The 135634-nt window shown below is 48.7% G+C and overlaps 2 protein-coding genes and 1 long non-coding RNA gene across 4 annotated transcripts; 1 reads left to right on the top strand and 2 right to left on the bottom strand.

Annotated features, from left to right (window-relative positions):
• Positions 1-29366: 29366 nt before the first annotated feature.
• On the top strand, positions 29367-33915 carry IL10 (interleukin 10). The gene is made up of 5 exons (XM_047705814.1): positions 29367-29634; positions 30572-30631; positions 30899-31051; positions 32064-32129; positions 33154-33915. The coding sequence occupies exons 1-5, from the start codon at positions 29470-29472 to the stop codon at positions 33244-33246; spliced, it is 537 nt and encodes a 178-aa protein (XP_047561770.1). The 5' UTR covers positions 29367-29469; the 3' UTR covers positions 33247-33915.
• A 17073-nt stretch (positions 33916-50988) lies between these two features.
• LOC125086420 (uncharacterized) lies at positions 50989-55483 on the bottom strand. Its single transcript, XR_007123189.1, has 2 exons — positions 52473-55483; positions 50989-51677 (listed from the first exon to the last, which is right to left on the bottom strand). It is a non-coding gene; the product is annotated as an uncharacterized LOC125086420 (long non-coding RNA).
• Positions 55484-63200: 7717 nt separating this feature from the next.
• Positions 63201-108450, bottom strand: MAPKAPK2 (MAPK activated protein kinase 2). Of its 2 annotated transcripts, none has more exons than XM_047704241.1 (10): positions 107849-108450; positions 68389-68528; positions 68128-68201; positions 67784-67863; positions 67198-67324; positions 66506-66581; positions 65942-66066; positions 65598-65683; positions 65388-65468; positions 63201-64922 (listed from the first exon to the last, which is right to left on the bottom strand). In XM_047704241.1, the coding sequence occupies exons 1-10, from the start codon at positions 108134-108136 to the stop codon at positions 64779-64781; spliced, it is 1221 nt and encodes a 406-aa protein (XP_047560197.1). In that variant the 5' UTR covers positions 108137-108450; the 3' UTR covers positions 63201-64778. The 2 variants fall into 2 exon arrangements, with proteins under 2 accessions (XP_047560197.1, XP_047560199.1); XM_047704243.1 differs by having other exon boundaries at positions 68137-68201; positions 107849-108447.
• Positions 108451-135634: the final 27184 nt, after the last annotated feature.

Raw genomic sequence — 135634 nt, forward strand, 5'->3', positions numbered from 1 at the left:
CCTTAGCGGAGTGGCTTCCAAATGCAACATCAAGCGGCTGTTCCGAATCCCCAAGGAGCTTTATACAGGTTCCCATGTCCAACCACAGTCAGCCTGGATTTAGCAGGATTGGAGGGTGGGGGTAAGGTCTGGGCATCTCTATTTTTTTAAAACTTCAAGATTATTCTGAAGTACACCCAGGGTTGAAATTCACTTCCTTAGAGAGTCCAGATCACCCCATTCCTGGTGACAAAAACAAAAACAAAAAATGCCATAATCCCTAAAACTTATGCAAGCAGATAGCTCTTATGTCCTTGGGTAGTGTTTTCTCATGCTTTTTGTTTTGTTTTTTTTGTTTGTTTTTTTTTATTTTACTACTGAAGGCAGTTTGAGTAATGCTTTCCTTGCTCTCTCCAACCCAGGCATGCCCCCAAAGCATCACCTGAGGCCCGTGACTGGGCTTCTCCATCTCAGCTTGCCCATCTTTGTTGTGGGCCAACCAATGCTGTGACAGGAACAAAACTGACTTGTTTTTGAGAATAAAGATACAAGCGATGACTGAGATGACGCACGCACGTTCATGGAGGGAGACTCTCACATCCGACCAACCTTCTTCCGTCCACAGAGAGTCACGTTGCTACTCTAACCACATCACTAATTCCGAAAGACGGGGACTCCTACACACGGCCTCCAGGTCAATGTTCCAGGTTGGGGCAGGCATCTGGATGGCATCTAGTCCCAAGTTCCTGGCACCTCAACTTCTCTTGGCACGAATGACTAAAGCCCATGGAGGAAACTGCAAAAAGGCAGTATTTTTGGCTTTTAGAATCTCTGGGGGTGCTTGTTGAAAAAAGTAGACTCTCTGGCCTCAGAAAAAACCTCCTGAATATCTGGGGTAGAGCCAGGAAATCCGCCTTCTGAACAAGTAAACACAGGTAATTCTGATCAAGGCTGATTTTGAACTTCAACCCATTCAAGATGCATGAAGGAAAAAGGAAAAGAAAAGTATATGGAAAAAAGGAACATCTTCTTCCCTGCCCTCCTAAGGCCATTGCTCCATCTTGTCTTGAGATCTTGGCTGAACATTCCCTCATCTTCCTAACCAATTCTCTTCTTGTAAGAAAAGTTATTATCTGTCAGAAGATTCTTTTTTTTTTTTTTAAACCTAGCAGTTAACTAAGGCATAGGGTCCAGTTCTACCCATTTGGGCAGAAGGGACAGAACCAGGAGACAGAACAGTGGGCAGAAATGTACAGGGAGAGAAGGACAGTGTTGGAAGAAAGGCCAGGCTTGGGACTTGCCTATTTAAAAAAAAAAAAAAAGAGGAGGAAGAGAAGAAGAGGGAGAAGGAAGAGGAGGAGAAACAAAAGAAAGAAAGGAAAAAAAGAAAAGAAAATGAAGGAAGAAGAAAGAAAGAAAGAAAGAAAGAAAGAAAGAAAGAGAAAGAAAAGTCCATATCCCTGTTATGTCATTTAGAATCAAATTATTAAGTGACGATTCATCCTTTAAGTTCTTTCCCAATGAGCCTGGGTTGTGGAAAATCAAAAGTCAAAAAATTCATGGCTCTGTCATTTATTGGCTAGGTGACCTTGGGCAAATTATCAAACCTCTCTGAGATTTATTTCCATTATCTATAAAATGGGGGTAATCACCTGACAAGATTGCTATTCTTTTTTTTTTTTTAAGATTTTTATTTATTTATTTGACAGACAGAGATCACATGTAGGCAGAGAGGCAGGCAGAGAGAGAGGAAGGGAAGCAGGCTCCCTGCTGAGCAGAGAGCCTGATGCGGGGCTCGATCCCAGGACCCTGAGATCATGACCCGAGCTGAAGGCAGAGGCTTTAACCCACTTAGCCACCCAGGTGCCCCAAGATTGCCATTCTTTTTAATGAAGTAACATATTTAAAGCACCCAACACAGGTTTTGGTCCATGATAGGCAGTCAAAAAGCCCTAAATATTATCAATAATGTAACTCTGTAATATACATCTTTCTGCACTTTCTTTCCCTTATTTCTTCCACTTTATTCTAGGTTCCAATTTTAATTATGCACTATTTTCTAAAGCCCTAATAAAGCCATGGGCTTTAGAGTCTAACTGAATTGGTCTAATCTTGTCTCCATCACCAGCTCAAGCTCTCTGAACTTTGTGGGAATAGTAACCACCTTGCCATGTTTCTTTTCTTTCTTTCTTTCTTTCTTTTTTTTTTTTGTTAAAGAGAGAACACTTCTTTTTTTTTTTTTAGATTTTATTTATTCATTTGACAGACAGAGATCACAAGTAGGCGGAGAGGCAGGCAGAGAGAGAGGAGGAAGCAGGCTCCCTGCTGAGCAGAGAGCCTGATGTGGGGCTCAATCCCAGGACCCTGGGATCATGACCTGAGTCGAAGTCAGAGGCTTTAACCCACTGAGCCATCTAGGCGTCCCTCACCATGTTTCTATAAAGGCCAGTGCAACAGTGCATATAAGGATCCCAGGTCTATGCTTGGCACTTAGTGTGCTCCATCCTTCCTTTCTTCTCTTCTTCCCTCCAGGTTCACATACTGGTCCATGCTCTCCTCCTTGGTGTCTTTACTCATACTATTTCTTCCACCTAGAATACCCTTTCCCTATTATCTGCCCATTGGATTTCTTCCCAAAGCCTTCTTCATACTACCCAATTCCAACAGTCCAGATGCCCAGATAAACTGCTCTATTTTAACAAATAGAGCAGCCACTGAGAAGCTATTATAGGTCAGGCACTGTTGGAAGTTCCTAGGGGTTTAGAGATGATTGAGGTCTAGTCCCTCAACTCAGCAAATTCAGTTGACTTAACATAAGAACAAGTAACTGTAATATTAGGGGGTGAGAGTAGTGACAGAAGTTAAATCTATGGTTCTGGGAGAATACAGAGGAGTGTGCCCTTCAGTCAAATGGATTGGGGATGCCTTTACCGAGACAGGACCTTGGGTTTGACCTGGCGAATGAGCGATGTTTGACAGGCGCAGAAGAGGGAAATGGTTGTCTGAGACTATCCAGCATGCCTAAACATCTGGGAGAGGACAGACGGCCAGCATGGTGGGAGTCTCATCTAGAGTAAGGAGAGGGTGGGCACAGAACTGGAGAAGTAGGATGGAACCACAGTGTGAACAGTGTTGAGCCTGGCCTGGGAAAGCTCTCAAGAAGTTGGCTCCCTTCTACCTGTGCTTGGCATGTCAGGACAGCAGAGAACAGACCAGCAGTCCCATGAGGAACTGGCAAGTCTCTGGAAATCATTTATAGGCCGCGGGCAATAAGACTGTAACCCAGAAGATGTGTGGATATACAGGCCTGTTTCTGCTGGCTTTTTTTTTTAATTATTATTTTTAGCTACAAATGGATTTTTCTTTGATTTCTCAAATTCAGTTGCAAATTTAGAAATCCCACTATACTCACGAGGGAGTGAAAGTTGGAAGATTCGGTGCTTTCTGAAGACGATTGCAATTTGGGAGTGAAAATTCCTCTCACCACCCAGCCATGTCTCTTCATGAGCCAGAGGTCAATGACCCAATGACCACGGCCCTGGTGCAATGCTTTATCCTAGAGCCTTCTAGAATATGTTCTCGGCCAGGTATTTTGTTGGTCTCCAGGCTCTGCCTGGCCCTATGCCTGAAGCAGCAATCATTGCCCTCCAGATGTTGGTTGTTGATACTTAACTCATCAATCATCTCCTGGGCTTAGCACACAAGGCCAGGCAAGGTCCCTGGCCAACTTTGCCATTTTTCCCCCGCATCCCTTATGCTCCAGACACACTGAATCCCTTACCATGCTTCAGACATAGCAGCCCTTTCACAGTGCTAGACATCTGCTTTGCCTGTGCCTATCTGAAAGGCTCTCATCACCATCACTCCCAGCAACTTTGCCCTGCCCCGCACGTCCCCAAACATACTCACCACATACCTAACTCACATTCTCTCTAACAAACTCATACTCACCCTTCAAATTCAGTCATGTGTCACTGATCTCAGTGAAACCTTCCTCGGCCAACCGTTTGTCCCCTTATTGTAAATCACTCTCTCTTGGATCTCTTACAATCCTTCTCCAACCTTAAAGAGCATTGCCCTGTCGTGCAGTAACGTATCTCATAATTTCTCTCTGATTCCCAGGGAAACTGGGCTCCCTCGGGGCAGTGCTGGGGACTTACACATCTGTAGCTTAGCACCCAGAATAAAGTCTAGTTTGTAAACTGTTTGTTGATGGTCTTCGCCACTAACCTCAGTGAGTTAAGGAGTCCCTTTGTCTTGTCTACTGTAGCTTCTACATAGCAAAGGCAGTGCTTGGTGTGTAGAATGCACTCAATTCAGTTGGTTCAGTTAATTAATTGGTTGAATTTTGTATTTAATCAACTCAAGACAGTGAGACAAAACAAAAAACCTGACCAAGTTAATTTTCTTGAAAATTGGTTTATTTGGAGATTATCATGATTTCAAATGTCTATTGAGCACATATAAATGAATAAGAAGTTTATGGATATGTGGGATGGTGGATAAGATTTTTATAACAGCAATATTAACACATAGTAAGAAGCAATAAGTACCATGGAAGAGGGGCAGATAAATGCAATGGGAACTCAGGGGAGAGGGCACTGCTCCCACAGGATTAGTTGGGGATCTTCATGGGGGACAAGCCATTTGACTTGGGGCACCATTTATGATATGTTTCCAGCGTGACCCTGGTGCACTGGATGTGGCTGATGGGACATCTGGGCTGAGTCCTTAGTTCCTCTCCCAGGAACTGGGATTAGAGACTTTAGAGCACTAATCAATTTTTGCTGGTCCTTTGGATTAAAGACAAGTAGCCTCTGGAGCTGTGTAATTGCAGCCTTTTCCAAACCACTCAGAGATGCAGAAAAATCAGGTCTGGGGCGAAAACAGAATGCAGGGGCACCAAGGAAAGCAGAAAGGAGTGGCCACGTGGCCTCATTGAGTGTGAAACTGAGATGTGGCTTCTGATGACTCCCATTCCTAGTTCCAGCCCTGCAGCCCTGCAGCCCTGCAGCAACCTGCAGCATCTCAGGCCATAGATAGTCTAAACACTCCAAGATCCTTGCAGCATATACCCCCTTCTGCTTTGGCTAGCTGGACTATATATCACCACAACCAGCAAAACTTGGTGAAGCCTGGATAGCTGTGAAGAAGTGGCCACACCCAGGACGGGGGCTAATGGGAGACGTATGAAGGTCTAGTTAATCGGTCTTCCATTTCACATTGTCTCCCTTTGGCATCTCAGTCCAGAGGCCCTTCCATCTCCTCTAAACCTGCCCTGAAACCTAGTAGTGAAGAACCTACATGGCTCGGGCTAAATCAGTCCTGGATATTTATGGGTGTCTTATAGATCCCTGGAATAAACTGGGTACCCCTGGTTCCAGGGAATGGACTCTACACCCAAGGTCCCTGTAGCAGAAGTGACTCACTCAGTAGAAACAAATCTAGGAAGTGTTTACACATTTGCATACTTATGTACATCCACACATGTGGACAGTGAGCGACACGTGGATTCCTATGCAAATGATCCCTCCGTATATCTTTGTGGAATCCTATCAGTGCCTACTTGTTTCTATCTATGGAGAAAAATCATAGAGAGTCATCATTACAAAGAAAGTAGACTAAGCTCCGACCTTCTGGTGGCTTTGAGGTCTACTAAAGTGCACACACGGCAACCTCTTTACAAAAACCTAACCCAGCTACTGAGCTGAATCACACCCTCAATCAAGGCTCATACTGTGTGGGAGGGCTCCAGGAGGAGAGGGGCATCGCTGGTGTTTCTCAAAGGGTTGTGGGATTCTGACATTTAGCTGATCGGATGGGGGAGGGACCCAGTGAGGTTTAATGGAGCCCTGAGTCATATACAATTAGAAGGAGTGCTCTCTAAGAAAAAAAAAAATGTCTGTATGTGTAATTACTAATGTAATACTAGGTCTGGGACTTTGGAAAAGGCTGAGGCAAGTGAGAGACCCCAAAGCTTTAGTTTTATTAGCTTCATAGGAAATTGGCTGAGGAGCAGGGCAATGGGAGTTTGAACTTAAACTTCACTTTCCTTTCTTCTGTCCTTGTCATTTCCATGCAAATTGAAGTCCTTAGAGGACTGTATCTCCGTAAGAGTACCACCTTGCTCACAGAGGTGATACCAGGGCTTTCATGAAGGCCTGTACAAGCCTCCTGCAGGCTAGAGAGAGCACACCTGGTTGAAACAGCTGGCTAGGTGCTGGGCAGCTCAAGAGGGAGAGAAATGAACAGTTGCCACCCCTCTTGTCCAGAGGCTCCTAAACTCTTTCATCTTGATCCCTTTACTGCTATCTTACACGGATCTTCCCTTTTTCTCAACCTCTAGGACACACAGTCCCTTCCTTTGGGGAATGGGGAAGACTCACCATTCATTATGCGATGTCGCTTCAAGCCTGGCTCTAGGGAAGCAACATAACTAAGAATGTGAGTTTGCAGTGATGCTGCCTGGGCTTGAAGCCCAGTTCTGTCACTTCTTAGCTGAGTGACCTTGGGCAACTTATTTCAGCTTTCTCTCTGACTTCCAGTTTCCTCTCAGTAAAATGGAGATAAAATTAGACCCCACCTCTTAGGGTTATTGTGTAAATAATTCAAGAGGATTATCTAACACAGTAAATGCTCGTAAGGTTGACTCCCTTGCATTCTAACTGACCAGCACTGCAGTCCAACTGTTGTATTTGGTCTCCCCCCACCCTTCATAAGAATCATGTCCACAGGGCGCCTGGGTGGCTCAGTGGGTTAAAGCCTCTGCCTTTGCTCAGGTCATGATCCCAGGTCCTGGGATCAAGCCCTGCATCGGGTTCTCTGCTCAGCAGGGATCCTGCTTCCTCCTTTCTCTCTCTGCCTGCCTCTCTGCCTACTTGTGATCTCTGTCTGTCAAGTAAATAAATAAAATCTTAAAAAAAAAAAAAAGAATCATGTTCATCCTTGGAGCAGTCTCTTCCCTCACCCCTCCTCTCTCTCTGAGGAACTCAAAGCATTTTTCAGATGTACTACCTTGGAGCAGTAGACAAGGAACTTGGAATGATTCTCCTCATTTTATACTAGACCAAAGTAAGGCCCAGAGCTGGTAAGGTCAGGACCAAAGCTTCAGAAAAAGCAAAGGCATATCTACAAGTGAAATCAAAGCTCCATGGTGCCTTAATACAAGACTCCAGACTGGGAAACAGAGTAGGACTGTGCCTAGGGAAGTTTTGACTCTGCCTGGGACCCTGTTGGGGCGAAAGGAATAATCAGCAAGTAGCCCAGGGGAAGTCACCTGTCCCCACAACCTACAGGAGGTATGTTTTTCTTCCTTCTTCAATTCTACCTCAACACAACCAAACATAGAAAGTTCTGGGTTCCCTGAGCAGTCAAGAGGTCTGTGGTATTGATCAGTCCTTAGCTCTGCTACCAGCTAGCTCTGTGATTATTTTGTTTCTAAAATCAGAGATTGGGCATAATGACACCCAAGCTCATAATGACATCCAAGGTTATTACATTGGTGCATATTTTAAACCTCTTCAGAAACTGCTTTATCTTAGTCACTTAGAGAAAGAGCCAGAGCCAATATCCCAGAATGTTGCACTTCCTGCAGACCACTACACCTTCCCTGGGTTTCCATCATGTCCCAGAAAGCCCTGGACCCTGAAGGGCCATGCCCCAGAATGGCCAGCTGCTTTCATCCTTTGGCCATGGAACCACTAGGGCTTGTGAGTGATAGGAATAGATGGGTCTGGAGGTGGCAGCAGGAAGCTTGCCTTGGCCTTGAGCAAGGAAAAAAAAAAAATCAAGAAACCATGGTGTTTCAGTTTGGAGAGTGATTTTTTCAAGTAATATTTTTTTTAGACAAATGAGCATAGATACCTGCCCATTCCCATATGGGCAGGGATAATAGGGTAAGGGGCTCAGAATCAAATGACAGGGGCAGAAATTTAGACATTTGTAAGAATAGCTGAACCGTCTGAAGTATGGAATGCTGAAATGGGTCACCACAGGTAAATGCACAAACCCTTTGGTGTCTCTGATTTCCATGTGTTCTGCTTAGGAGAATGTATCGCATGACCCCCATCCCACCTACTTGTTGCCCTGAATTCCCTCCCTGCCTGAGAATTCTAAAATCCTGCATGGGTTGAGCAAGATAGCACACAGGAGGACTGACTTGGCAAAAGGAACAGGTTTGGCAATGAATGTGTCACAGTGTAACCCCAGACAAGTTACTTAATTTGACCATACAAAAACCAAGGATGTTCACATCCTGTCCAGCAACAAAGCCTCTGCACTACAGTGGGTAAGCCTTGACCCTTAGAAACTGATCCCAATATAGGAGTCACGGAAGGTTCTTCTTCCTCGAAGTCTTTTCCCAGCCACACCCTCGGTGCAAGAAGACTTTGTAACTTAGGTCATCAGGCGGTGCTACCCACCTCCTGCACTAAGCATCCTTGAGTTTTTAGCCCTGCTGGACAAAGACTGATGATCCAGAAGAAAAAGACGATGGACTTCAAGAAATCCTAGAATGAACTTGACTCCCAGGACCTGCCAGAAAAATGGGGATGACAATGAACATACTGAAGTAATCCTATAGGAACTCATGGAGAAAAAAAATACTAAGTGAAAATTAACACGGCCCAAGCCACCCACTGGTAAAGGATGAACAGCATGCTGAATTAATCAAGAGAAGGCTGCATGGAGAAGGTGATTTTTAAAACTGGTAGTAGAAGGAATAAGAAGAAGGGAGTCACCGATTCAGACACAATGAACCTAAGAGTGGGTTATGGGGAATAATCGGAGGGTAGACTCTGATCCCAGGGTAGGCAGGTACAGAGCTGTTCATGTGCAGAGGCTATACGAGCATACGACAAGTTGCTCCCAAGCCCGGGGTCTAACTCCTCCTCCATAGAGAGAAAAACAAGGTAAACTAGGTAGTCCCTCCAGCTCCTTCCAGCTCTAGCACTCTAAACTTTAGAATCTTGCAGTATAGGGAAGAGTCCAAGAGTGAGCTGGTAGAGTGGAAAACAGGTGGGAAGTAGGAAGGGATAGGCCAGGCTGTTGGGCATTCTAATCTGAGCTCCATGCAGGGATATCAGTTTGGGCTGAGAAAACTCAAAGCCTACCCCTGACCAAGCATCATCCAGGGCTGGTCCTTGTAAAGCAGCCCCAGAGCAGAAGGCAAGCTGCGTAAGTGACAGGATAAACCCAGATGGATGAAAAGAGAGTAAAATGTGTCAAGAAAATGGGGCTGCATCCAGAAAGGTTCTAAAACTTCAGGATGACTCACCCATCCCCTCTAACAATAGACCACTGCTCGTGGACTGTTGCTGACTAAACAGTCCCAGCCCTGGCTTCCAGGTGTTCTCAGATTCTTCAGATAGCCCATGTGTCTGGATCTAGACTGGCCCCCATGCCTGAACTGTTTGCAGAGAGAAAAGAGACTTCTTCTCCACATCCTTGCCCCCTGCAAGAGAGAGGCCTTGTCTAGAGTAGGAGCTCCAGGAGATAGGTGTGGGGGTTGGGAGGCCTTGAGTGATCCGTAGAGCACAAGGCTTTAGGACCCCTCATCCTGCCCTGAAGGATATACTCGCTGGCCTTGGCCTTGAAATCCCCAACATTCTGCATCCCACAGCACCTTTGCCAGTTCAAATGGGTGCCAAGAGAAGAAATAGGTATAGAGAACAAAGAGTGTGGCAGGATTACAAAGCAAGGGGCTTGGTACAGGTCATGGTCCAGGGAAATCCCCAAACAGAAGTGCCCCAGCTGGTTTCCCCATCACTTTGGGTAACTTTCCATTGCCACACACCCACCCGCACCCCTTCTAAAAAAACCTGTTGCTCACTTAGTGACCTGTTGGGTATGGGAAACAAACGAAGCAATGAGCCCAGTTCCTGAACTTGAGAAACTACAGTCTATATGGGAGGAGGAAACTTATACCCATGTCCCAAGTAGGGAGGATCCAAGAGGGTATACAGTGATTAAAGGGCAAACCCAAATACAGCAGCTTAGAAAAGGGTGTATCAGTGAGAACTGAAGTAGTGGGAGGAGGCTTCCCCGCGTGCGTTGTGGGAGGACATAGAGGGTGCCATCACATGGCAATCAGTGAATGTATGGGAGACAGGAAGGCAGGAGGAGTGGTTTAGGGAGCAGGGAACAGGACATTGGCACATTTGAGGGGACAGAGGATAGAAAGAAACTGGAATGAAATAAACCACCATCTTTTGAGTCCCTACTGTATACCACCTGCTGTGCCAGGCACTTTCCATCTGTTATCTCATTTTGTCTTCCCAACAAAAGTGGTAGTGTCTTTACTTCCATTTTGCAGATGCGGAAACTGAGGCATTTCTATGAATTTAGACTTGACCTGGTGGTCCATGAGAAGTCTCTGCCAGTGGCCAAACTGGGAAGTAGCTTGATGGTAATGATGACAGATGCCCTGGCCGTGGTCCCCAGGGCATTGGAAAACATGTCTGACTATCTATCACTTGAAAGGTCAAGAAGAGACATGACCCTGAAGCCCTCTAGATGGCTTTGGGACACTGAGTGATGATCTCAAACCTGGGGCTTCACCCTCATGACTCAGGTACACTAAAATCAGCGTCTGCCCCAAGGGCCTTTACCCACACCTGGTGTCAGCTATATCCCACTCTCCTTCCTCTGGTGCTCAGCTTCTCCACCTTGTCAACAAGCATCCTCCTCCCTGGCCCAGCCACTGGATGAGGTAATTAATCATCACTAACTGTTAATGAGGCCAACGAGGTGTTACCATCACAGCCACCAAACTGCGGCTATGACTAACTGACTAATGTCAAAGATTCAGAAAGCATCGATAATTATTATAATTATTTTTTCCAGTCTTCATGTTTTTCTGATTTTTGAGGTTCCAGGTGCGAGCTGGAGAGTGTGAAAGGAAGACCCAACCTTTCCCAGAACTGAAAAGACGCACCATTTTGTTCAGCCTCCCACCCGGGCTGAGGTGAGTGAGGGGAATGCCTGCTGGGGTCCTATCTGACTCTCCAGGCAGCTCCTTGTCGAAGGTCAGCGTCACTGAGCAATCTGGGGGCTGGGGTGAGTCAGGCCACATGGGGGAATCAGAAGCGTCGTACTCAAGTGTGGCCGCCCAGGCGTACAGTCGGGGAATCCCTCAAGGGAACCATGGACCCATGCTGACCAAATCCAGCCTGAAGGAAAACCCTGTCTTGCTACATGACTCCTGATTCATGGCTTTCCCCTCCTAGAACTTGGCTCACGTGCTGCCCCTGAAGCAGCCACCACCAGCTGCCTCACGTTATTTTAAAAATAGCCACCCCCGACTCCCCCGCCCCCAAATTCCTCAGACAGCAAACTCCACCTGACATGGAGACTCTGAACAATTTGCTGAATTATCAGCAAATATGAAAGTCATGCGCAGGACTCAACACCAAGATCTCCCCAGTTGATTTTCCGAGGCCTGCCTGGGTCTCCTACAAACACTACCCCAAGATGCTTCCAATCTCCTGGCAATTGGTCCTGAACGCTGTTCATTCCACTGTTGATAGAATGCAAACCATTCCCTACAGAGGGATAGGAAAGGGGACAAGAGAACGGACATTTCCCGGGTACCACCTGGTGAACTTAAATACTCCATCTCAGCTCATCTTCACACAACCCTGTAAACGGATAATTATGCCTCCAACTGGAAGAGGCTCTGTGGCTTGTTTGCCCAAGGCCACTCTGCAGAAGTTGGCAGAACTGGAATTCGGACTGAAACCCCTTTGATTCCAAAGCCCATGGTTTTCCTGATGCGCTGCTGGCTGCTCCGTAACTCTATTAAGGGACAACAGAGTGTGTGGCCTCCACAGTCGCACTGCTCAGGTTCAAACCCTGCTTCTGTTACTTAACGGGCTCTGTGAGGTTGGATTGGGCACATCACCTCTCCAGCACTCAGTTCCCCCCACCCGTAAGATGGGCCGATGGAGGTACCGCCATCAATGACACAGATCTATAGCAGGATTTCTGTAAATATTAAAGAAATTAATACTTGGCACACCATTTAGAACAGTGCTTAATACATCCCAACCGTTAACCCTTATTCTGTTTCTATTGTTTATAGAATATATGATGTTTATAGAATACATGTCCTGAAAACAGCTCTTAAAAAGGGAAGGAACATGAATGGGCTAAACCCCAAAGGGGCAACCGGGGCAATCATGTCTTGTCATTACTCATTTTTTCCTAGGGTGACCCTGCCTGAGAGCATAAACCACTACTAACTCAATGTAGTCCTTCATATGATGGGGAGGGGGTTGGGATTGGGGAAGGAGAAGATGGCATGGGGAATTCAGACCTGCCCCCAGCCTCAGGAATACCCAGCTACATTTATCCAGGAAGCGGGTAGGCTGTTGGCACGCTTATATAGAATTTCCAGGGTGGACTTTTTCTGCTCCTCCCCAGGCTCCTCAATAGCTTAGGACAAAAAGAAGACATCTCAAACTCAGCACTTAGATGTCACAGATACTGCCAGGATGGGGTAATTTCAGAGAAGAGGACATCTGCCTGTCACTGGAACTAGTCATCCTTCAGCTTGGGAAGGCCAAGTTGAGGTGATCAACCCAACCAGCCTGGGAAGACCCAGGACCTGCCCCCTTGGGCTCACCCGCCCACCCTCAAATGTACGCATGTGCACGGCAACAGGAGGGAGGCAGCAACGCTCTGGTTTACCTAGATACCCGATCTGCAACACTACAGTGAAAACTAGAGAAGTTTTCTTGAGAAGATGTGAAATTGCAGTTATGACCTACTTTTTAGTACTCCGTCGGCCAGTTACCTTTAAGAAAACAGTTGGCTATTTTCCAGGGGGTAGGGAAGAGAGCACCTGGCTGTTGGTGAAGGAAACCACACTGAGGCTTTAGAAGCCCAACAGCTGATGACAGGGTCCTGGAGGGCTGACCCTGGGGGACAGGAAGAGATAGGGCTGGGCACAGTATGCAGAGAGCCAAACTCAAATCCTGGGGACCGTCTGGGCTCAGCCAGGAGCAAGGCCTCTGGGAATTTTCCCGGCCTTGCCCTCATAATGAACAAATTGTGTTCACTGACTAGTTCTATCTAGTCCTATAGCCATCCCAGAAACAACGTCCTTCCCAAAGAGGAAGTGGAAGAGGTTACTCTGGCCCTCTGATTGGAATCTGATTATTAGTGGCGGTGACAGGCATCGTTCATCCTTCATGGGGTGCTCAGCAGATGAGACTGTAAATCTGACTAGCCCTGGGAAAGCCCTACTCTCCACAAATGTATCATACATGAGCCCCACAGGAGAGAACAATGCCACAAGAAGGACTGGGGGAGATATCAAATGTCATCCTAAACTTTCTGGAATTCATTCTAAGAAAAACCCCTACAAAATCCAAGATCTTGCCTTGTGTCCTACCTGCTTTCCCTTCAGACTACAGGCACCTGTGCAGGGAATTCTGGGGATGGCAAAACCCTTAGTCCCTATCTGCCCCTGCTTCTGCCCCCAGCTGGTCTGGTCATGGCGGGAAGAGAAGGGAGGGGGAGTGAGGAGATGAGGTGTCAGAGGCCAGGGATGAGCTTGTAAACCCCCAGACACCTGCCAGAGGCCTAAACCTGCGTCAGAGTCTGCAGAATCAAAAGGAAAGAAAGCAAGTGTGCCACAAGCAAATCATAGTAGCCAGAGTGGAAAATGTCGCTCTGACACACGCCGTTGGCTCTGGGGAAAATTCTGCCAATGAACCATATTGAGACTCAATGTTGTTTATCTTCTATGGTTGCCAACCTTAGGGGGTGGGGGTTTCTCCTCTTTTTCTATATGGGAAGTGGTGGGTATTTTTCTCTCACTGTGATGCCCGTAGGAAGGCTACAGAGAGGAAAAGGGGTTCAGGATCAGCAATGATGGGATCTCAGGGGTCTCAGGGTTTTCTTCTGGGATACTGAAAGGATAGGGAGGAGGACCACACCCTTGCAGTGTCATTTTTTCATTGAGATATAATTTGACATATAACATTACATTTGTTTTGGCCAATTTTTAACATTTTAAAAATTATCAAAGCCACATTGTTCATCTCAGTATGTCAATGAGGGAAAAGAAATGAATGGATTAGCAGGAGACCAAAGTTCTAACTCCAACTCCGTCACTCAGGCAAATTCTTTAAAGGCTCTGGACTTCAATATCCTCATGGGTAAAAAGAGAGAGTGAATATGGAAGTTACCTGAAAAATGCAGAATTAACTTCTTAAAAAACTCCCGAATCCCTCCCAACTCCAAGACCTGTAAGCACTTGGAGTCCCCCTTAACCCCCACATCTTTTGGTTACCAGACTTTGGCAAGTCAGCTAACCTCTCTCCGTTCCGTTTCTTCATCTGCAAAACCACAGCAAGGTGGGCCCTGCCCACCTCCCTGGGGTGGCTGGGAGAACCAAATGACACAGTGCATGTAAGTAAGTCGCTCAAGACCCACAAAAACTATTCCTATAATTTCCCTCTATCAGAGCAAATGGGAATGGAAGGAGGTTTTGACTCTCTGGAATTGTGGGTGCTCCCTGAAGCTAGTAGCAGGCTTAGAGGAAAGCAGGACAGGGTTTTTATTGAAGAAAATGTTCTGACTGCCAAGATCATCAGACGTGAGGACCCTTTACTGAAAGGCTTCAGGACAAAGCTTGGCGCCAGACCGTGTGCTCATGTCTGGAAAGCAAGGACTCAAATCAGATGACTCCAACTTCTCTTTTAGGTCTCCATGGAAGAGCTAGACCGGGAAGACAGCTTGCACGGATGACAGTCCTTTGGACTTAAACTGGACCATTTCTGATCTCTAAAGGCTTCCTCGAATCTGGGGGTGGCTTCTTGGAAGATGCTTCTGTAGCGTTAGTGCATGGCAGTGAGCTCCAAAGCAGTGGATTGGGAGGATGGGCAGAATTCTGAGTGAACGCAGTGTAGAAGGAATATACGGGAGTCATTCAGTAGTTTCCAAGAAGGAGAGTTGAGTGAACAGGGATGGCTACTTTGAGAAAAGCCTTGCTTTTATAGGAAGTTCCATGCCCTAGTTTCTCGAAAGGTCTAAGTTTGGGGGGGGTCCAATGTGGCACATAATAAGAAATCAAAGGGGTGGCTGGGTGGCTCAGTCGGTTGTGGGTCTGCCTTCAGCTCAGCTTGTGATCTCGGGTCCTGGGATCAAGCCCCACATCGGGGTCCCTGCTGAGAGGGCAGTCTGTCTCTCCCTCTGCCCCTTCCCACTGTTCATGCGCGCTCTCTCTCAAATAAATAAATAAAATCTTAAAAAAAAAAAAGAAGAAGAAGAAGAAAGAAATCAAAGAGGGTCAAGGTAAACCACTAAGCCAGGTAGCAGTTGAATGTGGGCACCAGCAGAGGTCTGGGGGGCTCAGCCCTGGGTCAGACCATGTCAAGCCCATGGCACACAGCAGACACACATCACCTAGAAGCAGACAGATAGCAGGAACTATTCCTAGAAGAGCTGGCGAGTGACAGGCCCGCGCGCACACACAAGCGCACGCTCCCACTCACACCAGATCTGATTGCTTAAGCTTGCCATCTCTGGATTGAAAGGATGAATAATAGATCTGCAGACCAGTGTGTTTCCCCAGACATGTCACAGGAAGGAAGGTCTGCAGGCTCCCTGTGAACCCTGGGCAGAGGGGGATTTCAGAAGGAAGCTTTCTGAAAAGCTCAGATCTCCATGGCTGTGATGTTGTTGGTAGGAAGGAAAGTAAGGCCTGACAGACCACACTGCAGAGAGCAGTGGGAAGGATGAGCCTAGGGAAAGCCTGCGTGCCTTGGGGGTTTGTGGCATGGTGAGGCACAAGAAATTCCTAGAGCTTCCTCCTGCTGCTGGTTCTGGGAAAAGCCACCAAGGCCTTCCTCCTTGAGTCAAGGATAAGACCACAACGGAACTCCTTCATGTCTTGAACTACTTTGTGGCCTTCATGTGTTTCAACCTCTCTGTAAGCCTCTTTGATCCTCTGCGAAGGAGGAAAAATAGGGAGGAGTCTTCCCTATTTCACAGCGACAGAAACCCAGGCTCGCTGAAGTCGGAGGGCATCTCCACAGCCACACGGAGGAAAGACAAAACTACCGCGGTCTCCTTCTCAGGGCCGCAGGTCTTCACAGTCAGAGAATCTTCAACTCCCGTTAGCCAAAAAGAGCAAAATATTCCCGCTGGGATACGTTGTGTCTCCTCCATCCCCAGCACACGTGGAACATGGGCCCAGGTTCCGAGAATAAAATACAACGTACACACATAGACATGTGCGTGTATACACACACGTGAACAAACACAGGCAAGACGCTTCACAGCTCCAGGCGGTGCACACCAAGGATGGCCACACACACTCATAAGCCCTGGAGGGTTTTTTTAAAAAGCAAGAGAGCTCAGTGGGATGAGATTGGTAAAGAAAGGCTCACAGAGGGGGTGGCACGGCAGGACTCTGCTGGATGGAAGAGGATCATTGTTGGGGGCGGGCGGGGACGGGGATTGGTCCGGCCACTGTGGGTCCCTAAAGCCATGAGCTAAGGAGGCAAAGGAGTTGTGAGAGAACAGGGTATCAGGTGTCTTCTGACCACAGGTTGAGAACCCTCTTGCTTGGGCCAGAGACCTTGGGCAGAAAATCTTTGGGCCAGAAGGCTGCAAAGACATTTGGGACTATGAATGCGGAGCTCGGAGGGCTGGATTCCGTTCTGAGCGTTCCAAACGACTTAAGGAATGCATTCTGTTCTCTGGCAGGCCGGGATTGAAGGGAATGATGTGTGTAAAGAGTTAACTCGGTTGTTTTTAGAACGGTAATGTCAGTAAACCTTCTGGTGGCCTTTAGCTTGGCTAGAGGGGAAGTACAGGGGACCAAGGGTAGGGTCGATGTGAAGCACCCCTCACACCATTTCCGCAACCCCAGACCTTGGCTGCATTGCCCCAGTGCCTCAACCCCAACTTTCCTGCCACGGTGGCCTCTACAGAACAACCTCTGGCTCTGTGTGGTCTCCTGCAAGCACCCCAGGCCCTCCTCCTCATCCCCACTTTACTCAGAAGCCCTCTGACTTTACTTGAAATGAAACAGAAGTCCCAGCTGCGGTTATAGTGACCAGAAGCTCCCGTGTCCTACTCCCCGCCATCATCTGCCCCCACCACCACCGAGGGGCCCTGTCCCTTTCATCCCTGGCACTCCCCCCAACCCCAACCCCACCCCCACCCCTGCAGGAAAGGCTTGTCAAGGAGACTAGCTCTTCCTCCCCTTGCATCACCCTTTGGATGTTCAAAGTCATTTCAGGAGGCCCCGAAGGGAAAGGGAAATTGTGGTGGCATCAACAGTCATAGCTGTGCTGACACTAGTGGCCGTGGTGGTTGTTGGAACAGTGGCATCGTGACGGAGCCCGTGTCCTGGAGGCAGTGCATGGCCAGGTGAGCGTCATCAAGTAGCGCTATGTGCCAGGCACCATGACAAGCATTTGTTCCATTTTCCTCGCACATCCAGGAGATGGCTGTTATTTTGACAGATATGATAGGGCTTCCTTGGTGGGAGCACCTGTGGGGTTCTGGATGCTGATGAGAGAGCTATAATGACACCAGTCAGCCAGTGACACCCCACTGAGGGCGTCCTGTTACCCCTCTCCTTCCCCATCCCCAGGCCCAAGCCCCAGCAGCACCATGCCCCCACCCCCACAGAGGATCCTCACCGCTCCCTGGTCAGGTTCATGTTTGTTCACTGTCCTGCGGGTAGCTTTCAGCTTCTATACAGATGTTTCAGTCACTTTTGTGGAACCTGGAACAATGTCTTTGGAGACACTCACTGTGTAAGCGTGTCTTTGATGTAGCCTACAACACAACTGGGTTATTCCATATAAATAAGACCCACTTCGGTTCAGGTTTTTGGGAACTGGAGTCCTACACGATTTACAAAAGATAGTTTCTTCTTTTTTTACTTGAAGTATAATTGACATACAAGAATCTATTATTTTCATGTTCACCACACAGGGCATCAACATTTGTATACGCTGAGAAATGGTCACCACAATAAATCTCATTCCCATGTTTAACCATAAAGGTTAATACAATATTATTGACCGTATGCCCCATGCTGTGCGTTATGTATACATATGACTTATTTATTTTATAACTGGAAGTTCGTACATTTTCACCCCCTTCACCCACCCCCCATCATTGGCAACCACCAGTCTGTTCTCTGTATCTACAAGCTTGGGTTTGGGGGGGTTTGTTTTTGTTTGTATTCCACATATAAGTGAGATGGTAAGGGTCTATCTCTGACTTCTTTCACTTGGCATAATGTCCTCAAGATCCATCCATGTTGTCCCAAATGGTGAGATTTCATTTTTTTAAAGCCCAAATGTGTATTTTCTTCATCCGTTCATCCGTTCATCAATGGACACTGGACACTTGAGTTGTTTCCTTATCTTGGCTCTTTAATGCCTCAGTGAACGTCAGGGTGTAGATATCTTTTCAAGTTAGTTCCATTTTCTTCAGATAAATACCCAGAAACAGAATTGCTGGATCATATGCTAGTCCTATTTTTAGTTTTTTGAGGAACCTCCATACTGTTCTCCAGAGTAGCTGCGCCAGTTTGCATTCCCACCAACAGGGCAGGGCGGTTTCTTTTCCTCCACATCCTTGCTAACACTTGTTATATCTTGTCTTTTTGATACTAGCTATTCTGACAGGTGTGAGGTACGAGCTCATGGTGGTCCTGATTTGCATTTCCTTGATGATGAGTGATATGGAGTATCTTTTCATGTGCTCCCTTTCCATGAAGGGAGGATTCCATTCTCTTGCACTTGACCAGCTTTAGGCAACATTCAAAATAGACAAAACGATCTCAGGTCACCTTCTATCACACTGTACTCCCTCTCGCTAGGACCTCTCTCTGGGAGGTATCTGTCCACTTTCCCCTCTGAGGGGACCCTCATTTGGCATCCCAAATGTAAGTCCTCTATTGAAGCCCCTGACTTCTGCCTTGCTTGACCAAGAGCTCCCAGCTGACCTGTTCACTTTCCTCCCTGTTCCCAGATCACCACCCCCTCCAGCCCTACAAAGAACTCAGCCTCTGGGGTCAGCACACCTAAGAGGTTCTTGCCTTCTTCTTCTTCTTTTTTTTTTAATAGCTTCTTCCCTGCTTCTCTAAATCTGATCCACCCCCTTGCCTTTTCTCCTTTTCCCTGTGGGATACCACCAAGGGGCTGAAGGACTCCACTCATTGCTTCAAAGCCTGTGGCAGATGGCACCCCCTCCCCCACCCCCAGGGCTGAAGCAGCACTCTGACAGGCTTCACTGTGTTATGCCAGGGGCATCCAGCACTGCATGGTCACCTCCATCAAGAAGGTCTGTTACCTAAGACTCATGGCAAGAGCCAATGAACACTTTCCCCCACCCCCAGCCATGGCCCGCCTCACAGCAGATACCAGAATGACACAGACATTTTACTGCAAGGTGCAAATAATTTCTTGAGAACATGAAAGCCTCTTGAAAGAGATGTGAAGAGATCTCTAGGGCTTTCCAGTAATATTCTTTCCTCCCAGAGACAGTCAATGTGAAAATCCACTTCCTGAAGGTGATCACCTCCCTCCCACGCCCCCGCCGCCCCCTACCGCCCCAGGCCTCGCTCTTGAGGAAAAGGCAGCATCACGTCCTCCCCGCCAAGCGGAGGCCCCTCTGCTTTCCACTGCTCTCAGCAGCCCTGACTCACAATGAAACTGCAACCTCAAGAACACCGGGGGCCAGGATTGCGAGAAGGAAGTACAGGTGAACACACGCAAAACCTGCCCGAGGAGAAGATTTTGTTTCTCTTACAGAGCGGTGCTTCCTTGCCTGGGTAGAAGCTATGAACTGGAATAAGGGGCCTGGCATCCAGCGGACCTAGTGGATGTGGCAGCGAGGCATCAGAAGCCCATGTTGCCAACTAGCTCCTGTCAGGAAGGACACGGAGGGGTGGGAAAAGTACCCCCAAATTCTCGGATGTTAGGTTTGGAAAGCACCTTAGAGAAACAACTCTGTCAGGGTCCCACTTATCGATGCAAGGGATGAAAAAGGATGGGTCTAGGATGTCACAGTGGAGGGCCAGGGTGGAGGCAGTTCTCCTGGACACTGGAGCCAGAGCTCTCTTCACTGGGCTTGACATTTCTGTACTGTCCTCAGAACACAAAGGTGGAGAATCTGTCCTGTTCGGAGGCATCTGGTCCACAAAGAGATAACCATGCTCTAGCCGCCGAGCATCCCCATAGCAAAGCACCAACCACCACAACCCGGAAGCACCCGCGGCCAGTTAGACGCTGGGAACTCTCGAAGCACTTGCGCACATACACCATTCCCTTCAGTCCTACCAGCCCCTACAGTGCCGGCTTCCTGCGCCCCTATAGACACTGCCGCAACAGGGAAGCGCAGCCATCTGCCTGAGGGCACGCCGGTATGGGACAGGGATGGGCGGCAAATTTTGTCTGACTCTAGGACCCACACATTGAACCAACCGCACTGTACTGCAAAAGACCAACCCGCAGGCAGGGAGCGTCATGTGGTTTCCGGTAACTGACCGGTTGGACCCACGGATGGGAGGCGTGGCAAGGGGGGGTGTGTTCTGCTTCCAAAGATACAGCCTTTGCTGTCAGAAGAGATACATGACAGCATATACCTTGTAGGAGAGGCGTGGGTGCGCAATCCCCAGCCAGCCCCTGAATCTTGAAAACTATCAATTACTTGATCCCAATTTATATCCAATTCCCTGCTTGAGACTCCTGACCTTACTCCTCCAAACAGTCTGAGATCACCCCATAGCCAAGGCACGAACAAATTCTCCTTAATTTTTTGAAAGAACAATATTTTTTCAAAGTACTGATATAATTGCAAAAGCATTGATACATCGAAAGTATCAGAACCTTGTGGGACTTCCTTAAATACATTTTACTGTTTAGTGATATGTTATTTAGGACTATTTTTGAAGGTTGAGGCATCTTAGGGCCTTGTGAGTTCTTAGTCTAGCTCCATAAAAAAAAAAAAAAAAAAAAGAAATTCTGCTTCTGCTCATTCTATTAAGAGTCTCCCACAGTCAGGGCAGCTAGGGATCAAGTTTTAATTTGAACCCACCACGTCTGACCCAGTTCCTAAAAGGGTGCCCATCTTGCCAAAGTGATTGCTAAACTAGGAAGATCAATAAGAGCCCACTGACTGTGTGTGCCACTAACTTTGCAGGGAGTGAGGAGAGAGTGGAAAACAAATTGTATTGTTTTGATTGGATAAATCCTGGCCATCAGACTGGAAAACATCTGATGTTATTTTCAGGTTGTTCTGAAAACTGAGAAAGCACAAACTAACCAAAGAGAAAGCAGAGAGAGCAAGAAAGAGAGAAAAGAACTAAAAGTGGAAATGGAAAGTGGAACCCCACATAAGGCTGCAGTGAATTCCCTCTACTAGCCTTGTGCCCCCTGACCGCACCCAGCCCCTATGACCTGGTCCGAAGCCCAGGGCCCCCTTGGAGAAGGGGATTTACGGTAATCGGTAGAGCACTGCAAATCAGCCCCAAAACTCCTATGGGTTCTGACTTGAAACCACAAACACTGCGTGTGAAGCCTTTCAGCTTCCATGACATACGGTGATGCTCACAGGAGCAGAGCTGCTGTGCTGAAGGACCACGCTGGCTATTTGGAAACTCTGAATGAGGAAGAAAGCCGTGAAGCAGTGGGCTTCTCCCTTCTCCATCCAGGCCCCTGTCCTGCTGGTATCTTCCCCACGCCTTCCTCTGAGACCAATCTTTGACCACCCTCTTCCCATTCATCCTCACTCAGAGATATTTGTTAAACACTCAAGCTAGTGGTTCTGAAAGGGTGCTCCAAGGACTCCTGAGGGGTCCTACTCTTTCCAACTATACATCTATGGGAGGCTGGATTTTCTTCATATACTTCAAACTAAACAACAGATTGTAACAGATTCAATGTAGAAACAGATATAAGAATACAAGCTCTTCTATTAAACCGGATATTTGAAAAGATTTGGCATAAATGTCGAACAAGGCCACTCTGCTCACCAAATGTGTTCTGATTTGGAAAAGAGAGTTATTTCTCACAAAAAGATGTTAACATGTGATTTTTGTTGTTACTTTAAAAGTCATACAGAGATCTTTTTAATATCTCAGTTTTCATTACTAATACAATAAAGATTAATGGATGGAATTCACCTAAGTAAAAGCTGTTTGGGATCTTCAACCATTTTGAAGAATGTAAAGGGGTGCTGAATGCAAACAGCTTGAGAACAGCTGACTTAGGGGATCTAGAGCACTCTCTTACTCCCTTCTGGAAAGAGTTTATGACCTAAGACTTTGTGTAAATGACCCAGTCACAGCAGAAGTGGCATGAAACCGGGATGGAGGAAGCATTTGGCTCTCCACACATGTAATACAGATGTGCATCTAAAGCACACATGGAAATATGTAGAGTGTGGTTGAGGATTTAGAATCGGAGAATGTTCTGGAGATAAAAATCAGAATAGGTGGGGCGCCTGGGTGGCTCAGTGGTTAAAGCCTCTGCCTTCGGCTCAGGTCATGATCCCAGGGTCCTGGGATCGAGCCTCACATTGGGCTCTCTGCTCAGCAGGGAGCCTGCCTCCTCCTCCTCTCTCTCTCTGCCTGCCTCTCTGCCTACTTGTGATCTGCCTGTCAAATAAATAAAAATCTTTAAAAAAAAAAAATCAGAATAGGCAAGATGAAGGCAATACTCAGTTCTCTGCTCCCTTGAATCAGGATTCTGCAGAGAGATGGTGCTTGAGGGTTCCTTGGTGGGAGGACATGCCAAACTATGCCTTTTAATACTACTGCAGTCATGTCTCTGAGATAAAATAACAGTAGAAACCCCCTTCTATCTGCAAATATTCTAAAGCTTTAAGTATTTCCCTAGGACAAAAATATCTAACCAACCCTTACCCCTATCGCCACTTCCCAAACACAGAGCCACATACCTCACAAGTACACAATAGATTCACAACTGTTTTATAAATGGAAACTTCCACAACTTTCAACTTCTCACCATTGCAATTCCACACACTGCTCACATCTTAGCGCCCTCTAGTTGTTGGTGCCAGTCATAAGAATTCAGAGTGCTTTAATACTCCTCTGAGACAAGGAATTAGGTGTTGATTTGAGAAGAATGACACAAAGAGAATAGACTTCAGATGACACCTTTGCCATTAACTATTTCTTGTGCCTGGGAAAATCAGTTTCTCCTCTGGGCCTCAGTTTGCCCAACTGTAAAATGAGAGGTAAGGATTACATAACAGTTAAGTTCTCTCTTCCCCTGATACCCTATGACAGAGGATATTTTAAACACTCCAAGAACCATGAGAGACTTGGTTCACACTTGCCTTGAAGAGTGTTGATTGATAGTGAGATTGATTAAAAAAAAAAAGTCAAATGGGAACAGGCATATAGTTTGTGAGGGGAGCTCTTTCCCCAGGTGAATTCATTCTCTACTTTCCATGAGATGGAAGACAAATGCAGCCAGTTATAGCCACAAAAAGTTTAGGAAGCACATACTCAGTCACTCGGTCAACAAATATTTAGCCAGGACCTTGGATGTGCCCAGAATCGTGCTAAGTATTAGGCAAACAATGATGATCAAAACCAGAGAGGGCCCTGCCCTGTGGAGGACAGTCTAATGGCAAGGCTGGAGCTCAATCAAATGGCCACAAAGCCACATGTATAATTATAATTGGGCATAAGTACTATAAAAGAAAGGAGCAAGGTGTTGTGAGAAGATATACCCGGAAGATCCAACTGGGAATAAGAAAAAACTCATTTGAGAAAGTAACATCTGAGCTGAGAACTGAAGGACAAGGAGAAGGGGAAGAACAATCCAGAAAGGGGAAACTACATGTGCAAAGGCCCTGTAGTAAGAGAGAAAGCATGGATTATTTGAAAACAAAAAACGAAAAGAGGAAAGCCAATGAGGCTGGAGGGCAGAGGGAAGTGGGGAGTGTGGAAAGTGGAGACAGAAGAGGCGTCAGATGAGAAAGGAGTTGTAGACAGTGTGAAGGATAGGGGTCTTTATTTACCAAGAAAGAAAGTGGGAAACCATAGACGGGCTCAAACAGGAGAGCCATGATCAGATCGTTGTTTGCAAATAATCACGCTGCCTGCAAAGTGCAGAACAGTTTGGAAAATGGATATTAGAATATTAATTAGGCCTTTATTTTAAAGCCCAGGAGAGATGAGATGGTAGTTTGAATCAGACAGTTGTTGCTGATGATGATGGAATTAGAGAAAAGTAAGTAGATTAGGAAGATGTTTGTAAAGAAAAATCAGGAGCACCTGGTAATAGATTGGTCATGGTTGGCAAGGGAGAGGGAGGAACCGGAAAGTTATTTTTAGGTTTCTGTCTTATATGTTGGTTAGATGGTCACATCATTTACTGCATTAGGGAACACTAGGTGAAGGTGAGACCAGAGAATGCAGATGACTTCAGCCTCCTCTACAAAACCAACTGCATAAACCGGAGGCCCAGTACAAAATGAAAATGTGGGGCCACTTGTTTAACAATTACTAAGCATCTCAAGGCCAGAACAGCTGAGCAAGAGCCCTTCAAAGTTTGGGACCCTGTGCAACTACACAGCTATTCCACACTAGGACTGATAATAACGACGCTAGTACTCTATTAACCACAGTAGTTATTCTAGAGAGTCATGCAGACAGCAGAAACAGCTGTGTCCTCTGGGTAGCAAAGGCTCCAACACCTGGTGTGTCCTGGCCCCTGTATGCCCAATTTCTCATGTGAGAAGTCACAGATCACAGTGTCTGTCCACTAAGGAAAATCCAAATTGCTTGATTTGGTGCCCCAGTTGCACAAAGGGGAATTCCACATTGGCTGTCCAAAGATCAGCCCTTCCGCTGTGGTTTGCAGCGTCTGCCGGCCACGATCCTAGGACGGGCGCCCAATCCAGTTTGCATAACCCTTGCTTGATTTGCCCCAGGGGTGGCCCCTCCTTGGGCTCTTTGAAACTTCTGATCCACCTGGCCCATATTCTGAAGCAGTCCAGCCACACGCCAAAGTCAGAGAAGCCCAGAGGCAGACAGGGCCATAGAGCCCTGTGCCCGCCCAGCCACACTTGGGATTGTGTCCATGCGGCTGACCGGGCCTGTTGCGGCATAGAAGCTGAGGAAGCTTCTGTCCAGGATGCTAAGGAAGGTTATTCAAGGGAATACTAGAAATTTCAAGCTGGGGAAAACATTATACATACTTGATGTCCCAAGTAAGAAGAAATGAAACTCCTGTTATCAGCTCTAAAATAACAACTTGCTAATGAGTGAGCAGAAGCCCAATCCCAAGGGAATTCTCCAACGGGACTGTCATTCCCCTGGCTCAGTTGGGTGCCATTCCACCTTTTCTACCTGTATCACTGACCTACCTGCTCCCTCCTGAGAGGCCCTTGTTGCCAGGCAAGGTAGCTGAACCCTGAGTGCAGCAAGCCCCCATTCCTTAGCCTTCCATTTGCAGTTCCAGTGGAGCCCCACAGGACTGTTCCTCCCTCTTGGGTCTGAACTGTGGATTTTGGCAAGGTGCAGAGCAATGACACCAGGAAGACTGCCATTTTGCTGAGCATGAGGGTAGTTGGAAGATTCCTTATGAGTTCTTATGCCCTTAGATGGGACCCTCAAAATGTATTTACACAGCACACACACACTGTCTCTCTCTCTCTCTCTCTCTCTCTCACACACACACACACACACACAACTGGCAGTGTTTATCTGCCTGGACCCCTCTGCAGCTAAAGTAGCAAAACTCACTGAGGGGAGCTTTCTGGAAAGATTGTTAGGATCTCCTGGATTGACATGTCTTTGGACTTTGCCTGAGTCCCTTCTCTCTGGCATCTTGCAACAATGGAGAAGAAAACAGGGAGGCAAGAAAAAGCAGGTTCTAGATGACATGAGTGCTGTGCTTGACAGGAGCCTCGGGCTGCCTGTCTCTGACTTCATGTTAAGTGAAAGCAAAAAATATAATCCTTTTCTTTTTTAAGGTATGATTAATCATATTTTTTTTATTTGCAGCTGAATATAGAAATTTGGGAATATTCTGCAGCAGGGGTGGAAAGGAGGAGGTATTTCCTCTCCCACAACATTTCTCTGATTCCCCAGAGAGTCCTTACTGGAATAAGTCATTTAGGTTGAATTTAATGATAATTTCTTAGGCCCTGCTATGCATCTGAACTTGAGGGAAAATTGGACTCAGGCCATTTGCCTTCATGGAGCTCACAGTGATCAGTGGCATTTGAGTCCTCTTGAAATCCGCCGCAGAACAAAATGGCACCCAGACTGACACTCGATCATCCATGGATACCCACTCTCTCACCTCCTCCCCTACAAGGGCTCTTCCCTTGTACAAAAACCCAAACTCAAACTTCCTATAACATGCAGACTATTGACATTTATGTCTCAGCTGTGACTATGAGTTTGAGACTTTTCCCAATGGATCGTAATGACTTTTCAAATGAACTTGAGAAATAGAACGATGCCTATTTTTCTTATTCTTGTTTTGTCAATATAATAGCAGATGCTCTTAACTTTTCCCAAAATGGTCATCCCTGTTTTCTTCTATCAGCTTGATGTCAATCCTATATGTTGATAGGAAAGATACTGGTGTCTCGATTTGTTACTTAAGGAGTTACATCAGAAATTTTGCTATGATTATCTTTGATCTTTTAGATTCTGAAATTTTGAAATGAGAGAGGACAGTGATTTTAAATCAGTGGGGGAAAGATCAGTTATTTAACAAATGGCTTGAGGTAATTGCCTACATGTTCCAAAATACAGACGTCAGAGTCCATACCTAACCCTACCTAATGGCTTATGGATTAAAGAAAGAAATGGCTTTTGCCCACCTCCCTTCACCCTGCCATCTTGCACACGTGTATATGTGTACGAGTATTTGTGCGTTTATGCATAGATCTCAAATTATAAGAAGAAAGTGTGAAAGACGCTGGTCTGCCTTCCTAGGTTGTTTCCTTATCCTTCTGAGTGCCTGTGCCCAGACCAGACCAGCCTCCTTCAGGTTACGTCCTCCAGCCCTGGTACACGCTCATCACGTACTCTGCTATGCCCATCCCAGCATGAAAAGAGAAAGCTGGATAGCTGGCACCTTCTTCCATAGACCAAACCCTGTGCTTGGCACCAGGTACACAAAGGATAATAAAATAACATCCTACTTCAGGGGGCTCACAGCTGACAGGGGGAGGCAAGGTGTGTACATAAATGACAACAATGTCAGATTGTGGGTTTGGTAGTGGAGGCAAGTACGGGGCATGATGGCAGAGAAAGACAGGAGGGGTCTGTGCTGCCTGATCAGGGAGAAGGACCTCAGAACCTTGCCTGGGGTTTGATGCCTCTGGCCTGACTCTTTCATGTAGAGTCTGCACCCAGAACATCCAACTCAGATAGGCGATCAGCTTTATGAGCTAAAGCAAGCACAGCCCAGGAAACCCAGGAGACAAGGGGGAAAGAGAAGGGTAGAAGGGATGGAAACTTCAGCTCTGTTCTCTGCTTCCTGGCAGCAAAATCCAGTCCTTCTAAGCCCAGGGTAAATCAGCAAGAGCAAATATTTCTGCCTTAGCTCCACTCTTGTTTCTAAAATGTTCTTTTCTTCCTTCATGATCCTTAGGTTTTTGCATGACACTCCCCAAAGTATTGGAAGGGGAGGCCACAGCCCCCCGATCCTGACCCACAAGGTACACCCACAGGTTGGGGCTGTGCCCTGTCATTTCTTGCCCCCCCCCCAGACTCATTCCAGACTGGCCTGGCCCCAGTATGTCTGCCCCATTTGCACTGGCACAATGACCTTCTCCAATGGGGCAGGCTTAGGACATAGGGCCATCTAAGGTGTCCCAGTGCTGATACAGGAGGACAACGAAATAACAGAAACACTAGAGATAATCCTATATCTGGGTCCACTTGTTACTTCCTCAAGCCCCTCCCAGGTGAAGCCCAAAGGCCCCTGGCAGGGAGGAGGGCAGGACTGTTGCCCTCTTGGGACAGATAAACTATAGACACAGGGAGGTCAAGTGACTTTCCCTGGGTTTAAAGACTGACAGAGCCAGGACAGAGACCAGGTACTGCTTTTCCTAGTTACTGTCTTCACTGGGGAGGTAGGAAAAGACCCTATGGAAGGAGAAGATCAAGGCACATCAAGGGACCCCCAGGGACTTTCCAGATATCTGAAGAGGTGATTTCACTCCCCCTGTCCTTTCCTTATTGGAAGTAGAGCAACCTTCCTCACTCTCTGGCTCCCGGACCCGCCCACATTCAAACACACAGACACACACACACACACACACACACACACACGTCCACGTGTTCAAGTCCAAGACTATTGGCTAAGACTTCTTCGGAAGGAAGGAAGGGACAGGTAAGAGAAAAGAAAGGAGCCTTCTGTCCAGCCTTCATGGAATCCTGCCTTAATTTCCTTGTTATTTCTATTTCCTTCATACCCCATCTTTCAAGCACAAGTGTCCAACCACAGAAGTTCACAACTAAAAGAAATCATAAAGACTCTTCAATCCAACCTTATCGTTCCAAACACTTGGGACAGCGGGAGAAGATGGAGTAAGGAGCATGACTGTGATGTCAGGTAGGCCTGGGTGCAAAGTCTGAGAGTCAGGTGGGCAGGTGGGCAGGTGACGTAAAGTTTACTCACTATAAAATGGAGGTGATAAGGGCCCCAGGTGCTGGCAGGTGCCGAGCTATCAAACGTGTGGATTACTCTTGCTAACTTCCCCCAAGTACTGGGACAGTTGAGGAGGTAAAGACATAGCTGCGAGAATTGAAGCGATCTCAGGGCTGGAGAAGGAGCCTGGAGCACGTCTTGTGTCCTTGCTTGTCCTGCAAGAAGCCGGCCTCTGCACGAGGACATCTTGGAACATAAGATGAAAGAGCCGGAGGGATCTCTGGGCTAAATAGCCCACCCCGGGTTCTTATTTGCGGAAGGCTCTGAGGCTCTCCACAATTCAACAAGGGAAACCCAGGTTGGGGAGGGGATCCGATTATTTCTCAACTCCAGTGCATTCTGGAATGGCCAATTTGTCCACGTCACTGTGACCTAGGAACACGCGAATGGAACCCACAACTGTGGGTCCCTGTGCACAGAACAGCTGTTCACCCAGGAAACCAACTTTTTTTTTTTTTAAGAAAAGCTGGAAAGTTATTTTAAAACAGAGAGAGAGGTAGCTCATCCTAAAATAGCTGTAATGCAAAAGTTCATTGTTCAACAATCCCTTTTGCTTACAATGCAAAAAATTAACAACTTTTAGAAGTTCAACGAATGCAAAGTTGGAGAGGTCTAGGGGAAGGGAGGGGCTTTAATCAGAAGAAAACGTTTGCCAGGAAATCTGTGACTGTGGCTTTTTATGAATGGGGAGGCCTCACCGCACCCACAATATAAAGGGGGACCAGTAGGTGAAGGTCTACACACCAGGGGCTTGCTCTTGCAACACCAAACCACAAGACCGGCTCTCAGAAGGCAGAGCTTCATCATGCCCAGCCCAGCGCTGCTGTGTTGCCTGGTCCTGCTGGCCGGGGTAGGAGCCAGCCGCCACCAGAGCGCCCTGTCTGAGGACAACTGCACCCACTTCCCAGCCAGCCTGCCCCACATGCTTCGAGAGCTCCGAGCAGCCTTCGGCAGGGTGAAGACTTTCTTTGTGAGTATGATGCCTTCCTGTCCTTCCTTGCTAGGATTGCCTCCACTAGGCATGGTGCTAGAGCTCCAAGAACCCTGCTCCTTCCTGTTTGCCTCCATCCCTAGCATCCATTTCCCTCAAACAAAAATTCTTTAAGAGTCCCAGGTCAAGCCAGAGGCTCAGTGAGTTCATCTAAGCCCAGGGACGCAGCAAAGGTGCAGAAAAAGCCACCTTACAGGTCACTGCACTAGGAATCCTATGCTTAGCAACTTTTTTTTTTTTTAAGATTTTTTATTTATTTGACAGAGAGAGATCACAAGCAGGCAGAGAGGCAGGCAGAGAGAGGGGAGGAAGCAGATTCTCCGCTGAGCAGAGAGCCCGATACGGGACTCGATCCCAAGACCCTGAGATCATGACCCGCTGAGCCACCCAGGCGCCCCTGCTTAGCAACTTTTAATGAAGACTCCACCAGAGCTCAGTAGGCTGGGAGAAATCCCAAAGGGTCTGACTGAAGATGAAGATGTGTTCCCATGCCCTGTTGCAGGGAAACATAAGTGGCTTCAGCTGAGCAGGCTTCTGGAACCTGGAAGCCTGCTGGCTGGGGAAGGCGCCGTGCAGGGGTGGGGAAGAAAGAAAAGCAAGGACCCCTGAAGAGTGGGTGGGCATGGGTGGACCCTTCGAACCCGATTCATGTCTGCAAAAAGGAAACCAGGACCGGGTCAAGCTTCTGCCATGGCTTCAAAGCCTTGCAGAATTTTTAAAAAATCACTTGATCCTGAGGAAAAGGACCTGATTGAACTGAGGGTTCCAGCACTACTGAATGTCCTGTTCTGCAAATCTCCTTTCTATTTTGGGGCCAGGCTGTTCTGATTAAAAGTTAGAAGCTTTATAAATAAGAGGGCCTCAGAAAGACATTTCCTCAAACGTCAGGTTCATTCTCCTTTTGTTCTTCTTGCAGCAAATGAAGGACAAGCTGGACAGCATATTGTTGACTGGGTCCTTGCTGGAGGACTTTAAGGTGAGAGCCTAAGGGGGTGTGTGGGAGGAGAGGATGCAGCGTGACTCAGAGAAGAGTGGCCGCTAGGACCAGGGTCTGCTTCCTTTGCTTTGAAAAGGAGAAGTGGAAAGATCTTAACTCAGCACGTAGCCAAAGGGCTGTCCTGGGGTGGGGGAGGGGGAGGTGGCTGGTTAAGAAAGGTCCCTGGGGATAAAGCTGTCCTCTCAAGCTAGGGCAGCAGCTCTTCCTCCCAGTCACCGCCCCTCCCCCTCCTGCCCCTGCCCTTAGGGTTACCTGGGTTGCCAAGCCCTGTCGGAGATGATCCAGTTTTACTTGGAGGAGGTGATGCCCCAGGCTGAGAACCACGACCCAGAAGTCAAGGAGCACGTGAACTCGCTGGGGGAAAAGCTGAAGACCCTGCGGCTGAGGCTGCGGCGCTGTGTGAGTGCGGGCAGCTCTGGGGCGCCCTTCCTGAAACCCCACTCACACCCCGACAGACAGACAGACTGGCAGGAGCACTCTCGGGAAGGCGCTCGAGTTCCATCTCGTGCTCATTTCTCTCTGAGCAAGGAGTGGGGGAGGCTGCTGGCATTTACATGTTTGCGAACAGCTTTCCTGTTATTTGTGAGTCATTTGTGGGTTATTAACTACTCCCGTCTCTCTTTATGAAAGGGGCCCAGAGCTTCCGTCTGGGCTCCCTCATCCCTTTGGACCTAGACCCTGGGGCCCAGCAAAACGGGCCAGGAGATAGGGTCCCCTGGAGAAGAAACCCCACTTACCTCTTAATCCTCTACCTTTTGAAAACAGAGCTCTGACGTGGGGCCCAACGGACTGACAGGACTTCCCCAAGCACTTTGGAAGGGCTCCAGGGAGCTACTCGCCCCCAAGCTAGTGTCTCTAAATAATTCCCCAGGATAAAAATGTTCTCCAACTGAAATGAGCTCCTCGCCACGCGTTTCCTCTGTTTTGTCGCTGAGGATCGGGGAGTCAGTCAGTTGGTCTCTATCTGTAGGATGGGACTAGGCAAAGGTTTCAGTGTACATGGCTGAGACTGCGTCTCTACTCCTCGGGGACTTAGAAGTGGTCCCTGTGGCTGGAACTGAAGATGAGGGACAGGACAGGGAGGCAGGGAAGGACAGAACAGCTGGCTCAGCATGTGTCAGCACTGTGGCGTCCAGAGAGGAAGCGCCAAGCTCCAGCTCCTGGGTTTTCATGCAAGCTTTGCAAAGTCTCTGAGTAGCTCCTGGAGAAGCACTTTTCATTCCCCAGGGCTGTTTCTCCTCCGTCTAGTGGGCCAGGGGGAGGTGGAGCTCCGTTCTCCCAAAGGAGCTACGGGGCTTAGGTATCCAAGATGAGTCTGGCCACTTCTTCATGCTACCGACTCATCCCCCAAGTGCTGTGGACACAGGAGCTGGGAGCCAGTGACATTAACACTTTCTCTTTCCCTCCACAGCATCGATTTCTGCCCTGTGAGAATAAGAGCAAGGCGGTGGAGCAGGTGAAAAGCGCCTTCAGTAAGGTACGTGGACGGCGGCAGAAGGGGCTTGGGGACCGTGACCTCTACCCGCTCCCCAAGCTGGCCGGTGCTAAGCAGGCCCCATCCTTCTCTTGAAGGGGGTGTGGGAACCCAACAGATGGTGTGACCTCCTCAGCCAGTGAGGAGTTGCTGCCTTGATTATATTTGTTTTCTGTGAAGTGTCTTTGGGGGTTTCTAAATGACTGTTCCCCGCCTTTGCAGGCCTGTGGGTTGAGCCAGTCAGCCGGCCTGTGAACGCAGTGAGCTAGATGCTGGGGAGAGTGACAAAGGAAACAGAAAGTAGCTTGTTGGGAATCTAGACTAAAGCCACACGTGCAGGAAGCCGACACGTGAATGTGCACACACAAACACACCCAGGGGTTTAGCCGGAACTCCCCAAAGCTCTGAGTAGGAAATTCTCGTTAATCTCGAGTCGGTCCATGCTCCCTTTCCAGCTGCCATTCACACCTGCCAAGGTGCCTCAGAATGTCAACTCTCAGATCACATGGGGTTTCACACTTCAGCTGTCAGTGAACTCCTCAACCCACTTCCCAGAAGCCATGTGGTCTCTGTCCTCTTTGTGGGAGGGTTCCAGTCTCGGGGGACATAAGCCCCCTGACTGTAGGCCAAAGGAGCAGGGCAGGGCCTATTCAATCCATTGGTGAGAAGACATAAACATAAAAGGGGTCCCTTTTCTCCTCTTACCAACTTGCTTTCGAAGCGGTTCCTCTAATGTCTTCTCTCCAGATTCTGAATAAGAGTCATGTGAGTGCATGACTTTTAAAATTGTTAAGGCCTCATTTTGTAGACTCTTCCTCTTGTTACTTGCCAGCCAGGCTTTAGACCCTTGTGTAGCCTTTCCCAAGGGCCCGGGCATACCCTCAGCATCCTAGGGTCTGTCCTTCACCTCCTGACCCAAGAGAGCAAGTGTGGCACCTGGGCCCCAGAGACATACCCATCCAAGCCAGGGACCCATTTACTCACACAGATGGGGCTTTCACGAAACATTTCTTATCTTTCTACACAGCTCCAAGAGAGAGGTGTCTACAAAGCCATGAGTGAGTTTGACATCTTCATCAACTACATAGAAACCTACATGACAATGAGGATGAAGATCTGAAAACATCCAGGATGAGGACTCTTCTCAACTCCAGCACATAAGTTGGAGATCTGAAAATCCCATCCGGGATGTAGGAGAGCTGAACAACTCCTTGGAGAACCCTGTTGTACCTCTCTCTTAAAATATTTATTACCTCTGATACCTCAACTCCCATTATATTTATTTACTGAGCTTCTCTGTGAACTATTTAGAAAGAAGCCCAATATTGTAATCTTTTTCAATATTTATTTTTTTTTACCTGTGTGTAAGCTGTTTTCATAGGGTGATACCCTGTGGCATTTGAGTATTTTAAGGGAAACTATAAGTTATATAAGGAAAAATATATTTCTTGGGGAGACTACTGAAGCTTCCATTTCAAGCTGACCATACTGGATAGCTATTTCCCTGACCTTCCTATAATTTCTCTTGTCCCTGGGCCTGGGGCTCCTAGAGTGTTATAAAGACTCTTACCCTCTTAAGAAGAGAAACTAGGGAGGCCCTTTGATAATTAATATTCCAGTGGCTCGGAGGAATTCCCTTGACCTCATTCCCCAACCATTCACTCTTGAAAGCTGTGGCCTGCTTGTTATTTATAACAACCTAAAGTTGGTTCTAATAGAACTCAGTGTTAACTAGAAGCAATTCAATTCCTCTGGGAATGTTACATTGTTTGTCTGTTTTCATAGCAGATTTTAATTTTTAATAAATAAAGAATCATTAAAATCATATTATGGTGTCAGTTGACTTCTGTTTGACTAAAAATTACTCCCTCAGGGATGCCTGGGTGGCTCAGTCAGTTAAGCGTCTGCCTTCAGCTCGGGTCATGATGCCAGGGTCTGGGGATCGAGTCCCACATCAGGCCCTTTGCTCAGCACAGAACCTGCTTCTTCCTCTGCCCCTCCCCCTGCTCGTGTTCTCTCTCTCTCTCTCTCTCTCTCTCTAACAAATAAATAAAATCTTTAATAAAATAAAAAAATAAAATAAAGTAATTCCCTCAATATTTTCAAGATAGGAGGGAGTAGATAAAAGAATTCTGCATTCCAGAGAAAACAAGCCAGCTACCCTCTCCCAAAGAAGAAGTAAGTTCCAAATCTGATCAGGAGAAAAAACTATTTTCCCTTCAAAAGCCAATAGCAAAAACTGCCATGATCTTCCTATAAACTCTGTCCTTTAAGAAATTATCCTTAAGATCTTAAAGAGAATGCTGATTTCCAAGACTAAGGACAAGATTCTATAGATACCAAAATTAGAAAGATAGGCAGATGACTTTTTAAGTGTTTTTTGTCTTTGTTTTCTTGTGGCGGGGGGTGGGGGGATGTTGTTTGTTTGCTTGTTTTGTTCTGTATTGCTTGGTTTTGTTTCTTCAAACCCCAAAGGTCTGGGTGAATACTAATCTATCTGGGTTGTCGTGAAAATTCAGATAAAGAGCTAACATGATTCCTGGCACTAAGAGATGGCCCCCACACATACATTTGGTTGTTACTGGTCTGCAAAACCTACCAAATCCTCCTTGAGTTGAGATTAGAGGCCCACCCAAAAGAGTAGAATATAAGCAGATCAGCCCACTTGATAGACTACCCAAGGATTCCAGGCACTGGTATCCCTTCTGTTCCCTCCTTCAGCCACCGAAGAATGTGAGATTGGCTTCTGATTGCGGTCTGTTGGGAGGGGCATGGTGGCGGGGGAAGCCCTACTCAAATTGGGGAAGAGAGAGGGAAACAATAGTCTGAGTAAACACTGATCACCCTCACAGTCTGACCAGGCAGCCCTGGTCCAGGGAGGATAGAGGCTAACTGGCTGTGGTCAGTTTTTCAGTAAGACCTGACTCACTTCAGTTAAAGTAACCATAGGAAGGAAGTGGGAAGCATCAAAGCTGAAATTCTGAGATAAAAGGTTAAGGTTAAGAATGGAGGCTAACAGAAAACCAAGAGAGAGGAGAGAGGTTCTCTACACCAGGGCTCTCTGTCTACACTGAACTGGAGAAGCTGTGAGGTTTAGGCAGTTAGGGCTCTCTGGTGGGCAAGGTGCACCAACTTAAGGTTGAGGTTGGCACCTCATGTGAGGGAAGTGGGCATCTGAAACCAAGACACAGCAACTCACCTAGAGAAGCCACACAGCTGGTGAGATGTTGACAACAGTCGCAATTACTCGAGCACTTAGTTTGAGCCAGTCAGGGCTGGTTATGTGCGTATCAGGCATGCCATGTGGGATTATTATTGTGATCTCCCGTGAGAGGAAACAGGTGCTCAGACATGTTGGTATGGCCTGGCCACAGGGGTTGTACGGAGAATGGAGAACTGAGAAAAGTATAAAATGTCTTTCCCTTTGTATTTGTAAAGACACCTATTGATGTCTTTAAAATTTAGAAGCTGGAGACTGAGCTTAAAACAACACACATATTTGTCTTTTCTTGTTGGTTGGGAATCTGAGAGAGACAACTAGGGGTTCTGGTTCAGGATATCTGAGGAGGTTGATGACAGCCAAGTCATCTGACGCCTGTTTGTGGTTGGACAAATCCCATCCTAGATGGCACGTTTACATGGTTGTTGGCAGGTGGTCTTTGTTCCTTGCTACATGGGCCTTTCTCTAGGACTTCTTGAGTATCTTCACTACACAGTGGCTGTCTTCCCCAGAGCCAGTGATATGAGAGACAGCAAGGAGGAAGTCATAGTGTCTTTTAGACCTAATCTCAGAAATCTCACACCACACTTCTGGCACATTCTGTTTGTTAGAAGTGAGTTTGAGTTGGCGAGTATAGCCCATATTGAAGGGGAGATAAATTAGAGTTCACCTTTTGAAGGGAGGAGAATTTGTGGACATGTTTCAAAAAAAAAATTTGTGGACATTTTCTAAATTCAAAGAATTTAGAAAAAAATAGCTCAATTGTGCTTGAATGGCACATCAGGCTCCTGGGTGGATGGGGGTAAGGAGATGAGTCGGGTAAGCATCAGGGTGCATGGAGAGGCCATCATGATGGACACTACCCTCTTCCAGTCCTCTCCCCTGTGGACTCAGTCTAATATATTTAGCTCAATGAGCCTCAGTTTCTCATCTGGAAAACTAGCAGAAACTTTTTTCCCGGGTGTTATCTACTGAATGTTTGTGTTCCCTCAAAATTCATATGTTGAAGCCCTAACCCTTACTGTGATGATATTTGGAGATGGGGCCTTTGGGAGGAAATTCGGGTTTGATGAAGTCATGAGTGTGGGGCCATCATGATAGGATTAGTGCCTTTATAAGAAGAGACACCAAAGAGCATGCTCTCTCTTTTTCCACATGAGCATAATAAAAAGATCTTATTGAACACATGCAGAAAGATGGCAGTTGTTACAAGCCAAGAGAAGAGGCCTCAGGATGAAACCTACCATGTTGGCACCTTAAATCTTGGACTTCCAGCCTCCAGAACTATGAGAAATAATTTTTTTTAAGATTTTATTTATTCATTTGATAGACAGAGTCTACAAGTAGGCAGAGAGGCAGACAGAGAGAGAGGAAGGGAAGCAGATTCCCTGTTGAGCAGAGAGCCGGATGTGGGGCTCGATCCCAGGACCCTGGGATCATGACCTGAGCCAAAGGCAGAGGCTTTAAACCCACTGAGCCACCCAGGCTCCCCTAAATTTCTTTTTTTAAGCCATGCAATTTATGGTATTTTGTTATGGCAGCCTGAGCTGACTAATAGGCCAGACTTGATATAAGGGTCAAATAGAATGTCAGGTATGAAGGTACCTATGTGTTTTGGATTGGAAATATAGAGACGAGGCTTAGATGGAATTGACTGACTGATTGATTGACTGACTGGCTGATTTTTGGCAACAAGCCTTTATTCTGTAATAAGATCAACCATCTCATCTCCCATGTCCCTCTTTTCCTCGCGCCAGGGTTTGGATAGCAGTGAAGAATGAGAATCTCTGTCTGTGGTCCCAGCTGCTGAGGTGAGGAGGGTGGGACCCATGAGAGAAGCTCCCCAAGTCTGTGATGATAATGTGGTCACCCTACCCAGCCACTGACAGAAATCAGACAGATCAAAAGGTTCAGGAAGACACCATCTGGAAGGAAGGGGATGATATCAGAATGTAAAGAAAGACAAAAGAGAATTGGCTTGAGAGCAGAAGCTACGCACTCAACAGCTTGCCCACTCAAAACTCTTATCGGGTGGATTTGATTGTGGAACGTGAGGACCATTTTGGGCCTGGGGTGATTTAGGGAGAAGCAGGCATAACATCCAAGGAAATAGGAGCTGGATCATAAGAACAAACGCTCAGAATTTAAAACGGCAGAATGATCTTTGAACTTTTGTAAGTTGCAGAAGTCGCTGCAGAATGAACCAGTCAACTCGCCTTGGAGTGGTTAGTGGGTCCAGGTGACATGCACTGTGCCATTATTTGCTCCTCCTTTTATACACTAACTCACTTGGTGACTTTGGAAATTTTATTTACCCTGTCTGAGCCTTAGTTTCCTCGAGAATAAAGCAAAGCATTCTGTCTGGATCCATGGTTTTCAACTGGAACCACAAGATGCATGCAAATTCTGAAAGCACTCCTCATGGAGAGGCTATCTTTGAACAATTTCCGAAACTTGAACAAGCCTAATGAAATTGTACATTTGCCATCCCCACCTTTCTTAAGTCTGCGCAGGCTCACTAAAAAGCACTTCTAGGCACTCAACTGGAGTGATAGCCACTTTGTATGGAAAGACAGGTCGCTTCATGCTGACCAGAAGCTCTGTTTGGAGTCATCTATTATATCTTTGACTAATAAATACAGAAAATGGAGTTACTTCTTGATTTTTTTTAACCAGATGAAATATTTTAAAATAGAGAGTCTCTAGGGAAAATTAATAGCTGCAGTCCTTTGTGGTCAAAAGCTTCAAAACCACTAAATGAGATGACCTCGAAGTGCCCTTTGAGCCCATACTTCTTAATTCCAGCATCTGATTCCTCCAGTCAGCCAGGCCTATTCCCACTTGAGCCCTCTTCTGGGACACATTCTATCCACAGAGTCTGCACTGGTAATTTTCCAGACAGATTCCCAGTTGTTGGGAACTTCAACAGCCCCCCTATCCCAGCAAGGTTGCGCCTCGGCTCCAAGTTGTGTGACCTACAGACAACGCCTACCTCAGTGTCCTCTGTAACATGGAGAGAATAATCGTTCCTTCAAGGTGTTGTTTTCATAAGAAATAAAGACGTGGATACATGTAAAGCACAGAGGAAAGGCTTAATAAAAGTGGCTCTTCCCTTGGACATTTGGAAAATGCTCACATGAGACCAAATGGTAAGATCAGTGCTAATACCATAAAAAACAGCTGGACACACTTTGTGTGCCCATCACTAAAACTGGACCTTTCCTTATCCTATTTTCTGCCTCTGGACCCATCATTTCTGGATAGAAAGAGAAAATGGGCCATCCCTACTTGGGAAGGACAGAAAGGATATGACATTCTTCGAGTGCCTGAAGAAAATACATGGCTTGATGACATAATATATATATTTATGAATTATATAAATATGCATTATAGCCATGAGAGTTACATTAGTTCACTGAGCAGAGGCTTAACAGAGGTGCCTAAGTATCACCCAGAGCAGTAATAGTTACACATACCATTAAGTAAATATTACGTTAACTATGTAGGAAGTTTTTATTGATAACTACACTGGATTTTATTCATACATGCTCATTATCTATCATTGCTACTTACCTGTTAGCAACCTAAAAAGTGAGACAGTCTAACATATTGCTTCTTCCCTTAGCATTATTCAAGAAAAAAATACATTTTTTTCCCAAAGTCAAGAAGTTGTTGTATAACAAACCCCAGAGTTCATCCAATATGCAACCCAGAATCTCATGCCTATTTGAAGAAGTCTTTCTGGATTATTTAGAGGGAGCAGATGTCCCCAGCAGAACCCTATCATACCTCTACCAGAGCCAAATTAGAAACTAAGACTACTATGCAGCATAAATAACTAGTCATGTGTCCTCTCAGAATAATCTCTATATTCATATCTAATAAAGAGGAGACTCAAATCCAAACAGAGGGAAATTGGCTTCTCCCTGGCCTCTGCCTCAAATCAGAGTTTTTATGAGATGCACATTTATTCATTCAGAACCTATTATGATCTAGGTACTATGTTGGGTGCTGGGGAGAAAACAGTGAGTAAAGCAGACATTACGCCTGCCCTCATGGGTTTAACAGCTAAATCCATAGAGGCAAAAAAAGTTAACTACACAATATTATTATAATTGTGAAATTACTAAATGAGAAGTGGGAAGTTTTAATGGAACAGCAACTAAGCTGGACTCGGGTGGGGGTGGGGGGCCTTCCACAAGAAGGTGACATTCAGGGCCCTGACATTCAGGGTGGCTCAGTGGGTTAAAGCCTCTGCCTTCAGCTCAGGTCATGATCCCAGAGTCCTGGTATTGAGCCCCGCATCAGGCTCTCTGCTCAGCGGGGAGCCTGCTTCCCTCTCTCTCTCTGCCTGCCTCTCTGCCTACTTGTAATCTCTATCAAATAAATAAATAAAATCTTAAAAAAAAAAAAAGGTGACGTTCAGCCAGGTTTGAAGGATGAGTGGGAGTTGGCCAAATGAAGAGGGAGATTATAAGAACCTTAGGCAGAAAGAGCCGCATATTTAAAGACCTCTTAGAACGGCAAAGCCTGAGGGGAGGGAATGTCTCTGAATCAAGAGTAGATCTATGCTGGTATTCAACATAGCTGAACTCTGGGCCCTCTTCAGGACCCTCTGGCTTCTCCATCTCCTCTCCTATCCTGAATATCTGAAGTAGGAAGGGAGTTAAACTGTTTAAGGACGTAAAAGATAACACACAGCAAGTGAGACATATTATACATGAGGGACAGAGGTTTAACATGGACTGGAAGAAATGGGCAGAGGTGAAAAGTTTAGACTTTAAGGGCAAAGAAAAACAATTGAAGGCTACTAAGAGGAAAATACACATCTTCTGAATGAGACCCTAGAGGGTCCATTTGGTTTTAATTCAGATAAGAGGAAATTGTAGTAGGGACTAAGGTGGTAATAAATGGGAATTGAGAGAAGTGTAAATTTTCAAATATCAGCAACTACTTAGATGAGCATGGTGACAGCAATTGATGGCCCCAAAGCCCTCTGATCTGGCCTGAACAACTGGGTAGAGAAGAAGAAGGTTTGGAAGGGAAGGTGATACATTCTACACTGGCCCCACTCTGTTGGAGGTGCCTCCGAGACTTGGAGTGAGTTTTTCTAGAATGGTCAGCTGGACATAGAGATGTAGTCTGAAGATAAATACATGGGTGTCCTTGCTATAGAGATGATGAGTGAAATCGTGGGAGTGGAGAAAATCACCAAGGATAAGAGTGTTGAATGAGAAAAGAGCCCAGAACCAAGCTCTGGAGAACCCAGATATTTATAAGTCAGAGCAAGAGAACCTGACAACAGAACTTGTAAAGGATGGCCTCAGTGGTAGAAAGAAATACCAGGAGAGATTGGCATCCCTGAGAACAAGGAAAGCCACCATTTCAGGAAAGAGGGAATAGTCAACTCAGTCAAACTATTGGGAGGTCAAGTAAGATCAAGACAAAGAAGCTTCTACGGGATATAACAAGTGGGGCCACTGGTGACTTGATAAGAAGAGTGCGAGTGGGGAACAAGAGAAGAGTGCAGGGGAATGCCAGGGGAGTGGAGATTGGTGGGATTGCACAGTAAATGAGAAGTGAAAAAGTGGATGACAAGTGGGGATAACAGGACATTGGGCCAACAGAGGAGAAAGAGAAGTTGAAGATAGATGAATGAGATAGAACTGATGAAGACAGTTTCCCCAGAAGGCAGGTAGGGGGTAGGATGCAGGTAGAGGAGAGGATGACCTTTGAGATGAGGAGGAACACCTTCATTGAATAATAACAGGAAGGAAGTAGGGACAGTAGGTACAAAAGCAAGTTGGTTTGAAGATTTGTTGGCAGGAAGTTGAGGTCGTTTCATCAGATGGTTTCTATTTTCCCTGAAAAGAGTGAATAAGAAAGAGAGAATGAAAGAAGGTTTGAGGAGAGAAACAAAGATTTGAAATGATACTTGCAGATATGTGGAAAGAAAATGACTCTAAAGAAACATTGCAGACTTCCAGGCAGTGTTGAGCCCAGCTGAGGTAGATAATCATGAATTATTGCACCCTTTTTCCCAGGGTTCCCCTGTCAGCCTGGAGTGAACACGTAGTAGGCTGAATTGGTTTTGACCCATGAATATAACAAAAGAAAAAGGGGGAGAGGAAGTTGAGAGTATAAATAGGAGCACAACTGGAAAGATGGAACCAGGATTCAATGTTGAATAATGATGGAAGTGCAGAAAAGAGCTCAATGAAAAGGGATAGTGTTGATAAGCCAACAGACTGGAGGTTCTGATTTAGTCAAGGACCAGTTGTGGTGGTAAGAGCTGAATCAGAAGGAGAGGGGGTGGGGACCAGACAGGGAAAAGACTGAGTGAAGAGATTTTGGAGGTGAGCAGTTTTGAGGGATGATGAATTCCAGGCTATAACCATTGGAGCCAACGGCTGAGTAAAGGCAGAGAGAAAGTCATCAGCAATGTGGAGATCATGGAATTGAAAAGCCACATTTTCAAGAAGCTACCCATGAGGGCAATGAAGACCATCAGGCTTGTAGCAGTAGAAGGAAGGCCAGTGGAAGGCAGTGTAAAAAAGACTATGAGGTAGGTGCTCAAATAATTTGTGTATCAAAGGGAGAGGTAGATGTTTGAGCATCCCGGAGCTTCTGGTAGATTCTAATTCCCAAATATGACGAGTTCTTGAAATTTCATACACTTAACAAATTATCATTTTAAATTTCCTAAATCTTAGAGGAGTACAGATCTAAATTTCTTGGAAGGTTCCCTAATATGGACTGCTTGGAATTTCATAGTAAATAAAAGGATCTATATAGTTGTAAATAGATCTTAAAAAGATTGAAGTCATTTTTACGTCAGGAAAACAACAAATGTACAAGCATTAACCACACGCAACCCTAGAGTCACTCAAATCAAGAAGTTTATGATTTTTGCCAAGATGAATCATCATCTGATGACACACCCAAATGGTAACCTCCAGCAAATTTCCAAACAGATATTTCCTATGATATGCAGGTTCTTTATCCCCTGAGTGTCTTCTACTCCGCATATCCCACTAATCCGCTGTTGTGCTTTCCGCGGTTTCAGTTACAAATGGCCAACCGTGGTGCCAGAGCCGATGATCCTCCTCCTGACATATTGTCAGGTCAGTAGCTGCTGAGCCCCCATCACAAGGCCCATGTCGTTCCCCTCACTTCACCTCATCATGTCGGCATTTCATCATCTCGCCTCAAGAGATGTTCTCATCACAAGAACAGTCCAATAAGATATTTTGAGAGAGACCACATTCATACAAATTTTATCACAGCATATTGTTATGTTTCATTTTATTATTAGTTATTGTTGTTTATCTTTTACTGTAAGTATAAATTACTAAATGCAATTTATAAATTACATTTCTCGGGGTGCCTGGGTGGCTCAGTTGGTTAAGGGTCCAACTTTTGATTTCACTTCAAGTAATGGTCTCAGGGTCCTGAGATTGAGCCCCACATGGGGATCCACACTCAGCTGGGAGTCTGCTTGAGGATTCTCTACCTCTCTCTGCTGCTCCCCCTGCTCAGGCCCTCTCTCTCTCAAATGAAAAATATTAGTCTTTTAAAAAATACACTTTTTCATATATACCTATATATATAGATATATCTGGCCCAGGTATATCTATCTAGATATCTAGATATCTAGATATATATGAAAAAACATAGTGTATCTAGGGCTCGGTACTACCCACAGTTTCAGGCACTCACTGGGAGTCTCAGAAAGTAACTCCTGTAGATAAGGGGTGACCACTGCATTACTGTTGTCCTCAATCTCTTTGTTACTAAGCAGGAGGACAGAAATCACCATCGAGAAAGTGTTAAACCAAGTATAACAGACATCTATTGGTGACAGTAGAGGTCCCCAGGGAAACAGCAGTGCCACCTAACTTTTTTCTGTGAAATTATAATTGAGCTGCCTTAATAATTATAATGAGTAATTCTCTCACCTTCCTCTCAGCTGAGGCATCCGAGCATCAAGTATCCTAAGTTGCCGTCTAGGGAGAAGGATGGGGGAGGAAAATCCTAAATCAGTGCCACTAGGTGTGACCTAAAGATCAGGGCTGGTCCACAAACTGTTCCAAATCTGGGGCAAAAGCAGCACAAAAAGAAGTTTAAAACACTTTATAGCAATCTGATAGAGCATTTTTTTTGTTAGATCGAATGATTGAAAACAGTTTTCATACAAAGGGCTTGTATTCTGTATATTTTTACTTTTTTTTCCATTTATTTTCCTAGTAATTATTTTTATTATATTTTATGAAAATGTGAATCCACAATGGATTGGGATTCTTTTTTTTTTTTTTTTTAAGATTTTGTTTATTTATTTGACAGAGAGAGAGACACACAGCTAGAGAGGGAACACAAGCAGGGGGAACAGGAGAGGGAGGAGCAGGCTTCCCACTGGGCATGGAGCATGATGTGGGGCTCCATCCTAGGACCCTGGGATCATGACCTAAGCTAAAGGCAGACGCTTAACTAACCCAACCACTCAGGTGCCCCTGGAATTCCTTTATTTGTTTGTTTGTTTGTTTGTTTGTTTGTTTTAAATCTGGTCCTTCACCAAAGATAGTTTGAGAAACACAGGTTTAAATTACACTCCCAGTCCTTATTCCCAGACTCATGGAAACTCTATGCTGGAAGAAAGAGGTGGTGAGATACCACTGGTAGAAACAATAGCCTTAGACCTACCTGATTTCAAATCCCCACTCTACCAATTACTGTTGACCTTGTCTAAGTGACTAAATTTCAATTCCTCCTAAAAAAGCAGAGATAACAGTCCTTGAGTTGCAGATTTGAGATGAGGATTACAGGAGATACCATGCTACTGGCCCAGCACAAGTCCAGGCCCATAATGAGGACTATGAGTTGTGTTAAAGACCATTTGGTTGAACCCACAACTTACTGTTTCAGTGAGACTCTCAGGCCCCACTGATGAACCAACCACAGGTACCCTAGCACAGGCAACATGTCCTGACAAGACCCCAGCTCGGGCAAGTCAGGTGGGATGAGCCAGGTCCTCTCTCCCCCATCTCTATCATACCTAAGGAATTTAGGATCCTCCCCAGGAGGGACATGTTGCAGCCACTTTTGGCTGCCATTCTGCCCTTCTCTCATGAGAAAGAATCCTGATTTTCTTCAGATATCCCACATCCATGCCCCTCAGGGGAGCCTGGCCCCTACCAAGGTAATTCCATTTCCCCATCTAGCAACTGACTTAGGAATGGGTTTGAGTTGTAACTGCCCCAATGAGATTAACAAGAGGTTGGCTGATGGGCTACCCGGAAATACTCTTCTTATTCTTAAAACCAAGGAGACTGGGCATTTTTTCTGCCTCTGGATGTCCTCCACATTTGAATCCTGGCATTCCTGAAGCCTTCTTGAGATAATGGGGGACTCAGCCTCAGGATAAATCAACAAATGGAAAATAATAAGCAGAATAATAGAAAGAAGAGAGTCCTTGATAACTTTGTCAAACCCATGAGTTAACTGATCCGAGGTGAGAACTATTTTAGAATTTCCAATATATAAGATAATAATTTTCCTTTTGACTAAGTCACTGTACATTGGGTTTCAGGTTACTTGCAGCCAAAAGTATGTACAAAAATATGCCTGAGCCCTTGGCCATAAACAGTCAAACAACTTTAGTCCTGGGGTTTCCCCTACTCCCTTCCTCCTTTCAAGTGGCTGAGTCATGTCTGACTCATCCATTGAACCCCAAATATTTGAGGGAGCTCGGGATAGTCAAGGAGTTCATATCCTTTCACCACAGGACATGACTCCTGAGTTTCGACCAATTCTCAGGCCAGCCCCCGTGCTACCTTCCTCATTGGTTTCATCTAAGGAAACCAGAGCTCTGTAGAGCTGCATGCATGCGGATGCAGTGAGTGAAATGTGTGAGGAACACTTGCTTATGCATCCGGGCCACATCTGCCTTCCTCACAAGGCTCTACCTTCTCACCCCCTTCTCCTGAGGTGGACTTTCCTTTGCATCTTCTACTTCCCTTTCAAATGCGTCCTCTCCTATGAGCCTTTCCACCATGGTGGGAGACCAGAGACATGGTTATCTCCACTCAATGACCAAACCACTGGCCCACACATTTAGACAACGAATGATACTCTGGAAGGTTCTACTTTCTAATCATTTCCTATGAGCTTGACATTGTCTCTCAGATCTGACTGCACCTCTGAGTGCAGGGAGGAGTCTTGCTGTACTTTATCCCTCATAGTGTCCAGTGACAAGAGAAAGCATTATATAAATGCTTGAGTTCAACTACAAAGAGAACTTTCCTTATAGTTATAAAATCACAGACATTTTGAGTTCGACCCTCAAAGGCTCTCTTACCCACCTCCCATTCACAATCATTTAGCAGATGGATAAGAACAGTGATGCTTACACTTCAATATTTGCAGTGAAACAGAACTCATTACACAGTGTGCCACCCGTTTCATTTCTGGAACAGCTCACATGATTGGAAACTTCTGCTTTTCTTATGAGGCTCAAATTTGCTTTGTTCTAACTTGCCTTCAGTTGTTTTGGTTATACTTTCTGGGATAAAAAAATATATTCCAATTTCATATAGATAGCCCTTCAAATATTGAAAGCAGCTATTATATCTATTCTAAGTCTTAATTTCTTCAAGCCAGCTACCTTCAGTTACTTAAATTATCATTTAAAATGTATGGTTTCCAGGGATGCCTGGGTGGCTCAGTTGGTTAAGCGCCTGCCTTCACTTCAGCTCATGACCCCGGGGTCTGGGGATTAAGCCCCACATAGAGCTCTTTGCTCAGCAGGGAGCCTGCTTCTCCCTCTGTGGGCTGCTCCCCCTGCTGCTGCTATCTCTCTCTCTCTCTCTTCTCTCTCAGACGAATAAGTAAATAAAATCTTTTTAAAACTAAAATAAGATGTATGGTTTCCAGAATCTTTTCCATTCCTGCACTTTTTTCTTTATATCCGCTCATTAAGAGAGTCATTTCTCTCTTAAATTTCACTTATTAACTCAATATTGATTGTGTTCCTATTGTGTGCCAGGTGTACAGCAGAGAATCAGATCTGGGGCTTATAGCCCCATAAAGGAGACAACTAACCCCATGACAGTGAGGAACAAAAGGTTCCTGTTCACTGCATTGTGCAATTTCAGGGGCATTCTTCACACTCCATATGCTACAAATGTCACCCCTTGGAGTTGTGCAATGTGGTAAACTGGTAACGATGGGAGCAAGCACACTGGGTCAGGAGAGGCCTCCCTAGAAGAAAAGAACATTTAAACTGAGACCTAAAATATGAATAGCCATAAAATAAGCAAAGAGAGAAAGGAACAGTGTGCTGGACTGAGGGAACAGCAGGCATAAAAATGTGGAGGAGAGGGGAAAGGGTATGAGAGTAAGAAGAGGGAATAGAGAGAATGTGGCGTGAGAAGTAAACAGAGGTCAGGCCACCCAGTTTCTATCAGGCCATGTTAGGGAGGTTGACTCATATCCTAAAGAGGGTGGGAATCCATCAAAGGGTTTCTTTCCTTTTCTTTTCTCTTCTTTTCTTTTTTTATTAACAAGCAATGTATTTTTTGTTTCAGGGGTACAGGTCTGTAAGTCATCAGACTTACACAACACACAGGACTCACCACAACCCATACCCTCCCCAATGTCCATCACCCAGCCACCCCATACCCTTACCCTCTTCTTTGAAGGGTTTTAAGCAGGGAAATAGCATAATTGTATTTGCATTCTGGCTGTTGTGTGCTAGTGGAGGATAAGACCAGAGACTGGAAGACCAATTCAGAATCTGTAGAAGTGGTCTAGGCCAACATAAAATAAGATAAAATAAAATAAAATAAAATAAAACAAAAAAATAAATAAAATAAAAATCAGACAGTGACTAGCACAAGGGAAGCAGCAGTGGAAATAAAAAGAAAATTATATAGACATATTTGTGTAGTAGTTCACATGTAGTGTCCATTAGATGCGATGGTTGCCTGGACAGGGAGAGTGAGGCAAGGAATAAATCAAAGATATTAGACAAGTGGGCAGACGGTGAGGCTATGGGCTGAGACTGGACCCTGGATGGGCCCCGGATGTTAGCAAAGGAGGGAGATGAAGAGCCCAGCGTTGGACGTCTCCAGCTGTGGCACTCGGAGCTACCTAAGTGGGGATGGCTAATTGGATTTCAGGAGACGCCTCCAGCAGATTCTGGACTCATCGTTATATAAATGGTAACTGACGTCATGAGAAAGGACACCAACTCACTCATAAAAAAAAAAAATATGGAGAAGAGAAGGTTTGAAACATGGAGGAATTCAGTCATTTAATGGGTGAGTTGAGGAAGAGATCTCCGCCATGGAGAATAAGGAGAAACTGCCAGAAAAATAAAAGGGAAAACAGAGTGTGGTGCATGGAAGCCAAGGAGAGCTAGGGGAGCCGGGTGCTGCTGAGAATCCTCTAGAAGGGCCCCCCAGGCAAGTTAGTACAACTCACACGCCTTGCCCAGGATCACTCATCATGATACAGCCTCACCAACATCATGCGGAAGCTCGAGCAGCAGCCGTGCCACACCGCTGGCCATACTGGGTGCTGTATGTTGAATTGTCTCTCAAAAAGGTATGTTCGAGTCCTAACTCTCCAGTATCTGCAAATGTGATCCTATTTGAAAACAGAGTCTTTGGAAATGTAATCTCATTAAGGTAAGATTCTACTGGAGTAGGGTAGGCCCTAATCCAGTGACAGGGGTCCTTCTAACAAAAGGGAAATTTGGATACAAGGGCACAGACACGCAGGGAAGATGACCGTGTGAAGGCAGAGGCAGAATTATAGCCACACTGCCACAGACCAACAAACAGTAAAGATGGCTGACGACAACCAGGAACTCGTAGAAGAAGCCAAGCAGATGCTTCCCTTAAAGTCTTTGGAATGAGCGTGGTATTATTGACATCTTGATTTTGGATTTCTAGCCTCTGAACCATGAGGGAATATGTTTCCACTGTTTTAAGCCCCCCAGTTTAGGGTGGTTTTTTACAGCAATTCTAGGAAACTAATACCCAGGGCCCAGCTAAAATTCTGAGTCCTTTTGACTTTAATAATTATCAAGTTACCTCATTCTCATTCTGTGTTGTACACTGAAGTTTTTAGAAATTAAATGTATGACTCATGCTTATTTCTGTCTGCTTTACTCTTAGATGTTTGGAGCAATTAATCTAGCTTCTGATAAACTTGGCTTCAATACCTTTGTCCAGGTTGATAGAACATTAAATGTGGTGGGTCGAGGTCATAGCACCGTAGATTCCAGTCAAGGTCCTCCTCCTCCTCCTAGCCAGAAATAATAGACAGTTAGATCTTATCCACAGATCGATCACTTGAGACTATCTCAGATGCCTCCATGAAATCAAGACACACCAAATCTACCCGATATCCGAATCCGCCAGTGCAGCGATTGGACAAAACAAGTAGCTCGTTTAGATTAGAAAGACCTCTTCACTTAAGGCAGGCACTGCGCAAACACTTCAGTTAATTTTCTTTTTTTTTTTTAAAGATTTTTTTATTTTTATTTATTTGACAGAGAGAGATCACAAGTAGGCAGAGAGGCAGGCAGATAGAGAGGGGGAAGCCCGCTCCCTGCTGAGCAGAGAGCCCAATATGGGACTTGATCTCAGGACCCTGAGATCATGACCTGGGCCGAAGGCAGAGGCTTTAACTCACTGAGCCACCCAGGCGCCCCTTCAGTTAATTATCTTGAGTGAAGTTGAATTTCTCTACCGTGAGCAATCCGGCCCACTGACTGTGCTACTGGTTCTGTTCTAGCCTCTGCCTTCAGAATCAAGGCACTTTGTCTCCAGGCATGACTCTGAGAGTCCTCTAAAATCCGACTCTGCACCCCCATTGATAGACTCTTCCTGACGCAGGTGTCCCCTTAAACTCAGTCCTGACAAGTGGCTTCCAGAGCTTTGAGGGTGGGACCCAAACAGTGAATCTTGACTGGATCCTAGCAACTATCGCTTTCTTTTCCACTTGCTCACACATCATAGGTTTCATAATCTGCTGTTCTTTCCACTCCTAAGGTAAAGAGGAGTAGTGGGGAGCCTTGCACAGAGAAACCAAGGTGAGAATAATACTGAGAAAAGAAAGATGCACACACTTCAGGGTCAGCATGTGTCACAGAGGCCGAAGCTTGGTAAGTAGGAGACAGGACAAATGCAACTCCGTGTTTATTGTCAGAAACCAAAGCTTGGGGTGAAATCTTGAATGCCTAGAGAGGAGGAAGGGTGGGGAAGTTCCTGACCTACATCTCCCTTGGACTTTGGTGACCCCATGACTGGAATATGTTTATCTGATGGCTGATTTTGCTGTATGGGGTTCTTTCTTTCCTCCCCTTCTCCTTTTGTTTCATAACACACGATGATAACATTCTCCTCCCTCTCCTCTTTTTTCCATGGAAAAATACTAAGAATGAAGATAATCATTAATATTATGAAACAACTAAGTAATCTATCATTCTAGAATCATGACATCTTTATTCCTATATTCTGAATCAAATGGCCAGATAAAGAGTTGGCATCTTTTCTTAAGCCAGAATCTTCTCTTGAACCATCTTCTCCTTCTCTTTGGAAAGGGAGAGTGGGTGGGGAGGTGGGAGGGACAAGGGGAGATGAAGAATCTTAAGCATCTTTTTTTTTTTTAAGTTTTTTTTTTAAAGACTTTATTTATTTATTTGACAGAGAGAGATACCACAAGTAGGCAGAGAGGCAGGCAGCGGGGGGGGGGGGGGGGGGGAACAGGCTCCCTGCTGAGCAGAGAGCCCGACGCAGGCCTCCATCCCAGGACCCTGGGATCATGACCTGAGCCGAAAGCAGAGGCTTTAACCCACTGAGCCACCCAGGCGCCCGAATCTTAAGCATCTTAAGCAGGCTCCACACCCAGCATGGACCCTGATTGGGCTCAATCTCACGACCCTGAGATCGTGACCCAAAATCATGAGTTGGACGCTTAACTGACTGAGCCACCCAGGTGCCTCCAGTCTTTTTTTTTTTTTTTTAAGATTTCCCCAAATCTACTTAGGATATTGGAATTAGACAGCTTTATCATTGGGTATATTAGTTAAAATAACACTAGCTGCTGTAACAGATAAATCCTGAAATCTCAGTGGCCTAACAGAAGTTTATTTCTCACTCACAGAAAGAATGGGTATGGAGAGGCAACAGTGAGGTACAAGAGGCAAGAAGTCTGTCCCACTGTCATTTGTGCTGAAGGAGGTTCTGTGTTATCATCACTCCTGAGACAGGATGGTTCCCCCTCACAACAAAATGTGGTTTGGACATCAAGACTAATGATGCCACATGGGTGTACACATACACACACACACACACACACACACCCCACACCAGGAAGGCATGGAAAGGTTTATATAGTGAGGCTTTCCTGGGAGGAAGAGGGTTGGTTCCAAAAATGGCTTATGAGAAAGCAGAGAGGGGCTATTGGCTTGGGGTTCTTTGGATGATGGAGCTTGGGCACAGGCTGAGACTTTCACGGTTTGAACTTCCAGCCACTGCTGAAGTGGGGGAGCACTCAAGCTTTCCTGTCAGTTTTGAGGGGCAGAAAGAGAAAGGGGAGTAGTGGGCTTGAAAGCTGGTAAGCAAACATCAAAAATGGAGTCAAACTCTTTATTACACCTTGCTGCCCTCCACACGTGGCTTCCATTGTTGTCCCGGATGCAGCCAGAAGACAAGGGAAGGGGAAAAGGATTGTAGGTTTTAACATGTTCTTATAGATTTTAATAGGCTTAAAAGGTGTGAAGAGGTCAGGCCAGGGAATGGTGGACATATCCTTTCCGCCACATTCTACTGATAAGACCTGGTCACAGAGGAGCCGGAAGTGTGACCCTGGCTGGATGGCCACTTCCCAGCAACAATGGTGGAAACTGAAAGACCTTTTAGTGTATGGCTTGCATTTTCTGCCATAGTGGAACATAGGAAGCAATGGATCTAGGTTTGTGGGGCCCAAAGCCTCAATAATGTAAAGGCTTTCAGAAAAAATAAATTAGAGTTTACAGATCCCAAATGAGAAAATTGGTTCGTGCACATCAGGACTCAGAAGCTGAAGCTGCACCAGTTTCACTGTGTAAAGTTCTCTCGTTGCAAGTCATTCTGGAATAATTGCAAGGAGGCCATCACTTGCCCCTCTCCAGGGTCATCTGGAGGAGCGGAAAGGAAGGAGCGTGGTCTCTGGCCTAGGGCTGCGGTTACAGGGTTACACAGCTACCAACTCCTTCCCAGGAGGGGGTGCACCCCTCCACTGGTGACTCCAGCCACTGAGTTCAGAGAACTCCAGTCCAGAGCCTGGGAGAAGAATGCAAATGGGCCATGAAAACCAGGGGAAAGAATACTGTTCAAAATTTGCTGTTAGTGAAAACTGATAAAATGTTACTTCTTGGTGACTACGATACCTTAAAAAATTTCATCCCCTTGCATTTTGCTCTATATGCAGCTAATCAGTGGTTTGGGGCAGGGATCCCTTTTTTTTTCCTTTCTTTCCCCACGGTTTATTTATTTGTGAGGGAGGCAGGGAGAAGGGAGGGAAGGAGGGAGAGCATGAACAGGGGGAGGGGCAGAGGGAAAGAGAGAATCTTAGGCAGGCTCCACACCCTGCCCAGGGCAGGGTCAAGCTAAAATCAGGAGTCAGACGCGGAGTCAGATGCACAACCAGCTGAGCCACCCAAGTGCACCTGGAGCAGGCATACTTTTTTAGCAAAAGATTTATAGGGGTGAAACATGAAAAATATGATTTGGTGTTCCATGATTGAACAAGTTTGAGAAATAGCCTTGTTCCTTGGCAGGCCTCCAGCCTAGAAATTCCAATTCAGAGACGTCCCCCAGACATCACTCACTCAGCCTGCTTTCTGGTTGGTCTGGGTGAGAGCATGGGCTAGAAACCAGAGAAGAGCTAGGACCGGGTAAGAATCCTGACGTACCACTTCCCCTAAGGCCCCGTGAGCGAGAGACAAGCCACCCACACCCATGAGAAGACTGGGGCCCAGCACTACGCTCAAAGCTTCTCCCTAAAGGCTGGTCACACACACGTGTACAGACAAGAGCTCAGCCGCACTGTGTAAGAGCTCTTGGGGGCATACACACCTCTCCTTACTTTCTCATTTTTCTTTTCTTCTTTCTTTGATTTTCTCACATTTTTATTCAGCTCTGCCCTTTGAACCACGTTGAAAACAATTTCGGAAGCTTCTCTTTGGGGAAAAGTGGCCAAAAATAAAACACGAAACAGAAATAAATAGTAAAGTGAAATAGCAAAAATTTGTTTTGATGAGGTCATCGCCAAGTCTAGACAGAAGCTGGGTCATTAGAAGGACTTCTCAGGGCATCCTGTAGTCCCCCCTTCACCCACCCACTCAGCCTTAGTTCCGGAAGCTCCTCCAGTGTGTTGGCTTTCCGACAGGTACCTGGGGTAGGGCCTCCCTGGGCTCGCCCTCCTCCAAGGGCACCGCGCCGTCAGCTTGCCCCTCTGGGCTGCACACGGGTGTGGGCAATGTGTCTGGCGCAGGCCCTGCTCCACCTGCTGGGACACTAGGCGGAGGAATGAAATGGGTTGGAATGGTTAGTGCGGTTACTGCCACAGGACCCGCTGAGGGTAGAACAAGAGGAAATGGGTTGAAACAGCAACAGGAGGGATTGGGGTTTAACAGAGGGAAGGCTTCCCCTTTATCAGGGAAGGAGCCCCTGGCTCAGGTGACAGGAGAATTCTGAGCATCAGGGTGTCCATTCATGTCCTCCAGGAGGCCTTCCGGGGCTCTCAGACGATCGACAGGGGACGCTCCTGACCCAGAGCACGTGCCGCCGTTGTCGACCACGCCCTCTGGCGCTTACTCATTCCGTGGCTGAGGCTGCTCTGCACAAAACCCTCAAGTCAGGGAGGCGGGGCTCAGCCGCGTGCTTCCTCCTCCTCTGTGAGCAGCAAGGAGGCTGCGAGGCTCCTGCAGGCCAGGCATGGGGTGGGGATTGGGGGGAGCAGTGAACCAAGCCGACACAAAACCTTGCCCTTGTGGACCTTGGATTCCACTCATGATAAGTAAGCTATACAGATTCTTAGATGTGATCAGCTCTTTGTGGGGAAAACATTAAGGAGGGTCGCTTTGGAGATGTACATTATATTTCGGTAAAAACAATTTTTAAAAATAAAGCCTTGGGCGGAGGAGAGAGTGCCCAGAGTGAGGAGTCAGGGGTAGGAGGAGAGAAGAGGGCAGTTTGAAGAAGAGCAGTAAGGGCAGGCATCGGTGACACATGAACAAAGAGGAAATGCATGGTGCCCCCCATCTACAGGGGTCATGTTTCAACTTGGGGACTTGGGGGCGGGGAGGGACAGGGCCTATGCTGTGCCCTTCCAGTCCTTCCAGTCCATGAAGGCTGTTGGCCTCTAAATGTGGCCTGAGTTGCTTTCACTGCCTCTTTGCCTCTGGGAAGTGTTCCAACAGGCTCTATTAAGGTCTTGTACCGCAAGTGTTTGTTCACTAGGTACGTAAGCTGAGCCTCAGTTTACAAATCTATAAAATGGGGATAATGATACCGCTACCATATAGGGCTGTTGGAGGTCAGAATTCAAAAGAAAACAGGAGGGACGATCATCAAGGGGACCAGGGGTCTCCAAACAGGGACTGGCGGTGTCTTCACTGGGCTTCGGGCACTGGGTGCGAGGAACCGGGCTGAGGGTTTACCACTGATTAGTTGTTTAATTCTCCCCAAAATGTAACGAGAAAGATGCTCTCCTGTCACGACCCACTAGCAGGAGATGGAGGCTTATAGAAGTTAGAGACCTCCAGCTGGCCCGGGGAAGAGGCAGAACGTGGTATGGAGCTGTCAGAGTCCAGGGTTCCTGCCTGCTCCACACCACGTGCCTGACCTGCCTCACCTAACCGGGCTGTCCCCGCACATGTGAGCAGGGAGAACCACGTTCTGAAACCCAAGCTAGAGATAACAGCTCTCACGTTTCCTCCCAATCACCCCTGATCTCTGCGGCCTCCTGTGCGGGGATATAACCCAGTTTTCTTTGCCAAATTCTTCTAAGAGAAGAGAGAAATACTGCTGAAATCAGGGGCCTGATTAATTTTGACAACTGTGGGAGGGGAGGGAAGAGACACATTCTTAGAACCGAGGCAAGATTGGGCTGGCGGGCCCCACACTCAGCACATTCTAGATGCCATGGGCTCGGGGGTTTTGAGAGAAATCCTGTGAGTCACCCTAGCTTCCCATAGCCCCTGTTTTACTTGAAGGCATGCTGTCTTCCCATCATTCTCCCCTGGCCCCCCAACTCTGCCGGGCACTGACGCCCCCGAGCTGCACCCAGTGCCACGTGAGTGGGGGTCCTCTCTGCTGGGCTCCCGAGCCATGAACCCAGTGGCTGGAACATGCCGGCAGCAGACACCGCGGTGGCCCCCTCTCTCAACCGAGGTCATGCAGCATTCATCACCTCTACTCTCCTTTTTACTGACATCAGTCGATTCACACTGATACAGTAACAGGACTTCTACCTGTGATGTGGGACAACGATGAGCACTGACCACATGCCAGGCAGCGTGCTCAAGCTTTTCCCTTTTCAGCCGTTCCTTGCAACAAATAGGAGGGAAGCAATACCATTGTTCACTTGGGTGCTCTGAGAAGCAGATGCCAAAACGGGATTGGGGAAATGTCTTTCTGAGAGAAAAGAGGGAGGGAGGCTGGTCGGTGGAGGGAGCACTCAGACTCCGTAGGACCCCAAAGAGGAGTGAAAGAGAGAAGGTTGGGCACGAGTGTCCTGTACCTCAGGACAGTCTGAAGAAGCTTCCACAGAGTAGCCAGGGAATCCTCAAACCCAAAACAGCCATTCCTGGAGACCTACTGCCCCCGGGATCTGGTGTCCTTGGCATCCCTACCCGGCCCAGTTGTTGCCTGGGGGCGTCGGAGGGAAACATGGTGTCAGTGCAGAAGCCACGATGGATATCAGAGAACAGCCCCCGGGACCCTAGGATGCTGCTGCTGTAATTGGGGGTCTAGGAAGCACATTCTCATAGTTAATATTTATAATTCTAAATATTATTAATAATTTTTGTGGGGGGGGGGTCCCTGGGAGACACAGTTGATTGAGCCCCTAACTCTTGATTTTGGCTCAGATCGTGATCTCAGGGTCCTGGGATCGAGCCCCACATCAGGCTCCCCGCAGCCCGCTTATGTCCCTTTCCCTCTGCCCCTCCATCACTTGCACACGGGCACTTCCACTCGCTCTCTCCCTGAAACAAATCAATCTTAAAAGAAATTTTGGGGGAATGCCACAATTATTATCCCCACGTACTAGTTGATAAACTGAGGCTCTGTAAAGTCACCTGCACATACGTCCAGCAGAACTGCAGAGCTCTCTCCTGCGGTGTGCATCTGGGCTATCGACCACATCACAAGTCCGATTCCTCAGACTCCACACTCAGTAGAGGGCTGGGTACGCAATCAGTGTCCCACTGGGGTTTCGGGGGTAACATGATTGAGACCCCACAGAGTAAGAGAAAATGCCTGCAAGTTGTCTGTGTCCCCCGTAACTCCTAGAACCCCGAGCCAGAGTCGCCTCTTTCAGCACGTGCCTTTCTTTCACGGTCTCCCCAGCCAGCAGGGAGCCCTCCCTCGTAAGCTCCCAGGGCACTCTGGGCCTTCTCACAGCACCTGCCAGTCGGCCTTATGTCAAAGTCATTTGCACAATGTCATCCCCTTGGTGTTCCCACCAGGGGCTTCGCAGTCTGGGAAGCAGACCCAGTAACATGCTCAAGATCAAACAGCAGCAGAAAGCTGAACAAGGTTGACCCTCAAACTTGTCTTTGAGCCATTCTGCCTACACACCCAAAATATATGCAAATAACTGTAATTGGGTGAGCAGAGCCACTGATACCGGGAGAAGCCAAAGTAATCCCCCTTGCCCTTCCACATCTGATTCTTCCAGTCGCCCACAGGGCTACCCAGGGTAGGCATCTATGTTTTGGGAAGTGCTTTTGTCCTCCTACTCTCAGCTGACTTATTCTATCCCCAGATTGCCCCACTGCTGACAGTAAATCCACTCACAGACCTGTCATTCAGAAATGCATTCATTCATACATTGATACTGTCTTTTTGAGAGTGCCCACCAAAACATAAAGTGTACACAAGCCTTTTTCTCTAACTTCCACTTCTAGGAACCTGTCCTGTAAGAACGTGTCCTGTACATGTGCCCAGAGATATTGTTCAAGATGGTGGCAACATTAATACTAACAGTTAAAAAAAAAAAAAAAAGGAAACAAAATATCCATCGAAAGCAGATAGTTAAATAAATTATGGTGCATCAGTGCAATGGAATAACCTGCAGATGTTAAGAATACGGTGGTTCTGGGGCACTTGGCTGGCTAAGTGAGGAGAGTTTGTGACTCTTGATCATAGGGTTGTGAGTTTGAGCCCCACATTGGGTGTAGAGGTTACTAAAAAACAAACAAACAAAAAACCTTTAAAATATAGGGGAAAAATTGATAGTTGAGTTCAGTCATGGACACTCACTAAGATATATTGAGTTTAAAAAAGCAAGCTGTGTGCCGGTTAACGGGTATGGAAAAGTTCTGGAAATGGGTTGTGCAAGGATGTGACTATACTTCAAACTGTTTAACTCCACATTCAGGAATGGTTAAGATGGTAAATTTCATGGTATGGGTGCTTCAACACAACTTTTTTAGAAAAGCAAGTTGTAGAACCCTATGCCTAATGATGGCACTTGTACTTATTATAACCCTCAAAGAATTTTCTCACCTGTGTTCATAAGCAAATGGGTGTGTGGATAAAGTAATAGAAATGTTTGGAAGGCTGGATAAAATCAAAATCACACCAGGCTGTTAAACAGTTATTCCCGGAGAGGAAGCCGGCATGGCTGGGTGAGGAGAGAGATGTTGTAAAGAATTTGCACATGTCACTCTCAATGTGTGTACAATGATGTGTGGATGGTTTCTTTGCTGTTTGAATTACTAAAATTACTTGTGTTCTTTGTTTAGAAAACATTCATCCATCCAACAGATACTGAGCACTACGAGTGCTCAGTGGCCCTTTTAGAACTTGGAATAAGTGGGTCAGGCTGGCTTTCTCATCTCTTTCTCTTCCTTGCAGAGTGGCTCAGAGAATGGCCTGACCCCGTCCCCTTCCCTCCTGCCTTCGTCCCGACCGCAGGCGACTGTGGGTGCAGTGAGTAGGGTCAGAGTCTCGCTATGAGGACAGTTCCTTAGAAAGGGTTTCTGACCAGAAAAAGAGACAGCTGAGTGCCAGAAAACCATAGGACCGTCTAGGTCTTACTGCAAATACGAGGTCTCCCTGGACCGCAGGCTCTAGGCACAGCTAACCAAGGTCTGGGGCTCAGACTTAGATGTGATCGTGGTTTCTTTGAAAAGTAAACCTGACTGGTGAATTTGGAACCAAAGGTCTCCAAATCAGAGGGTAAGGGCTGGGAGAACTCAGCTCATTGTGAAACTTGAGGCCTTATGGCCCCAGGAGCCTCTAGCTATTTGTGGATCAAGATGCCATGGGTGCCTGGACAGGTAAAGGGCAGAAGGGACAGCGATCATGTTTCACTTGGGCTCAGACAGCAGGGGCCTGAGCTGTCCACCAGTTTTGGACTTGGGCCACCGAGGCCAGGGACTCATTTGCATAACCTTTGTAGGTACTTTGCATCTCTGGGCCCCAACCACACTACACTCCTAGGATCAGAAAGGTTAAGACCAGCATTTGGTCACATGGGTCATAAGGGACAGAACAAAACCCAAGGGCGGAGGAGAAGGCTCATGAAGGGAGGGTCCTAGCAAAGGGGGAAAGCCAGTCCCAAAATTTCACTTGCAAATCCTGCAGCAGTGTCTCATGGAGTAGGAAACTTCACTGTCCTGTAGAGCAAGAAAGTTATGCAAACAAATGCATTTGCATGGCAGCCCTGGCCCCTAAAAATGACTTACCACACACAGGTTCCAGGCCTCTCAGTAGCCGCTCACCCCTCAAGACCTCACAGCGGCAACTTCCTGGCCCCAGGCTCTGGGTAGTAATCCCCCCTCCCCCACCCAGAGCAATAATGATGCCCCCAACCTGCCGTCCGCCCCGGCCAGAGGGTGCATGGACATTCCAAGAGAACCCTAGGTTTGAGATGTTTGAGTACGATGAGATGTAAGAAATGAAAAGTGTGGAAGCTCAAGTACATTAAAAATTTGCATCTGTTACGGGGGAAGCTCTCAGGGGCCCTCATTTCCTATACTGACTGGCGGTGTGAGGACCCACGGTGAGGAGGTGAGAACAGCCGGCAGAGCTATGGCATCTCAGTGACATCCCGGGGTGGGGAGCCGGGGGCAAGGGAACCCTGGGCAAGCATTCAGCCCACTTTTCCAAGAGCCCCCAGCTACATGTAACGTTATCCTGTGCCATAATGACTTGTAAAATGCATAACTGAAACTGATCTAAGCTTAAGGTTTGTTTAAAAATTAATGAATTGAAGATTAGAGGGGAAATCCCAGTCAGGCTCTGTTCCCAAATTTTGGTTTTGACGGGGAAACAAACGCAGGTTGGAGGGGCTGGAAAGAGAACAGAGGCAGAAAAACACAGAGGACGCCCCACTGAGGGGAGTAAATCATTTCCCTTGGAGGAACTGATGGGGGTCAAAGGTCAAGAAGCAAGGTGGTGGGGGTGGGGTTGTGCAGACAGCAGTTCAGACCGAAAGACAGAAGAGGGAACCTAGACTCGAGACAGGAGACAGGGGCGCCTGGGTGGCTCAGTGGGTTAAAGTCTCTGCCTTCAGCTCAGGTCATGATCCCAGGGTCCTGGAATCGAGCCCCGCATCGAGCCCTGCATCCGGCTCTCTGCTCAGCAGGGAGCCTGCTTCCCCCTCTCTCTCTGCCTACTTGTGATCTCTCTCTCTCTCTCTGTCAAATAAATAAATAAAATATTAAAAAAAAAAGAGAGAGAGAGAGAGAGAGACAGGAGACAGGAGTGGAACTCTGATAGGAGCATCTCCACCCTGTCGTCCCTCATTGTCTACTATAGAGAATCTGCCCTGGTGGGCTCTTGGGGGGGCGCTCAGGGGGCTCTGCCTGGGAGAGCTCCACCATATGCACCAGCACCCCCTATTTTAGAAGTGCTGATTCTCCCTGCTTCCTGTTCTGTCACTGTCCACCGGCTCCTCTACACTGAGCCCCATGAGGGCTAGACCCATGTCCAATTCATCCGTGTCTCCCCCAAAGCCCTGAGCACTGGGCGTGACACCGAGTAGGTGCTGAAGCAGAATGTGGCCTTTGAACTTTTGCCAGGAGGCTGACTTCCTGGAGAAGTCCAAGAGCGGGTGAGCCAAGGAGGCCAAAGCACTGATCTCCTTCGCAGGGTGGCCTGTAGCTTGGGGGAGGGGCACCCTGGCTCACCCAGGAATAGTGCCCCCCTCCTTCTCAAAGTGCTGGCACGGCCACATTTCATCTTCACACACCTGGATGGGGGTTAGCACCGATTTATGACGGCGCGGACGTGAGGGCTTGTCCAGAGGGCAAGGATCCAGGATGTGCTCTGTGACCTCACTCATCCCTCCAGGATCAAAACCTTTAGGGCTCTCCAAGGCTGCCCCGGGCCACCTGGGCTCGGAGGACACAGCCCTCACTGTCTGGAGCAGTTCTGAATGCAGAGATTCAGACCACGGAGTAGGTGTGCAGGCCTGTGGAGGCAGAGAAAGGGGGAGACGAGGCCTCTGAAGGTTGCACACCGACCAGGAACTGGGTCTTACACTTCGTTTTTGCCAAAGCGTAGTTCATATTAGTAAGTGCCTGGGTATTTAGTGATTCGGGATTTGGGGTGGTTTCTTCACACTGGTCCTAGTGCAGGGAGAGGAGAGTAGATGAATTTGCCAAGAGGCCCCTCAGAGCTGGAGCCTGGTGTCCCGCCAAAGAGGAGCTACTTTCAAACCTGGCCAGACTCCCTCTGGGATGGCGGAGCCCCTTAATGTGGACTTCAAGGTACAAAGCTGGGGAGGGGCTGTATTCCTGGGGCCCCAGGGCGCAGAGACTGCCCCCCAAGGCTGCTCCCACGCAGGCTCCGGCCCACCTGGGGATTGGCCAGTATGTCTGTTTACGTTTCCCAGGGTGGGTAGGACGGCCACTTTCCCCAGCCTCACCAACCCCATCCTCCTCCCCCAAGTAACTGAATTTCCTTCACACCCTGGGCAGGCACTACCCACCCTGCCCACTTGTCATTCACAGCCCCTCACAGGCACTTCCTGTCTCCAAGTCAAAGGAAAACCCCAAATTTACTGCTTCTCTTTACCAAACCAACTGCCTCCTCAGCCCGAAGCACAAAGACAGGCCCTCCAAGTGAGGGCCGGACTGATGCACCCTAGACCACAGGGCCTGCTCCAAACCTAGGGTGCCCTGTGCCCTCTGGACGGTGGGACTCATAAAGGCCACCCGGCCCCTTAGAAAGGGGGTCAAAGCCATGACCTCACTGAATTCCTCACAGTAGCCACAGGGTGCAGGAATGTCCCCTCCATTCCGTAGAGAAGGAAACAATTCCACTCAGTGGAGGAGAATCCAATCTGTCTCACTCTTGCCCCCCCCCCAAACCCCTTCCTTACCAAGAACCCTTTGGCGTGTGTGTGTGTGTGTGTGTGTGTTTCCAAGTACCTCCACACTTGGAACCTGGAGCTCCAGGCGAGATTCACCTCTGCTTGGTTGTGAGACCTTAGAAGAGTCATTTAACCTTCGTGAGGCTGCATTTCCACATCAGTAAATTGGAAATGTTAAGTCCTTAAGCCCTTTTCCTATCTTACGCCACTGAAGGGCGTTCAGGAATCACACTCCGTTGCCATGAAAGCCAGCATTTGCCTTTAGATACCAGTTCCCTTTCCCATCCCACCTGGGAATTTAGTGGATGGAGGTTAAGTGACAGGAAATCACAGAGCCAGCCATGTGGGCTCAGGGGAACGGGGAGGAGTACAAAGGCATGGCAAGACCCCATGCGCCAACTGGGTCTCTTGTGGCTGCTCACCCCAGCCATCTTCCTGAACACCAGCTCCGGGCCAGACTGTCCTAGGCCACAAATGTCCAGAGCCAGGCTGACCCAGACCCAGGAGGCGGCCAACAATTGTCTGCGTGTGAGGCGAGAGGATGAGAAAGCTGTACCACAGGCCTGTGGCAGAGCAGGTGCACCACAGATGCCCACACCCGGATCCCTGGACCAAGGCACAGGGTCCCTCACATGGCAAAAGGAACTGCAGATGGGATTAAGGTTAAGAGCCTCGTGATGGGGAGATTATCCTGGATTATCTGCAGAGGCTCAACCTAATCACCCAAGTCCTTCCAAGTGGAGACCTAGCTCCTGGCTGGGTCAGAGATGTGACCACAGGAGCATGAGAGAGACGTGATGGCAGCTGGCTTTGGAGACGGAGGAAGAGGGTCACAAGCCAAGGAATGCAGACTTTTGAAGCTGGAAAAGGCAAGCAATGGAATCTTCTAGAGTCTCCAGAAAGGAATGCAACTCTGCTGAGACCTTGATTCTAACCCAGTGAGACCCTATCAGACCTCTGACCTGTGAGATTATCCTACACTTGTGCTGCTGTAAACCACGGGCTGTTAGGGCAGCAATAGAAATACGGCCTCCCAAGACAGTGGAAGGTGATGATGCCCTTCTGCCCCCTCACCCTGGCTCCCCTCCTACCAGCCCTTGCTCGATCCTCCTCCAAGTTTGTCCCTTCTCACACCTGTGTAAGTGCAGACAACACAACTGGATTTCCCGGAGAGCAAAGCCTCAGGCTGGCTTATCTGAGCAGAGGCTTCTACATGGGTGAATGGAGTCTTGAGCTAGGACCCGAACTTGACAACCCACACAGGGTTGTAACAGGGAAGTCGGAGCCCCTAGGGGTCACCCTGCCTGTGCCCCCAGGCCTGAGCAGGGGACCTGTGATACTGCTGACGGAGGGGATGAGCAGGGCTCTCCTGCAGGCAGAAGGCCAGCTATGAGGAGGGAGAACACCCCAGACCTTTGGATCCTGAGTTCCAGTCCAAACCAATTAGCTGTGTGACCTCCAGTACACCCCTCTGCCCTCAGTCAGCCCCTTCACTCATAAAGTAGGGGTACACACTCTGCCTTGCCTTTCTCCCCAGTCAGCTCTGAGGACCAGGGAGAAAATGTGAACTTCTGCAGAGTGTACTACTTGTCCATCTGACTGGAAGGAAGAGCAGTGGGGTCAGTAGACCAATGTCTACCTTAGGCCCTGCTGCAAACCAATCCATTGTGTGATCCCAAACATCCCACCTCTGGGCCTTGCTCTTTTCATCTGTGAATGGGGGAGAACGGGTCACGTGGACACTGAGGCCTCTTCCAGATCAAGGCAGAATATTTCGGTTTAGGCCTAACCCCTGGCGCCCCCTCCTGGAACTTTCAGGAACTACACCACCCTGCTCCCCTGGTCTCTCCTAGGATTTGAACCCAGAAACCCACGCCAGCAGGTCCCCTCAGGCTGAAAAGGCCAGTGCCTGGCTGTGGCTAAACAGGTCAAAGAATCATGTGCTGAGAAGCCACCTGGCTCCTAATTTAGTGTTTGACAAAAGAGCACGGGCTCCCCACCCCTTGTTGCCACCCTATGCGGCTCTAAAGTAGAGCAGCATTCCTGCCCCTACCCCAGACAAGTCCCAGCCAGACCCTGCACAGGACAGGCACTCCCTCACCTGGGAGGCCCTGCCATCTTCTGCCTTCCCAGGACACCCAGCTGCTGCCCTCCAATATACAAAACCATTCTCCACCAATGTGAGACGCGGAGAGGAGACAAGGTGGGGTGGAAAGGCTGAGTCCCATGAAGGAAAAGCAAGAAAACCTTTCAACTATTAAATCTGTTTAGTAAAGACAATTTCGCTCATACAAAACAACAACAGTTTACAACAATCTGAGTGCTGGGCACACCATCAGAGACAGGGAGGCACTGTGGGCACTCGGAGCCCCTCCCCCACACCCAGAGAAGATCCTGGCTGTCCCTCTGGCAACCCATCCCAAGGGAGAGGAGGGCTGTAGTATTAGTGCCACCCCCCGCCCTGTAAAGACCCTGGCACGGAGGACTTCTCCCCGTGTTGTTCATAGCAGGGGAGGGGGAGGGGGAGGGGGAGGGCCCTCCCCGCCCCCGCCCCCCTCACTGGCCTGGACATGCTAAGCTGAGTTGTCTGGGGTGGAGGTGAACGGGCTAATGGGGAAGGGGCAGAGTCGGGACATCTTTGGTGTGAAGACTCCCCCACCCACCCACTAGGCCACAGTGGAAATCTGCAGGACCACACGCGTGGTGTTGCCTTTGTCCACAAGGGGGAGCAGGCCAGTGCCCCCAGAGCCCTGGAGAGACTGCGAAATGCAGAAGTGTCACTTCTGAAGGGCCCTGGCTCCCCTGCATGAGCGGAGAGAAGGCCTGGTGGGAGTGGCTAAAAACAGAGGAAAAATCAACAAGAACCAGTTAATAATGGCAGGAGGAAGGAGGGAGGCTGCTCGGTGGATAAGTGCCTCAGAGGACTAGGACCAGCACTGAATGGGGAGTAGGGGGCCAGGGTGGGGATGGTCCAGTCTTCCTGATCGCTGTGTCAGTGCCTAAGTCACTCCTCTCTGCCTCCCAGAACCAGCCAATGGGCAGGCACAGGGGCCCGGCTGGGAATCTGGACAGGCTTCTCAGGCACTTTGGCAGACCCGATATGGGCATGGCAGGCCCAAGGATGGGTAAGGTTCTTGAGCCACGGCAGGGCCCCTCTCTCTGCAGCCCTGCCTGCCCCGCGCCCCTCAAATGCACAGTCCCAGACACAGGTGTGGGCACACATGCACACACAGACGCAAACGCACGCACGCGCAATCACACTCGCCTGTCCGTCTAGCACACTGGTGACATCTGAGGGCTCCGGCAGAGGTGGGTGGCATCCTGGCCCCGGCCCCCCACAGGGCCTGGAGCTCCCAGAATGCCTCGGCCAGCAGGGGCCTCGGGCTGTAGTGGGAAAAGAGGGCAGGTGCGACAACACAGGGACAGTCCCTAGAACAGTTTCCACAAATACCTTTGAACCAACGCCGAACCCTTACACATCCACAGAGGAAGGGGTCTGGGTAAGAGGAGGCAGAGTGGGGGAAAGAACAGTAAAAGGTTTCATAAAAATTCTAAGTCAAATTACTGATAAAATTTCAAAATGAGCACAGGGTCAAGAGCATCCTGCTCCCTTCTCTCCACACGGCCCCCAGCCTCGCGGCCTCCCAACCTCTCCCTCTGAGGTGGCCAGAACCAAAGGTGGGTCGCGGCCCCTGATGGGGTTCCAGGATCCACGCCGCCAAGAAGGAGGCGAGGTGGAAGTGGACAGTTCTGTGTCTCTTTGCTTAAAAAATATATTCAGGTCAAGAGTTATTGCTTGTCCTCCATTGGAGCAGGATGGGCTCAGAGGCTCAGTGAGCGAGGGCCGCGGCCTCCAGGGCCCGAGCTTTCTTCCGCCTCTTCAGAAGGAGAGGATTGGATGCATCTTCAATCTTCTTTATCTTGATCTGCTCGTAGTCAACACGCATTGTGGCCAAGGCACTGGTCATCTCCTCCTGGGAAGGGGAAGGGTTCCACCAAGGGGAAGACGGGGGAGACAAGAAACACAAGGAAGGGCAGGGTGAGGGCGACAGGGGGTGGGAGCCAGGAGAGACCAGACAGGTCAGTGGGTCCAGAGCTGACAGCAGGGCCCCCCACTGACCCCGCTAGAAGCAGAAAGAGCATTGGATTGGGAGTCAGGGGACCTGGGTTCTGGTCCATCACAGCCCATCACCAGCTGTGACCTTGAGTCAGTCACCCCCCATCTCGGACTCAGTCTCCTCATCTGCAAAATGGGATGGTACCAGACCGCCTTCCAGGTTCCTCTGGAGAGCCAGTGGGCCGTGCGCTTATAAGGAATGGCCAAGGCTGCGTTCACACCGAGCACAGTCCCCAGCCCAGCCTGGTCAGGGAAGCAGCTCGCAGCCACTGCTCTTGCAATAGACCCCCATGCCCCCCGGAGCAGCCAGTGCTTCCCTCACCTTGACGTCTTCCCACCGCTCCTTGTCCTCCTTCAGGACCCGGCTGGTGTGCAGTGGGGTTTGAGGGACCTTTGTTGATTGCTGGGGGTGCGAGTGCAGGGGGAGAAAAGGAGGTCAAGTGAAAGCCTGGCGTGGAGCAGTCGTGGCTGGACCCTCCCCCCCGAGGGACAGTTTCCACGGACCCAGGTCTCTCCGGCCCAGCAGGCTCACCATGATCCAGGGGTGATTCATAAACTCCGTGATGGTCATTCTCTGAGTGGGCTCTGTTTTCAGCAGGTTCCGGATAAGCATCTTCACTGCGGGGGTGGGGCAGGGAGACAGAGCTCAGGGGCCACGCTCTCCCTTCTGCTTCTTCCCCAAGTTTTCAGGGAGAAACCAGATGTGGGGGCGGGGGGTGGCTGCAGGGAGGCAGACAGCCCAAGGAGCTAGCCCCAAGCCAGGCCCTTTGCACAGACAGCACGTACCCAGCAGGGAGGGACACATGTACAGACCCACACTGCGGGCTGGACGGCCACAGGCACACGCGCGCACACCTGCACGAGTGGGGCCCTTACCTTCCTCTGACACCTCTGACCACTCTGGATTGGGAAACTCATACTGGCCCATTCGGATGCGAGTCTTCATGCCCGGAGAGATGGCAAGACCGTGGTTGGAATAGAAGGGGGGATAGCCACACAGCCTGGACCGAGGAGCAGAAGAGGGGGGACAGTGCTGGGGTTACTAGGGGCCTCCCGCCAGGAACAGAGTGGGAAACGGGCTGGGAAACATGCTTCTGGTAAAGGTCACGGAGAAACTACAACTCGTGGGGGTTTCAGGCACGATACATGAAGTGAGTAACAGGGCCCAGAAATCCAACACATTTTCCTGTCTGTTAGCTAGTTTATACCCACCGCTTAGCTATAGGATCCAATGAACACTGGGAGAAGGGGACATACAGGGGATTCCCAGGGAATACCCCGTCCAGAAGAGGATGCGAACCTTGGCTTCTTCCTCTTGTCACAGAGAGGTACAGCCTCCTTCTGCACCCTGCCCCAGCCCCGCCCCACCCCTGACATGCTCACAGGATGTCCCCCTGCCCCAGCCCTGCCTTCCCCCCAGGACATCCCTGACACACTCACAGGATATACATGATGACACCCAAGGACCACATGTCACAGGACTTGTCGTACTTCTCGGGACCCAGCACTTCTGGAGCTGCAAACCAAAGGTCAGCATGGGTGGGTCCGGCCCTTGAACACTGTGATACACCCAGCTTCTCTGTGGATCACGCTCTCCATCCCAACCCTTCAGCCCATCGTGATGGTACTGTAGCTGGGGGTTGTGGGGCAGGGCAGGGAGGGGGACAGCCATAACCCAGTGCTGGGCTTGGGTTGGGGAAAGCAGAAGATCCTCCCCCAGAAGGAACCCTGGGGCTGGAGTCTGAAGATGAAACAATTCCTGAACTGAAGAGCCTTTCCAACCCATGCTGCCCATTTAATTGGACACAGGAGTTTATTCTGTGCCAGTCAGCTGGGGCTCCAGAACCCCACCTGCGCCCCCAGACTCCACTGGGAATCTGAGCGCAATGACAGCTCTTCTTGGGGAAATTACGGGCGTGCACAAAATCCTGCCTATAATCTCAGACAGATTAATCTCCCACAATGCCTTGATCCCAGTTTAAGTCTGACGAGCCCTACTTCTGGGCAGGTCACATCCGCATCAGCTCCAGGAAGGGTCAGAAAACACAACAGGCCCAGTGGCCCGAGAGCTGGAGAGAGTGCCTGAGAATAGCTCTGGGGAGAGACGAGCTCCCAGGCCTCCCTGCACTTACCCACATAGTACGGCGTATAACAAGGAGTGGTCAAAGAGTTGTGGCTGGTGGTTTCCTTGGCAAAGCCAAAATCTGTGAGTTTCAGGATGGCATTGGGCCTTTTGGAGGTGTATAGGAGATTCTCAGGCTACAGGGAGAGAGAGAGACAGACAAACAGCAATTCTGCTGAGCCTGGGAGGAGCCATGAGAATCAGAAGGGTAAGGATTCCTGCCTTCCCTCATCCTTCCAACCATCATCTATCCCCCTCAATGGGCACACCATAAGGAGCGCCCCTGCCTTTTGGAGCTGACAGAGTCCTTGGAGACAAGAGACAAACACAGAGAACCACGAGCGAACACCACAGGGACATGGAAACCAAAGGCGTGACTGCGTGGGACCGACGATGGACCGCAGCGCTGGGCGTAGCCACAGATGCCTTGGCTACTAGGTCTGGGGGTATGGCCAGAGATGGCAGAGAATGGCACCCTGTGCTACTCCGCCCTCAGGAGCCAGGCAGCCGGGACACAGGGTCACCGCAGCCCCACAGCCGGGGGCCCCCCACCACACCTCGGTTGGGGGGACGGGCAACAGTGAACCCCGGGGTACCTTGACATCCCTATGCGCAATGTTGATCGAGTGCAAGTACTGGATGGCCTCACCGATGCTCTTCATGATTTCTGACGCTTCTGGAGCCGTGAGGCAGGAGAAAGAAAGGCACAAGAGGCACCATTAGGTTTGATGACTCACTACACTGCGTCCCCTCCCATGCAGCCCCGGGCTCTCTACATCCCCTACCACCCCCCGCCCCCAGAAACGAAGAAACAAGGCACTGTCCTGTCTTAGCGGGGGACAGCAGGCCTGGCAGTGGGCCTCGGCATCTCTGACAGACAGCAGGCCCCAGAGCCCCCTTCCCACAGCCCTGCCTGCCGCAGCCTGTCCCCACAACAGACCCTTTCTACCTCTTTCTGTGAACGCTTGGTCTCCTCGGTCCTGGATTCGGCTAAAGAGTTCTCCACCGTCCAAACTGAAACAAAGCCACAGTCAGATCTGACGGGTTCAACACCCCACCAGCCCTCTCCATTCCCCGCTAAAAAAATGGACCACCAACATTTCAAACTCTGGCGTGCAGACCTGGGCAGTCCCCAGAGGGCAAGGGGCCTGAGTGGGCAGTGGGGACAGGCGGGACAAGGAGAACAGGCCGGGCTGCTTACCACTCCATGACGATCAGCAGGCACTTCCTGCCCGCATACAAGTTCTCGTAGACATCCACGATCCGCACAATGTGTGGGCACTGCGAGGCCCGCCAGTGCAGCTCCACCTCCCGGCGGGCCTTGGGGCAGTCCTGAAGCATCTGCAAGCCAAAAGGCCTCCTGGGTAAGTGCACCATTTCTGCAGGCGGAGAGCCGGCTGCCGCCCAGCATGGGTCTGTTCCAAGGCCTTGGCCCTGGAGCCCACTGACCTCTCCTCTGGGGAACCAAAAGCTCCGTGCTACCGCTGGCCTCTACCAGCTCCCTTGGCATTTCCTCTGGCCTCTCCTAACCCTTCCTGACTTAGAGTTTTGCAGCTCCCTTCTCTGCTCTAAAAGAAACCTTAAGATAACCCCCATGGAGCCTTGACAGCTTTACTGAAATCAGCCCTTGGACCATTCTGACTAGGGGGCCCTTCCTAGCTATGGGTCTGAAGTCTATTCTAGAAGGCAGGCAGCTGTTGGGGACTGGGAGACGGGGGCTAAAGGAGGCATTGAGGAGAAAGACACTGAGGAAAATGAATACCATTACAGAAAGGAGCCTAGAGAAAGGAGAGACTCAGAATCAGTAAGAAAAAGTACTTCCAAGATCCAGCAAAGTCCAGCACACCAAATCCAGAGCAATGTGCTTTCTGCCTCTGTGATTTACTTCATTCATCCAGCTGACAGCCTGATGGGATCTGAAAGCTGCTTCTTATTAGGTTTGCCACCTCGAGCAAGTTCTTGAACTCACGAGCCTCATTCCTGTGCCTTCTTCCATGGACCAGGGGTCAGGGGCAAATGGAACATGGATCCCTCACCTGGATCCCTCACCAGCCTCAGGGGCTGAATCTTGACAAATCCAAGCCAGGTCCATGAATTCCTTTACTTGATGATTAGCTTGGGAACAAGCCTAAGATTCAACACCGTTCAAGAACTTTGTAACAAATCTGCTAGCAGCCTCTTAAAGAGAGCACAAGGCAGCTGCAGCATCTTTCCCCCACCTGGCACCTGGAACTACGGCAGTCACTTTAGTTCCATGAGAGAGACCAGGAGATATGGCAGCTACCTGGGTCCTTGCTGACACCAAAGAGCATCACTCAGGATTTGTTTTTGGCAAGATAATCATCTTTCCTTACTATTTAAACTGCTTCTAGCAGAGTTTTTTTTATTGCTCAGAGCCAAAGGCTGGACAGCTAAAGGTATATCCCTGTGTAAAATAGGGGATAGATCTGTTGCAAGGATTAAGTGAAACAATTCTGCAAAGCACCGAGCAGGATGCCAGTCAGATGCCCAACAACCAGAGCGGTCACTTCCCTCACAGACCGTCTGCTAAAGGCACAGCTCCAATGCCAGAATAATTCAGACAAAGACCCTGAGAGACTTAGCATCTCTGTGAGCCATCAAGTTTGGCCCTGCATGGCCCTACACAGCTGGGGGATGTGGCAGGAAATTCGGTCAGAAAGATCAGATGGCCAGGATGGAGCCAGACAGAGGGCAGTGAAAGGCAAATACAGGAATTTCCAGCGATAAAACTAGAATTAATCATGCTGCAGTCCGTGATGTACTAGGCCCTTTCTAACTGTGCAACTGCCATCTTATGGGATGAGGAAACTGAGGCTCAGAGAAATAGTGTGTCCAGGGCTAAGTTCCTGGGGAAAGGCAAAGCCAGGGTTGAAATCTAAGCCTGGCGGATTCCAAAGCCCAAGCGTTTTCCATGACACTACAAAGCTTTACGAAGAGGGGTGGAGGCCGAGACTTGGGCCAAGACTTGTCATTTTCAGACAGCCAACTGCAGAATGGCCTTGCCGAGGTGATCCCCAAACAGGTGCCCTAGTTCTGTCTCCCTGCGAGCAAGCAGGAGGCAAGGTCCCCATGGGGTTACACTGCCACCTAGTGGCCATATGGGGGCACCGCACAACTTTGGAGTTCTGCCACCAACAATTTTATTATGGACCAGGAAATAAGTTTATTTTCCTTTCTCATGCTCTAAGAAACGCAGGACGAGGCACTGGCCAATTTCATTTGCATGTAATTCAACTCAACAGGCATTTATTGGGTCCCACATTGTCCTGGATGCCAAGACAAAATAGAAGAGTTCCAGTCTGAGAGTGCCAGGGTACTAGAGGAGGTAGACACAGAAAATACTTATAACCTGGTGAGATAATGTGCTATATGATTGATAAGTTCAAAGGGTTCAGAAGCAAAAGTTTCTGAACCGCCACATAAGAAAACCGCCACATAAGAAAGATCTCTGTCGCCCCCTACAGGTACATCGATCACTATGAAGTCCCGAGAGGAAGATTTAGGCAGAGGCAACCTGAGGTCAATCCCGGGAACAGGGCAGGGGTCTGGAATTTGTCAATATCTCCAGTGACCTTGGAGAGGTCATTACCCTCCTAAGCCTGTTTTGCATCTACAAGTTGGGGGGCGGGGTAATACCTACCTGGCCCCCTTCCTCACAGAGCCATTCTAAGCATCTAATGAAAGAGTACTTCTGAGTGCTTTGTGATTCGAGAGGCACTCATCACTAAAAGCCAGCAGCACAACTGCCACAGCACAGGACCCTCTCCATCACCTCTGAGCTGAGGCTGGAGCCCACTAAGAAGCCGGTACAAGTCGCCAGCAAGACTATAGGATGGGTTTATAAATGCAGCCCAGGGACCACAGCCTGGGTAGTCGCTCTAAGGTCTGACCGGCCAGAGCTGTGCTAAGTGAAGACATCCCAATGCCCAAACCCAAGGGCCCCTTGGTCCCTCGTGAACTCAGAGCTCACACTCCAAGTTCTGCTCTTTCTGCCTTAGACACGTTAGATTGTGTGGCAAAGGAGAATTTGCACTCACAAGGCCTGGATTCACATCCTACCTCCAGGCTTAAACACAATTCTTTACCTGCTAGATGAGCCAGACGGCCCCAGTACAACACACCTGGCCTTGGGAACCATGTACACCTCACTTCCCAGCTCTGTGCTTCCCAGCCTGGGTCAGGTAAAGCCAACCTTCCTTTCTGAAAAGGGTTTCCTCATTTGTGAAACGGGATTAGATTTCATGAAATCAGTAAATTGGAAAGAGTAGTATTTTTAAATTCTAAAAGAAAAATAATAATTTCCCATGAAGACTGATGCTTGGCATCTAGGTACATGTTTATCAGAAATCCCTGAACAGATATGAAGATCAGCTCAAGCCATGAAAGCAAGACCTTCAACTGCGTCAGGCAGGCAAGCTTGCTGATGTCACGGGGGAAGAGCCTAAAGAGCCAAAAAGGCTTTGTAGACAGCTGTGGGGTACAGAAAGCCTGGAGGGAGCATATCAAGAATGTGCTAATCTGGAGTACAGAGCTAAGTAAAGAACTGCAATGGGCAGGGGGGGCGCGGGGGGGCGTGTAGGGGGGAGTGGGGGAGGTGCCTGAGCTCCAAGCCAGAAGAGAAGGGGAACGAGAAACAGGATTCCTGAGGTGCTATCGGGGCCACCAGAAGGTTCAACCAGAAGCCAACAGAGTCACCTAGGAAAGGTAGGAAGGGCTCACCTCTATGGCATGAACAAAGACAGTGGAGGCCAAACGGCCCAGGTCTATAGATCTCAGGGACCCAGACTGGAAGGAAGGAAGGAAGGAAGGAAGGAAGGAAGGAAGGAAGGAAGGAAAGAAGGATCTTCCCTCTAAGAAGCCACATGCCCTTAGACACAAAAAGCCTAGTAGGGTTCATGAAATATTCTGAGCCCACACAAAGCATGGAACAGATACTGTGACTTGTCTCCATCCCCTGTAGCGCACATCTGAAATTCTCTTGCACTGTAGAAAAGGTTAATTGTTGTACGTGCTAACCTGCAATGCAAGAGGCAAGACCACTACCAAGTGTGGCAAGGGCCAGAGACCAGGCCACAGAACCACTGCCTGGGGAGGAAACTCTAGGATGACAATGGCAATGAGGGAGACTTGGGAGCTCTCTCAGAATACTGTTCCATGCCTCAGTTTGCTGGCAACTGAAGGGAAGAGGAATGGGGCCCCCAATTTTGGTTCTTTATGGCCCCATTATCCCCACCACCCCCACATCTTCCGTCATGGGGCCACAGGAAAAGACTTGGTAGTCAGCATTCTAAACCTAGCTAAGCCAGAGAAATGGGAAGAAACAGAGACCAGGGCCTGAAGCATGGCTCAGCAGCAACGATGAAAGGAGGACTGGATGGGAAGGAATAAGTCCCAGGCCCCACGAGATCATCCTCTTCACAAGCTCTCATTTTGCTGGGTGTGTGAACTTGTGGAAGTCTCTCACCCCTCTGTGCCTCAGTTTCCTATCTGGTAAGACAGGATAATAACAGTACTTGCCTACAGTAAACAAGGCACATCATTAAATAGAAGCACATCACGGAAATTACTAAGAGCAGCGCAGGGCATGGAGTGAGAGCACGTCAGTGTCTGCCCCCACTTCCCCACCGTGCTACTGCAGAGTCTACGGGGTGGGGAGCTGGGGTCCTGCTTGTACACACCTCATTTCAGGGGTTATGGATTGCTCCAGGCTCAGGGCAGAGGGGAAGCCAGAATACTGGAAGGGAGGCAGTCTCTGTTGCTCCAGCCCTGAGCTCTCCCTCTGCCTCTGAACACATCACAAACTGGACAGCTGGGGGCAGGGTGCACTCGCCATTGAGTGAAGGAAGCCGTTCCTTCCCAACACTGCCTGGGAGCCAAGAGTGATGCAAAAGTCTGAGTCAGGCGCTGGGTGTGCTGCCGGTGTGTGGTGTGTGGTTAAAGCAGACCCTCTAGGGCGCTCACGGCAGGAGGTGAGAGCAAAGGTCCCGCGTGTCCTGCCCCAGCCCTCAGCCCTCCCGCTCTTCTGCTCTCCACCCCCCACACCCCCCACACCCCAAGCCTAGCCGTGCTCTGCAGGGTAGAGGGAAAGAGGAGGAGGATGTGGGCAGGAGGGCTGCTGCTGTGTGTCCCCAGACTGCTCCAGCACAGCAGGATCCATGGGAGCAGGAGAAAGGGAGCCCCTGCTGGTATGCTCTGGTATGCTCTGTGCTGAATGGGTGCTGGTGCTAAGTACTCCGCACTGGGAACCCCCAGCCCACTGTGGAGGGAGCATCCTGCTTTATAGATGACCAAGACTCGGGCTCAGAGAAGCTAAGCAATTAGTCTGAAGCCTTCCAGCTACCAGGGGCAGGGCTGGAATTCGGTGCCTGTCCTCACTGCTCCCGAGGCTCCTTTCCCCCCACCCACGGTAAGGCCAAGGCACAGAATCTGCCACGACTATCCGTGATATCAATGCCAAAAACAGGGGCTAAAAGTACAAACCCTTTGATCCCGAAATTCCGCTTCTAGAATCTACCGTGAGCTTCTCTCCTAGATGGAGCTGACGGTATGCACTTCCCGGCCCTGAGTCAGCCGCACCAACCAGAAACCGGAGGCTCAACAGTAAGCGGTCAAGATTGCCTTCTTTAAAAGTGCACTTATCTACACAATCTGTAATCACGGAAGCGATGTTTGAACAGAACGTCGAACAGGGCATGGATTCCCGTGCCTGTCCGTTTCTGGGTCACGGCCAGCCGCGGTCAGTGGTGGCACTCACTCTGTTGTTTTCTTTGCAGCCAAAATCCCAATCTTAGTTTCCTTACATTGACTCATCAGAAAGTGTCTGAGAGTAAGTGAAAAAGCCAATTTACAAAACCTTATTATGTAGAGCACCACTCCATATAGACAGATATATACCTGGGCAGGCGGGTGTAAAAGGAAGGGCGTTCATACTCAGTAAAATGCTAATCGGAATTCTATCTGAAAAGCAGGATGACAGGGACTTCCTTTTTTCTTCCTTAGATCTTTATTTTCTAGGTGATTTACAATTAGCATTTGTACTTTCTAAAGTCAAAGAAAGAAGCTTAGCTCTCCAAATGTACATCAGAGGCTGTCATCCACACCGCCAGGCCCACAGGCCAGGGAGCAGAAGCTCGGGCTTCTCTCTGCCAGGCAGCTCGGACTGGCAGGTGCAGGCTGCTCTCCGGACAGAGCGGACACGGAGAACTAGAGCACAACGTGTTCCATCGTCCTCAGTCCTCTCCCGCTCCCCTCTACCCTGACTTTACCCTCAGCTCCCCAGCCAGCGGGCCTCCGCGTCAGCTCAAGCATCTTTACACCTCTCCTCTCAGCCTGAAGCTGGGCACCTGGACCTTACGGCCCTGGATTGGTGAAAAAGGGAAGTGGGAGGAGGTCACGAGGACAGGGAACCACGACACACTGTCCTTACATCATGTGACCTCTGTCTGAGCCCTTCAAAGCCCCCATCCCTGGATCTAAAGCCAGGGAAGGAAACAGGACAGAGACACACAGCACGGGGCTCACCCTCCCAGAATGCCATCACTCAGGCTCCGTGGGGGACCCAGTACACGCCACACACTGTTTTGGAGAGTGCTGGGACAGAACAGAGAACACAGCAAGCATGGCCTGTGCCCCCATGGAACTTCCATGTGAATGCAGGATACAAAATGAAAAAGTTAAAAAAAAAATTTTTTTTTAAGTTCTATCTTGTGATCTGTGTGTAAAGGAACTAACAAGGGTGCTGCCGGAAACCAGCAGTGGCGGTGAGGGAGACGCTTCGTCAGCCCCCCAAATTACAGAGAGCTGCCTCCAGCCGGGAGACATGGTCACTTGCCTCCTTACATCTAGCCCAGCTCAGGAACATAAGAGATGACAAACGGTAAGTCTTAGTTGAAATTATTTTACTCTACACCTAGGGGAGGGATGGGGACAAGAATGCCCCCTTATAGAACTTCCGCAAAGCTCAGTGAGGAGCTACTGACGGTCCTCCCCTAAAAGATGATCTACGCAGAAATCTTAACAGCGGAGTTTGTAGGTTACTAAAGTAAAAGATACAAAGAAGTACTGCATTGGGGTCCCCAGCTGGTGCACACAATCCCAAATGTTTGGCTAGAGGTAAAAGTGGTTCTCTATTTACTACCGGCGTGGGTTACTGCGAAAGGGAAAAACCCCTACCCACAACAAAGCTTAAACCTACAGTGGGGAGTCCAGTCCTAAAAGCCTTGAGACAACCACACCACTGCCCAAAGACTAGCTGGACCTTCCTGTGGTTCCCACCGTCTCTCTCCAGAACCTTCCCCAGGGCAGCCACAAACAACCAAGGTTCAACAAAAAGGCAAGAAACTTAAAAGCCACACCATAAATGACAATTTAAAAAAATATTTGCAACACATAATGGATAAAAGGCTAACTTAACTCTGGCAAATCAATTGTAAAAGATTAACAATCCAATATAAAAACGGTCAAAGAATAAGAACAGGCAGTTCAAAGAGAAAGGAACACAGATGGCCAAACGATTCTTGATGCAAGTCATTAAGAGAGAAATGCTTATGAAAACAATGATAGTAATTTCACCAGAATGGCAAAAATGTTTTAATGTTTGACCAAAAACAAAACAAAATAAAACTCTTGGGTTTCTGCCAAGACTTGAGAAGAAAGGGCACTCTCACAGACGCTCGCTGGGGATATGACCGAGTACGTTGTTTGAGGAATTTGGCCATATCTGTCAAAATTGTAAATGTCTGAACCCTGCACGAAGTCATTGCCCAGCTAGGAAATCAACCTACAAAAATGTTCCTAAAGCATTTTAATAGCCCCAAGCTGGAAAGGACCTACGGCCACCACTCTGGAGCTGTGGGAACAATGGTAGAGGATTTGGGGTGTGGGCAGAGAGGGAGAGAGGCAGGGCTGCAGGGGGGAGAGGGTGGTTGTAAATGGGAGAGCAGACAAAGGACAGGATGACACTCTGGCTCTGTCATCACCATCCCAGTCTGCTTAGCGGACCTTTGTTGGCGTTACTTAATTAACTTTTAAAGTATATATTCCTAAAGGCAAGAAGCAAACACACCAAAAGGTTAATTAATGGTTCAGTGTAAATGGTGGTGAAATAGGTAATACAGATGTTTTCTTCTTTGGTGTGTTTTTTTTAATTTTGAAAAATAAAAAAATGTACTGAACAGAGTAGAAAACATGATACCGTTTAGGTGGTTCTGTGTCTTAAGGCAGAGAGGACAAGGTATATGGGCTTGTAGATGTTTGCAATTTTTCCGTATTTACCCCCCCCCAAAAGTTAAGAGTGTTGACCACCAGGGAGTAAGTTCTAGAGAGAAACTTGTGGGGTCTTTTTGTTTCCCCCCTTTTCATTTCCACTTGGTATCTTCCTGTGCTATTGGGATCTTACCATCTGCGTATGTTTCTTTTTAAAAATTAAGCTGAGGCGTTTAGAGTCTAAGATGCAGAAGGGCCCCAGTTCTCACTTGGCCCCTGACCTGAGACAGGGGATCCCACCCCTGGTCGTGGGAGGAAGCAGGACCTCGTGTAACTCTAAGGATGAGGGCTACCAGCTGATGAAAAAGCCTCATATCTTCCCCGAGAAGACACCAAAATATGACGAAGACCAGACCGGGGCCCCAAACCACCAATGCTAACCACTTCTGACTTACATGGAAAGGAAGGCTGCGCACAGTGGGGGTGTCAAGTATTCTGCAGTCTTACGTAGGAAACCGAAAGACTGGGTGACACAGATATTTCTCTTTCTTCCAGCAGATGATGAAGACTTTGAAAGAGAAAGAGGAATTTTCACATATAGCACACCGACCATGTGTCAGGTGCACTTTAGGTTTAGAAAATACGTGACACTTAAGCCTCTTCGCAGCCCCATGGAAGAGGGGCCGTTGCTGACCCCATTTACAGGTGTGGCACCCGAGGCCCAGTGACACGACCTGCCCAAGGACACACGGCCAGTCACTGCCCGCACAGAGAGGCAGACCCAGATCCCACTGTAAGTTCCAGGTTCTTTTCTTCACTACAAGAGGGGCTTTGACAAACCAACCCTGAGCGGCTCCTATTAGTTTACTGTTACCCTGGCTCCTGCCTACCAGTTCACAGATCTGCCCCCGCTTATCTCTGCATCGGTCTGGCCCCGCACAGAGCTTGGTGCAGAAGAAACCTAACATACGCTTACCGACTGAACCGCAGGCTGCGTGTCAGAACAACCCTACAGCCTGTGGCTCACACCAGGGTACACGGCTTCTTTCCTGGGAACACAAGGGAAATAGTGGTAGGGAAGAAACATGCTCAACTCTACCAGCTGGCTTGAAGACAAAATCTTCAGGAAGAAAACATGCCATGTTCTTTGAGGTTATCTAGGTATGACTTTAAAGGATCCCAAGATGGACAAATTATCAAAAGAAATTAAGATGAGGGCCCCCGGGTGGCTCAGTTGGTTGAGCAATGGACTCTTGACTCCGGTTCAGATAGTGATCTCAGGGTGGTGAGATCGAGTCCCACATGGTGGCCTCCATCCTCGGCACCCTCTGCTTGAGATCCTCTCCCTCTGACCCTCCCCCGGCTCACAGGTGCATGTATGCAAACACGCACATTCTCTCTCTCTCTCAAATAAGTGAATAAATCTTAAAAAAAAAAAAAGAAAGAAAGAAAGAAAGAGGGGCGCCTGGGTGGTTCAGTTGGTTAAGCATCTGCCTTCGGCTCAGGGTTCTGGGGTCCAGCCCAATGTCGGGCTCTCTGCTCAGCGGGGAATCTGCTTCTTCCTCAGTCTCTCCCCCTGCTGACGTTTGCTTTCTCTCTCTCTCATCTCTCTCTCAAATGAATAAATAAAAATCTTTAAAAGAAAGAAAGAAAAAAGGAAGGGAAGGAAGAGAGGAAGAAAGAGAGAAATTAAGATGGAAGGAGGTCAGCAACTCTGCTTCTGGCCCATGCAGCCAGCCGCCAACAACTTGACCCTGTACAAATGACAAAGCAAATTCAAATTCTTAATAGAAATGGTCAATGCCATGTCATCATCATTACTCCAATTTAGTGGAATGAGATTCACGGCATGTACGCCTTCATCAACGGATCTAATGGGAGGTGGAGAGAACCGAGAGACAGACAAAGGGGAAAAAGAGAAGGATCCTACAAATTGTGAGGGCAGCACATGTGTGCGCACGCACGCGCGCTCACACACACACACACACACACATCCCACCCCTGACAACAACTTCACCATTCCACAAGCCCAAGATGGGAGGACAGCAGAGTGTGGAGAAAAAGCAAAAGAACCAGGAGTGAAGTAATTGTTGTGGTCACCTAGGAGAGAACAGATGGTAGAAGATATGAACCACTCTTCCCTACAGTTAGCAGAAATGGTCCAGATGCAAGACAGAGCTCACGTCACCCAACATGAACATGTGGACATCTGACAGACATGCAAGATTTTTTTTTCCTTTTTTCCTGCTAAGACCATGTCACTTGATAAATTCTTGTCATGCTTTTCTAAAGAGTTTACCTGTCACAAAGCCAGAGATGCGAGGAAGGGAAACACTGCTTGAACTTAGTTCTAACCAGGAAGCAAAGTCTAGTAAATTACACAGGAAAAACAAAACACCTGTAGTTACCAGAAACAATAGCAACAAGGATACCACATTGGGAGGAAGTAACCTTGTCATTTTGGAGTTCAAAGGAGGGATGAAAAAAACCAGGGGACAAAAGCAATTGTTCACCCTGGAGAAAACCAATATTTAGACGTTGACACAACAGAGCAGTAGCAGCAGAGATCCCACAGGGGAAGGCATTTTGCAAAATGAGGTCTGGTCTCTCTCAAGCAGATTCTGAGCATGTAAAGCACAATAATCCCTGAAAAGGAAAGCAGGAAGGGAGAGGCATGGACAGTTAGGTCTACAGTGCAGGGAGCCCTGATGAGCTCAGACACTGAAGACAAGACAGACCCCGAGAGTGGCATGAGCTCATTAAACAGAGCGAGCAGGGCTTGTGGAAACACAAGAACTACTCGAGGCTGTCTGCACCCTACACGCAAAGCCATGAGAGAAATCAGGGAGGGCGAGGGCCCTTCGTGGGGGCTGAGGCGCTAAGCTACAGAAATGACAATACAGGAAAATTCATCTCCAGTATGTTCCATCCTTGTTATCAAGGAGAAAGTTCTTCAGATTGTAATAAGCTACATATCTACATACACTGAAGGGAAACCTCAAATGGAAGCTGGACCAAGAACCAACTTATAAGCCCCCAAGGATGACAGAGTTACGTGAGTCGTAGAAGACTCAGATCCCAGGATGCAGAAAGCACCTGTGGGTAATCACACAGGAGGAGGAGTCAGCAGGGCCCAGCATCCGGCCCCAGCACCCACCTGCTCGAGGCACCAGACTGAGCACTTGGGGATTTAAGGTGCTGACAGACTAGTCAAGGAAACAGATTCAAGGAGAAAGACACAATACGTAAACAGAATGGTTTTTAGAAAGACTGCTTAACTTGACCTCTGTCTCTGGCAAAGCTTAGAACAGATCACGACTTGCACCGTCACTGCCCAGCCTGGGTTCCCTGAGAAGCCACAGCACGTCCAAGCTCAATACCTTTTTCAGCAGAGTTACTAAATTATAGACCAAGGAATGCCAGATGAAAGAGGCCTTGACTTCTACAGAGTCTAGGGACAGTCCCTTGCTGGACCTTTAGCATGACAAAGAAAGGAAGGGTGAGACAACAGAGCTCTGCCATAGTATTTGTGACTGTTACCGATGACCGATAATGACGTGTTATTTAATGGATCCGGGGCAGGCAGAACACGCATCAAACTGAACTCAACGCCCCCTCTGACTTGCTCCTTGGCCTCAGTAAATGACCATGACATCACATCCAGCCAGGCCCCAGAGGTAAAACTTGAAGTAGCCATCCTCACCCCCCCTCCCCCACAGAACCAATCTGATTTGTCTTGGAAGATCTCCAAAAAACCCGTCTTCCCTCTTGCAGTCTTGCTGCCACCTGCTTGGTTCCCTTTTGTCTTGTGTGCCTTCTGACTGGTTTCTAGACGGTAGCCTTTACCTGTTCCCATACATCCCATGCCAAGCCCTGAAAGGCGACTGTGAGCAGGACATGGCCTTCCTTAAACATGTTCACTGGTGAAGAGGACTAAACCCAAATTCCTCAGCCCGGTCTTTCCTGGCTCCCACCACATTATCTCTGCTCTCGCCTCCCCACACATTCTCCCTGCTCGAGCTCCACTCCACTGCACTGCCCTCAAAACGTCATGCCTCCACATTCGTATCCCTCGGGCACCAACGCAGTGTCATCCCCTCTGTGTAGCCCCGCTGATGACCTCCAGGCTGACCAGCACCTCCTTCCTCTCTGTTCTCACAAGACTCTGGTTAAAATCCTACTTCTACACTCACTGGTGTGATTTACAAGACCATTCCTCCCCCTGTTGTCTAGACCACGTGCCTCCTAGAGGCTGGGGCTATATCTTATTCAGTTGGTTTTTTGTTTGTTTTTTTGTTTTTTTGTATAGTTGACACACAGGGTTCCTTTAAATCTTGTTCAACTTTAATTTCAGACCCTCGGCCCCATACACAGCATTATGGCTGCACTCAACAAATACCTGCTTGTGGACTGAGCCCAGAGAGCACCTCCAGCAACAAATTAAGAAAGGCCGCCTGGAGGGGCGCCTGGGTGGCTCAGTGGGTTAAGCCTCTGCCTTCAGCTCAGGTCATGATCTCAGGGTCCTGGGTTCAAGCCTCGCATCCAGCTCTCTGCTCAGCAGGGAGCCTGCTTCTCTTCCTCTCTCTCTCTGCCTGCTTCTCTGCCTACTTGTGATCTCTGTCTCTCTCCGTCAAATAAATAAATAAAAATCTTTTAAGAAAGAAAGAAAGAAAGGAAACGAAAAGAAAGGCTGCCTGGGGCTTTGCCGAGTATTCTACCAGAGGGCTGGCTGAAGACAAAGACTGGAGAGCAAGCTCACCAGATCTGCAGATGACCCAAAGCTGGACGTGTGCTAGGTAGCACGTTTCTAAAAGATTACAGCAGGTGAAAATATGGGCCAACACAAAATGCTATGTTCAAAAAACGCATCTACCATAGCACATGATAAAACAGACCTTTCTCTGACCAGATGCGTGTACCACGAGGAGCGAGGGTAAAGGCCCTGAAGCCCGGCAGCCCAAGGAGTCCCCGGTTCCCACACGGACGAGCCGTGGCCCCGGGGGTCTCCTAACCTTCCTCAGTGGCCTTCAGTGTAATACAGAGATAATAACAGTATCTGCCTTGTAGGGTTGTTGGTTGGGTAACAAGAGTAACAATGCATTTGCCATGAGAATTGTGCCTCGCTCAGTAAACTCCATTACTTTGTGCTGCTGGTGCTGCTGTTGCTGCTGTGGTTTAGAAAAGCTACTTCTAAGAAAGGAGAGGAGAAGCTGTAAAGCACTATGGTTAAAGCAGGGAACTAGAACTGGACGGTCCCAAGTTCAAATGGCAGCTCCAAGCTCAGGCCCTGCCTGAACGTAGGCAGTCATTTCACTTTCCTTTTGGTTGGTTGTTTGTTTTGGGTTTTTTTTTTTTTAAGATTTTATTTTTAAGTAACTTCTACCCTCCACGTGGGGGCTCGAACTCACAACCCCGAGATGAACAGTCGCACGCTCTTTCGATGGAGCCAGTGATCTGGTTCTTTCCTTCTCTCCCTTGTCTTCATCCATTCAGTGGGGCTAGTGATGGTATCTGCCAGAGACCGCCACATCAGTGTTCTTTCACGTGGAGGAAAAACAAAACAGCCAGAGAGAAACTAAATGTCCACTAACAGAAAAGTAGTCAAACAAATGATGGTTCACCCATACTGATACATAAAATAATATACCATTATCACAAAGAATGAGGTGGATCTAGATAGACTAAGATCAGAAGTTCTCCAAAAAAGATATTCTTCCATGAAAAAAGCAAAATCCATGCGAATGGATACATGCAGTCTGATGCTATTTTTGTAAAATGTTTTGAAAAAAAAAAAAAAAAGAGAAAAAGCAGAAGAAGTGCGTGTATGTGTATTTACTCACACGTCTCTAAGTACAGACAGACTTGCTTTGCACAGTAATAGAGAACTACACAAATGACCATGCAAACCAATCTTAATCATCAATGGAAAAAATTAAGATTATTCCATGACCTTTAGGAATTTTTGTCAAAACATTAAAAACTCTCTTACAGTCAGTTTCAAATGAATAGAGAAATGGAAAAAATAGTAAAACTTGTGTTTAAGTACACCATAATAAGAAATATTAGACACTGAGAATGAGTGAGCTATTTCGTTGTGAAAATATCCCGAGGAGTTGGGACAGCGCCTACCCTCTCGCTGTTGGACACATGCCATGGAGGGAGCACCTTTTCTGTGCCCCTGCAACCTGTCATACTCTGTTCGAAGTCTGGGACAGTTTAACATTTTATCCTTTGTGCTTTCAATGTTGCAAAATACCTCCAAGAGTGACTTCGATGTGAGGTTTTTTCCCCTTTGTCACTTCCTCTGGAACTTCTTCATCCTTTCGTCACCATCACTCATGTCAGTAAGTTTGCCCTCCAGCGTTCCTCCTGCTTCATCTGTGGAGTCTTGAACGGTGGCCGTGTGGACGTTCCCACAGTCAGCTAGTAATTCCCTCACTCCATTTACGTTCAGTGGCAATTCCACGTCCAGCATTACCACTTTTTAATTCTTTGTGAAAATTTCATCTTTGTTGGTCAATTCCCTCTTTTGATTATCCATGTCTGTAAAATGTCACATGAGTTTATCCCTAGGGGACAGGGGGGCAACACAATGGCACACTTTCCTCTCTGTGTGCGAACCCAACAACAGATGGGCGGTAAGTGACCACCACTGACAGACTCTGAAAGAAGGGATGTGATTGGTCACTGATCATGAAAAACATCTGTTATGTACATAGTGATCTGTGGGCTGGGGAGCTCGTAGCAAAGTTTGGACTCTGCAATTACTCAGAGTTAATACACCACGGCAAGTGGTGTACTGGGGGACTGGTGTTCTTCAGCTAAACCATGCTAAGTGAAATCCATGCATCCTGGAGCTGCGAAAAAACAAAGACTGTCCTCCACAAAGGATATAATATGGAAATACACATACTGAAGAATAACACTGGTTACCCTTCCGGAAGAGCTCCATTATTTAAACTTTTGTCAATGACTAAGTTCTCTGCCCTTGAGAATGGGCTCAACCTGAGATGATTTTCCCCCTCGGAGGACACCTGAAAATACCTGGAGACATTTTTTATTGTTGCAGCTCGGGGAGAGGGGCAAGGACAGGACTGCAAGTGGGTAGAAGCAGGGGGTGTTGCTAATTCCTGGGAAGCATCAGACAATCCCCCCCAGCAGAGAACTACCTGGTCTGAAATGTCAACAGTACCAAAGCTGACAAACCCTGTTTTAACCTGATAGCTCTTATTAAGTTCTTTTTAGTGATACCTTTCTCAGAAGATTGTGGCAAAGAGTAAATGGGACGGTGCCAAGCAGAAAGTACACGGTGAGTGCTATTAATATCAAAGGCTCTAGATGACTTCAGATGGACTATCTCAATACCACCTGAGATTTGTGGCATTTCCTTACAAACATTCACCCATCTGGCTCCAATGCCAAGATGTGACTGCTAAGAAGTGAACATTGAGAAAAAAAGTGAACGTCGTGTTAGCTCATGGGTGGATCTAGTACCTGGATCAAGACAGGGGTCCAGACCCAAGCACACTCTCCACTCTCCCCCTCACAGACCACATCTAGAATCCAGTGCTCACCTCTGGGCAACACATCTGAAAAAGAGCATTAAACTTCCGGAGGGTGATGACCAGGACAGGAAACATCTGAGAAACATGTCAGCTGAGGAACAGGTGATTAAACTGACTTCTTCAGCTGAAGGAGAGAAACCCTGACGGAGCAGCTGAAGGACGAGATGGGATGGCGGTCCTAAAATTCCATAGGACTGTCACACAGAAGAGGCAGAAATTACTAAGGAGCTGTCTCATGAGAGTAGAGGCCTCAGGGGCACCTGGGGGGCTCAGATGGTTAAGCCTCTGCCTTCGGCTCAGGTCATGATCCCAGGGTCCTGGGATGGAGCCCGGCATCGGGCTCTCTCTGCTCAGCAGGAAGTCTGCTTCTCCCTCTGCCCTGCTTGTGCTCTCTCTCCATCTCACTCTCTCAAATAAATAAATAAATAAATAAATAGATAAATAAAATCTTTGGCGGGGGCGGGGGGAAGAAGAGTAGAGGCCTGTAAGGTAATAAGCTCTCCATCTTTGGAAACACTCCATGAGAGACTATCAGGTGGGCTCTCGGGGAATTCTGACACTAAGAGAGCCATCTAAACGAGCAATAAGGCACATTCCACTACTCCCAAAATGCAGTGCAGAACACAATGAGAGGGCAGGGCAGAGTCCAGAACAAAAAGTAACAACAGCCTCCTTTGACCCAACAATCCCACTCCTAGGTATTGACCCAAGAGAAATCAAAACATTATGTCCACAAAAAGACTTGTGCAAGAATGTTCATAAGCTTTACTCCTCATAGCCCCAAACTGGAAACACTCCAAATGTCCATCAACAGGAGAATGGATAGGCAAATTATATGATATCCATACAAGGGAGTCCTACTAGTATAAAAAGAAACAAGCTACCGACACAGGTAGCCATGTGGATGAAACTTACATAAAAATGTTCATACCAATAATTTCATTTCTGATGTTCCACAACAGGCAAAACTAGACTACAATGAAGGACCACCAGAACTGTGACTGTTAAGGAAGGATCCAAAGGAACTTAGTAAACATTTTTAAAATGTTTGTTCTAGATCCTTTTTTTTTTTTTTTAGAGGTGAAGGAGTGGCAGAGGGAGAGAGAATCTTAAGCTTGCTCCAACTCAGGAGCTCCAACTCAGGTCCCTGAGATCAGGACCTGAGCCGAAATCAAGAGTTAGTCTCTTAACCAACTGAGCTATCCAGGAGCCCCATGTTTGTTCTCTACCTTGACAGAGGTTTGGAATTCACAGATGGAAGCATTTATCAAAACTCATCAAATTACATATTTAAATTTTGAGCATTTCACTGTTCCACAAATCTTACCACTAAAAACCAAAAAAATAAATGTGTGAACAAATGCCAAGCTCTAATTAATACCTAATACTCTAATTAAACCGGAAATGTTGAAGGTGCAGTGTACTGATGTCTGCAACTTGCTATAAAATGCACCCCTGAAAAAGGCTGACAAATGGGCAAGAGAGGGAGAGATGGAGAAAGAGCTGAGAAGCGAGCAGAGTGGAATGTTCATGGCGGAACCTGGGTGGCTGGGGGACGGGCGTTCACCAGACAATTCTTCCACATTGGTATAAGCCTTTCATAACAAAGAGTGGGGGAGGAGGGCAGGAAGTTATAGCCAGTAGGGATCACAAGGGAAAAAGAGGTGGCTAGAGGGGCGGGGGGATTGTCAAGGGAAAGAAGAGGAACTGTTCTGGCCAACACCAGGGCCTTTCAAGGGCAGAATTGCAAAAGGCCCGGCTGACCTGGGGACAGGCAATCATAGCCAAGATGGAACACATGTGAGGTTGGTACTCAGACCTCTGCTGTTGCAAGTCCTTGTTCCCATGAGACCAGTTCCATCGCGATCTGACGCTCTGGTCCCAGACAAGTCCTTGCCCTTCGCTGGCCGCTGTACCTGCCCCTGGACACTAAAGGGACCAGTTTGGAGGACCGTTAATGTGCTTTCCTGCTCTGGCAGCCTACTGCTCATTGCATCTGCGCAAACCACGTTTCTAGACAGGAGCCAAAGAACACAGAGAAGCAGTGGCAGCTTCCGCATGCTCTGGCTAGTGTCCTACAGGCCAAAGGTAGGGAGCTGGCTATCGTATCAGTATGTTCCCAAAGAAGGGGACTGGGTATAACCAGCTCTAGTTGAGAGCTGTGGCATGTGGACCAGCCACTCTGTCGGTTAGCCGCGGCAAACATTGAATCAAAGAGAGCACCCCGCCCCCCAACACACACCAGGTTTCTGGGACACAGAACATCACAGGAACCCTAGAGAATTAAGGAGATACATTTGCTAGAGGGGGGAAAAAAAGAGTCAATATTTGAAAAAATCCAATTTCAATAATTTTAAGATTATCTACTCTACTATCCTCCCCCTACTCCCAAGGGCATGGATGATTCACACCTGATACATACAAGACTGTCAGATTTTCTGCAGCATGTTTTCTCTCCTCTGTGCCTCTCTACCCATCTCAAGGACAAACACCCTGGAGTTTGCCAAGGGATAGAAGGATATGGCAGAAAGCTGACTGACCTGGTTCTAGCCCTAGTTCTACAATTAACTGCAGAGTACTTACCTGTAGACGAGGCACTTTTCCTCTGCCTTCTCTTATGAAATCTAAGACACATCCAGCCTCCCTAAGGTCTCAGGTTTCTGTAACTCTGTATTCTTTGACATGATTCTCTCTTCCTAGGTACATAACACAACCTTAAAATTTGTTTAATTTGTATATATTCCAAAGCCCTTCTGTGCATGAGGTCATGAGGTCACCTTTAAATCCATAATCCGGGGGAAGTCAGCATGCTCCTCATTTCAGACACATGGAAACTAGGGTGCAGAGGGTTTGAGATATTTGCCAAGGCTCCCCTGCTGGTTGGGGACACAGGGAGGGCTACAACCCAGGGTCCTGAGTAGGCCAAGTAGACTTCCCGAAAAAGCACGGGGGGCCTGGGAGCCCCTCCCAGATTTCAGTACCTATAACCAGCCCCCCTCTTTCTCGGCCTTGCCCACTCTGGTTTCCCTGGAAACCGGAGTCTAGTGCTTCTGGCCTCAGATCTTAAAGGGGAGGGTACATGTGTTTCTCAATCCAAAGACTGTTACCTCACAAACCAAAAAACAACTCTGGCAGGACTTCCTTCCCGCCTTTCTCCTTGGGGTGGGGGGAGGGGAGGAATGGGAGAGCAGACTGCCTAGAGATTGAGACTTGGAAATGGGAGCCAAGAGCCTGGAGGAAGTCTCTGGAGTGCCTGGGGGTGGGGGAAATCCCTCTCCTCCCTCGAAATAACCGTGGCCAATCACCTAGGGGAAGTCTGGGGTCCTCATTATGCAGGACAACAGGACACCCTATCTAGGTCCAGATGTGCCACAGCCGCAAGCGGGTCCATGACAGGAGTGGAGACCCAGCAAGGAAGGCTAGGACCTGCGGGAAAGAGGAAGGCGAGGCATGTGGTATCATCCTCTCAGCCACCTCCATGCCCAAGACACATCAAGCAACCACCATGACGTCTGACCAGGTGAAGACGGGACACACAAGAAGGGAGAATGGGGAGAGATCACAGGAATGGGGACTCAGACACTGCCCTGCCCTTTAGCCTTGAGGGGACAGCAGGTCAATGGCTTGTTCCCTGATGGCCAGGACATCTGAAGATCCTTCTGAACAAGTAAAGCCCCACCCTGGGGTAAGAAAGAATTTCCATAATGACCAATTTGTCTAGTGTGGCCTAAATGCATTCCCAGCAGTGGTGATGCATCCCCAGCTGATGGGGGAAGGAGGGAGTCATTCCCAATTCTCTCCTACCACCCAGTCCTCCACCACCGTTACCCAACACCCACCTCCAGTTAGCCCAGAGGTTCCTGGCAAGGGCTCCCTCCCTGGGGACGGGAGCAAGTCCACGGGGGTCAGAGCTGCTGGTCCCTCCGGAGACACTGGAGCCTGGGAGTCTGCAAACACAACCCCAGCTGGCAGCAGCCACTAATGCTCCTGTTTCCCAAACCAAAGCCTGGCCCACCCAGACTTCCTGTGCAGGGGAACGGAGGGACAGCATCTGCCCTTTCTCTACTAACAAGAAGGACTGGGCTTGCTCCTCCCCCATCTGAATGACTCTGGGCCTCTGTGGCTGTGACTGAGGGAAGGCAAGACACGGCCAGAGGAGCTGGGAGGTAAGGGACACCTCATCCTAGTTCCTAAGGACAGACTAACTCCTTCGCCTTTGGGAGGAGGTCTAAAGAGGAAAAGCAGCATAAAAAAATATGTATTAATACATACGTCCATGTAAACAGATAGGGAAACTCCGAGCCTGCCTTAATTACACAGTGGACATGTATGATCTCCAGGAAGATGACTGATTCCTACTCCCATTTTTTCCTAGTTGTCAATTTGCTCAGAAATCCTTTTCCTCCTAGCAAAGCTGCACAGGAAGGGCACTGAGGTCTGTGCTGGCCTCGGGAATTCCCTGGATCTGGGTTCGTTCCAGTGAGGAACCAGGTAAGGCCTCCCAGACCTTCCCGAAGGAACCAGCCATGGGGACACCAGACATTCACACCCACCTCCTGTCACCAGTGGTCTAAAAGCAATTCTAGCTGGGACTCTTGACTTCTAAAACAAGGCAAACTTTACTAAACGCACGTCAAAATTCTGAATCCGTCCTTAAATTTAAACCAAAATGGCTTCATCTCCATCCCGCTAGGTACTGGACAGCTAAGTGCCTTTCCACCCTGGTCCCCCCTCCGGATGCCTTGTGGTTGGTGAAGGGGAGAAAATGGCCTGCCCACCTGCTTCCTCCCAGCTACCACCTCGAGGGTCAACATGCGCTCCCCCAGCAGACAAGGAGAACGCGGAGATAAGAGAGCTAAATCTTGCTCCCCTCCACTTCCAGGATTAGCAAGCAGCTGCCTCAGGATCACCAGTCCCTCCCTGCACTCCGGAGGGACTCGAGGCAGCCTGGGCCTCAAGCAGGGGTGTCTGTTCACTGCTCATTCACCCCCCCACCCTGCAAACTGCCGCTTCCCAGGCATGACAGATGTAGCTGCTATTCAGCATGTTCGGGCCGGGACAAAAGCCTTCTCCAGAAGCACAAAGCCAGCAGGGAGGCAGACAGAGCCAACTTCCATAGCAGCCACCTGCCGGGGGCCCTTCTCTGCCACACCCTACCCCCACCGCCAGCACACACGCACGCACACACGCACATATGTACACACACACACACACACACCTTTTTAAAACCTCTCAAAGTGGTGTTGACCTAGAGTCAGGTGAATTTTTCTCGAATCACTGGGCAGCTCTCCCGGAGCAGGGAGACTGTACTGCCATTGCTCAAACAGTAGTCTGTAAGAACGTTCCTAAGTAATAAGTAAAAAAGGGATCCTAGAAATGTCAGCAGCACTAGGGTTTACAAAGGCAAATGGATTCTTTTACTACAGAACTTCTCAGAGCCTTTAAAATGTTGATGTACATGCAGAGTGTTTCCCAGATTTATCTTCTCACAGAGCATCCCAGGATCGGCATTACCACCACCAAAGCAGTCCAGCACCGTCTGGTGCTTGGAGGATTGGGTGGCTCTTTCCTCCACGTTCCCCCCGACTCCCGAATGTAGCTCTCCTACCACTTGGAGGACTGTAAGAAAAATTTTTGCGTCCATGTTTTCCCTCCAATAAACTTCCAGTGAACAGACGGGTGAGCAGATTAATGAGCAAACACACGCTTGTGAAATCTTAACCATTCAGTTCAACTAGATAAGTTTCTGCAAGGACCATTAGAACTTGATCGGAGGGACCGAACCTCTGCACAGGTCAAGCCAACACTGGCTGTAATCATCGATGCTTATGTCACTGATGTCACTTAGGTCAACCCTAGGTGAGCCAGTGGGTTTCATTCCTTTATCAGGTTTCCTCCTAAACTACCCCAGCTGTTTTGTGTTTGACTCTATGGGCAACGTACACAACTGTGGTCAGTGAGAGGTCACCACAGTGTCACACATGGTCTGGGAGAGCTCAGCCACCAAATACCACTAATCTCAACAGAGACTGAAAGGGATGGCAGGCAAGGGTTCTCACCCAACCCTCTTCCCACCATGGGCTAGATACCAATGGAGAAGCCACAATGAGTGACAGACATTCAGACATGACATAAATCATGTAAACATTTCCCAGAGAGTCTAATATTTTTGTATTCAAACTATATACAGGAGTGCCTGGGTGGCTCAGTGGGTTAAAGCCTCTGCCTTCGGCTCAAGTCATGATCTCGGGGTCCTGGGATCGAGCCCCACATCAGGCTCTCTGCACAGCGGGGAGCCTGCTTCCCCCACCCCTCTGCCTACTGTGATCTCTGTCAAATAAATAAATAAAATCTTAAAAAAAAACCACTATATACATATATATGTACATACGTATACCTCGGATTGTCTCTGGATCTGATGGCAGTCTCCCCCAAACCCACTCCCTGAAAAAGATGTTTTTGTCAGTCCGTACCCCGGATGAGTTTGTGGAAAAGACCCTCCACGGGCTCTCTGGTTTCCCGAGGTGGGCTCTCTGCTTCACTCACGAGGAAGCAGACTGTGAAAGAGTGTCTCCCACTGACCTCAGCCGCTGAGCAGAGGCAGGTGTCCTGGTGACAGGATGCAGGACACTCTCAAGGCCGGCCACCCACCCCCTACACACACACAGGAAGCCTCTGCCTCTTGAGCAGTTGCCCAGGTTCTGAAGCGACGGTCTGTTCCTGGTACACACATTTCTTAGAACAGTGGAGCTGGGGATTGTGGTTAGTATTTGGGCAGCAACAAGAGGCTGGGGAATTCCTCCTGCCCTGGTTCTGACCAAGGAAGAGAAGAGGCCCGAATGTCAGCTCGTTCCTCTCAACCCTAGTAGCATCACGAGAAAACAAGATGAGACCCCGCCAGGCGGGACCGAACCGTCTCTATTTATCACTGGAGACAAAGTGTGCTTTTTCGCCTGAGAGAAGGTCCCCAGTTTAGTCCGACAGTTTCCCAAGCTGTTCTTCTTGCCCACTGGGCAAAGTAAGTCTAATCTATACAGATCGGGAGTGAAAGGGAACACAGACGGCCACTCCTGAAGAAGCCCCCCGCTATTCCCCAGGCAGTCAGCCCCAGGCCCCACAGCAGAGAGCAGAAACAGAACATTGCCTTTCCAGCCCCCCACCCAGGCCGTGTCCCTGGGGACCCCCTCCGGGTTAGACAGAGCCCTTTGGCTCCACTCATTACTCCATTTATCTTAGCTGAGCAGGCTTCTGTTTGGATGTAGCTGTTTCTGAAACAGACACTTTAATTCTTGATTTCAGAAAATTTATTGTTTAAATATCAGTTTTGCCTCGAGGCAGCCAAAGCTCCAAGCCCTGCTTGTTAATTATCAGCTGCTAAACAGCACTTTTCTCCCAGGAGCTGCTGGGGCCCAAGGCCACCACGGAGAAAAAGCGGTGCTGGGCGCTAGGAGAGGGGCTGCAGCTTCCCCATGGCAGGCACATCAGAACCCAAAAGACACACAGACAAGGAAACTAGCCCACGTCTGTGGGCACACACGACACCTCAGCTAAGGATCTGGCACTGTGCTTTGCACTGGAGGATTCCAAATACACAAGACACAGTCCCTGTGCTCAAGGAGCTCAGAGTCTAGCAGGGAAGGACACAGGAGTGGCTGCCAAATTCGTAGCCGACTTACTGCTAGTGTGAACTGGTGCAGGGAAGGGAGTTATTCTACCTGGAATTGGGACTGGGGAGCAGATAAAATGTGAGCTTCGGAGGAGAGCTAGAGCTCTACCAGGATATGAAAGGACAGACAAAAGGGAGGCCCAACAGAAGATCTGGGAGCTTAAGAATGCATTCAGAGTGGGAAGCAGTCATTTCTGAAAGGGTGAGTGTATGTGTGTGAGGGGTGGGGGTGAGAAGGAAGGTCAAAGCCAGCTTGTTTGAGTATCATGTTAGGAGTCTGAGCATTACCCTAGAGGCAAGGGGAGGGTGCCCCTGAAGGTCTCCAAACAGAAGAGAGGTTTGTGGTCCTATCTGCCTGGCAATGCTGGCCGAGTGTCTCAATGCCTCTGAAGGAAAACAGATCAGTGCATTCAAAAAGCAAATGCTAGCCGTGCAGGAAAACAGGGACTCTTTCCTGGGGGGTGGTAGGCAGAGAGGCGGAGAGTACATGTGGTCCATACCAACCCCCAGACTCTCCACGGACGGGGTCCACTGTGACGTGGACCTTTCCTCTATCTCTGAGCAAGGCTTGTTGATGAATCCGAAGGATGCTGCAGTGAAGTCTCATCTCTGTGTCTCCCTCGAGCCCTTGGCAGATCAAGTACTCTGAAAATGTGCCATGACGTTGGGCCACAGGCTGTGTTCAAATATCTGCAGAAGACTGAGTACAAGAGATGGGACTGATGCATTCTGTTAGGCTCCAGAAAGGGCAACGAGCTCTAGGGAATATTACAAGCTAAGGGAACCAAATTTTGAACTCAATAAACACAGAACTTTAACAACTTTTTTTTAACAAGCAATTTTTTTTTTTAATGGTAAGTTTTTCTTGAAAAGCAGTGAGCTCCCCCATCACTGGAGGGACTGAAGCATCAGTTCAATAGATCAGGGGTGGCCAAGCTCAGGTGATTATCAGATAGAACGCGCATTCCTGAATGCCAGCTCTGCAGTCTCGGACTCAATGAGCTACAAAGAGTGGGGCCCAGGAATCTGCATTTCAAATGTTACCCAGAGGTGATTCTGATAATTGACTTAGTTTGGGAGCCCCTGGGTATTTGACCATTTGCTGGGATGTAGTCCTAAACAAGACAAACTAAATACTATTTAAGGTCCCTTTTTAAATTATTACCTTCTCTTTTCCCTCTTACCTGGGCCTTAAAACCTCTCCTTATGCATTTCCACAAATCCCTTTCCAGCTCAGATAATTCTTTACCAGGGCGTAGAACGATTACCTCAGAGGCCAGCACTGTCTAAGAGAAGGTTCTGTGGTGACAGAATGTTCTCTATCTGTGCTACCCAGTACAGTGGCCACTAGCTATAGAGACTACTGAACCTCTGAAACATGGCTAGTGCTACAGAGGAACTACTTTTTAATTTTATTTATTTAATTTAAATAGCCGCGTGTGGCTAGGGGCTCTGCTATTGGCCAGAGCAGTGTCCTGTGGAAAGAGGGCTTCCGTATTCACTGTGGGATCCAGGTAAACAAGCAAACTCCCTTCACCACCACCTCCCAGAGCTCACTTCCAGCCTGCAGCACCCTACTCGAGGACAGGGAGATTGAATTCAAAGAAAACAGCAGGAAAGGAGGGGCTCTATGTCAGCTGTACGAAAGACAACAGGTAGAGAGAACAAAGAGCACAAACTAAAAGGCTCACCCCTAAGGCCTCTGCCCTTCTCTGCCCCGGAAAGCAATGAACAGCAACAGCACTAGTGTCCCAGCAGCCACCACCCACCCCAGGCGGTGGGGCATTTCCCAGCTTCCTGAGAGCAAGCAGACCTCACTCTCAGGGATGACTTAGAACATCCCTTGGTTGACTAAAGCTGGAGTCCCAAAGGTTTGTAGGGAACTTTTGGGCTGTTTTGGGGTATAGAAATGTAAGAAAGAGAAAATGAATCACACAAAAAGAAAGAAAAGAAACACAACCCCAAACCCACTACTTTTCCAGACCTCAAAATTTTTCATCAGGAAAATACATCATCTGCACACTTTCAAACATAACTGGATTCCTGCCCAGGTACAGTACAAAGGCCAAATTCAAACCTGACTGAGAACTCTAGATTAACACTGTGGCCTTCCAGCCTTAATCCCCGCCTCCCACATTTCAGGCCCTTTTGCCCAGCATCTGCTTAGACACATGCTCTGAATCTACCACAAAGTGTGGTTACCTGAGCCGAGAAGTACTGCCTCAACCTTCTGGAACACCAAACGACCGCAGACCAATGCGGCAGCAGGAGAGGCCAGGCGGGTATCAGGAACCATCTGGCCTATTTAAACAGCTCTCACTGTCAAGGACAGGCCACCAAGCATCCCTCCAAGTAGCCAGCCTGATGCAGAGACACAGTCCCTCAGAGGAGAGGACACCGACGGGGAGGAACAGGGGAGAAGGGATGAAAGAAAGATGGGCTACAAAAAGCACGGTGAGGGGGGAGTGAGGCAATGACCTTCATCAAAGACTAGATACTGTTTCTGAAGTTTACTGGAAGATGGTTTTCCCCTTCTATAAAAAGGAAAAAAAAAAAAAAAGAAAAAGAAAAGAAAAGAAAGGAAAGATCATGTTGCAACTTCCTTCACCACAGCACCGGCTCAGGAAAAAAAAACAGGCCTTGCTTCACTTTCCCAGCTGCACTAACCGTCACCTCCATCCTGAGCCCTGAGTGCTGAGGCCTTGAGATACGGGAATCAAAGATGGCTAGAGTCTAGGGTCACACAGCCACCCCATCACCCTGCGAGCCGCCTGCCCACACCTCCACCTGAGCAGCTGAACACAGGGCAGGATGAAATTCTTCAGAGCAAGACAGAAGTCCCGTAAGGGCCCAGAGGCTGACCAAAGTAGGCTCTGCCACAGGGTCAGGGCGGCCATCTCTTTTTATTACCCCTTTCCTCCCTGGCTCTGCTGGATGCTCGGCCAACACCCAACCCCAAGCATTTCCTATTACAAGAAAAATCCCTGGAAGGAGATCCTCTCTCTTCCCACAGCCAAACAGGAGATGGGAGTACCCAGTGCAATTCCTTAACAATCCACGCCCACTGGCCAAACTTTAATCTGCATCCTCCCCTGGGTGTGTCCCAGGTGTGATTCCATGATGTGTCCTCTGCCTAGGCCAGGCAAAAGTGACCCTGTCCCCTAACCCCTTCCATCCTGAGGAGCCCATCCCATGTCTCCATGTCCTCTGGGGCCACCCTATTGCCCTGACCCCACCACTTATGCACCAGAACCTCCCTGAATCTCTTTCTCTGTATGGAAACCCCAACATCAGACCACGTGGCCTCCTTGTGTCAGAAATTGTCAAATGGGAATATGTGTGAAAGGGCACAATCCAGATTGTGGGGGACAGTCTTTTTCATTCCTTACACACACACACACACACACACACACACACATTCACTCCCCTTCTGAATGGAAGGTTCCCAAAGGCAGTGCCCATTCCTTATCCTTGTAGCAATTTGCACAAAGTATCCCATAAATATTTGATGATACAACATAAATTGCCAGAGCAACTAAGCACTAAATTATAATGGAGTCACCGAGGAACTACTAGAGAGGCAGTAGCACAAACTGAAAGAAGCCCAAGTTTTAGAGTAAGACACTCCCATCATTAGCAGCCCCAGGGCTTGGCACTTAACCCGCTGCCCCTCTCCCCTCCCAGCATTTCCAAGGTCCACTCAAACACCACCTTCCCAGTAAAACCTCCCCTGAGCCACACACACATTCCCAGCATTCCTGGGCCTCCTGCCCTCCTTTCTTTCTGCCACCATCTCTATCACCATCTGACAGGCGGTATCATTTAATTGATTGCATTTTGTCAGTCTCCCCTTGCTAAAATGCAAGCTCCACGCAGACAAGATTTTGTTTGTTTGTTTGTTTGTTTCTTTGGTACACTTAATGTATCCTTGGGGCCTATAATAATTTATAGCAGTTAGCAGATATTCAGTAAATCATTGCTAATGAATGCATTGTTCTGAACATGTGATCACGTTTCCTCTTCTGTAAAATTTAAGTATTCTGTAAATATTTTTACTTTGCTGTATTATTTTAGGGTTTAGCAAGAAGATTAGTAAAAACCCAACACCATGCCTGACACAAAGTATCTGCTCAATAAAGACTTGTTATTAATCTGGGAAACCTTGACAGTGTTGCTAAACCTTCAACAGTAATTCAGCTGTAGCATTCAGCTACAGAAGACTGAAGACTGTTTATGTATCAAAGTCAATCTGCTGTTCCCATCTATCCTTAGGGAGGCTGCAAAAGTCATCCTCAGCACTGCTAATTAATTTTCTTGAGTGGTAAGTTGCTTCGGATCTCAGAGGAATAGAAGGCACCCTAAGGCAAAATGGCAGGAGTCTAGTCTAAGCAGCTAGAAAGAATCAGCCCTCATTGTTCCAAATTCCTCTCATCTCATATAGCAGAGGTATTAAAGGGGTCTAAACCCAAAGGGATGACCCTGACTAGTCTCCCCTTCGAGGCTAATCCTGCCATCTGGGCCTCCTGATGGCCCGTCAGCAGGGAAGACAGGAGGCAGGCATGGGAGAGCATACATGTTTATAAACACTGGTTGAATGGCTGAATGAATAAAAAAATACTACAGCCCGGGGAAGGTTGATGGACCACTGGCCTACACAAAGTGAGGGCAGAGAGGAATGGTCAATCCCCACTACCTGGAACCTGGGCTGCCCACCTTCTTCCCAGTGCAGGGCTGTGTCCCAGCAGTGGGGTGACAGAAAGCCCTTTGTGAAGTGCAGGAGTCCTCTGAGATCAAGTCTGAGACCAAGCCAGAGCCCTGCGATTCACAAAGGAGGAAACTGAGTGAGGCCCAGACATGTTCTCAGACCTGCTGAGGGCCACACAAGCCGGTCTCTCGGCCACCAGTCCTGGTCTGTGTCTCCTACAAACCTGCGGCATGGAGTTAAGTTGCCCCACGAGATTCAAATCTCTGACCTCAGACCTGGCAAGCTGGTACTCAACACTGGTCTTCTTGCAACACACAGGAGCAAGGCCAGCTGTCACATCACCTTGGACTGCATGTGTGTGTCTCGGCTTTGTCTGGAGCTAACCAGAAGATGCCAAGAGCTGGAAGAGAGCTGGTCAGTTCCACATCTGTCCCTCCCCCAGTTAAAATTCTCTGAGAGGCAGAAGGGTCATCCCTGTAGTGAAGCAGGAAAAGGAGGGGCTCTGGAACAGGAAGGAGAAAGAGAAGAGGCATCAATGGGAAACTGTGGTCAGGATCCTTACAAGAACGAGAAATCCGTTAGCAGAAACAGAAGGTATCAGCTTGAGTCAGCAGATCCGAATGTGTGGAGGGAAGAAATGCCCAGAAGACTGTTCCGCTATGAATGGCTTTTTAGCAGGCAGGAGGAAGAACAGGGACAGACACTTGGGGGGCCTTTACTATATCCCCAGCTCAGTCTCAGAGAGCCTAGCCCCCAGGATTGTGCCATGCCCAGAGCCATCCCCCCACTCACCCAAGGATCACCATTGGGACCTTATGTTTATGCGGGCGGCTCCCACTATTATTCAATTACCACACTTTTATTAGGCAGCTAGGTATAATGCACAATGCCAAAATACTCCATGACTTTTTTTTAAGGAGGAAATAAGAGAATACAAAAAATAATGAAGATGTGAGTCTTCAGGAACTTACAATGCAGCGTTAGAAGGGCCCCTTGAACATGGGCAAATGGACTGAAAACAGAGGGAAGGGAAGAGTGTCTTGGCAAGTCTGACAGGGCAGGGTAGGGGAGAGCCGCTTCTGGTGTGAAAGCTTTCATGAAAGTGGCAGCATTTGTACAGGGTGGAGTAAGGAGATACAGACAGGGGTGGGGCAGGGAGACAAGGAAGATACAGATGGACAGATGGCATACATACCTTGCATGGACAAAGGTGACGGGGATGGGGGCGGGGGGCGGGGGCGGTACAGGGTTCTATTCAGGAAACAGCAAAGGTAAGCCACTTAAGCTGAAATGCAGCAGGTATTCAGGAAAATAAATAAATAAATAAATAAAACCAAAACCCAGATTGGGGTCAGATCAGGGAAGGATCTGGAAATCTTCTGTATTCTACAGCCAAAGTGAACCCACTAAAGGGTTTGAGCTGGGAAGCTGTATAATCAGAGCTGGGCTTCAGACAAAGTAATCCCCCATGTGCTCCAAGACACCGAGGGGGCAAGACCTTCGTTCCCCAGTTGAGATCCTCAGAGGGAGTTATGTGGTCCTCCTGGCCCCTACCCCATCCCCCTGCTCTCCATTCCTTCTATATCAAACTCTAGTTTATGTTCTTTTTAAAAATCTAAGGCAAGGTAACCAAAACAAGTCCTTGAAACCAGAAGGTTCCAGACACAGGGGAAGGAGCGCTCATACACTCGTCCTCCCCACTAGGAGCCCAGGTGACTAGCACCCTGCCAGGGGAGGGGAACATGAAGGTATGAAGTCCCGGAGAATCCCACAGGCTCCGGGGGAAAGGCTGTGACGCTTGGCAGCCTGGCAGTCAGAGGGAGTAACAAAACTTCAGCGTTTCTATAAACCTAAGCATTCACAACACAGGCGACCATACACACTCATTCTGCCCCGGTATCCTTCTACCTTTCAGAGATCTGGGTGCCTGTGAGGACAGAGGCATGGCGAAGGGCACAAGATGACCCCTGCTACCGTCGCCAGCACAGGAGAGCCGACAGGGTGCTCCAAGTTCCAAGGCCCGTGTGGCCTCTCCACCAGTCCACCTGCATTCCTAGGGTGCTCTACGTTCCACACGTGTGGCCTCCAAGGCCCAGGGCTCCCTCTCTACTTCCCTGCCCCCCACAGTCCCCTGAGCTCTGCAGAAGTCAGGCCTGTCAAGCAATCGGCAGATTTCTCCACTTAGAGAGGCTTCCCTTGCCCAGCTCTGCTGACGCCTGGCCTGTGGAATCTACAAGCCTTCCTCTAAGAATTACAGAAGTCAGAGAGGGAGGCCGGGGACAGAGAAGAGGGAGGGTACGGTTACTCCAAGGACAGGGGCTCCTTCTGTCAGAGTTAAAAATAAACTCTTAGCAATTTACACCCAACTCCTCCCTCCAGAAGCCAATGGGCCTTGGCAGATAAATCTCTCCCTGCAGAGAAAATGAGGCCCCAGGGGGCCAGATGGGAGAAAGCAGCCCATGCAGACATGGTCCAGTATGTGACTCTAGCTGAAGCCAGAGGTCCCCAAAGACCCACCTAGGCTCCTATTACTCTTCCTCACCTCCTCTCCCAAACATCCCCAATTTCAGAAAAAAGACGCAAAACCCTTGTTTGCATGGTTAGTACCACACCTGCCGAGGATTAGGTGAATCAGGAAGAAGAGAATGCCAAAGTCAAGCTAAAAGAAGTGCTCTGCCCACTATCACTCAGTTCTGCAGGTACCACAGCTCCCTGAACCCCCTCCCCTCGCCTGCACAGGACCCCCCAGCAGTAAGGGACGAGGCTGCCTCAATGGGCTTCCGTGGGCTCAGATCAGCAGTAACCCTGCCTCCACTGTCAGGAGAGAGGAGAGACCCCTGTTCTCTGTGACACAGTGCAGGTGGCAAAGCTGGAAGGCCAGAGGGGCTCTGGCCTGACCCAGGAAGGAGGCCCTGAGGGTCAGGGCCCAGTTAGCCTGGAAGCTAGCAGGATGAGGTCACACCCCTGAGCGTAACCTGAAGCCCCACACTGCAGAGGTGGAGAATAAGCTCTGCAACAGGGCAGGAGGCCCAGGGCAGGGAGGCGGCTCAGTCACAGGGCAGTCAGGGTGAGGGCCACGGACAGCCTCATGCAGGGCTCTCCTACTCACCCCCACACCCCTTCTGGCAGGGGGGCCTGCTGGCCAGAGCAGCTTTGAGGAAGCCAGAGCAAGAGGAAGCCCAGGCGAAAATATCATCGACTCCAATGAACTTGGGCGCCCTCCCCATAAGCCTTCCCCTGATGGAGAAGCAAGGCAGCTCCACGGAGCCTTGGCACACACTGCCCTCTTCCCACACAGCCGGGGCTTGGCAGGGGCTTGGGGGCAACTTGCTTTACTGAGTGAGAGGAGTGGGACAGGCTACCTGGAGAAGCACCAGCCACGGCTCACTCCCAGCCACAGGGGAAGGGGGCAGACAGGGAGACCAGGTGCAAGGAGAGAGATGCAGGTCTGCAGCGTGGCAGTTAGACCTGGGGCCAACAGCAGGGCTGGGTGGTGAGGGGAGACTGCAGCAGTGGCAAGCTTATTTTTAGCTGTTGGGACAGAGGGGCTGAGTAACAGTTCTAGACCCTGGGCGGGAGGCCAGGTTGCAAATGTCCCATGTGTGGGCTGGGAGCCCAGTGACACTACGGATCATCACAATGGCCACAAGGTGACTGACGCCATCACCTGCTGCAGAGGGGTGGGGGGCAAGGTGCCCCAGAGGAGCATGAAAGCAGAGGAGCCGGCAGGGGCTTGTCAGCAGGTCCCCTTTCCCTTTGCTTTAGGTTCAAAAGACTCAATGGAGATGAGTGAAGCAGAGAAGGCATCAACAGCACAGGCTTCTGTGTTCCCCTCATGTTCTCTGAGACAGAAAAGGCCACACAGTTTCCGTCTTTAGCCACCACTCCTCACCTTCCAGATGAGTGCTGCATGGACACTGGCCACGGAGATGCCTGGGATGTCCCTCAAGAGTAAGATGCCCTTTCATATGACCCTTCTAGGCAGCTCAGGTTCCTAGCAGAATAAACACAGAGCTTGGCCGGTCTTAGAGGGGGACAAGAGTTACAGATAGGGTTTGACCTTGGGGCCGCGTCCCAGGCTCTCCCCCTGGCCAGATAGCACACAGAGATGTTTACTGGATCAGAGAATAAAGACCCCAACACTGCACCACCAGAGGCTGTGTCCAACCTTATTCTGCTTTCCACTGTTTGTCTTCTTCGTCCAACCATGTATGATGGCCTGGCACCCAGGACCCCACACTCCAAAGCTTCAGGGATGAAACTACTGCTCAGGTGAGCAGGAAGGGAGCAGGAAGAAGAGGAAAGAGAACAGCCAGCACCAGGTATCCGTCTCTCCTCTTGCTTCTTTGGACTTCTGATATCCAGTCTTACACTGTCCTGGCGTGGAGTGGGGTGGGGGGGTGGTACTTGGATGTAAATCCTAATTTCCTCATCAGCTTTGGGAACAGTTCCCACCTCTCACCTGTGCACAGCTCCCAGCCCATACCGTATCTCTGGGTGAAGGAGAAGACCCCCATCTGGAGGAGCCCAGCCACAAGCCAACACAAAACCTACCTGGTGGACAATAGGTTAGGTCGCAGCCCTCACCAGCCCCCTTGGCCAGGTGCCCCCATGCCTGCACAGCCAATCACTGCGGCCATGTTTGACCCCACACCTCAAATGGGAAACAAGTCTCCGACGGAGAACATAAAGAATTCCTCATCTCCACCGTGAGACACAACTATACTAAGATTCCTCTGACTTCAAGGGAAGACTAGATCCCCATGCCACCCCCGCCCCCGAGGTACACAGCCCCTCCTCTGCTGAGGCACTAGCTGGAACACTCTCCCAGTCTTCACACGAGAGAGGGAGCAGCTGGTCAATGATGATTATTAATTAACTGGACACAGCCACCGCAGAGCCTAGCATCAAGCCTATCAAAAGGGCATCCACACCGGCGCAGGCGCTGCTGATGGTCAGACACAGAGAGGTCAGCAAGTCATCCTGCCAGCTCTCAGCCTCTTGCCCCCGGCACAGCCTTCTACCACCCCCCAATGCCAGTGCTCAGGAGTAATTTGTAGCCTGACCTCTGACGCGCACACCAAAGCCTGGAAAACTTAACTGACCTACTCAAGGTCACATGACCAGTTAGCAGGACACATAGACTGGGCCCCTTTTTTTGCTTTCTTCTCTTCTCTAGCACTTAACCAATAATAAGAAACTCATCTCTAAAAATTTGTATCCAAAGATATATCTTAAAATGCAAAATATCAGTATCCCTCTAATGATGAGAAGAGGTACAAAATTTGGGTTACATACTTGGTGTACATCAAGCTGCCCAGTGGCATGGCCCCTTCTCTTTACCAATGTCCCCATTTATGAGGTGACCTATGTAGAAAAAGTCTAGTGACCAGTTAGTTGAGCTGAGAGCTGCGCTGCAAGAGCCATAATCCCTCTAGCAACCAAAAAACCAAAGGAACCCAGACTAAGAGGAGGTCCCAGGGAACTACGTCCCTGATTAAGACACAGGGTAAGACCCTGGACATAGTGCTGACCCTTTCCTGACTGGCCTAACCACCTGCTCTGGTAAGATGGAAGCAGTCAAGAAAATGACCAGGGAGTGTCAACAGCTCTAAGGTGCAAGGAGATAGGGGTGTCTTTACCACCTGGGCTTACATCAGTACCAAGAGCAGCCGCAGCCCCTTCGAACACAAAGAATAGCTCTGCCCGGCCCGCCCACCTCCCTCCTAGAACACTGAAGCTCCTGGAAGGGTGCAGTCCAGGGAAGAGAGGGAAAAAGAGACCCCACATGGCCCTTAGAAGGGGCCTGAATCAGGACCTCAAACCACCAGGGACAGTCCTGAATCACAACACGGGAGGGCCTCGGAACTCAGGAAGGACTCCAGTGTGATGCCAATGCCCTGTCCTTCCCCACAGTGGGTGACATTCCTCCTGGCACGGCCTCCATACATCCCTGGGATTTGCGGGTGACAGGAACTTTAGCCCCTCCTCCAACCCCAGGATCTGGCCGGGGATTAAGACTGCAGTCGCAAAGCTTGGCTCCTCCAAGCCTCTCCCTGAGTCCCTACACCTGCTTCTTAAGTAGACTTACCAACTGATGATGGGTCAAGTCCTCCAGTCCCAATTGGTCAAAACCTCTTACTCATGGACACCAACACCTTCTTCCTCCAGAAAAGGAGCTTCTTCATTTCCCAGGCACCCACCAATACCTGGTCCTGAGGCCTGGGGCTGCTTTTCTCCTCCCTTCTGTCAGCCACTGATCCCAGATCTTAGCTGGAGATTATTTTCAAGCTCCATCAAAGCCCAGAATTCACAAGTGAAAAAGGACCATGATCTGACCCAACTTTGATCCTGCCTCAGTGGACGCCAAGAGTCTGACTGCAGTAAATAGGGGCCAAGGCCCCATGAGAAGGAGGGGGTCTCTGAAACTAGAAACTTAGACCTCCACAGTCCAAACCTCAATGATCTGTCATCCTTCTGCCTGTTAGTTTACTTCATGCCTCTCAAATATTGTAACAACTACTTTTAATATAAAGCTAGGTTAGGGGCACCTGGGTGGCTCAGTGGGTTAAGCCTCTGCCTTTGGCTCAGGTCATGATCTCAGGGTCCTGGGATCGAGTCTCGCATTGGGCTCTCTGCTCCACAGGGAGCCTACTTCCCCCTCTCTCTCTGCCTCTCTGCCTACTTGTGAGCTCTCTCTCTGTCAAATAAATAAATAAAATCTTTTTTTAAAAAAAATAAATAAATAAAGCCAGGTTAGGTTCAATTCTGGGCCACCAACCCTACTTGGTCCTTGCCCACCTGATCTCCAGTTCTTCCCTCGAGGCCAGCATCACCAGCAGCTCCTATAGACCTGCTCATACTTCAGAGGCCCAGCAATGAACTGTCCGTGGCTCCTAGGGTCCTCAGAGATTCCCCTTCCAAAACTCTTCTAGCCCCAACCACACGATTTCACCTCCAGACCAGCACAATGCAGCAGAACTTTCTAATAGGAGGAGTATATGCTTCCGTGCTATCCAGTTCAGCAGCCAGTAGCCACATGTAGCCACTGGAGACTTGAAAGGTGGCTAGCTGATTTTCTATTTATTTTTTTTAAGATTTTATTTATTTATTTGACAGAGAGAGATCACGAGTAGGCAGAGAGGCAGGCAGAGAGAGAGGAGAAAGCAGGCTCCCCGCAGAGCAGAGAGCCTGATGCGGGGTTCCATCCCAGGACCCTGGGATCATGACCTGAGCCAAAGGCAGAGGCTTTAACCCACTGAGCCACCCAGAGGTCCCTGATTTTCAACTTAATTTAGATTAATTAACATTAGTTTAAATAGCCATGCATGGGTATTGGCTGCCATATGAGACAACACAGACTGCATCTGTTAATGCCTTCTCCAAATCGGTTTCTTGACCCCTCAAGTTTTAAGGCACTTTAGATGACCAAGCACATAGCAGGATGCTCAGTGAACTGTTAACAACCTATAAGCAAAGGAGATATAAAAGAGGCTAATTTGGGGCACCTGGGTGGCTCAGTCGGTTTAAGTGTCCGATTTGATTTCAGCTCAGGTCACAATCTCAGAGCCGTGAGATCAAGCCCTACCTTGGACTCTGTGCTGGGTCCGGAACCTGATGGAGATTCTCTCTGTCTCTGCCATTTGCCCCACCTCGTGCTCTCTTCTTCTTTAAGAGAGGCCAATTTAGTGAGTGAAACCTTCCTCACCATGCGATTTCATCTGGCAAACCACATCTGGGAATAGCGCCCCTCACATAGCCGTGCTACCCAGTGTGCTACCCAGGAGGTATTCAAGCATGAGGTGTGCCGGTGGGATGCTGCCTGTCCTTCGGGGCTGTGGGAGCTCCGTGCCTCCCTGTGTGTCCGGAACAAGCACGCGAGGTTCCGATTATCTCCCCTTCAGAACACCGGAGGAAGCCCCACCACAGTGACAGGCAGTGACCTGGGGAGGGAGAACCACTGGAGAAAGGAAAGGAGAAGACATCACAGGACCTTGTTTTCTCTCTAAACCACGCAATGGAAAGATAAACAGAGATAAGGTATGACAACATTCTATATTTTGTAAAGCAACAGCACCCTTCAACTAATCAGAGTCACGCAGCAGAGAGGGACAACAGTGCCAGCTTTAATTAAATTTGTTCAGCTAATACCCAAGAGTCACCATGACACAGTGAAGCAGGAAGCAGCTGAGGAACCCCAGGGGGCATACAACCAATTATTATACAAGTGGGTTGAGACTAGGTCTCCTTACCAAAGAAACAGTTAATATGATTCCTACGTTCTTCTACAAAAAATAATAAGATTTCTTTCAAACACTCCCTAAAAGGGGTGGAGGTGGTATGATTTTTTTTTTTTTTTTTTTTAAAGCTGGTTACCTGATTTAAAACTCATGAAGCTGCTGAGTTGGTACATAAGCTGCCCCTCCAACTTCGGGGGTTACTGCTGGGGACGCAATAAATACCCACCCGGCACCCCTTCGCCAACAGTCAAGGGGGTCAGAGAGCAGCTCCTGAGGCTTGAGGAGCTCTGGAGCAGCAGCCAACCCCAGGTCTGGGCCTGTAGACGCCACTGCAGTTATGAAGTGGGAAGGGGCCTGAGACAGGGAGTCGGGCGTCCCGAGTTCTAATCCTGCCTCGGCCAAGTGCATGGCTCTATGACCTCAAGTGATTTCTGCTCTGGGTCTCAGTTTTTTCATCTGCAAGACAAGGGGGTTAGACGAGATGACCTCTGAAGTCCCTTCCGGCTCTGAGCAAGTGCGAGTATGACTCAGAACGTAGCAACAGCAGCCAGGAGAGATGGCGAGGTGAGGTCACGGCACCCACTAAAAGCCCTGAAACGTTAGCTCTGAGGTGGAGGTAGAAAAGCAGCAGCACGAGCTGGGACTTTTTTTTTTTTTTTTTAAAGTACTGATTTCCCTCAAGAGGGCTAAGACCTCTTAGCCACAACCTCCCATCCACTCTCGGAGCCGTGAAGCAGCAGAGATCAGAACCGCATCCGAGACCGTGCCCCAGTCCTACAGCTCCTGTCTCAAATCCCCAGGAACGACCTAACATACAATATAGAGTAGAGGTCTGATCCCTTTTTCCTCAGTCACTTTCCCAATGGGGCAATCCATCCTAGCCCACAACATCCACCCGCCTTGTTTTATAATCAAAACACTCCTGGTTTTGAAAATCATTCCACTGCTCAGCACCTAAGGTTAAGTTCATCGAGATTCAAGATCTAGAAATCTCTTTGGTGTATGTCTCAAACAGGATTCTTTGGACCAGCTTCCCCCCACAAGCTGTAATTATGTCTTAGCCAATATTTGGATATGGAAGTGCTGTCGACACTACTGTCGGTCTCGGAATGCCTCGTACCTTCTTTCTTCCACTATTATTAAGTTTTTACACAAAGATGTGTGGGAATCTACAATTTAACAGTTGAGTCAACTTGTAAGATCTGGGTGCAGACTGTCTGTCAAAACAGACTGACTTCAATCTTCACCCACTTCTAACCTGAGAAAGATGAATTATGAGTGCTATTTAAAACACTGCCAGATTTTTCCTTTCAAAACTATTTACAGGAGGGGAATATCCAATCTCTGTCCTATTCATTACAAGAACAGAAATCTGAATTCCAACAGAAATCCGAATTGCCACTCTTAAACATTTTAGCGTGTGGTTTTCTGTGTCATTAAATAGAATAAAAGAAGTGGAGAGCTTTTGTTCTGAAGTCTTTATACAATATTTCAGCTATCCAAGGGAATGAACAGCCTTCGTCCCCAAACTGCTGATGGGTGAAGGCAGATGGCCTCTCAGAGGGATAGAAAACTCTCCCAGAAAGAACGGCTGTCACGTCCTCACCGTTACAGGTTAACTGTGGTCAAAGAGTCTTCACTCAACACTACTCCCCAAGGTCAGAGCCACAGTTAAACCACCACTCCTCCTCCCAGTCCCCGCTTAAGACTATGGAAAAAGTGGTCTAAGGCACAACAACCAAAAAGCCCACAGCAACAGCTTAGAGTAAAAGCCGAACAATCTGACAGTGCTGGGGCTAGCTGAAAGCTCTCCCCACCGAAGGAGGATGCAAGCATCAAGGAAATAATTTTAGAGGCCTTAAAATCTGGAAATCGGATCTGCTTGCTCTCTGCAACTGCAAACTGCCAGAGTTTTATTACATCTAATTATATATTCCAACAGTTCCACCCATCACACCTATCTGAGTTTTGTATTAAGAGCTGAAATACAGCTGGTTGGGGATGGGGGGGCAGCGAGGGGGAGGAGAAAAATATAACACAGGAAGTATTTTTCTCCTCCAATCATTAAGACGCCCCAGGGGAAACAGGCCTGATGTGTCACCTTTAGAGATGTGGTTTGATCTGAAACCTGTCTGAGGGGAAAACCTTTTTAGTGACCCTGAACACTGGCTCACACAGCACTGGGGACCCACCCATCTCATCAGACCTCCAAGTCCATTCTGTTTAACTTCTGAAATAGGTATTCTCTCTTAAATCCTCATCCCCACCCCACCCCCAACCACCACACCCCCTTAAAAAAAAAGGGGGGGGGGAAGAGTTTGGGTTTCCTCAGCTCAAGGATAACGCTCCCTCCTACTGTCCACCAATCGCCTATGCCCAGGGCTCAAGCGGCCATCCCCGATTTGCGGTATCAGCACCAAGCCAAGCCGCGGTTTAGAGACCGGGTTCACAATGATCAATGGAGCTATGGAAACAGCAGACATCGCGCCGGAGCCTGCTGGCCTCCCATCTGGAGCCTCACAGGCACTTAAGGTAGGAGGGGAGCCTGCTCTCGGATCAAAACAGTCCCTCCCCCGCGCCCGGGGGGCGGTGTCCCCGCGGAATCTCCAGCCTGGCACCTCCCGGGCTGGCGCGCCCCAAGGCGGCACGGCCGCGCTCGGGAGGCCCAGGGAAGTGAAATCACACATTCCGGCTCCCAAATAAGGAGCGAGGCTAAATAAACCTCAGCGATCCGACTTCTCCAAACTAACCGACCAACCAGCTCAATGAGTAATGGGTCTTTTGTGCCCGCAGAAAGAAAGAAAGGAGGGAGGAGAGGATGGGGAACCACAACCCCCGAAAATCACTTCCTTGAGCCGGGGTGAAATTAGCAGAAGTGGTCCCGAAGCCAACCGTTGCGCCTCGGCTGGATCCCGCTCAAACCCCAAAATGGCAGAGTCCTCACGAGTCCTTTCGGGTCCCGCCACTCACACCCGGAGATGACCGGAAACTCGGTCTGGCGGCGTGGTCCTCGCGGACCTGACCTTCCCCGCGGCCCGCCCGCCCCTTGCCGCGCACTTGGCTCCCCTCGGGCGCCGGGATCCACAGCGGAGCCGCGGCCACTCCTCGGCGACCGGGTCGGACTGACACCGGGTCCGGGAAGGGTCGGCGCGATCGCACCCGGCGACTGTGCGCTTCGGCCGCTCCGGAGCGCGGGGCGGGGGCCGTCCCCGGGAGCCTCCCCCCGTGCCCTTCCTCCCCTCCCCCGACCCCGAACTTACTTTTAGGGCGAATTTCTCCTGGGTCCTCTTATTGAAGATCTGCAAAACTTTCCCGTTGATGCCCAGTCCCAGGACCTGGGTGGTGACCTTGTAGTCGTCGATGATGGCGTTCTTCTTGATCTGCAGGCTCGACTTGACATGGAACTGGGGAAACTGCTGCGGGGGCAGCGGCGGCGGCTGGGCCGGGGGGTGATGCTGGGCCGGGGCGGGGGGCTGCGGCGGCGGCGGCGGCGGCGGCGGGTTGGGGAACAGCACCGGCGGGGTCTGGCCTTGGGAGTTGGACAGCATGGTGCCCGGAGACGCGGGAGCAGAGGCGGTAGGGCCCGCGGCCGCCCCCTCCTCCGGCTCCGGACGGGGTCCCCGCCACCCCCCGCCCGGCTGCGAAGTTTGCTCCGGGCTGGAGCCGGCTTCCCCGCCCCGGCCCGGCTCCAGGCTCGGCGGGTCGCGGGGCTCCGTGGGTCCCGCCGTGCGCCGCTGCCGCCCACCAGCCCTGCTCCCTCCCTCCCACCCTCCCCCCGGGGGCCTGGCGCTCGGGGGACCGCGGGACGGCGGGGCCCGGCCCGGGGGGGAAGCGGCCGCGCGACAATGTACCCAGCCCGGGGGCCGGCGGCCGCGTCACAGCTTCGTCTGCGTCCGGGGCCGATCCTTAAAGGGGAGGGTCGGAGGGGCTGGGCTTGGGGAGGCGGGGCGGGGCCGGAGAGGTGTGGGCGTGGGGGAGGGGCTGGCCTTAAAGGGGAGGACGCAAGGCCTCCGGAGGGTGGTGGGCGGGGCTTGCGAGCTAGGGGCTGGGGGCTGAAGGACGCGGAATGGGGGCTGAGAAACCCTAGTTCGTAACCGATCCGGGCCGCGCAAAGGGAAGAAGGAGGTGTATGAAAGTGGCTGTATAATTCAGATGGAAGAGCCACTTTCTTCCAATTGTGCGTCTCTCTTAGACCGCAGCAGCCAATTGGGAGAAGGGGTGTATTTTGAAGGCGAGGGGTAGCTGACTAGTGTTAGCCACTGGAGATCTCGGGGTGATCAGGAGTGACCGAGAATTACCGAATTACCGAGGTCCTTCGTCCTCGACATGGGTGTGAGGCAAATATTAAATATTTTCCAGACCATTTTCCTTTGAGTGTTGCACTTCTTTTCTCATACATTTGTTTTTCAGTTAAAGATTTATCACAGTGTAACTATGAAGAATGTAGCAATTATAACTTTGAACTTTTTTTTTCACGTAAATGAGCTAAAAAAATGAAATGAAATAAAAAGGAAACTGAGTGGGAAAAGGATAGACTGACCTTCAGACTTCCTGTGTGATCCTGACCCAGCCATTTCTCCTCTCCCTCAGTGGGAAGAATAGCAATACCTTTCCACCAGGTGTGGAGAGAATTAGATAAGACAACACAACAAAAACGAAGGTCTGGGAGCTAGGTTCTGATGTGCAGCGTGGAGGAGTCCGTCCCTGAACTGGCACCATTAGGAGAAATGGGTTTTTTTTTTTTTAAGATGTTATTTATTTATTTGACAGACAGACATCACTAGTAGGTAGAGAGGCAGGCAGAGAGAGGGGGGAAAGCAGGCTCCCTGCCGAGCACAGAGCCTGATGTGGGGCTTGATCCCAGGACCCTGGGATCATGACCTGAGCCGAAGGCAGAGGCTTTAGCCCACTGAGCCATCCAGGTGCCCCAGAGGTGGGTATTTTTAGGAAGTCAAGCTCTAGTCCAAATTAGCCCCATACCTCCGAGGAAGATACCAAGGATCTAGCTAAGCCTATAATAGCCCAGGGCAGGTGATTGGGGATGCTCTGAATAGAGGCTGCTGTTGGGTGTGGGGGGTGATCATCAAACACAAGCCTGCTGACCTCTTCCCCGCTCTGACTGGTAGAACAGTTGAGAAATAAGACAAAGGAACCAGACAGGTGAGGACAAAACTTCAGCTTGATTACTGATAACCCAAAATTTAAAATGGGGCTTGAGCTATGGCCACATGTGGTCCCTAATGTGTCCCCCCAACACTCCAGAAGGAGTGAGAGGGGGAGCAAAAGGCAGGAGTTACCCTTCCAGAACAGCACAGTTCTTTCCAGGCTGAGCAGCAGAGTTCATTCCATGCGGCTGGGAAGGAAACAAAGATAATGGCTCTTTCGAAGCAGAGTGAATTTAGGGGACAACTTAACTGTGTACAAGGTGCCGTGCCCAGCCTCACAGGGGTAAGTGGTGTTAATCAATAGGGAAGAAAACAGGCAGGTATAATAAAACAGTGTGGCGAAAACGGCATAGATGCAGGCTGGGAGCTGGAGGTGGAGGGATTCGCCTCCCAGCTGCAGTAGCCGAGAGCAGATGTGGTTAGAGAGCCCCCCCACCCCACCCCCAACTCTTCAAAAACACAGAGACCACCTAGGCCACAGAGTTTGGAGACCGCCTTCCCCTCTCGGGTTCTGTAGTATCACTATCACATCACCGAGGCACACGTGGAAGATGCCCAGGGACTGAGAGAGGGACAGATGCAAGGATGGGGAAGTAGAAAGCTCCAGCTGCTCAGGCTCTTTCTCTGCTGATGAAAGGTCCCTGGTCTGGGGCTGCTCCCAGCTCTGAGTTGGTCTTTTTCTGTCCACAGAAGAGTGTCACTGGGGGCTTCCCAGTGCTTGGCATTGAGTTTTCACCTGCTTCTCTCCACATGGCTAGAAAGAAGATAAGCTCTTCGCCCTTTTGAGATAGAAAGGCACAGGGGAAAGAGAACAGAGTTTTAGAGACAAATGACCTGAGTTCGAATCCATCCTCAAGTTGGGTTACCGTGAGTAAGCCGTTTAACCTCTCTTTGTATCTGAACAAATGAGAAAAATAATAACCTTGACTTTCAGGGCTGAGTGAGAATTTAATGAGATTGTATCTAAGAGAACCCTTCGTAAACTATAAATTATCAGGAAATATTATTATTATCATTATTATTATCATTAAAGCATAGCTGGCTGGTTCCTCTGTTCCGTGCCCCTGCCTGGGGATCTGTCCCTGATATCACAACTACCTTCCTAACTAGTTGGGACTCTGGGGAGATGCTGAAGCCCAGTGACCCAGGAATAACAAGCAACTGAAACCACCGCTGGGGATCCCTCACTCAGTTACATGGGCCATGCAGGCCTCAGGGCACACAAGGACTCCAAGGGCAGGTCTGTGTGCATGTGCATGGAAGTTACATAAGCTGCATACAAAATGCACACCTACATGAACACAAACCCATCAGCACAAGGTGTCTGGCATGGAGCACATGCCTAATGGACGCATAGGAACCGGGAGTGAGCGGGGATAAAGGGGGAAGCACTCAGCAAGAGATCTAGTCGTAAGTTCCCTTCCAGGCCAACTACTCATAACCTCACTGGAGTCCCTTCCCCGCCCCCCCAGTTCCTTATTTCTCATCTGTGAAAAGCGATAACACAGTTGTCCTGCCGACCTCATATAGCCACTATAAGAATAAAATAAATTGGGCGCCTGGGTGGCTCAGTGGGTTAGGCCGCTGCCTTCGGCTCAGGTCATGATCTCGGGGTCCTGGGATCGAGTCCCGCATCGGGTTCTCTGCTCAGCGGAGATCCTGCTTCCCTCTCTCTCTCTGCCTGCCTCTCCATCTACTTGTGATCTCTCTCTGTCAAATAAATAAATAAAATCTTAAAAAAAAAAAAAGAATAAAATAAATTATTTTCCCTTAGGACCCAGAAGTCCGTAGTCCTATCCGTACAATGCCACGCTCTCAATGATGTGTAAGGAACTTCCTAAGCAGTTTTTATGGATGTGTGGAAGCACTTTGAAAATTAAAAGTCTATGCAAATAAAAAGTATTATTTTTGTCTAGTATTGACATGCAGACACATAAGCCATGCAATACTGTACCCACAAAGCCAATGAAAAGACCTCATGTGCATAGAGTCAGGTTAATTTTAATCCTTGATTCATGACACAGCCTCATTATTGGTCCAGGTACCTCTACTTTGCTTTGGCTATCAGTTATTTTTAATAATGCAAGACGCATCTGTGAATCCCCTGCCCAAAATAAAGACTAGAGCTTTGACATGAAATAACTACGTGGTTCCTCCATCCCCCACCCCAACCTACCTCTGTTTTCCCAGCCAAAAATAACCATTATCTTGAATCCTGTGTCCACCGTTCCCTTACTTTCCTTTTGCATTGTTTTATTTCATTAGGTATAGGTGTCTGACCTTCATAAAAGATAAAGCTGATAGGGCCTTAGAAGGGAGGTGGATAAGAGTGACATTGTTAATAAGACGAGGTTAGAAGAAAGAGATCTGGTGATGGTTTCAAAGTATTCCCTCCATTCTCATGGGGATGATGAAAATGATGATGGGGTGATATGGTGCTCAGTCTGTGCTCAGCCCTCCATTGGCCTCATCTCATTTAAATCTCACAAAGATCTGTGGCAGACTGCTAGTTATGTGGGCCAATACCCATTTCCCCCTCTTTGATAGTAAAGAACTTCCATTATTTAGTTAAGCACATGACTGCCCTGAGGAAAAATTACATTTCCCAGCCTCCATTACAATTGGTTGTCAGACTAAGTTCTAGCCAATCACTTATAAATGGAAGGGGTCAAAGGGAAGGGGTAGGTCCTCCTCCTTCTCTTCCTCTTTTCTCTTCCCCAATGGCTGGAATGAACAATTTAAGGGCTGTAGCTTGAGGAGCCATCTTGAGTCATGAAGTAGAGGCCATAGGTTGAGGATAACAGAACAAAAGGATAAAAGCAGCCTATGTCCTGGAGAGCACACATCCATCATATCATCCCTAAGCCACTGACCGACTTTTACATGAAGAATAGTAAATGTCCTTCTTGTTACAGTAACGGATATACTAGGTTTTCTATCATTCACAACCAAACTTAACTATTAGTTATCCCAACTATTATACAGCCCTAGGGACTATGTACTGTTAGTCTAATTTATTTGTTTTATAGGAGAGGAAACTGAGTCCTAGAGAAATTAAGCAACTTTCCTAGGGTCACAGAGTTCACAAAGGACAGATGCCAGGTCTTTCTGATCTGAAGTCCATGGTCATGTCCCTCAGTCTAAACCCTGAGCAAATTTATAACCACACATCCTTCTTGTTTTCAGAAATACAGAATCTGCCATTTCTGAGCAGGAATGGCCCAAAGAGTTATGGGCTACACTTTAGATAAACTTTATTTTTTTTTTTTTAAAGATTTTATTTATTTATTTGACAGAGAGAGATCACAAGTAGACGGAGAGGAAGGCAGAGAGAGAGAGAGAGGGAAGCAGGCTTCCTGCCGAGCAGAGAGCCCGATGTGGGACTCGATCCCAGGACCCTGAGATCATGACCTGAGCCGAAGGCAGCGGCCTAATCCACTGAGCCACCCAGGCGCCCCAGATAAACTTTAAATCTCCCATCTCTTAGTTTCCTTCAACCTTCTAGTATAGATCTGGGTTGCATAGCTGGCCTCTGTTATAGGATAAACCTTGACTCCATGACAATCTCTCTTCTTTGAGGTTCCCCCACTCTGTCTTCACAACACCAGGGAGTAAGCAGCTCCTGTTCTACTGCCATGTGGCATTCTGAATGGATGACAGAGGATAAGAATCTACAGAGGTGGATTTCGTGGAAATGTGCAGACAGCATGCTGCTGATGAGACAACATCCATAGGCTGCGGGATACACGTATGCACACAGATAAACCAGACTTCGGATCTAATGCTAGTATGGCAAAAAGCAGAATATCACAGAAGGGAGCATGATTCACAGGAAAAGATCTGTCCACTCAGAACTCACCCTTGAGAAGAAAAACAACTTGGGGCCTAGGGAGAGATAAGCAGTCTTCATGCCATAAGCTAGTAATTCTTTGATAAAATGAGAAAGACTTCAACGTGAGGATAACATATGCATAAGAATCATAGGTCGCAAAAATTTCTGAAATCTCTGAATGTGCTAAGAGCCAATCCACGGAAAGAAATTCTGCCTGAAGCAAGGAATACCAACAATGCCGTATTGAGGGCTTCCCAGAGAGGAAGCAATGCTCTGCTCTCCTAACCCCCAGTGCCCTTGCCTGTACCCCCAACCTTTGACAGTTTCATGCTACAGCAGGGAGCATCTACAGTGGAGGGGAAGAATGGGAATGGAGAGAGAAAGAAGGAAGTATCCGAAGGGGAATGGAAACTTAGCCTCTGTGCATCAACAGACAGAACATGGTCCAGAGGGACTACAAATGGGGCTAATTAGGACTACAAGATACCTAATTATAATTCTGGAGCTTGGTATGGGAAGTGGAAGGAAAAGAAGTAAATTTTCTGCCACATTCAAGACAGTCCAAGGCTGTTGTCTCTGTATTAAAAACTTTGCCTCTCCAGTCAAGCCCGTACTGGGCAGGTCAATTGCAAAGCCAATGCTTGTTCCGCCTGGGGACTGAAATGGGGAAGGGAGAGAGGAAAACGGGACTTGCCATCCAGGAGCACAACCAGAGTGTGTCCACCCCAAAGGTCATTTCATCTTTGCCTGGTGATCCCGTGTCCCCAGATTTCTTCCCCCTCCCTCCCTCACTGAAGATAAATAAATGGAAGTGGGAGGATGGGAAAGGTGCAGAAGAGGTGTGCGCACGTGTGCGCACACGCAGAATGGGTAGTGATTTCGTAAAGGCATGATGATCCTAGCTTCACATGAGAACATAATTTTTAGGTGGCAGAGCATGGTGGAAACAAATTCTGAGTCCAAATCCCACCTCTACCACTTCCCACTTACCATATTAACTATACCTCAGCACTCAGGTTCTACGATGAAAGGGGCGATGGTTCCCTAAATTAAATACTCGGGCAACATTTTGAACTGTTACTGGTGCATAGGGATCAGCCTTTATAAATGTGAGCTGTGATTCTGCAGTAAATATTCTCGTGCCAATTATCTCCTTCAGTCCTCTCAACAAGGCTGTAAGTAGTATAATTTTTGCTATTTTGATCACCAGAAACACTGACACTCAAAACGTTAAGTAACAGGCCAGAGCCATCACACTAGAGTGGGAAGAGCCAGACCTCAGACTCGTGCTGTTCCCACATATGGCAGAGTCTGTGTTCCTAAACGTTCTTGTAAGTGGTCCAGCTACCTGACACCTGCCAGGTCACTCGGAAAGCCATCGCAGCCTGTGTGCATGGCTCAGGAGAAAGAAACTCACTCTGCAACCTGCGGTTTACTCTCATTCCCAAAGACTATCCCTCTAAGCGAGGTAAAATCGATGAATAAAGTCATGGAAGCCTGGAGGAATTGGAGCTCCTAACAGGTATAAACTTTTGAGGAAGGACCTAAATACACAAGCTGTGTTTGGTATTGATACTATGTTTTATTTCGGTTTTGCTCCTTTCCTGACAGAAGTAGGAGCTCATTCCGCCCCTCCCCCGCCCCCACACATCTTGTCAGGTTGTGAAAGTTGTAATACTATAGAGATGAAAAGAACCTATGGCAATCACCTCATTGGTCTCCTTCCTCCAAAGACCACAAATACAACATCATAGAGGTAGGTCGGTGTGTGACTCTAAAAACTTGATACTCTCGGAACTTCCGGGGCCTCGTGGTAACATTGAGAACAAGTTTTTCCTTTTGTGTGACCCACTTAGCACATGCGGCAGGCAAGTCCCCATCATTCTTGGATGCTCCCTCACTGAGGCCAGCCAGGGGTCTCCCCACAGCCCCGGGGAGACAGCCGGAGGCCCCCTCCAGGGAAGCAGCAGGTACAGGGAAAGCTGGGATATGTTGAAAGAGATGAGTTGGCACGCAGTCCAGCATGAGACCTGCCTGCAGGTGCCCCCCACCGTCAACTTTGTGCCCCCCTCTCATATCAATAAACATGGACTGGGTACCGACTAGTGCCAAGTACTGTGCTGGGCATGGGAATGACCAGAGGCCCCTGACAGGCCTTGAGTCCCTTGAGAAATTTTATACATATGAATATAAATAGAAATATAAAATAAATATAAATATTATATATATATATACATATATATATATATATATACATACACACACACACAAGCATGGCGATGGTTAGGTACCCCCATAACATAAAATGCATATTTTTAACCATTTTTAAGTGTACAGTTCAGAGGTACTGGGCACATTCACATTGTGCAACCATCCTCACCACCCATCTCCAGAGATTTCCGCCTTCCCAAACTGATACTCTATACCCATTAAACAATAATTCCCAACTCCCACCCACCTCTCGGCCCCTGACAACCACCGTTCTACTTTCTGTCTTTATAGACTTGACTACTCTGGGGAAGTCATACAAGTGGAATCAAACAGTCTTTGTTCTCTTGGGACTGGCTTATTTCCCTGAGCAGAACGTCTTCGAGGTTCATCCACGTGGTAGGCTGTGGGAGAATTTCCTTCGTTGAAGACTGTGGTGTAGGTCTACACCTCCGTACGTACTTACCACCTTCTGTTTCTCCATTCGTTCCATACTTTGGCCTTTGTGAGTAACACTGCTGTGAACATGTGTGTCCTAATGTCTGTGGAGCCTCTGCTTTCCATTCTTTGAGGTCTAGTCCCAGACGTGGAGTTGCTGGATCCTATGATGATTCTGTTTCATTCTTTTTAAGAACTGCTTCCTGCGCTTTTTCCATGGCAGCGGCATCCTTCCACATCCCCACCAGCACTGTCCTGGGGCTTTTTTCTCTTCAGGTAACTAGCGCTCCTTACTTTCTAGGGTTTGAGCGTTCGGTTTTGGTGTCGGTAATAGCCATCCTAACAGGTGCACCCTGGAGAGGGTATAAAGTGTGGTGCTCCTGAGCTCATGAACAGGACAGATTCATCCAGAAAGTCCTCACTGAACATGTGACATTTGACTTAGGCATCTAAAGATAGACAAGAACTCTTTCTGGGCAGAGGAGGAAAACCACATAGAAGAAAGAGGGACCCCTCTGAATGACAAAATGGAAAGAAACAAGAAATCATGTGGCCCATTTAGAAGCAGCAGGTGGCTGGGGCGCCTGGGTGGCTTAGTCTGTTAAGCATATGACTCTTGATCTCCTCTCAGGTCTTGACCTCAGGGTCATGAGTTCAAGCCCCATGAGTCCAAGCTCAGTGTGGAGTCTACTTAAGAAAAGGAAAGGAGAGGAAAGGAAAGGAAAGAAAAGAAAAGAAAAGAAAAGAAAAGAAAAGAAAAGAAAAGAAAAAGGAAAAAAAAAAAGCACAGCAGGTGGCCAACATGGGCTGGAATATGTGTACAGGAAAGTGTCAAGATCTGAGGTGGGAGGCAGATAAAAAGGCTAGGAATTCCACTAAGGCTTTGGACTTGGGGCAATAGGGAACCATGTTAATGTATGTGAAAGTGCTATGCACATTTCAACACATTATATGAATGTAAGGATTGAGAACAAAAAGGAGAGAAAATTTTTTTTTAAGATTTTATTTATTTATTTGACAGAGAGAGACACAGTGAGAGAGGAAACACAAGCAGGGGGAGTGGGAGAGGGAGAAGCAGGCCTCCCGCTGAGCAGGAAGCCTGGACAGGGGTGGGAGGGGCAGGGGGATTGGGGATGAGGGTGGTGTACCAAGGTAACAGCAGGACAAATGGCCAAATGGCCTGCCCCCTTGACCTCCCCGGGTGGCGGGGGTCTCCTCCTGTCCATTAGATGGGAGAGTCACGGCCTTCCAGGCCTGGAGGGATCACAGGAGGGCAGCAGGCACGTGACTCTTTCCTCCTGGGCCAGGGCACTCAGCAATGCCTTTCCTTCCAGTGCAACATTCCAAGTCATTCAGACACTCGGAAAATCTCAAAGCTAAGAAGCCACCTGCCTCTGACAGTCCCTTCTAAGCCTGGGTCAGATCCAAATCAGGTCTCCCTGATGCCATTGTCTGTCTCACCATCCCTACCATCCCTTCTGCCATGGGGAGAGGATCAAGGGACTCATCTCTATAACTCAACGTAAAGGAGATTCACAAACTCACAGATTTTTTTTTTTTTTAATTTCAGAACCTTTAATATATTCACATGGTACAAAATGCAAAAGCCCAAAAAGATGTATATTAAACTGCTCCCTCCCGTCCTAAGCCCTCAGCTACCCAGTTGTCTGTCCCAGTTTCTTGTTCAGCCTTCTGGAGATATTGAAGCCAGTCCAACCTTCTACCTAGGAACTATCAGGGGCTGTGTTTGGCCTCAATCCTGGCACAGCAGATCCTAAACTCCAAAGTCACACCGTTCAGAGGGAAGTGCTGGACCAGCCACACCGTCTGAAGTCAGAAGGCCCTGGCCTGCTTGTGGGCCAAGCCCAACCTCCACGACAACATTTATTCTCAGGTTCCTGGGATCAAGACATCCTCCCAGGATTGTGAGGCTTCTCTTGGTGTCAGTGAGGGACGAGCACAATTCCTCATGCAGGGGTCGGGGATGGGGGTAAGGGGGGGACAGGGGATGACACCCAAGGGTGGGAAGTGGGTACAGGAGTAGGGAAGAGGGTGGGACAAATCCTGACAAAGGAGAGACAGGGACAGGTGCTCCCTGGATATGGGTGTGACCAGGACACCAGAACCTCAGTCTGCAGAGCCATTTGGTGTGAAGGGCCCCTGTAACTCAGAGTAGGACTGCTAAGAGGGGCATGTGAACAGCCTTCCCTGGGGCCTTCCCCTGACAGGTTAGAGCCAACCAGAGGTGTTTCTTTACATCACACAGCTGCCTTACTGGGCCACAGAGCTCCTGCCCACGTCACTCCCCAGGAATCTGGTTCTTGTTTACCATAAAGAAGTGTGGTTATTAGAGAGCCTAGTGGCCCTCCTCCAGCTTCCCCAGAGTGTGTGGAGGAGCCCAGGGCCTGGGAAGGGAGAACTGCTGAGTAGAAAGACCAGCAGACTTCCTGTGGGGCTGCCCTTCCCAGGGCTCCCTCACCAGGACAAATCAGAAGAACCAGGCAGGACCCTGGGAACCTTCCTTGGCTGAGACATCTGGGACCTACCCTCTGCAAAGTTGGGAAGGAAAGAGCAGGGGAGCAAAAGAAGTAAATGAAGGCAAACAGACAAGGCACAGGGTCAAAGACCCAGGAAGAATCGGGGTCAATGTGATACCACCTATCATGTGTTCTACACTGTGCTAAGAAATAACAGAATCCTGGGGAGGGAGTGAAGCCTCAGGGGCAATTTAAGTTCTACAAACGTTCCATCCCTAGTGACTTGCCCAGGGCATGTCACAGAATATGACATTGATATTTTTCCTGGATGGATGGAATGAAAGGTGGCAGACAGTGCAAAGAGAAAGACAGAATCATGATAAAGTCTCCCATTTATTGAGTGCTAGTATGTTCTTGATGGGGTTCTAAGTGCTTTCCTTGTGTTAATTCAATCAATTCCCACAGGTCTGTAAGGTGGATATTACTAATACCCTTCCAGGGGCCTCAACGAGGAAATCGAGGCCCAGTGAATTTTAGTGACTTAAAGGAAGGACTAGAATGGGGGTTTGAACACAGGAAACTAGGACCCAACACTGTCTTTTTGGGTCCCAAAGTCTCCAACAGGGAGCAGGCCCAGATGGAAAGGGACCACCCAGAGACACACAACTGTCACAGCTTGGGGTATAGAGCTCTATCCTAGAGTTTTCTTCTTCTATCAGTTACTCTGCTGTGACCTCATTGCCATCCCAACCCCTGGGTGGGCTCTACTGGGTCTTTATTAAATCTTAATGAGACTAAGATGGTTAATGGTTTTCCCAAACCCAAATTCCAATAGTCTATTCATTTGGCTCAAGATCTTGTACAAAAGCCATAAAAAGGCATGGGTCCTGGGAGAAGCACAAGAGCCCAGCATCCAGCTTTCTGTCTGTTTTTGCTGCCTCTCCTCGACGCATTTTCCTCTTCTGTCTCCTCTGCAGTTTTCAGAACATTGTCCAAATGAGAAGGTATTTCTGAAACACCAACTTGGTTCATTTCCTCCCCACATAGCTGTCTGCTCTTTTCTCCCTAGGAAGTTGAGCTAACAAGGTAGTAGGAAAATCAGGTCATTTACACTATCTTTCAGAGTTTCCAGAGCCCATGGTGCTGCAAATGGAAATGTCAACGTGGGATAATTACATTAGCCCGGATGCCCTCTTTTCTGACTACCCTTTATCCACAATCGATTACTGAAGAAGACAAAGGGCGTGAATAATCAGCCAAGCAGATGGAGGGTCAGGTGGCCAGGCCAGAAGAGAAAGCGGGTAAGAGGAAAGAAAGGCAGCTGGCCCAGAGAGTGTCTCTGCTGGAGGGACGAAACAGGCTGTAGGGAAAGGTGGAGGGCTCCTACCTGGCCTCAGCAGGCTAGGTGTATACAGAGGCACCAAATAATCGCTGGAGTTGTCCTTGAACATGTGCTGACAGCCATGGGAAGCTCTCTCTAGGAAATGAGGAAGGAGGTAGTAAGAAAGGCCCCTGAGGATATCAGCCTGAAGGAGGATGCTTGAGCATTAGAACAAGTTTGAAAGATCCCGAGTCCTAGATATTTAGAAACAATCCTTGTAACACACACACACACACACACACACACAGCTGTGGGCCTGAGGCAGGCCCACAGTTTTCTTCATCTGGCTTCTTCTATGCCTTTAGGTCTGGTGGAGAGAATGCGGCTAGGCATTTCTCATTGGACATTTTAGTCAGTTTCACTTCCTGTTTCTCATACTGAAAGCATAATAATCATCATAATGATAATAATAATTCTGCAGACTTGCCTCTGCCTCCTATTTATCTAGGGCCTGCCAGAAGTGTGTATGTAAGTGGGGGAGAGAGAGTACAGCTTATCTGTTCCATCAGTCAACCACTGGGAGTGGAGACAGGCATGGGGGTGAGGGTGGGGGATAGTAATTAGCAATGGAAATTATTAAATTCTTTTTTTTTTTCCCCCAGAAAGAGGAATCTAAGTGTTGCTCCCCCAATGGCTATTCTCACCATAGACACATTTATAAATCTCTTCTCCCAAGGTCCTCCAAAAATAAATCCTCCAGAAAACTTTCCATTTTCCAATGTGCCCCAGTTAAGGAAATCCTTGTGCACTGGGGCCCAGAGTGTTTAAGCTGACCTCTACAGTCACACAGCAAGCAGGTCAGCAGGAAAGATAGGACAGGCCAGGCTTCTTCTGCATTAAGAGCTATCATCAAGAAGGGAATTTCCAGCTCTACAGGGAACTTGCAATGTTGTTAGGAAAAACCACAACTATTTCAGCTAAGGAAAAAATGTGCAGTCCCCGCAGGCTTGAAGTCCTAGAACAATAAGAGAGAGTGCGCTCTTACTGAGAACGCGTTGGGAACATCTGCGATTAGGAGGGGTAGGAGGTACAGCTTTCAGACTTTGGTCAGGAAAAGCATTCCTGGAATAAAGGTGTTGGGCCAGTATTTTAATTTTTTACCTCATCAAGGGCTGTACTCTAAGGACAAAGGTTGAACACTTTACAGGCTCTTAGGACTCAGATGGGAGTGGAGGGAGTGAGGGAGGGAGCCATTATCTTGATGACCACAGTGACAGAGTCTTCCTTTAGATCCTCCCCTCCCCCTGGGGATCTGAAGAGAGGGAAGGAGGCAGGAAGCAAGTGGTTCAAGAGTCATTTTTTATAAGAACAAAAAAAGCAGGTAAAGGGAAAAAGAACAAGAGAACCCCTAATTAATTGAATTTTTAAAATCACCTCCTTGACGGTGCCTGGGTGGCTCAGTCAGTTAAGCGTCTCTGTCTTTGGCTTGGGTAGTGATCCCAGGGTCCTAAGATCCAGCCCTGTATTGTGTTCCCTGCTTAGCCTCTCATGCTCTCTCTCTCAAATAAATTAAAAAAAAAAAAAAAAAAAAAAACTTTTTTTTTTTTAAAGATTCTTATTTATTTATTTGACAGACAGATCACAAGTAGTCAGAGAGGCAGGCAGAGGGAGAGAGGAAGAAGCAGGCTCCCCGCTAAGCAGAGAGCCCGATGTGGGGCTCGATCCCAGGACCCTGAGACCATGACCCGAGCCAAAGGCAGAGGCTTTAACCCACTGAGCCACCCAGGTGCCCCTAAGTAAAAAAATTCTTAAAAAAATAAATCACCTGGAGCGTGGGTGGTTTATTTGGTTAAGTATCTGACTTTGGATCAGGTCATGATCTCGGGGTCCTGGGGTGGAGCCCCGAGTCGGGCTCCATGATCAGCGGGGAGTCTGCTTCTCCCTCTCTCCCTTTCCCCTTCTCCCTCAGCCTCTCCCCCCACCCCCATCCCCATGCCCACTTGTACACATACTCTCTCTCAAATACATAGTCTTTTTTTAAAATCCCCTCCCTCTCAGACACCAGCAAAGACACACACACCACACAGATGGTCTGAGGTATTAGTTACTTTGAAGGTAAGAGGAGGTGATGTCACACATTCATTTATCATAATATTTATTGTTGTTGGATCCCCCCACCCCCACCGGCCCCAGGGACAGTCATCGGCCTGGGACTGGATGGTGAGTGACAGGTTAAAAATGTGAAAATGAAAAATTAATTGTGACCCTGTACGTGATTGACCTCAGGCTGTCAGGTGTCAAATCAGCACAGAGAGGGAATTATAATAATATCCAGCACTTACATAGCAAGCGAGATGTGCCACACTCTGCTCTAAATCATTCACGTACGTTTGCTCGCTCATTTAACACTAGGCAGCAATGCTGTGAACCAGGCGATGGCTATTGTGACGTTACTATTCCTGTACATTTAGACCCTGGCTGTCTGGGCATCTCAGAGTGTGTAGAAGGCCCATGTTATATAGCCCCTAACCACCGCCCCTCTTCCCAGTCACAAATACCATCGGCTCAGGCCAGGCCACATGACCTGCAGGACCCAGTGCAAAACGCAAATGCAGGGCTCCTTGTTCAGAACTTAATTAGGATTTTCAGAAGAGTAGCTTCAGAGTGTTAGACCGAGCACAGGCTCCTCTGAGCCTAGGTCCCCGAGTGTGGGTCATGTACCCAGGGACCCTCCCCGGTCCTGGCGCACAGGTGTGCTGCTGTCTTCTGTGATCCTACCCCGGGGTGAGCCCGACTCTGGAAACAAGCCAAGGGAAAAGGAAAACACGTCCTGCCCCCAAATGCAGTGGGTGTCTGTGTATGGCTTTGTTGAAGAAAATATTCCACAATGAACAGATTTGGTTTTCGCACGGGGTCTAGAGGATTTTTAAGACCTCTGCTAGCGCTGCACTAGGAGATCCGTCCTGCTCATCCCTCTCCTCAGTCCCACATCAAACAGGTTGGCAGTTTTCTCTGACTGAATCCCAGCAAGGCCTCCTGGATCCTGCCCCGCTTTTCCTTCTCCCTGGCTACCGGCCTGGTTTTCGCTCAGCTGGAATATTCCTTCGCTGCTAACAAGATCCCTTTCCTTCAAGCACCATTGTTTCGGGTCCTCTGCTTGTTACAGTTGGGGCTTTCTTCCTTCCGTTGTAGGACTTCCCGGAGGCTGGACATTCCTCCAGGGTGGGTGCTCCTGTCCTGGACAGCCGCGCCTTCCTCAGGAGCCCAGAGAAGAGCAGTCTGAGCCTTCTGGGGGTTCGTCCCCTGCCTCTTCTGCTCGCACGTCTCATTTCCCATCAGGCCCATGGTCCAGAACACAGCTCGGCCTCTCCACACCCTCAGTCAGGAGAGCACGGCTCTTCTGCCTACGTTCCGGAGGAAAGCAGGACATCCAAAGTCTCATCTTCTAGTATAATCAAAATGTGGCCAATTAGAAGGATTAGGAGAACCCGCCTCCCAGCTGGATCTGTAAGGATCAGTTAACCATGAGGAGAAGCTAATGGGTGGTTTTGTTTTGTTTTTGCTTGAAGCTGTACAATGGAGGCTTGGTTGGCCTGGTTTCAACCAGAAAGACAGAGAGACCTGACTTCTTTAATTTCATTACGCATCACAAAGTAACTGCAGCTTAGGATGATTTTAAAGAGCGATGGCTTTCACTGCTACTTTAGGGAGGAAGCTCTAATCAAAGATGCTTTACTGCTCTATTTATAAAGTCCTACTGGTTCCCTGATCTCATTTAAAGACCAACGTAAATAACCCTGGGACCGGAATATGGCACCCCACCCCCTCATGTCAGTGGGGACGCATTCAGCTGGGAAGGTAACCAGCAACGGCTTCATCTATAATAAGATAATAGTAACTTAATAAGAATGAGGGGAAATGATTTCAGGTTGTTCAGTAATTCAACAAGTCCCACCAAGGATCCAGGTCTCCCCACCACCCTCCCGCTCTGCCATCCTTGCCCACATCCTCAGGGGACTGTCTACGGCCTCCAGCTCAGCTCGCTTGTCCCTCTCGCAAGGACACTGCAGTAGCTCTGAGCTTTGCATCCCTGGGCGACAGGCTTCAACAGAGCAAGGAAAGAGACAGGGGTAAAACAAAGAACAAACAAATAAATTTTAAAGGGCTCACCCAGGACTATGTTATCTATCAAGGGAAAACATTTCCCAGAGAGCCTCAGCAGATCTCCCATTCCATCTTATGGACAAGAAGGAGATCACATGCCCATCTTAAGCCAACCACTGGACAAAGGACCTGGAATTCCCAGGGTAGGAGGGTGCCTACCCACCCAGGAAGAGAGGGATGGTTTTGAGTAGGTAACTGACAGCATCGCCCCACTCCTACTCAACGGACTCCCCCCACCCATCCTGTACCATGTGGAAATGCTCCCAGCCCTCACTCCTGCTTCACTGCTGCCCTGCCTACACCTGTCCCGTGTCCCCACATCTCCCTTTCCCTTTCCTAGCAGACTCACTGCAGGAGCCATGGGGTGCCGTGCCTGGGTCCACTTCATCTCCCATCTCCTCAACTCTCCCCAAGTCGTCTGGTGTCCCTGACACCCTCCATCTCCTCCTCGCCTGAGTTCACTCCCTCACTTCCATCTCTTTGCTGGATTTGCCCTCTTGGAGCCATCCCTTCTTCCTCAGCCTCCCTCCTGCCGTTGCCCTCAATGGCTCTTCTCCCCTGCCCATCCCTGAGGTGTCTGTTCTCTGGGGCTCCTCCTTTGACTGTTTCCCAGTCATTCCCTACTACTTCTCAGCTAACTCTCTACAGGGACCCCCCCCAAATCTATAAATCTAGCCCAAATATTTTCTCTGGAATCCATACCCGTAATGGACTTGTATAACTAGGCATTCCCAGACACCTTAAATTCATCATCTACAACACTGATTTCATTATCTACACACACACACACACACACACACACACACACACACACACACACGGCTTCATTCCACTGCTCGGAGAATGCATCACAAGCCACTGGGTTGCCAAAAGCTGAAACAGGCTGTGCTCCCCATCTCTCATCCCTGACACTCAGTGACCACTTCCTGCTCATCCCACCTCCTCCCTACCAGTCTCCTTCTTCTCTGCTTCTGTGCCACTTCCCTGCCCCACGTATTCATCATCTTCTCTCTGGATCATGACACCAGCTTCCTAACAGGTTTCTGGTTTTCTCTTTCCAATCCATTCTCTCAACATTGCCCCAATAATTTTTTAAAAATTTTTTTAAAAATATAAATCTGATCACATTATTCTAGAGCTTTCAAAAGCTCTCCAGAGCCTAGAGAAATGGACCAAACTCCCTAGTAGAGAAGATAGGGCTCTTCAGAGGCTTGGCCCCAAAGTCACGAGCACTGTTTTTAGCAGTTTAATCTGCAGGGATTGTGTCCATTCAGTTGAAGAGAGGACAAAAGGTGACAGAGATCGGTGAAGACACTATTCTCAAATACCATTTTAAAATCTGTTACTAGATTTGCAAATTATTTTGTAAGGCCATGTTGCTCCCGGAATCCTTGAATAAACACAATGCCCCATGAATATCGAGTTAAAATGGAACTGTATTCATCTGGGTTTTAACTTTTCCAACCACTTATCAGCACAGACAGGGCCGGGTAGCCTACAGATGTTGGCTGGATCACTTTATTTCCACACTTGCTCTGTGGCCTCATCTTAGAATTTGGAAGTGAGAAGAAAGATACCAAGTAAGTGGAATGAAGGGGTGAATGAAAGAAGCATTTTGGACAATGAATGATAGGACCTGGTTACTGTTAAAAACTGGGTAGCCATAGTAAGTTCTGTCCTCTGTCCCAGGGGAACGCAGCCAAGTTCTTGGATTCGGAAATAGTAAAAGACATGACAGTTTAGTATAGAGGATGAGAGGAGTTGCCTCTGTGGGTAATTGTTTATGGGGGTTGGGGGAGGAGAGAAAGAGAACACAGGACATTAATAAATCACAACCACATCCAATAAAACAGAAATTGGGAGCCTCAATTTCAGATAAAGGCAACTAATACTCCCTTTTCACATTTTCTTAGTATCAGAACCCTAGCTTTAAAAGGCAAAAGTCAGAACTCAGACAACAGGGAAGCTTCTCTTTCTTAGGATCTGACAAAACAGAGCCAATGAGAAATGGAAGTGGGAGTCAAAAAAGAGAAAAGTCCTTTTTGGAGATGCGCCTGTGAGATTCTCTAGCTGGTGGAAGGGAGACAACAAACATAACTGAGCTTCTACTACTCAGTGGTAGTGTACCTCACATGCATGGCCTCATTCAAGCCTCATAATATAAGGTAAGAATGACTATTTCCATTTGTGGCTTAACAGAGAAAAAAAATCTAGCCACATACTTAACAAAGGGACAAAGATCTTTCTGACCCCAAAGCACATGCCTTGTCATCTCCCTAAGACCATGAGCAGTCAGCTAGAAAGTCTCCCCTCCCAGGATAGTGGCTATCTTTCCAGATTCATTCATTCATTAAACAAGTCTTAACTGAGTGACCAGGAATGGGGGAAGGCTATGGAATAGAAGTGGTTCTGCTTCGGGGAAGGAGAAGGTCCTTCTGGACGAGAAAGTTCAACAACTGTAGGAACCTGAGATGGTCGCCACCTCCTTCTCTGCTAGTGTCAGTATCTGAGTAATTCCCCCCCAGGGAAAGGGCCAGAACCCAGTAACCACAACTGGTCTGACCAGAAGAGAAAGACACCGGAAGTCTGAGGGTTAAACTGGACCCTGGCAGGCTCTCCATGGTTCCAGTGTTAAAGACAGGCCCAGTAACGTTAAGTGAATGATACATTAGAACATGGCTAACATGGCACATTTCATATTGTACACAGCTTGCCACAATAAAAGAGTTTAAAGGTCCACTTAGCAAAATAAACCCTTGAAAACAATTTTTTAAAGATTTTATTTTTATTTTTTAAAAAGATATTATTTATTTATTTGACACAGAGAGAGAGAGATAGCGAGCGCACAAGCAGGGGGAGTGGCAGGCAGAGAGGAGAGGGAGAAGCAGACAACCCGCTGAGCAGAGAGCCTGATGCAGGCCTCGACCCCAGGACCCTGAGATCATGACGTGAGCAGAGGCTGGGCAGAGGCTTAACGAATTGAACCAGCCAGGCACCCCTGAGATTTTATTTTTAAGTAATCTCTCCACCCAACGTGGGGCTCGAACTTGCAACCCTGAGATCAAAAGCAGGGGGCTCCACAGACTGAGCCAGCCAGGCGTGTCTTGAAAACAATTTTGAAACACACTATGCAACACTGCTCCTAAATGTACATTTATTTAAAGCATTGACCATTCAGGCACCATTCACAGTTTATTTTAGTTTTAGGCTATCAGTAGAAGAAAGGAAGGAAGGAAGGAAAGAAGGAAAGGAGGAAGAAACTGTAGCAAAAGCGCCATTAATTTACCTGTGGTAACAGTCACAGCCATAGTCAAATTGTTTCCCTAAAGGCAACAATTGTCCTGGTTTGTTTCCCACTCATAGCATCCAGCATCTGATACCTGAAGCGTCACGGTACACATAAAAGGAAGGTTCGGTAAGACACCTAAAAATAAATGTAAATCATAAAGCCTGTTAAGCGATGATAACAAAGGCAAAACAGGCCCAGGACCAAGTCTTTCCAGCCTGAGTGCCACAGTCACCAGGTCACTCTGACCTTCTCTGGCAGGCAGCCCCGGATGGCTGGGAAAGGTGACTTCCCCACCAGGACGGAAGGAGCCTGGCAGCCACGAGGGCCTCAGCCCTGAGGGGTGTCTCAGGTCCAGGCATGAGCGACAGTGACAGCAGCTTCTGACAAGGGGGAGCACCCTGGCAGTAGGACTACTGGGGTTCCAGGACCAGGAAGCACCCTCTTTCCCACTCCACGTCAGGGACCGCCCAGCCACACAAACACCGTGGCAGGCAGTGGCCTTCCCAGGAGGCGGGCAGTACCTCTGTGTCTGCACATGACAGATATGGAAAGAGCTAGGTTTGAATAAAAGATATGCAAACAGGTAGTTTCTATTCCTCTATGGAGCAAAAAGAAAAAGTGACTCACTCAATGCTGTCATTGGAACCAGCACCCGTGCTTTTTCTACTGTAATGTGTCAGTCCAGAAAACTGAAAGAGACTCCTGGCCGGGGACTGGGACTGCAGTTAGGAGAAAGAGAAGGAAGCTAGAGGGACTCGAGCCTGGACTCGCAGTCTCCTTCTTCTCCTCCTCCTTTTTGTTGTTGTTGTTGTTGTTTTCGTTTGGGGGGACAAATTGCTAAGGACTAAAGTGAGGGATGAAGCCACCTCTGGGGCACGTCATACCTCTATTCACCACCAGAGGGGGCAGTTGCTCCACAGCGGTGGTCTCTGCTGGGCCGAGAAGGGACTTCCTAAACTGAGAGACCCCTAAGGCCCTAAGGGTCATTTTAACTCTCCCCCACCCAAGTGTGGCCGGCATTGACTTAGCAAATGTCACCCCGTTTTCGATAAGGGGAGCATACACGGATCATCTTGTCCCAGGCGGCTGGCTGTTTTCCCCACTCTTAAAAGAATTCCAGAAATAGACTCCGGCACCTTGCTTGGCGGCTCTTGCAAGGCTGTCAGTTTCGGCTGCTGGCTACCCCAGCCCCTGCGACAGGAGCCACGTCAGGGCAGCTAACCACCGCTCTGGGTGACGGCGCTTTAGCCCCTGAAAAGGGAGCCGGGATTCCCCTCCTCTGCCCAGGAGACCCAGGCACCTTCTCCCTTCCTTTGGGTTCCTTCAGAGACCAGGGCTGAGAGCAACACTTAGACCCTTGGTCTGCGAGCCCAAATCCCAGAGCCCCTTTGTGCGCCTCTTAAGCTTCTTGTTCTAAGAAGCACCCTTTGTGGGGGTGAATTTGGGCTCATGAGAAACCCCATTTAGAATCTACTCCCACCCCTCCTTGCCCCCAATGCATCTGTCTTCTCTTCATTCCATCTGCTGTCCTCAGAGGAATGGCTAATTAAATTGAAAAGAGCTGGCCTATTTTTGGTGTTTTTCAGCTAAGACCTGGAGGAATAGCCACAAAGTTTGGAAAGAACCCCAGGGAGACTGAAAAGCCCCGGAGTTGGCTGGTTATTCTAGGATTTCAGATCCTAAATCCCATGGGCTGTCTGCTCCAGTTAGGGCTCCGTCCCAGACTCTGGGGCATCAAATTTGAGGGTGGAGGAAGGGGAAATACCCTCCCGGGTGGGTGGGTCTTGATCCCCGCATCCTAGAAGAGACAAGCTCATTTATTTGGCTTTGTTTTTCCGCTGCCAAGTCAGAACAGCGATGGAAAGAGTTTTAGAGAATAACACTTGTTCTCTCGAGAAAGATGTCAGGGAGTTGGGATGAGGGGTGAGCTATGGAGGGGAGGCAGGGTGGAAGCAGAGGTACAGATCCCCAGCTCGTGCTCCTTCACCTGCATTTGAACAAATATTGTGTCCTCCCAGAAAATTACTTTCCACCCAGAAAGAAAACCGGTCAGGGTACTCCCTACATGGAAACACCCTTGGTTCCTTATTCATCGGCTTGACTGATCAACTCTGGAACTGGACCCATAATATTCCTTTGAATCAGCCTGCGCCTTTCTCACCAGATTCAGCTCTTGCCAGCCTGTGCTCTAGCCGACCCGAGTGTTCACTCTCCTTTCTCATTTCTTGCTGTTCCCACACATTTCCCAGGAGTTCCCTTTTCTGCCTCCCAAACTCTATTCACTGATGGACTTGAAATGCACGTGTTACCTCTCCTAAGCTTTTTTTTTTTTAACACTTCTAGGAATTAGTCACTGTCTCTGCTGTGACTCTCTAGAACTTTGATAATCCTTCCGTCATACCTGCGACCAAACACATTACAGTGATTTTTGTACTTGTCTCTGTCCTGTGTAAAATATTTGTTCCCTGAGAGCAGGGAGTGTGTTTTACCCATCCAGAGAGCCTGGGTTCCAAGCATGGAGCCAAGTGAGTTTTTATTGATGAATTGCTTGATCAGTTAGGACATCACCCTTGGAAGCAGAGGAAACCTGTCCTCTCAAGAAACCAGAGGGAAGAGAGTTCATAAAGTACAGGCAGGTAGTTCAGAAAATGATCCTTCCCAGGTTCAGTGAGAAGTACTGTGTGGAGTCGGCTAGACAATTAGAGTCCGATGGCTGTCTTTGTCCATGGCTGTTATAGAAAATCTCAGGTGTGGGAAGACCTGAAACTTGACCCCGGGTGGATCCAGTTGCGAAGTGGCATTCTGCTGCAGTGAATGAAAGTACTCCCAGCTCTTTGCTCACCTGTCTTTCAAGCCCCATCTTACATTCCCACTTCCTCCAAGAAGGCTTCCCTGAACACTCCTGGCCCCTGGTTCTCCAGCTAGAATATCAAGTTCTTTTTTTTTTTCTTTTTAAGATTTTATTTATGCATTTGAGAGAGAAAGAGAAAGAGGGCACAGTGGGAGGGACAGAGGGAGAGGGAGAAGCAGACTCCCCACTGAGGAGGGTGCCCGTGGGGCTCAATCCTGGGGCTCAGGGATCATGACCTGAGCTGAAGGCAGAGGCTTAAGACTGAGCCGCCCAGGCGCCCCTAGAATACCAGGTTCTTGAGTTTCTATCCTCAGTGGACAGCACAATGCTGGTGCTTGTTTCGTGCCCCTAAATTGTTTATTGATACTGATGGAATTGCCTCTTAGGATCATAGAGACTGTGTTGTATGCACCTTATCCCTCTGGATCCACTCCCTGTGCTCCCACCACACTCTGCGCTTTGGGACTTGGCTCTTTAGGGTCACACCAACCAGTCTCTTCTCCCCTGGTTTTCAATTAGGTTTGGCCCATAAGAGGTTGTGGGAGTAAGAGGAGATAAGCAGCCTGTTCAGCCTTCTTGCTTCCTCCCTGCTGACTGGAAGTTGGCCCTGCCTGTCTTCCTCTACCAAAGGCAACCATACTCTGAAATTGCCCCAGCCGTTCCCTTGGCCGATGTGGCTAGCCCTCGGGTGCTTCACTGACCTTTGAGAGTTTCCTATAACCCTGCCCCAGTTTTATAAATAGCCTCTTATCAGACTCTCCCCGTTACTCCTCTCTGAGTGGAGATTAGACACAGTGGCCTTTAGACCCCCTTGCCTAGCTCTGCGCCTGTCAGCGTTCTCTAGATGGCGGCTCCACACCAGTGCTTGGGCCCTAAATAGGCTCAGAATCAAATTTATTGATTACATTCCAGGAATTTACATGTTTCTGCATATGTCCCACTCTCCACTGATTTCTTAAATTTTCAAGCCAGATAAAATGAACGTTTGTCCCCGACCTCAGGAGTAATCTTCATGGAACTTAAAACTCCACAATAGTCCCTGAAATCACAAATAACCCTAATCCTTCCCTATATGCCCACTGTTTTTCTGAACCAGTTAGATATGCAAATGTGCAGTGGTTTTTCTGTCTGTTTGTTTGTTTCTTGGTGGGGGTTCCCAATTTCTCCCTTGGAACAATCAACCATCGAGTCAATAATCTATGGCACTATTGTGTGTGCCCTCCCTCCATTCCCCTAGTTCAGGCTCCTTGAGTTCAGATTTCTTGGGGCCAACAGCTCCTGCCATCTGGACCTCGCCATTCCACAGGACCATGTTATCCTGCAGGGAGCAAGTTTTCTGACCCCTTGCAGTCCCCAAACAGCCATCCAGACACCCCCTGCAATGAACAGGTTCACCTGGGCTGCACATTTTCCACCATGATACGTGGGGCATTTTTCCCATCAGCAGGATCTGAGCAAACAGGTCTCCTGGCTCAAGGTTCCCCAACTTCTCAGAAGCTCAGATCTGAACAAGGAGGGCTTTAGCTTGCTGAACCATTTCACCTAGTTCCAGGACTTTGGTAAACCTCTTCTCCCGGGAGCCTCTCTCTGTCTGCTGCCCTAGATAGCCCAGGGGGCCCTGAGAGCCAGATCCCAAACTGGCCACCTAAAGGGAAACTGAGGTCTAGAGAAGGGAAGTAACCTTTGCCCTGAGTCCCTGAGTCTCAGGAGACGGTGAGTGGGGGGAAGGGAGAGCAGACAGGTGTACTGCTGAAGGTCATCAACTGTAGACATTCATCGCTGGGAGGGTTGGAGTGGGGGCAGGAACGCACGCAGGATGACAAACTCATCCAAGAACACATGAGCTGTGTGTATGTGTGTGTGTGTGTGTGTGTGTGTGTTTACACGCCCATGAACACCCACTGGAAACAACAGCTTTGGCCAAATTAAGACTCGTGGCACTTTTGCCAATCTTCTTCTCCCTTTAACTCCTTTGCCTACACTGCCCGCCTGGGGGTTATCACCCTTTCCCATTGCCAGGACCTGGGGACCAATAGCCTTGCCTGGGGTGAAGTCCGGCTGGCTGGCTCCCTCCCCGGCCTGAATTGCCCCTTCGCACTGCTTCCCCACTGCTCCTCCCCGTCCACCCAGGCCCCATAAAGAAGAGCTGGCATCCTTGCCCACATAGCTCCTCATGCCAGATTGAGACACTTGAGCTGGGAGATTACCGGAGCTCTCTTTTTAACCAGCTTGGGCTCATGTGACTGGCTTTGGTCCAGGCAGACAGATGCAGGCCAGCCCTCCAGGCTGGGCACACAGCACTATTTATTTCCTACTGGGTTCTCTGCAGGCGAAAGCTGGCGGGGTGGGGATTTCTCATTGCAATTAAGCCTCAGCTGGCGCCACTGAATTGCCCCAGGCTCAACCCTGTAGGTAAAAATACCAGCCCCCCCAAGTGGGCACCTCTGGGGAGCTGGTTGGGGGCAGAGGAAGAGAGTCGCTGAGAATGCACCATAAACACTGCATGGGGTGGGGTGGGGGTTGAATCGGGCACCTTCTTTTGATAGCAGCAGGGGAGAGTCTGTCTCTAAACCATGGCTCAGTTACTAACCAAGGGGACTAGGGTGTTTGGTGTCTCCAGTATGGGGCTCAGTCTCTCTCACTTTGTGTGTTAGGAAGAGCCTGGGCACCATTCATTCATGATCTCTCAGGCGGGAGGCATTGAGGACGATGGGTGGTCAGTGCAGGACAAGGTCATGGCTAGTGACAGCGAGGGGCAGCCAGCACGAAAAGCCATCCCCACCTCTTCTCTTCTCTTCCTTTCCTTTTCTTTTCTTTTTTCTTCTTTTCTCTTTTCCTCCTAGGGCAATAGTGCGTGTCTACAACATATATATCTACTTGAATCTCAACTCTGCCTGGGCTTTGTTTAACTTCCACCAAATTTTTAGAACAAGAACTCATGTCTTATTCACTTTTGAATTGCCCAGCACAGCGCCTGGGACCCAGAACTCAGGAGAGAAGAATGGAGAAGGCAGGAAGAGAAAGGAGGGCAAGGGGCCCGGCACCCCCACCCCCGGGGAGCCACTGCAGAGCGCTTAGCTGTTGGGGGGAGGGAAGGACACTCCCAGGGCTCCGGGGGCCTGCTGTTGCTCCCTCCCCGGTTTCTGACTTTCCCTACCTCGACTCCTCTGTCAGAGAAACCCCAACCTTGCCCCGTCCTCCAGCCTCAGCTCCACCCAGGCTCTCCGGGCTAAGGCTGCGCCTGTCTACCGAGAGGTAGCAGAATTCAGGGCTGGGAATAAAGAACGAACCGAGGGATTACTCTCTCTTTGAAATGCAGCTGCCTCGGTTCAGGTTGGGCTTGGAAAGGGTAGGAGTTGTGGGGGAGGGTGACGATGCGGATGGGAAACAGTTGTCCCTGCAGGAAGACTGGCCGCAGAAGCTCCTGACCTCTGTTATTTGGGCAGGGTGAGGGGGAAGCACCTGTGGTCCGCCACTCTGCTTGGCGCCGCGGAGAAGTCGGAAGCCACCCCCGTCTCACTCATGCGGCTTTGCCTGGGCGATTCTTCTAGCATTTGGAGGCAGAGAGCGATTGGGGGATCCAAGGCGAAGAGAGGGGCTCTTGAATGAAGACGGTTTACTGAAATGGGACTGGAGCTGATCAGAAACTGGAGAACATGATCTCAGGGAGGAAGTTTGAATCCATCCCAAAAGTTCACCGGGGTCTCAGGCTCTGACAGGGTTTGGTAATGTTAGCGAAATAAACAATGTCCGTACAGCAACCGGAGAAAACAGCAAAGCTAGACAGCAAGTTGGGAAGGAGAAAGGGAAGAAGTGGTAGGGGACTCTGGGACCTGCTCCTTCCTCCTCCCCTGTGGGTGCCCTGGAGAGTTAATTCGGGATAGAATGGAGGTCTGAAGAATCAGCACCAGGAGGAAAACCCCTGACCAGAAATCATGCTAGAGAAACCCCAAGGGTGACCCCAATCTCATCTTCCAGGACAGGAATGGAGGGGAGGGAGAGCTCTGGGATAGTGGCTCTTTCACACCTCCATCTCCCCCATCTTTCTCCTCAATCAGCTCAGGACACAAGCCTCACACCACCCACAGAGACTCAGAACATTCTCTTCCAAATCCATCTCCCCTTCCTGCCCCATTCACTTACAGATTTTCATAAATTTAAAACCAGAACAGAGGGGCGCCTGGGTGCTCAGTGGGTTAAAGACTCTGCCTTCAGCTCAGGTCATGATCCCAGGGTCCTGGGATCGAGCCCCACATCGAGCCCCACATCAAGCCCCACATCGGGCTCTCTGCTCAGCGGGGAGCCTGCTTCCCCCTCTCTCTCTGCCTGCTTGTGATCTCTGTCAAATAAATAAATAAAATCTTTTTTAAAAAATAAAATAAAACCAGAACAGAGTGATGGTAACTTGGGAGTTCTCTCCGAGCCCACTGCCTGGCTTTTAAAAAATAACAAAACCTATGAACAACGGGGCCAAGATGCTGTGGACACTCCCATCCCTGACAAAGGCCAATGGGGAGTTTCCCCGCCGCCCCCCCCTCAGCCTCCCACAGTTGCTCAATAAATCAGTCAGTGTTGAAAGAATAAATGCTCTAACAAAGGCCTGTATGGACGTGTTTCAGAAAGCAAAGACGTATGGACGTGTTTCAGAAAGCAAAGACGTTTGGACTAGAGCTCCACCCTGGGCATGGTTAAGGATTCTCTGCAGTGGTTCCGATTGGGTATTCTGGCTCTGCTCGTGCATCAGGAGCCTGTCAGCCGCCAGATGCAGGGGCAGGGCTGGGCAGCCTTTGCAAAACAAGGTCAAATTGTGGCCAGGCTCCGGCTATGGAAAGATCAAGATCAGACCTCAGCATTGTCACAGACAAGCCGTAGTCACTCAGGTTTCTGCCTCTGGACTGAAATGCCTTCCTGGGTAATGAAGAGCAATGCGCAACACACCAAGCATTCCCAGTGCCATTCCATTGCCTTCTCTAAGCTCTCAGTTCTGAAGAGCCCCACGACTCTCCTGGCTTGGGGTATACCAGATGGTGGGGGAATGTGGACAGAGTGTGGAGGGCTGATAGAACTGTGCCCGGCTGTAGTTTCTTTGACCCTGCAGCTGCTTTCGTGGGAGCACGGGAGGCCCTTCTCCAGCTTCAGGCCAGGCTCCCAGAAAGCCTGTTCAAGAATCCAGGGGACGATTCAAGGATGGCGGAAGGCCGTCCTCCAGCTCGGTGGCCACTGGGCTCCTGTTGCCGGGGCAGTCATGGCCCAGAGCGAGATCAGCAGCAGACAGGAGCGAGACTGCCCAAGGGCCACTAA

Source organism: Lutra lutra, chromosome 15 (assembly GCF_902655055.1).
Source record: "Lutra lutra chromosome 15, mLutLut1.2, whole genome shotgun sequence".
In the NCBI taxonomy this organism is placed as follows: domain Eukaryota; kingdom Metazoa; phylum Chordata; class Mammalia; order Carnivora; family Mustelidae; genus Lutra; species Lutra lutra.

What these genes read in the sequence shown, in the direction of transcription:
- IL10 (XM_047705814.1), top strand. Translation starts at nt 29,470, where the DNA reads ATGCCCAGCCCAGCGCTGCTGTGTTGCCTGGTCCTGCTGGCCGGGGTA. An exon ending in GCAGGGTGAAGACTTTCTTT is followed by an intron (nt 29,635 to 30,571) that starts GTGAGTATGATG and finishes TTCTTCTTGCAG; the next exon opens with CAAATGAAGGACAAGCTGGA. An exon ending in TGAAAAGCGCCTTCAGTAAG is followed by an intron (nt 32,130 to 33,153) that starts GTACGTGGACGG and finishes CTTTCTACACAG; the next exon opens with CTCCAAGAGAGAGGTGTCTA.
- MAPKAPK2 (XM_047704241.1), bottom strand. Translation starts at nt 108,136, where the DNA reads ATGCTGTCCAACTCCCAAGGCCAGACCCCGCCGGTGCTGTTCCCCAAC. An exon ending in TTGCGCATAGGGATGTCAAG is followed by an intron (nt 67,325 to 67,783) that starts GTACCCCGGGGT and finishes CTCTCCCTGTAG; the next exon opens with CCTGAGAATCTCCTATACAC. An exon ending in AGCGGTGGGAAGACGTCAAG is followed by an intron (nt 64,923 to 65,387) that starts GTGAGGGAAGCA and finishes TCCCCTTCCCAG; the next exon opens with GAGGAGATGACCAGTGCCTT.